Source organism: Wyeomyia smithii, chromosome 2 (assembly GCF_029784165.1).
Source record: "Wyeomyia smithii strain HCP4-BCI-WySm-NY-G18 chromosome 2, ASM2978416v1, whole genome shotgun sequence".
Classification (NCBI taxonomy): domain Eukaryota; kingdom Metazoa; phylum Arthropoda; class Insecta; order Diptera; family Culicidae; genus Wyeomyia; species Wyeomyia smithii.
In genome coordinates this window covers 47,300,509-47,444,687 of record NC_073695.1, presented here as the reverse complement: position 1 = coordinate 47,444,687, position 144,179 = coordinate 47,300,509, and the positions used below count along the sequence as shown (strand labels likewise).

At 37.7% G+C, this 144,179-nt stretch overlaps 5 protein-coding genes across 5 annotated transcripts; 2 read left to right on the top strand and 3 right to left on the bottom strand.

Annotated features, from left to right (window-relative positions):
* Positions 1–58,479: 58,479 nt before the first annotated feature.
* Positions 58,480–60,264, bottom strand: LOC129721355 (cAMP-dependent protein kinase catalytic subunit-like). Its single transcript, XM_055673818.1, has 3 exons — positions 60,145–60,264; positions 59,448–59,498; positions 58,480–58,905 (listed from the first exon to the last, which is right to left on the bottom strand). Exon 3 carries the CDS (start codon positions 58,796–58,798, stop codon positions 58,529–58,531), a length of 270 nt encoding a protein of 89 aa, XP_055529793.1. The 5' UTR covers positions 58,799–58,905; positions 59,448–59,498; positions 60,145–60,264; the 3' UTR covers positions 58,480–58,528.
* A 2,898-nt stretch (positions 60,265–63,162) lies between these two features.
* Positions 63,163–63,950, top strand: LOC129721354 (protein LLP homolog). The gene is made up of 2 exons (XM_055673817.1): positions 63,163–63,471; positions 63,538–63,950. The coding sequence occupies exons 1-2, from the start codon at positions 63,301–63,303 to the stop codon at positions 63,829–63,831; spliced, it is 465 nt and encodes a 154-aa protein (XP_055529792.1). The 5' UTR covers positions 63,163–63,300; the 3' UTR covers positions 63,832–63,950.
* Positions 63,883–65,803, bottom strand: LOC129721353 (syntaxin-17). Its single transcript, XM_055673816.1, has 2 exons — positions 64,899–65,803; positions 63,883–64,836 (listed from the first exon to the last, which is right to left on the bottom strand). The coding sequence occupies exons 1-2, from the start codon at positions 65,218–65,220 to the stop codon at positions 64,229–64,231; spliced, it is 930 nt and encodes a 309-aa protein (XP_055529791.1). The 5' UTR covers positions 65,221–65,803; the 3' UTR covers positions 63,883–64,228.
* Positions 65,804–70,272: 4,469 nt separating this feature from the next.
* LOC129721351 (uncharacterized) lies at positions 70,273–72,332 on the top strand. Its single transcript, XM_055673813.1, has 2 exons — positions 70,273–70,622; positions 71,004–72,332. Exons 1-2 carry the CDS (start codon positions 70,453–70,455, stop codon positions 72,151–72,153), a joined length of 1,320 nt encoding a protein of 439 aa, XP_055529788.1. The 5' UTR covers positions 70,273–70,452; the 3' UTR covers positions 72,154–72,332.
* Positions 72,208–110,835, bottom strand: LOC129721352 (uncharacterized). Its single transcript, XM_055673814.1, has 8 exons — positions 109,770–110,835; positions 74,108–74,203; positions 73,937–74,037; positions 73,652–73,873; positions 73,497–73,588; positions 73,237–73,347; positions 73,007–73,166; positions 72,208–72,522 (listed from the first exon to the last, which is right to left on the bottom strand). Exons 1-7 carry the CDS (start codon positions 110,282–110,284, stop codon positions 73,119–73,121), a joined length of 1,185 nt encoding a protein of 394 aa, XP_055529789.1. The 5' UTR covers positions 110,285–110,835; the 3' UTR covers positions 72,208–72,522; positions 73,007–73,118.
* Between the last annotated feature and the right edge of the window lie 33,344 nt (positions 110,836–144,179).

Sequence of the window (144,179 nt, the reverse complement as noted above, 5' to 3'; positions counted from 1 at the left end):
CCAGGAAAGGCCAAAATAGAAAACGATCCCAAATTGAGCTCAGAATGGCCGAAAACCCCTTCTAAAGGGCAAAAAAGGCCAAAATAAAATATGATCCCAAATTAACCTCAGAATGGCAGAAAAATCCTTCTAAAGGCCAGAAAAGGCCAAAATAGAAAATGATCCCAAATTGAGCTCAGAATGACCGAAAACCCCTTCTAAAGGGCAAAAAAGGCCAAAATAGAAAATAAAATAATTGAGCTCAGAATGGCCGAATGGCCAGAAAAAGCCAAAATAGAAAATGATCCCAAATTGAGCTCGGAATGGCCGAAAACCCTTCTAAAGGGCAAAAAAGGCCAAAATAGAAAATAAAATAATTGAACTCAGAATGGCCAAAAAACCCCTTCTAAAGGCCAGAAAAAGCCAAAATGATCCCAAATTAAGCTTGGAATCGCCAAAAACCGCTTCTAAAGGCCAGAAAAGGCTACAATAGTAAATGATCCCAAATTATGCTCAGAATGGCCGAAAACTTCTTCTAAAGGCCAGAAAAGGCCAAAATAGAAAATGATCCCAAATTAAGCTTAGAATCGCCGAAAACCCCTTCTGAAGGCCAGAAAAGGCCAAAATAGAAAATGATCCCTATTTGAACTCAGAATTTCCGGAAACCCCTTCTGAATGCCAGAAAATGCCGAAATAGAAAATGATCCTAAATTAAGCTCAGAATCGCCGAAGACCCCTTCTAAAGGCCCAAATAGAAAATGATCCCAAATTAAGTTCAGAATGGCTGAATCCCCCTTCTTAAGGCCAGGAAAGGCTAAAACAGAAAATGATTCCAAATTGATCTCAGAATGGCCGAAAACCTCCTCTAAAGGCCAGGAAAAGCCACAATAGAAAATGATCCCAAATTAAGCTTAGAATCGCCAAAAACCTCTTCTAAAGGCCAGAAAAGGCCAAAATAGTAAATGATCCCAAATTGAGCTCAGAATGGCTGAAAACCCCTTCTAGAATTAAAAAAAGGCCAAAATAGAAAATGATCTCAAATTAAGCTCAGAATGGCCGAAACCCCCTTTTAAAGGCCAGGAAAGACCTAAATAGAAAATGATCCCAAATTGAGCTCAGAATGGCCGAAACTCCCTTCTAAAGGGCAAAAAAGGCCAATATAGAAAATGATCCCAAAATGAACTCAGAATGGACGAAACCCCCGAAATAGAAAATGATCTCAAATTAAGCTCAGAATGGCCGAAAAGCTTTTCTAAAGGCCAGAACAGAAAATGATCCCAAATTATGTTTAGAATCGCCAGGAACCCCTTCTAAAGGCTAGAAAAGGCCTAAATAGAAAATGATCCAAAATTTAGCTCAGAATTAGTGAAAGCCCCTTCTAAAGGGTAGAAAAAGCCACAATAGAAAATGATCCCAAATTAACCTCAGAATGGCCGAAAACCCCATTAGTGTATATTAGAGTGCCCATATGCGAAAAAGGTAACCAGAAAATTCAAAAAAAATATGCAAAATTTTCACCGGCTTGAAAAAACACCCGGAGCAAATTTTCAGCTCAATTGAGTACGTTTTTCTCTATTGCCTCTCAAATCTTTAGCACTGCAGAAACTGTCAACTCAATCGGACTTGAAATGGTATGACGTGAATCAAATAAAGTTTCGCGTGCAGTCCGAAGAATCACTTTTTTTGTTCCAGATGATACCAGATCTTGTCGTCTTATGCATTTTTAAGCCATCTGGCATCAAGAAAAAAAATTTTAAATTCGAAATTTCAAAAAAAAAATTGAGAACCTCTGAAAAAGCGAGGAGTCAAAAATCATGATTTCTCATGCATTATGAGAACTTTTTGGATTGATTCAATGACTTTCGGGCCCTTGGTCATGTCTGGAGGTCAGAAGTTGATTTCCGGAGACCGGAGCATGATGTGCAATATTACCATGTTGTTTTTAAACAACACTGTGACTTTATCGCAGAATAAAGTCGAAACAATTACAGTCGAATCTCTTTATAGCGACGTCGCAAGGGACTGTCGTTATAGCGATATGTCGCAATAATACGAAGAATGTAGAACAGAAGGTACCGTCGAGAATGTCGTTATAGATTTAGCAATGTCGTTATAGAGAGATTCGACTGTACTATCGTCGCAATAAAGAATGACAAGTATTAGTTTTGTTATGCCGTTATAGAGGAAGTTCGTTGTAGCGAAATGTCGCAATAAAACGAAGGATTTTAGTATAAAACAAATGGGACTGTTGAGAATGTCGCTATAGCGAGATTTGTCGCTATGAAAACTGTCGTTATAAAGGGATTTGACTGTACTTTTGTTAATATTAACTCTAAAATTGACCTTTTGTTAGTATAATTACTGATAATTCAAACATTTTCACTAACCACTAACCTTATTTTAAAATTTATTTTCAAAGACAGTCAGCACCAGTCGGGAATCTCGAGATGTTTTTTTTTCGTTTCCGAGATTTTGACACCAAAAATAAAAACAAAACATTCAAATACAGTACTTTCAACTGTTAAGTTTTCTTCGTTAGGGTCTAGAGAGTTGTTCTCATGAATTTTATTTCCAAAAAATACTAAAATACGTATATTTTAAAACGTTTTTAGTAGTGTTATTTTAGAACAACATTGCGCATTTAAGGGTTAAGTTGGCGACTTTTGGTTTCTGGGAAGTAGTATAAAACTGTGGAAAGTATTACTAAAACCCCCCAATATCGGTACTTCCGGAACCAGAATGACGCTTAGAGACCGGAAATCGGTGTCCGACGACATTCGATAACATCGAAAATTGGGTTGTTTATATTACGTAATTTATGGATGGAAAGAGCTTCTGAAATATATCTATTTATAAGGTGAAGTGAAAAAGTGTTACAAAAAGTAAGTGATGGAAAGGGAATGGAGAAGGTGGAAAGTTGAGTCGGTGGCTAATTTGGAATAGAAAGTGCTCTGAATAAATAGTTAGTAAAGCGTAAGGTTGGGATAATGAATGTTAGAAGTGGTTATGGAATTATTGAATTAACACTGAACGCTCAAGAAGAAGGGAGAGAACAAGAAAGAGGAAGAGAATTACAGTAAAAGAGAAAGAAAAATGGAAAGAGATAATAGGAAAAATGGAAGAAAAAGAAAAGGAAAAGAAATCAAAAAGTAAAAGCGACAGCCAAAGAAAGAAAGAGAGAATGTATAACAGTTGATATGAAAATGAATAAAACTTAATTTCGGGAAAAAGAGAGAAACTAAGGTAAAATTCTTTCACATTTATGACTCTCAACATACCTCGCTACGCGATTCGATAGGAACAAGAAATATTAGTTTTCGATTTGAACCAGTCCTCAGTAACTAGTGGACCCCGAGCTTGTTTAATTGTAAAGTATCGGTTTGTTCAATTCCGTAGTAACCGTACCTCTGCAACTGATGCATTTAGCTCATGACCGCCAAATCAGACAGTTACGCACAAATTCAGTGGAAACCTGCTAAATTACCGCAAATGGAAACTAAGCGAGCACATTAAGACCATAGGCAGCAAAAAGGAACGCACTGATTGTATCATTCATGAATGTTTACACATGAACAAGCAGCCCGATGGGTGCCACGTTTCTCAACAACTGATTAAAACAGACCAACATATCTAACTTTCGACGATATTTTCAGTTTAACAAACGAAACAACGTACAGTTTTTGCTTTTGGTGTAATTATTCGAGTTTCTCTAATTGATTAATTCATGGATAAGTGAAGAATAAGAAAATGCACGAATAGGAATACGTTTTTGCGCGATATGAATAGGTAGGGTAAGGGACGGCTTAAGCAGTAGAGCCTATTTTAATCAGTCGAGGAAAACAGGCCTAAAACTCCTGGATTTTGATCAATATCGACAATTTCAATGATGGAAACGAAAACTTTGATTGTCCTGCTGTCTTACGAATATAAGAAATAATCACAAAGAAACCTGTAAACAAAGATCATTCGAAATAAATCGACCTATATTGCAGCCATTCAGGAGCCACTTCGCGTGCTGGAAAAAAACGCCTGCAAAACAGATGGAAACTGCTTAAAAAAGGTTCGGGGTGATTGGATTATATAGTGTCCCTCGATTGGTAACTTTAATTGATTATTGTTAAAGTTTGCTAGCTTAGTTTTATAATCTGAAAACAAATTCTGACAGACAAAACGATAGACGACATGTTGATATACTACGGTTTGAGTTTCACCCAACACATTTCGAGTATTTCGTCTGAATACACAGGCAGTTCCTAAAGCTGCTTAGAATATGTTCCCTACCCTAATTAAGGAATTTATTTGAGCTAACCAAAATCTATTTCGTATAGTGAGACTACAATTTAAACTCTATGACGATTTTTTATATTTATTGTCTCCCGGTTCTGAAATATCCAAGCGAATTGGTATGATGAATAATAATTATTAAAACATAGAAAAGTAGCTCAAGCCCCAAAAACAACCCACTTGCGCACAGCTATGGTTGATAGCAATGCGATGATGCAAAACGGTATAATATGGTCAGACCGAAAGGAGCATTAGTCAATGCTGGCGGCAAAGTCAACAGCATTTAGTCATGATCCCTCTGTACACGGGTGAGCTATATAGACAGTGGGGCAATACAATATTTATATCACAGTATTATTTCCAAACAACATCAGTGAACTCTACACGATCTAATGCAGCCACATCATATCACGTAGGCAGCCGAGTGGAGATGCTGCTTGAAAATCATCTATTTGAATGGACTCGGGCTACGCGGACGATCCGGCTGCGAAAGAACTGCTTGCACTCGCTGAAAGTTGTCTGCTGCTGCGTATAGCAGCTATTGGTATGTTATTTATTGGTAATGTAGCTTTATTGTGCGCCATATTTATACAATAGCATAACCAATCAACACTTTTGACATGCTTCTGCCGGGATGGTGTCTCTCAGATCCACAAGTGATTCAGTTGATGCTAAATTTAGTGGAGTGACTGTGCAGTTGTGCAATAAAAACTATTCAGTGATAGTTTATTGAAACTGAATCATGGGAACTTTTCTTTGGACTTCTTAGCAATGTTTTTTTTTCTCTAGTCTAGAGTTAAAACCATCTGTTTTTAACTTTCTACCAATTCGGCTTTCGCCACACTGAACATAATTATGATTGTCAAACGCTCTCAAAATTGCGATTAACTTCGCAATCGAGTACTGACACTGATATATAGAAAAAGTGACGTATGTTTCCGAGTATGTAGCAGCTTTCAATGCAAAAATGAAACAAAACCGAAGATAGCTAATAATATTCATATCATAAGAGCATATCATCTGTGTGATGCAATCGGAGCTATTAAAGCACCTTTAGAAAAATAGAAGAACCATCGATTGAAAGGCACGAGACCGCAAGAAGGGCGATAACTATACAAGCCAAATATAATTAGTTGCCAATCTGTCCCCGATACGAACCTTGCCAGTTCTAGCGCGGTTTCCCGACACGTTGTGGGGGACGAATGGATCGAACCGATCGCGTGTAAGGAATCAATAATAAAAATCACAAACCCTGAAAAGAATCTCTTCAGTTCACCGTTTGTCCCCTCGTTCGGTCCCACACCGTGCGTCACCTTCCGAAGCTCAAACGGACAACAGCGACCGCGAATTCAGAAAGTGACAGATGGTCACAGTATCGAATTGCAAGTTGTGATGTTTTTTATTTTCTTCTCTTTATTGTACACACATTTTGCACATCACAGTACCTCATCATGCATGAAACCATGTATGTACCACAAGCCAACGTGTTGTTCCGCCCGGACAGTCTGATGGATGACAATGCAGGCGATGATGACGCTGTGATATGTGGAGCCAGATTGCTGCCTCAGGACGAGCCATGTGCCCGCCAGGGTGGTCCACTAGTCGTTTCCCGAACTCCATCATACGGAGGAATTCCTGCCAATTGTTCGCACAGACCGCCCTGATCTGGTCCTTATCATTTTTCTGCTCCGGACCGAGATTCGGAATGATGTAATTTCCGATCTCTTCCGTAAATTAAGTCCATGTTTTTTATATTCGCTCTTTTTTTAACCTCGGTCGGGGTATTTTGGAAAGCTATTCTTCGATTTTGGAAGCCGCCGTTGGAAAAGATGACAAGAAAATTATTGTCCGTTAATTAGATTGGTTTACATTGCTCGATGAGCTGCTGCCCCTTCTCGTAGCAGTGAACTTGCTCACAGGACCGGTTCTCAACTCAGGACTTCTCGTCCGGTAAGAGTAGAATTGATAATCACATAAGTTTTGGCATTGGGCGGATCACTGCCGTGAGATCGAGTTATTCTGGTAAAACCAAATATTAGTTTATGGTTGTAAGAAACAATAATTGCACAGTTAACAGGTAAATATAAAACTGGTTGGTAGACAGTTGGAACATTAAAATTCCGTTACAATTAAACACACGCCTTTATCTAAATATAGCGCAACCGGTTATAAGTTCGTTTTTATAATATCAGATCAGATATGTCAAACGAATTGAAATAGTGAAAGAGTTGAATAAAAATATAACAGAGTCAAAATAAAGTCAACTGCATTTGCATTAATGTTACATTCAGTGTTCTTTATTCACCACATATGCAGAATCTCTCCCGTACTATTTGAATCCAGAAAACATCACCATCATTAAAAACTCGTCACGCAACGATGCGGTTATAAACATGAACATTTATTTGAATTGAACCATATTCACTTCGAAACATCTTTCCATTAGTATTACCCGATCAGGATTACAACAAATCTTGATATTTTGTTACGAACTTTTTGTATCAACTTGTGTTCGAAACTTGGTCTCGTTAATAGTTCAAATATCAAAATTCCTATACTGATTATTACAAATTATAGCAAGTTTTGTAGGGTTTTAGGCAGAAAAAGATCAGAATTAGTTAGAATGTAAAATGCTCTGTTAATTGGATAAGAAACTTTGTTATAAATATGCTTTAAAAACACACTTTTGAATATTCGAGTGTATGATAACAGAATTACATATAATTCTGTACATTTATCATTCTACCATATCGAGAATATTACAGGCTTTATTATTTCTATCAAGTTCAGATGTATTAGTGTTACCCGTTTGTTATAATCGTTCGACTGGGTATTAGGTTGATTTTCAATTGCTGCAGTCAAATAGAGAATAACGATACAGCAGACTGAAATCCAGTCGATAGCAGCGAATCAAGATAGTCATCATAGCAAAATATCTGCCTAGATTTAGAAAGTCAGACTAAGTAAGAAGTGGTGGTTGGAGTGGTTACACTGGAAATATATTTTAGTTTATTCCACGAAAACGTATGTTTTATATACAAAACCTTATGTTGTTTTCTGCAACGAAACCAATGCGTAATAAATATGAAGGTACTTTCGTCAGAACTGTCAAAACTGTTACAGATTTATATTCGTATACGTAATGAAAGGTTTTAAAAATAAACGCAATCAATCGTACAAAAAAGGCTGCATAATGTAAATAGTACGAAAAATTAGTAAGCTCACGCAAATAATTCGTACAAAAAACGCTGCATAATGTAAATAGTACGAAAAATTAGTAAGCTCACGCAAATAATTCGTACAAAGAACGCCGCATTATGTAAATAGTACGAAAAATTAGTGAGCTTACGCAATAATGTGTACATTATACGAAATCAAAAATAAAAGAGAGAAAGAGAGAGCTTGATTGATCATCGCCGGTTTTGCCACAACGCGATTCTAGTTCTATCGATTGCGAGAGAGCGACGACGCGCGCCTTCCAACTTAACCCCAGAGACGTACAAATGTTCACGGAAGTTATTTCAAATACGAAACCTAAGCGAAGGGTATTATGTATCGCGGCGGTTCTATCGATGCGAAAGTGATGTTGTTCTAGAAGCGTATAAATGTTCTCTAACCTCATCGTGGGAAAGTAATGGATTCGGACCAAATAAAGGAGTGGAACTCACGACCATCTGCTTGTCAAAGCGGACCCTGTAACCATGTGGCTACCAGCACTGTTTATACGAAATCAAAAATAACAGAACACCTTCAAGTAATTACTCGTTGCTATCCACGTTCATACGAAAGTACATTCGTGAATTGGACAAATTATGCGTGAGTTGCAGTTCCATTCGATAACTTGCAATTCGAATGTTCTATGAAATCAACAAAAGTGCGGTACACTCTACGAAATCCATGTTTACGAAATGTGCGTGACTGGAATAACGAAAAAATATTTGCAGTGTGGTATATCTTTAATAAGTATTGAATATGAAGGTACTTTTATCAGAACTGTCAAAATGGTTGCAGATCTCTATTCGTATACGTAACGAAAGGTTCAAGAAATGAACGCAATCAATCGTACAAACAAACGCTGCATGATGTAAATAGTACGAAAAATTAGTAAGCTTACGCAATAACATGTACATTATACGAAATCAAAAATAACAGAACACAAAAAATTCGTTCAAGTAAATACTCGTGCTTCCGTTTTTTTTGTTCGTTGTTATCCACGTTCGTATGAAAGTACATTCGTGAATTGTACAAATTATTCGTAAAGTTGCAATTCTATTCGATAACTTGCAGTACGAATGTTCTATACATCCAGCAAAAGTGCTGTACAATCTACGAATTTCATGTTTACGAAATGTGCGTGCAGAGAATAACGAAAAAATATTTTCAGTGTAGGGTCTTCTACCAAAATCTAAAATGAATTTGCACCACATCGAACCGAATCTCCATCTTTACCAGAGGACTGATTGTTTCATTCTCTTAGGTAAAATTCGGAAACGAATTCAGATGAAAGCAAAGCAAAATTATAAACTATGATAAGAAAACAGTGCGCTAGACCTTTAGTCCGCAGATGACCGCTATATTTTTTTCCGATATACTTTTTTTCTAGTGTCCAGCTTAAAGTGAATTTTAACATCTACAATTTTACATTTATTACTCTAAAAAAGTAATAACGAAAAGTTTTTCTTTCGTCGTTTGCATACAGAATAGAGAAAAGTGTTATAAAGTAGGCGATGTTATGTGAATTTTCCTAGATGCCAAATATGAACACGGGCTGATGGTGTGACTCCCAAATAACACACGTTGTTATAGAACAGTTGAGATAACTCCTCTAATACAACCTTCAGTTATAGATTTCAGTTGACATTACCTTTTCCATGACATCTCTATCACCAGAAAAGTGCAAAAATTGAAGGCTACTATAACAAGTACTGGTGCTATATGAAGTATTATATAACTTCATGAAAGCAAGCCAACTTGTTAGACTGAAGCTGCAAAATACATCTCGAGTACCAATACGGTGAGAAAACGTTCAAAACAGGTTATTGTAATGATAACTAATCAAAACATCGTTGCCGTAAGGTTAAAACTTTAAAATAAAAATATTGTAGAACGGCGCTGATTTATATTAGGAACAATAAAAAAATAGTGATTATGGCGTTTCGAATAATCACCGGAAAACAAGAAACAATATAAGAACAACGTTTCGATGCTTGTACAAAACAAAGTTCTACGTTCGCGTCAAATTTCATGGTAAAACATTACGTTTTACTTCTGAAAAAATTATGCGCCATTCATTGGATACCGTTTTCTATTTGTCAATAAGTGGAAAACAGATTATGCATTCCAGAATGTTCGCTGATTAATTTCATTGCGAAGAGTCAATTTACCCCAGTACCGCATGGGCTTAGTTCGTAAACAACTATCTGGCATCTCTTTCTTACATGCGTAGTAAATCGCAATGTCGTTTTTTTTTTCTTGGGTGGATCTGCACTGACCCAGTGCAATTAAAAAACTCGCGCATTCGTGGGTCAGAATTCGCCATAACAAAGCGCATGCGCAAATGCGTTGCTATGACAACATTGACCCAGCGCATGCACAAATGTATTGTTACGCGCAGTGCAACTAGATCGACAATCTTCTCGTCAGTGGCGCTTTCAATTAATTATAAATTGATTATAAAAAGCAATGTACAACCTCTCAAAATGGATTATTTCTGTAGCTTGAATAATAAAGTTGTTTTCGCATAGTTTCAACGTTATCTAGACTTAAAATATAACAAAGCTAGAAAACATTGCTAGATATACGGTAACATAAAATGAAATAATATTGGTTGCACTGCAAGCGTTTTGTTTATCTTTTCATAACTCATTTGGACCCACCTCGAATTGTTTTATTGATATCGTTCAAATAACTTTAATGACAATTTGATCAAGTAATTTAGCGTTGGCTGCTAAATACTAAGACCAACCATGAGGAAAGCACTTTGCAGGTACGTAGTATTGTTATTAAGCATGTAATATTGAACTGGTGCGGCAGCCCCGGCTGGGCATTTCATACACAGTTTTTCTAATAGTGTAAACATCTGGAAGACAACTTGAAAACAAGTGCCATTCATGTAATAGTTATTGTTCGCTTAACCCATGCTATTGAAAAACATCTCCAAAACCAGGAAAAACCGAGCTTGTTTTCGAAATATGGTTGAATCATTGATTAAAAACAGCTTCTCGCAAATGATGTATTTTAAGTTATTTTCTGTGCAGTTTTGATAACATCATAAACACAAGTTACAGACGAGCAGCGGCAGTTTATATTCAATAATCTATATAATACAATTATGCTATAGAAGAACATCTTGAGAATAAGAATATAACAACACACGTTTTCAATTGCGCTTATAGTACTCTTATATGACTACTGTCATTGTGAATTCTTTTCTAACATGTTTTGTGTGTTACTTAGGTTTTGGACTTAGAAAAAACTTTCCTCGTCCAGACTGGCCGAGGCCGACGGATAGAAAAATGCGGTGAGCTAGCGAAAAAACACTTTCCAATCAATCATTTATGGCTTGGACGCTACGGGAGAGATTCTGCATATGTAGTGATTAAAGAACACTGAATGTAACATTAATGCAAATGCAGTTGACTTAATTTTGACTCTGTATTATTTTTATTTAACTATTTTCCTATTTCAACTCGTTTGACATATCTGATGTTTCAAGTCTTTTAACTCCTTTGATTCCTTTGACTCTTCTGACTCCTTTGATTTTTTTAAATTTTTTGACACTATTAACGCTTTTTATACTTTCGATGCTTTTGATTGTTTTGGTTCTTGTAACTCCTACCTTCTTTGACTCTTTGGACTTTTGTAACTTTTTTTTACTCTTGTAATTCTTTCTACTTTTCAAGCCAAAAAGTTATGTTGACTCTCTTTGGCCGTTGTTTCGTTTTTTCGACTCTTTTTACTACACATATGACATTTTGGACAGTTGTTCGTATTTTTTTTCTAAATGTTTTTTAAATGTAGCATTGAGCCTACATTTTTTTATATATTTTGTGTTTTTTGGCTCTTGTTTAGTTATAATTGTCTTCATCCTAACTCTTTGTTTAATCTTAACCCTCTAGTACCCAAATTAATTTTTAGACGGACTTCGAAAAAATCACAATCAAACCTTATAAACATTTTTTAAGTTCTTATTGAAGCTTTTTAGAGGTTCGACTGAAGACCGCCTAGAGGCGGCACTGGGCACTAGAGGGTTAATAACTCTTTTCCTATTTCAACTTTTGTGACAACATTTCTAAAGGTGTTTGCTTTTTTAAACCGGTTTTAACTCGCTTTCGATATCACTTATTTATTATTATTACTTATTTACAACTTTTTTCGTTTTTTTTCTCATATTTTCTACTTATTTCATTTTTGACTTATAGTTTATTTACTTTTTGACAATTTGTCCTCTTTTTTCACTGCCTCTCGGCTCCTAATTGACATATTGTACATTTGCTTGATTATTTTTCGACCATCTGTTGACTTCTATTAGATGTGACATTTTATATAAATATCTTTTGTTATGAGTAAACTATTCTATCGCCCTTCACTAAAACTTGATTTGTACAGTTTTTTCGACTTGTACTAAAGATAGGACTCTTGCCACGAGTTTTGTCGGTCTTTTCAAAGCACATATGAAATATTAAAAAAACTGTTTTGTTTTATATGCAAAAGGCTTACATGAATCATAGAACTATTCAAAAAGCACCTTATTTATTATAATCTTACGTGTGGGCTTAATGAAATACTAAAAAAAATAGTAGCTCTATATTTTTAGAGTAACGTCTTCTGAATCCAAAGATGGTGAAAGATTTATTCTAGCATGCACAGATTTATAGAAAAACGAGTTTGAATTCACTAAAGTACGAGTTCTTATGAAAACTTGATTTTCTCAAAATCTGTGCATGCTAGAAAAAAACTTTCGCCATCTATGAATTCGGAAGACGTTACTCTAAAAATATAGAGCTTGAAAATTGAAGAACTAAGTTGAAACCTACCGTGGGAGACTGAGAAAATTAGGTTTCCATGAAAATACGTACTTTGGTGAATTTAAACTGGTTTTTCTCAAAATGTTTGCATCCTAAAATAAATATTTCATCGCGTATGGATTCAGGAGACCTTGCCGCAAAAATGTAGAGCTTAAAATTTGAAAAACGGTTTTGTTGTTTGAATTTTTATGAAAATACGTAGTTTTGTGATATTAAACTGAAATAATTTAGAAACTCCAAAATTCACTCTTACATACCATATTTCATCTACCTGACATGATTTGATACATGTAGCAATTGGTACGTATGAATATTCCCAGTGTTTGCTCATTCTGTTTGAAAAATTAGAAAAAAACACAGACATTTTTGCGTCTCACGAAAACGGGGAGGGGTCCAGAGGGGTGGCACTATTACCAATACTTAGAGCAACTATTCCCCTTGAATAAAATTCCAAGTTTTCCCAAATCGGCCGTTCCAGTGCTAACAAATGCTCGTTTTCAAAAAACAAGTTCCGTCCCGGGTCTTTACGGGTTAACTAGATACCTACGAACATTTGAAAAGGGTATATCTTTAACGGGAAAAATTTAATAACTTTTCTTGTGAATGAGATAGCGCTTTCAAGTATTCAAAGAAAATATGCACCTCAAAAAGATCTGAAAGCTGTTTGAAAACTGAGTTTTGATAGAATCAAAAATAAAAAAGTTACATCGAAAAAACTAGATCTTTCAGCAACACCCTAACCTGCGATCTTAAATTCATCATACCGCGAAAAGTATGCAAGATAAAGGCTAGCTTTTTTTTGGCAAAGCTGTTGATAAAAAATGGATCTACAACTCCTCTGAAATAAAAAGAACCGTATCTTTATCAGTAAAAAAACTAGTTCTGCTAGTTTTGATACAAATAAGGCCACCCTAATTTTTATTTTCTAAAAAGAAGCACCTTTTAAAACACGAAATATTTTGCAGATACACTACAAATCTAACAACAGCCGTTTTTGCACAAAAAATTAAATACCGCTGAAATGACGTTATGGACCACTGTGCAATGGCGTAATAAAAAGATTTGTTTACATTTTGTTAGTTGCGCTCTAATCGCGAATCATTTTGTTTTAAATTAAACATTATTAACCCTTATATTCATGCTTGTCTTTTCTCCTCAGTAAACCTCTATAGTGCAGGAAAACACCTTGCACTGCGGAGACAACTGCCGTCACAATAAAGAGCAAATCAATACGCTCATGCTAGAAGAGAGCGACAAACGATTTTTATCTGTTGAGCTACCTGAACGCACTGCGGTGAAATCTGAAATCTCTCTCTTGCGAGACAATGAACTATGGTGTACTTTCTCACACGTGTGGACATCACGCACAATAATTACACTGCAGAGCTATCTGTGGCGCGTTACACAGTTGGCAGAAGAGGAAAAGAGATTGGGAGAAAAAAAAATAGACTGCGTTGTCACATACTGAGGAGAATGACAAGCATGCTTATATTCTTATTCCGGTATTTGTTTTATTTTGTTTTTATTTTTAGGGCTTTCGATTCATTCTTTTTTTGCTTCATTTTTCTATTATTCTCTGAAAATAATTTTTGACACTTCCATTTGAAACTCTTTTTTACCTCTTCTTGGCTTTGTTCGAAATCTTTTTTGTCTTATTGTTTATCTGGTATTGACTCCATTGTTATTGCAAAAATATAATTTCAACTCATTTTTATCGGTGTAATTTTTTCAGCTCTTTCGTGAAATTTTATATTTATAGACGCTTTTTTGACTTTGTACTGAATTAAATTATTTATCATTAAATTTTATCATTTTTCACATTTTATCTTTATTGTCACTTTTTATAGATTTCTCATTTATTTTAATCTATGGTTGGTTTTATTTTCACTTTTTCTTATTTCTTTTTTTTTTTTGAACCTGTTATTTTATTCATTTTTGACCCCTTTGAAATTTTTTACACAGTTTTGAATTTTTACTCTTATGGTTGACTCTTTTTTGTACTTTGTGAACACTTTGGTCTTCACTTAAAGGGGTTCGGGCTATTTTAGATGTTACATTGTATAAAATTCAGTAGTAAGTAAATATATTTCTGCTACTCTTTTCTCACATTTTTTTTAACTCGTTTTTGATCCTGTTCTGAATCTGTTTAATTTTTCTTCTGTCTCATTTTGACTTTATTTTTATTTGTGCTTTTGCATTCAGCTGTATTTTGACTCTTTTTTTAATCTTATTTATTTCTTTTTACTACTCTTTGTCAACATTTTTACGGTTGTATTTCTAGTCGGATTAACTCCTTTTTGATCGCTTTAAAAAATTTCACTCTTTTGACGTAGAACTACGTTTTTCTTTAGCCTACCACATAGGGATGTAAATAGGAAAACTATTAACGAAAAAGGGACGAAATATGTCCCTTTTTAAATGCTTATGAATCGGTTTGTTTTCAACCGATATCCTTCATTTTTGCAGCAATTGTTTGGAAAATTACACACGCATCCACCCAAATGTAGACAATTGTTGATTGATTATGCAAACTATTGTACTAATGATAATTGTCAAGCCTCGTTAAACGAAAATTACGTCCTCTGATTGGTCGTTATATGATTGCTTCCCAAGCACAGTCGACAGAATCATATACCTTGCAATTGAAAACATGCTATTTGGCCTATATAAGAGCCTGTTTCAGCCGAAGCCGCTCATAATAGTTCTGGACAGCGACAAGTTGTCAACAGCAGTCGTCCTTTCTTAGCAGCAGCACTAGCCCTGTGGTTGGTCACCATGTCTCAGTAGCAGCGCGGTTCTTCCTAGCGTGCCTCGCCAGACTGCCATTATTCCCCCACTGTTGGGGCAGCATAAAGATCGTCATCACCAAATCCAATTTTGAACAGCAAAATGCCTTTTTTCAAGGCAAATAAACAAGTCATTGAAAGTTAATAATTTTTGACAACGTAGCATTCTGTGCGGATTCTAGCAGTTACATCTGTCGCGGCCGTCTAATTTACAGAAGGTGAAATAGCTTCCACAGTGCATGTTGTCCGTGTATCTTAACTCCCCCACTGTTGGGGCACAAAGGTTGCGATCAGCAACCGATTTTGAACAGCAAAATGCCTTTTTTTCAAGGCAAATAAACAAGTAACTGAAGGGTGAATATTTCCTAGCATCAACAAAAGCAAACATTCTTCGCGGGATCCTAGCAATCAAATTCTGTTGTAGTTTATTTAGTTAATACCTCCACTGTTGGGACAGCACAAAGGCTGCGATCAACATAACCGATTTTGAATAACAAACTGCCCTGTTAGAACGCATTCACAAAGGCAGTTAATTCGAATATGCAGAGCTAATATGAGGACGATTCAATCAATCAGCATTAACAGAATTTCGTCGTCTCCTAGCTGCCTAGTTGCAACATGATGCAACACGCAACAACGAGCAAACGAAATCGCTTGATGTTACAAACCGCAATAAAACACGGGTTAAAACCGTTGCGTGTGTGAGAGCACCATCGGTGTTTAGTTGCTGGAAACAAATATCGAATGCGAATTGTGGAATAATTCGTCTAAAGAATATTAGAGAATTAGACAACTGAACAGAAAGGCGTGGCCTATTACGTAGCACCCTTCGGCTATAAAAGAGTGTTTTTGCTACATTCATTAGTCGGAAGGTGAGCTGGATGGACCGTCCACAACGTTGACAGCAGTAGAAGCAGATACAGCACACAGAAGTAACAGCGCGTTGCGCCTGTGGCTGCCTTCAAATTAAATAAATCACTTGCGCTGTGGTTGGTCACCATGTTTCAGTAGCAGCGCGGTTCTTCTCAGCGTGCCTCGCTAGACTGCCATTATTCCCCCACTGTTGGGGCAGCATAAAGATCGTCATCACCAAGCCCAATTTTGAACAGCAAAATGCCTTTTGACGTAAAACTACGTTTAACTTTAGCATGCCACACAGGGATGCAAACTGGGACGAAATTTGTCCCTTTTCAAATGCTTATAGGTCGGTTGGTTTTCAACCGATTTTCTTCATTCTTGCAGCAATCGATTGGAAAATTATACACGCATCCGCCCAAATGCAGAAAAATGTTGTTTGAATCTACGAACTATTGCACTATTGAAAATTGTCAAGCCTTGTTGAAATAAAAATAACGTCCTCTGATTGGGCGCTGCTTGCTGTGTGTGTATGATATGGTATGATGTGTCTATGGTATGATGATATAGTATGATGTGTGCGTGTGTGTGTGTATGATATGATATTATGTGTGTGTGTGTCTCTATGATATGATATGATGTGTATGCGTCTGTATGATATGGTATGATGTGTGTGTGTCTATGATATGGTATGATTTGTGTGTGTGTGTGTGTGTGTGTGTGTGTGTGTGTGTGTGTAACAGCAACAATATCGCACGCTTAGCCTGGGTGCTAATAGTGGTCTCGATCAACTAGATTTTAGTTGAGAGGATTCGTTATCGATATTGTTTTTGGCACATTTTGCATGTGTAGGATAAGTACAACGATACACCGTGCCCCAGTGCTGAGTCGAGAAAATTTCCAGTTCGAAAAGAACCTCGACTCGATCGGAAATCGAACCCGATATCACAACCGTGTAGGAGAGCTAGCCGACCGACATCGCTAACCACAGAGCCACGGGAACCACACTGTGTGTGCTGTGTATGGTTATTAACTCGGCATGTTCTGCTAACTGCTGAATCCGGTTCACGAAATTCACAACCCTTCATTAGTAGGCTCATTACCCAAGTAAAAATATTGGTTTTATCAAAGTTTTATAGCGCTCAATACAGCCAAAAAAGCGCTATGAAACTTTGATAAAACCAGTTGTGTTACTAGGGTAATGAAACACTCAATGCATTTTTTAATAGTGTACGTAGTTCTACGTCATTTATGCGGTCGTGTCTTGGATACAACCTCCTACTTTTTTCGACCTTTTTACTCTTTTGATATTATTTCTGGCGCTGTTCTGCTATTTGAATACTTTTATGTCACTTTGATTTTCTTTTCATTCGTTATTTTTGTTTGCTTTCCGTCTTCATTAGATTTTAAACTGCATTCAAAAATTTTTTTTTGGATTCTATTTTCTATAATTTCTAAATATATTTTTTCGACTCTTATTTGAATTTTTTTTTTATAAGAAATATGAAATAAAACTAACCATAGTTTGAAATAATTTAAAAAAAAATCTATAAAAAAAGAAAATAAAGTTGAAAAAATTACGCTTAAAAGAAAAAAAGGCAAAATTCATTTTTTGCAGTAAAAATGAAGTACAAAAAATAAGACTAGAGAGATTGGCTCTGTTCGAAATCTCTTTAGTCTTATTTTTTGTACTTCATTTTTACTGCAAAAAATGAATTTCGCCTTTTTTTCTTTTAAGCGTAATTTTTTCAACTTTATTTTCTTTTTTTATTGTTTTTTTTATAGATTTTTTTTTTAATTATTTCAAACTATGGTTAGTTTTATTTCATATTTCTTATACTCTTTCCTTAAACTTAACTTAAACTTAACTTAAACTTAAACTATTTTTTCCTATTTTAACTTTTCTTATCTCTTTTTTGATCCCTTTGAAATTGTTGTTTTTTATGACAACTTAATTTGTTTTCCACTTTTTAGACACCTAAGCCTTTTTTATACTTGATTCTGACTATTAACTCTCTAGTGCTCAGTACCGCCCTTAGACGGTCTCCAGTTGAACCTCTGAAAAGCTTCAATCAATATTTAAAAAATGTTTAAACTATCAAAGTGATTTTTTCGAAGTCCGTTTGAAAATTAATTTGGGCACTGGAGGGTTGATTAATAAATAAATGGCACGATAACTTCAAGTATTTTTGCCCTTGATTCAATTCGTCATGTGGCACTGCAAATTGAAGTGATTTTGTGTTGATTTCACAATGATTAACATTTTCCAACGAAATGACCTTGCGTTGATAACTGTTCAATGGAAATCACCATCATATTATAATGAATATCTCTTGTATTTGCACCACTGTTTAAATCAATTGAATTACAGCTGCAATATCAATTGACAAACGTCAGAACCATGAGGCGAAACAAAAATAGTGACGGTGACGAAAGGCGTAAGCAGCACATTTTCCCCAGAGATTAACAATTTGTTTGAAAGTAAGTTTTATTGAATCTTTGATATTAAAATAACAATAATACAACTCTTTACTTTACAGCTCCTGAAATCGGTTGCACCGACATGATGACAAAAATCATTTTGTAATTAAATTGAAAATCTGAGATTCAAAAAAAATTAAAAAATCTAAAATAAATAACAATTAAAAGATCAAAAGATTTATTGTGATTAGCTGATAATATCCAAATGATCGACATTCCTTATCTCAAACATAGGCATTTCAAAAGAGATGATCATAACAACAGAAAGTCAAGTGATTCGCTGTTGATTTTATCGTTCTTTGCATTAACATATTCCAAAAGATTTTCTTTTAACTTCGAAATGTTAGGCAAGTAGTGCGGATTCAACAGCAAATCACTTCACTTCGACGTGGAATTTTTTTATAGTGTAGTCTTTTTTGATAAATGTCTGACAATTTGTTTACCAATTCCTTGTTTAATTTCACACTAAATTTATTCTTTTTCGACTCAGTCTTCTCTTTCAACTTATTTTTCACTAGGCAACTTCGCATATTATATTTGAAAATTTGTCTAACATTTGAGAAGGTCTAATGTTTTAGAAGGACTTCTTTTCATCGATACATCTACATCGTGACGAGAGATTAAGAAAAGTTGTCAATGGATGATTTCTAGAGAATTCTAAACTTTCATTAAAAATATTGGAGAAAATATTTTAAATTGCTACACTGAAAAAATCTCATTTTTTATTTTGAAAAATAAGTTTTGACGTAGAGTTACGTCTTACAGCAGCATATATATGGGTGCCAATTGAAAAACCAAAAACATCAAGAGCGTCACGAAAATTTTCCACTTTTAAATGATTGAAATTCAGTCATTTTCCAATGAATTTCTTCCTTATCAATGCAATCAATTAGGAATTGGCTATACGCCCACGAAAATGCGAAAAATTTTGATTTTATGATGCTAAATATTGTACTATTGCATAATGTAGGGTCTTGTTAAACGCATGTTTAGGCTAATCAGAGCTGAAATAGGGCTTTCTTTCCTAGCACAGCCGACGCCAACGCGATTTGGCTTTATAACCGATTTGTTGTTGTTTCAATTTTACTCGCTTTTAGCCCACAAAGACACGGCTTTTGGTAGTTTAACTGTTAGTAGTCACGTATAAAAACTAGAAATTTAGTCTTCATTGTATAACCGATTGCTGCAGCAAGAGGACGATTGACTCTTACTGGAAACTAGCTCAGCTCGCAGCCGGTAGAGTTACAGCTGATTTTAGTACAGCAAGGCTTAACAGGCAACTCATTTGATCGCAGTATTCCACAGCAAACGAACCAACCGGCAGACCGCAGCACTGCACAGCACTGCTGAACATATCCGGAAATGTTAGTAGTTTTGTCCAGAACTGTCGTGTCGCATTTGCTTTCAGCCATTTGCGGAGAATAACAAGAGAACTAAAATCATCCCGTGTCGGTAAATTGCAATTCAAAATCAACGCTTCCCTTCAAGGTTACCAATCCAAGAATAACAAAAGTTGAAAGAAAATTATTACTGGAATTTATCGCTTACACCATTAATTGATTAACCCGAATCGAGTGTATTACCAAACCTTCTGTAAAAAATACACGACAGGCTGTAAAAAATACGGCAGGCTGTCGTATTTCTTCGTTAATCCTACGATCGTGTATGATAAACAACCTCTTCAGGATTTATTTAAAGGACAATTTATTTGCCTAGAAGTCTTCTCAACAAATCAAAGTAGGCACTGTTAAGAATAAAAGTGTTTCTAACAAAAATTTCTTCATGTATTTTTCAAGTTTTTTTTTCTGAGATGCATGGGTTTCATAGGCATACGGTGCTGATAAAAGTTAGAGGAAATTTGTCAAGCGATAACTTTTAGAGAAAATTCTAATAGAATATAATTTTATCTGTTATTTCATTTAAAAATATTAAAAAAATGGAATTTAAGACACTGTATGTGTGTAAAAACTTATTTCTAGACTCCTATCAATCTATCTTAAATTCGGGATCCAGAAGGTGTTTGCTCTACCGACCTTCTATAGGCCCTTAATAGAACAACTGAGAACTTACAGTTATTATTTCAGACTTTCAATTGCTTTGATACATTTATATAAAAAAAATGACCCGTATTTAATATTATGTTTCATTTATTGAATTAAGGAGTGGCAAGATAATTGAATAATGAATAACTAAAAGAATAAATCTTACCATATACATATGTATCAAAATATAGCCTAAAATTTGTTGACAAACTTGTAATGAATAAATAATGTACCAATCGATTGCCTCTGTGAATACACACTGAGAAAATTAAAATTAAAATAATAATAAACTAAAATCATAAGCAAAGTTATTTATTTGCTTGCAGCAGTAGGGTAGAGCGGGGCTAGTTGGTCATTTTTGGTCAAAGTGCTCTGTAACTTCTTGTAGGAAACATTATGGCAAAAACTCATTACATGTAAATGTTGTGTTAAGTCTATAGCATCTAGAAAAAATATAAACTGTACAGAATAGTTTATGATTCTGCGGATATTCTATGTTTTTTGAGTGGATGTCAAATTGGCCAACTAGCCCCTCAGCTGGGGTAAGTTGGTCAGGGTGTAGGGTAAATTGACCGTTCATATTTCGGAAGGATAATTCAGTTTTTATTCCTCACTGCATTAGCGGCAGCCTGTAGCATCTCAGCGGAGGTCAAACCGCATCCGGTTCTTTGTTTATACGTTCGCTTTCCGAAATCCCAAACCATGAGAGAAGTAACTCAAAATTGCATGAAAAAAATCGTGTTACTCTTTCATATCTGACAAGAAGTATATGTTGAAATTTCCCTAATAGTTTGGTTGGGAACTAAATCAAAAACAATAGGGGTTAAATTGAGAACAGGGGCCAAATTCTAGATACGCATCTGCAATCACAAGCACAAAACTATAGCTACATTAGTTTTTTTTTTTCGTTGAAAGCTTGCTTACGCCGAAATTTTCATCAGATAGAAAGCATTTGTCGATGCATTAGTGTACGTTATAGTTATTTTAGATCAATGACTAAGCATTTATATTGCACAAAAAAATATTCATCAAAATGGCGATGAAATGGAGATAACTTTTACCAAATAGTTTATCGCTTCAAATAATTGGTTTTGCTAAACAAAGCAAACGCTGTTTTCGCTTGGATTAAGTTTGCGTCACGAAATTCACTGTTCCTAAATTGCATTCACTTGGTTACTTGCATTCATTTATGATGTGCATATGACCAACCAGCCCCGCAAGTATGTGACCAACTAGCCCCTCATGTATTAAATATGTAAATTACTCGAAATATATGAAAATAAAATTTTGGCGAAAGTTTGCTTTACACAACTTAAAACTAACGAAAATGACTTTCATAATACGTTGAGCCATGTTCATTTCAATTTGGCTAGCTTTGTTTAGACAAAAAATTTCAACATGAAAACCGAGGAAAATTGATGGCCAATTTGGCAGCAACCTGTATTCATTATACGTTCTAATTAAAACTGTACTTCATTTTGTCATTTAGTTTCTCTGGTTATCTACTACGTATCACCCATATAATACGATTTTTTAAAATACGTAGATTCGAAGATATTCTCATTGACTAACTTGCCCCGTAACCAACTAGCCCCGCTCTACCCTACTCTGTCCACTCGGACATGCACAGAAGCTTTTATGCAAGCCTATAGAAGCAAATGACGCTACTTTAGATTGTCACTTTAAATGTATGAAGTGTAATTTTGAAAGTAACAAAAAGGACAGTCTTAAACTGCCTCCTGCGCTGCCTTCACTATCACACGTGATGGATTAGTTTTTTTTAAGGGGAGGATTTGTTAGTAGCTTAAGTATTTATGATGAATATTAGTAAGTAATGAGTATGTGTGTCCAATCACAAATGGTGACTTCTCAACACTGTTAAAAATTTGTAATTTTAATTGTTAGGATTTGTTTGCTTTCGCAATTAGGACTTATCGTTCGTAGGGATTTGAACCTACTTGTCAGAAAAGGGGAAGTAAGCTTATAACTAACTTAATTGCTAACTGATTGGCTATAAATAGAGCTTATCGCAGCAATTGAGGATTGCAACGATATTTGTCGAAAATTGTTAATAATTTTATTTGACATAGCTTCTAATGGTTCAACACCAGTAAATCTTTGTAATTTGAGTGTACCAAACCAAGGAGGACGCTTGCAAATCATTTTCAGAATTTTATTCTGAATCCTTTGGAGCGTTTTCTTCCTTGTTGAACAGCAACTTGACCAGATCGGTTCAGCATAAAGCATTGCTGGTCTAAAAATTTGTTTCCAAATCAAAAGTTTGTTCTTTAGACAAAGTTCAGAATTCCTGTTAATGAGAGGATATAAACATTAGACTGGGACACGGTTATATAGGAAAAAAGCGATGGTGTTATTTTTTCGCTCCCATGCACTTTTCGTGTACCTTATGGGTCCTATAACCACTGTGTAACTTTTCAGATCGATCGGTGAAACGCCCGATTTGCGCCCGATTTGCGCCCGATTTTTTAAGCTTCCATACGATTTTATATGGGAAAAACCACTTTTTCAAAACTTTTTCTATAGAGATGTCCAGTTGGCTCCTAAAAATATATTAACACATGATATTTATAGGAAATTTTCCTGGGAAAAACTCTTCTGAAGACCGCAAAGCGCTGCTTTGCTTTTGAAGAAAGATATTCACGCCACACTGAATGAATATCTGACGAACGGCTCACCATTGAATTTTACTAGCAAAACTGCTGCAGCATGCTGCTGTTGCAAATTCAACCATGTGATAAGAAATGATATCGCATAAATTTATCTTGGAGGCTTCCCCGAAGATACTATGAGCAATAAACACACTTTGAAAATTAATTCCACGCGAAATTATTTCTCACACTTAAGCAAGTTTGCAATAGCAGCATGCTGTACCAGTGTTGCTGGAAAATTTCAATGGTGAGCCGTCCGTCAGACATTCAATCAGTTTGGGGTAAATAGCTGTTTCTACAAGCATCGTAGCGCTTTACGGTCTTCAGAAGAGTTTTTCCCAGGAAAATTTCCTACAAATATCATGTATTGATATATTTTTAACAGCCAAATGGACATCTCTAGAGAATAAGTTTTGAAAAAGTGGATTTTCCCATATAAAATCGTATGGAAACTTTAAAAATCGGGCGCAAATCGGGCGTTTCACCGATCGATCTGAAAAGTTACAAATTTGTTACGGGACCCATAAGGAATATGAAAGTGCATGGGAGCAAACATTTATTTTTTGTCCCACTCTAATAAACATCTCGTATATTTGATGCACTTGACTTGTATACTCTCAATGTGCTCTTTGAAAATAAGTTTTTTATCGTAAATTAGTCCCAAGTACTTAACCTTGTCAGACCAACTAAAATAACCCCATTCATCTTTGATTGATTAGTTTTGTTTAACAGCCGAAGGAGGGTTGACTCTGCACTTATAAAAGCCAGTTAGGAATTAATAAGTTGAACTTGAGATACTACGCCGAAAAAAAAATATTTTGAACGCAACAGGTGAAATAACAAATTATATATGACAAGTGGAAACAATCGGTCATCTCAGATTTCATTTGAAAAAAGTTTTAGTAGACAATCCATGAGTCTAAACCGCTTTTCAACAAAGCAAAGTGGGCGCTCTTAAGGAAAAAAAAGTTTTTTTAAGAGAAACTGTTTTCATATCTATGAAACATTTTAACCAAAGATGGCCAGTTTGTTTTTAATATTTTTCTGTTTTTAAAGTGAAGGATCTCATACCAAATTTTTATATTTTTTCCTACATGGATGTTTGAACAATTTTCTAGAAGTCATCCATTGACAACTTTCCTCTATCTACCGTATTCATTCTGATATCCAAATTTCAGCGCAGAAATATTTTGTAAAAAAATATGCAAAATTCACATTTAGTTTTCAAGGCGTCTTTATTTGTACTGAAATCAAACATGAGTGATCTGCAAATACCTCTTTCTACATAATTCACAACAACCTGGTTCTTTCGCTAGTTTGACTATTTTACATTAACTTTATTATTCCGGCTAATTTTCACAGCTTAATTTAATTTTCCTTTTTTTGGTTTTTTCCCTTCACTTCTTTGAATCTTTGACCCATTCAAACTTTTTTGTGAACAAATTAGGACTTCTGTTTTTTCAAAGTTATTATATTTTTGCCAACCAAGCTTTTAATAAGGCTTTATTGAAAACATTCGAATAAAATGATTTTTATACCAATAAACTATTACTTCTACTACAGGGAATCACCGTGAAAGTGACACACATATTTGAGTGCCTTTTTTGCATCGGGAAGCCTACCATGTTAATCAGCTATGTTTGTTTTGATTGCGACACATGTTTATAGTTCACTAGGAAGTGATAAAGGCAGTGTTCCATTTTTTTCATAGGAAAATTGCCATGGATTTAAGTAAAGAAAAAATCAAGACTTTTGAACTTGCTAGAATAAGACACATGAAGATCAGAACGAAGCTGTCACATCTGAATTTGAACAAATTACTCGTGTACAGGGCCATTAAACAATTCGGGAAAGCTAGCACGGTTGTCCCCAAGCAGAAACCCGATTAAAAAATGGAGTGTGTGGACTACAGCGGTAATCGAAGCGGTTAGAAATAAACATGAGTCATAACACTATCACAATAATAAAAAATGACCTTGGATACAAAGCTTCCAAGAAACAAAAGATTCACGTATCATCTAGCAGAAATATTACGTTGAAGGCTGTTTTGAACAAGCGGAATGATCATTTGCGAATGAAACATGTCTTCGTGATATTCCAGGCGATTAAAGAGGAGTGGAATGTTTCCAGAATGCTCCAGCTGTGTTGGTTTGGGGAGCAATATCCAACTGAGGAAAGTTGCCACTGCTTTTCATCGATAGGAGTATGAAAAAAATAAAGAGTACTACACAGCAATTTGGGGATACATAATAGGAAAGCTGGTCGAGTAAAAGTTTGCTTGCAGTAAACCATTTGGTGAAAATCTGGGTGAAATACCAATCGAAGTCGTGTAGCTTGTGAAAATTTTGAGAACTGCTTCGATCCGTAATCAAATGCAAAGGCGGAAGATTTGAACTGAAGTGATTCAACTGTAACTTTACTACTCTACCGTGATAATAAAAAAGAACCAGAGAAGAAATATTCATCTGTTTTAATTTTGTGGCATAAATAAAGTGTATCACTTTCACGGTGACACCCTGTATTATGACTATTTTGGTTTCTGTAACAGGCTATTATGCAGTTAAACGTTTTCAAAGAAGTTTACTCGAATAGAAGAAAATACAAAAAATGTACACAGATTGGAGTATTGGAAGATTTGAAACTCCACTGTACAAAAATGATTGTGCCTAATTGAACATAACTAAAAACTATTTGAGAAGTATGAGCAACTCAATAATTCAAGTTTTATCAGTTTTATTTTTATGAATATAGAAGAAAAAAATGTTTTCCAAAATTACTCATATTTATAACAACAACAATTTTGTACATTATCTCATCTTCGTACCGTTTAATGCAACAATGTTGCATGCAAAAGTCACGCACTCGTAAAATTCATTACTTTTTTATGATGCCGATCAACGGACGGTGTCCGAAAACAAGGAGTACTTCATGTTTCAAGTGAACGAAGTGATATTGTTTGCATAATAAGTGTAATAAAAATGTAAAGAAAAATAATTATATGGCACGCAGCGAAAGCTTTGTATGCACAAAGTCAATTCCTATCATCTGCGTACCCCCGGATCGTAAAATTATCAGCATTATTTTTTTATTATGGCTCTCATCGCGCTGATCCGTTTCCATAGGCGCCAGATGTACCGCTTTTTTCGCATCCTAATCGTTCCCTGATCGGGGCCTGCACATGTCCGCTTGGAGTCCATTACAGCCAACGGCGTTGAACCACCGCCGGCTGTTCGATTTTCATACAGTGTGCCAATTCACTTTTACTTTCCGACATTTTTCTCCGACTAGCAACCGATTTCAACGCCAGTTGATGGTTCTTCGACTGAACCAGACCGCCGATCATGCACTCATATGGTACGAGCAGAAACGAAAAATCTCCACGACTATAGTTGTTATAGAAAAAAGTTTTAGTTGTCGGCTGCATCTTTACGATCGAACCGTAAAAATGAAAACGAATAGCGATGCCCCGAAATGGACTGCACTATCAAATTAAAAGCTCATTCATCCCTTTAATGAAATTAACAATCATCAGCAGCCGGTGCACCGAATGGAGGATATAAGAGACCCCAGCATGCGAAATTGGTCAATGCTGATAGTTCCTTGAAGGGGCCGTTCCTAAACCACGTGGTCATAAAGAGGGGGACGGGGGGGTTTGTAAAAAGACCACGAAAGACCACGCACGGTGGTGGGGGGGGTTAACGAAATGACCACGTGGTCTTTTTTCCTGACTTATAATTTATTGTTGCCACCAAGACAAGAATGAAGTTTTTGCATTTTAGAAATATAGAATGTACTGAAAGTTCAATAATAAAAATGTAAAAAATTTAAGCGAATTTTTGGCTCTTGACTAATGAAAAGACCACGTGGTTAAAGTCGCAAGGGGGGGGGGGGGGGTTGCCAAAACACCACGAAAGACCACGGGGGGTATAAAAAGTGATCAAAATATGACCACGTGGTTTAGGAACGGCCCCTGAAAGCGTGTTGAAGACCGTATAGTTTTTCGTGCCCGACGGCGATGATCGACGCTATTTAGGCACGTTGTTATTATAATTTATATCGGCAAACAAATAATCCATCGCACCGGCCCGGTTGGACAGTTGCGCGCCGGCTACAAAAAGGACCACTTGCAACCGAAGTGGACCCCGAAGGGTGGGCACAATAAACAAACTGGTCACGAGACCAGGCGGAATATGCATGCAAAGTGAGCAGGTTGTAATCGAACTGATGGCAACGCAGTGCACAGTCCCATGGGGTGCTAAAACATTGCATAGTCCAAGGCTAATAGACAAGTGTCATGGTGCGATGCAGTGGGATGCTCTCTGTGACCCTCCAGAAGAGTGTTGCGTTGGATGAACGCAGCTGCGAAGATGCGGAATTGTTTATCTGCAGCTTGACGATAATTTGTTTACTAGACCGTTATGGTTCGATGACGAAATATTATCAGCCATATCGTCATAGTTGCATCATGTTGCATCGAAAGTCTACTATATCACATTATTTTCTTATCTAGTTCTGCTCCTCATTTTTTTTTAACTTTTATTTTGCATTTATAGTATAATTTTTTTTTTTTTAATGATTTTCACGCAACAGCGAGTAGTATAATTTTGTTTTTGGAAAAATTTGTTTCGTTTTGCAAACTACCTCAATACCAATCCACTCTGCAAGCAAAAAAAAAACGGATCGTTCCAGGTGCTTCCACTTAGAAAGGTTTTTTTGCGCTATTTTCGCATGCACGTACTGTTCGAGTGCCTGTAATCGCTCGGTCGATCCTTTCCGTGACACGTCCTCCAGGGCCCCAGCGACGACTGGAAACACCTCCGACTAAAGTGCGGCACGGTAATGGCTGTTTAACATCCCAGCTTTCGAACATTGTAATTAAGCAGTTTATAATAAATGTTCGCAAATTATAATTACTTTTATTAGATATATTTGCGAAAAAACACAACGACGCCACACAGGCTACGATGGGAGCACATTATGAATGCTGATGGGCGATGTTTATGGGCTCTAAACACAGGCTCTATTTCATATCGTCAAATCGAAGCTCGGAAACCGTCCAGCATGCGTGTTTGTATTCCGTAACCACAAAAGTGGCTTTCCAGCATATAAACGTATCGCAAATGCCCATATTGGTTCTCCTGTGGTCACCGTTACGGCACCCTTTGCAAATGCCAATCCTTCGCGGCCACACACGGCGGGGAAAATCGATGGCACTGCTGCTGCTCGAGGGAACGAATAATTTTGCCGAACCAAGTCCAACCAGCCGATTGATAAATTGTACGTTACGTGTGTTTATTGTACGAGGTTTTGATTGACGCTCTAAGTGCCGGGTACAGCCCTCGAATGCGGCTGCTGAGAGTGGAGTGATTATTTTGATTTATGCAGTTTTAAGTTTTACTAGCGGAGTATTCCCTAATGAGTCATAGGCGGTTGGTTGATGAATCTTGCAGATAAGTTATCCGACAACCGTTGAGCAAAACCGACAACAGGGACAATCATGGAAGGGAATGTACAGGCAATAGGTGGATGGTGCGAAACCACATCAATATTGTACGAAATTGAAGCAACTTTTGATTAAGCTTAAAACCTGGAATAAACGTGTGGTGTCCATCACGCAGTAGATCGTCTAACGTTCTTTCAATGCATTAGACGGCCCTAAATTACTACACTTATGAAGCATTAACTGGTGTATTATGTCCTACAGATCAGACGTGTTGCTTTTGGACTGGTCTTTGACTGCCTATAGCTTCGAAGTTTGTGTTTTGTCAGTGCGTCTTTTAAAGACTACCTGAAAGTTATTCCCCATCAGTTTTCATCAAGACTACCTACTTTTGAATTTAACATTTGTTTTTAACTTTTTTCGTATCACCTAAAATGACAGGGCGAAAAACGGAGCTGCGCATCACTACGTGGAAAAAGAGAGAGCATTCTCTCTCTGACAATTCGAGTGTCTGCAGCGAAAACCTTTTTGATACTTTGCCTGAGAAAAAAGCCGGAGAAATGGAAGTTATTACTAATGAAACTATACAAAATGTCAATTCATTTAACAAGGAGAAAGTACCACCATTGTGGTAACTATTTTTTCCGAATTTAATGATTTCAAAAAGGAACTTTCAACGTTTGTTTCTGACGTTCAAGTTACCTATCGAATTGGCCGTAGAGGTGAATGCCGCTTATTAGCCGACTCAATAAAGGGTCGTGATCGTGTTGTTCAGTATTTAACTGACAAGATGTACTTTTTTTTAACTGCGAAAGCAAGAACGCCAAGCCGTTCAAGGTCTTGAAAGGTCTCACCAACGATAAAACCGTTGATGAGTTCAAAATTACTTTGACAGAATTACTTGGCATAGCCCCTACCCAAGTAATTCTTATGAAACAAAAATCACGAAGTGAAAACAGTCAAAGAACAGGGGTTTCCCCTATTTAATTCATTTTAACCGCAGTGAGGTTAACAACTTAAATTTTTTTGAAAAAGCATATGCCTAATATAATGTGCGTGTAAAGTGAGAAATTTATAGGAAGTTTGGCGGAGGTGAAAAGCATATCACCCAATGCCGTACTTGCCAACGATATGGTCATGGATCTACTTTCTGTAACATGGACCAAAAATGCCTTTATCGGGGAAACTCTCACAAAAAGGACACATGTCCTGTGTAAGAGAGGAAAAACTTTCGGTGCGCCAATTGTAACGGCAATCATATGTCAATATTTTACGAATGCCCTGTCCGTTAAGCAACTGTTAAGGCAAGGAAGGGTAAACGAAATTCAATTTCCCAATCAAAATAATCTTCAAAACATAATTCTCTAAGCTCCGCTGCACCGCCCAATTGTTCTACTCCTTTGCATACCCATTTAACGTATGCACAGGTAACAGGTAGTTCAAACATTATTCCACCTAATGTTACAAAAAACGGTATAAAATAAAAATATATTGATTACCCCAACTAATATTGCTACCGAAAATATTTTTTCTAATGTCAACTGCTTAGGGCCTATTACCGCAGGTAAACTTTCTTTTCTGCAAAAGGCAATGTTCGATGTTATGAACGCCATGTTGCAGGCAAATTCCATGTTTGAAGCAATTTAAATTGAAACAAATTTTACACTTGAAATCGTTTCTAATTAAAAATTAAAAATGGTTGTAAATAAATCAATCAAAATTTTAAATTGGAATGCTCGCTCATTGAAGGCCCATGAGAATGAGCATTTTAATTTTTTAACAATAAATAATGTGCACATTGCAATTATTACAGAAACATTCTTGAAAGCAAACATCAAATTAAAATATGATCCCAATCACGTGATTCATAGATATTTGTATTTGTATTTGTATTTGTATCTGTATTTGTATTTGTATTTGTATTTGTATTTGTATTTGTATTTGTATTTGTATTTGTACTTGTATTTGTATTTGTATTTGTATTTGTATTTGTATTTGTATTTGTATTTGTATTTGTATTTGTATTTGTATTTGTATTTGTATTTGTATTTGTATTTGTATTTGTATTTGTATTTGTATTTGTATTTGTATTTGTATTTGTATTTGTATTTGTATTTGTATTTGTATTTGTATTTGTATTTGTATTTGTATTTGTATTTGTATTTGTATTTGTATTTGTATTTGTATTTGTATTTGTATTTGTATTTGTATTTGTATTTGTATTTGTATTTGTATTTGTATTTGTATTTGTATTTGTATTTGTATTTGTATTTGTATTTGTATTTGTATTTGTATTTGTATTTGTATTTGTATTTGTATTTGTATTTGTATTTGTATTTGTATTTGTATTTGTATTTGTATTTGTATTTGTATTTGTATTTGTATTTGTATTTGTATTTGTATTTGTATTTGTATTTGTATTTGTATTTGTATTTGTATTTGTATTTGTATTTGTATTTGTATTTGTATTTGTATTTGTATTTGTATTTGTATTTGTATTTGTATTTGTATTTGTATTTGTATTTGTATTTGTATTTGTATTTGTATTTGTATTTGTATTTGTATTTGTATTTGTATTTGTATTTGTATTTGTATTTGTATTTGTATTTGTATTTGTATTTGTATTTGTATTTGTATTTGTATTTGTATTTGTATTTGTATTTGTATTTGTATTTGTATTTGTATTTGTATTTGTATTTGTATTTGTATTTGTATTTGTATTTGTATTTGTATTTGTATTTGTATTTGTATTTGTATTTGTATTTGTATTTGTATTTGTATTTGTATTTGTATTTGTATTTGTATTTGTATTTGTATTTGTATTTGTATTTGTATTTGTATTTGTATTTGTATTTGTATTTGTATTTGTATTTGTATTTGTATTTGTATTTGTATTTGTATTTGTATTTGTATTTGTATTTGTATTTGTATTTGTATTTGTATTTGTATTTGTATTTGTATTTGTATTTGTATTTGTATTTGTATTTGTATTTGTATTTGTATTTGTATTTGTATTTGTATTTGTATTTGTATTTGTATTTGTATTTGTATTTGTATTTGTATTTGTATTTGTATTTGTATTTGTATTTGTATTTGTATTTGTATTTGTATTTGTATTTGTATTTGTATTTGTATTTGTATTTGTATTTGTATTTGTATTTGTATTTGTATTTGTATTTGTATTTGTATTTGTATTTGTATTTGTATTTGTATTTGTATTTGTATTTGTATTTGTATTTGTATTTGTATTTGTATTTGTATTTGTATTTGTATTTGTATTTGTATTTGTATTTGTATTTGTATTTGTATTTGTATTTGTATTTGTATTTGTATTTGTATTTGTATTTGTATTTGTATTTGTATTTGTATTTGTATTTGTATTTGTATTTGTATTTGTATTTGTATTTGTATTTGTATTTGTATTTGTATTTGTATTTGTATTTGTATTTGTATTTGTATTTGTATTTGTATTTGTATTTGTATTTGTATTTGTATTTGTATTTGTATTTGTATTTGTATTTGTATTTGTATTTGTATTTGTATTTGTATTTGTATTTGTATTTGTATTTGTATTTGTATTTGTATTTGTATTTGTATTTGTATTTGTATTTGTATTTGTATTTGTATTTGTATTTGTATTTGTATTTGTATTTGTATTTGTATTTGTATTTGTATTTGTATTTGTATTTGTATTTGTATTTGTATTTGTATTTGTATTTGTATTTGTATTTGTATTTGTATTTGTATTTGTATTTGTATTTGTATTTGTATTTGTATTTGTATTTGTATTTGTATTTGTATTTGTATTTGTATTTGTATTTGTATTTGTATTTGTATTTGTATTTGTATTTGTATTTGTATTTGTATTTGTATTTGTATTTGTATTTGTATTTGTATTTGTATTTGTATTTGTATTTGTATTTGTATTTGTATTTGTATTTGTATTTGTATTTGTATTTGTATTTGTATTTGTATTTGTATTTGTATTTGTATTTGTATTTGTATTTGTATTTGTATTTGTATTTGTATTTGTATTTGTATTTGTATTTGTATTTGTATTTGTATTTGTATTTGTATTTGTATTTGTATTTGTATTTGTATTTGTATTTGTATTTGTATTTGTATTTGTATTTGTATTTGTATTTGTATTTGTATTTGTATTTGTATTTGTATTTGTATTTGTATTTGTATTTGTATTTGTATTTGTATTTGTATTTGTATTTGTATTTGTATTTGTATTTGTATTTGTATTTGTATTTGTATTTGTATTTGTATTTGTATTTGTATTTGTATTTGTATTTGTATTTGTATTTGTATTTGTATTTGTATTTGTATTTGTATTTGTATTTGTATTTGTATTTGTATTTGTATTTGTATTTGTATTTGTATTTGTATTTGTATTTGTATTTGTATTTGTATTTGTATTTGTATTTGTATTTGTATTTGTATTTGTATTTGTATTTGTATTTGTATTTGTATTTGTATTTGTATTTGTATTTGTATTTGTATTTGTATTTGTATTTGTATTTGTATTTGTATTTGTATTTGTATTTGTATTTGTATTTGTATTTGTATTTGTATTTGTATTTGTATTTGTATTTGTATTTGTATTTGTATTTGTATTTGTATTTGTATATGTATTTGTATTTGTATTTGTATTTGTATTTGTATTTGTATTTGTATTTATATTTGTATTTGTATTTGTATTTGTATTTGTATTTGTATTTGTATTTGTATTTGTATTTGTATTTGTATTTGTATTTGTATTTGTATTTGTATTTGTATTTGTATTTGTATTTGTATTTGTATTTGTATTTGTATTTGTATTTGTATTTGTATTTGTATTTGTATTTGTATTTGTATTTGTATTTGTATTTGTATTTGTATTTGTATTTGTATTTGTATTTGTATTTGTATTTGTATTTGTATTTGTATTTGTATTTGTATTTGTATTTGTATTTGTATTTGTGTTTGTGATCCTCCACGAGCATGAAAGTCCGAATCATCGAGGGTATCGCCGCATCATATGCATAGGCAGTACGGTGGAATCTTTCCTGCAGCAGTGACCGGCAAAGATGGAAAAAATCACTCACTCGGAGAATCACTTCCGATTTTAATCGCATGGAATCGTTTTGTTAATTTCCATTTATCAACAATGATACGGCTGCTTAGTTACAGAAATGAAAAAGAATCGTTAGTGATAATTTCAGGAGAATCAATACTGAAAATTTTCGTTTCCTGAAGACGAAAATTCTTTCACCGATTTTTTTTCAGTTCAATAGTTTTAAGCTGCAATTTTTGCAATACATTCAACATTGAATCAACGACATAAAATGATGCCATACTCTAAAGATTTGTCTCACAATGATATAAAATTGGACTCATAAAGTATAAAGTATAGAGAGTATTAAACTAGTCTCTCGATAATTCTCTAATGTATTTCTTGGTTGAAACCTCTGAACTATAAAGCAATTCGAATATCAATCTTGCATGTACTTCATGTAGGGTATCGAACGGCTTCGTCAGTGGTTTTCTTCGGCAGGTTTTCTACAGCGATCTTCCTGCCGAAGGAACCTGCCGAAGAAAACCACTGCCGAAGCCGTTCACCACTCTTTATTATAGATCGTTCCGATAATTATAAAAACACTTACGATCAACCGTCATTTCAAATAACGTGCAGTATTCAACCAAACGTTGGCTGCGTCCTGTTGTTTACATCCAAAAGCAACAGATGCTGTCATTTTTCCTAACATTTAGTGCGAAATTTTGAAAATGCGTGGCCTTTCTCCCGAGCAAAGAAAGCGAATTGTGCACAAATGGGGCACCGTGAGTGGTCTTTCTATAAGAAAATTAGCCAGAGAAGAAGTTATAAGTGTCGGAGCAGTTCAAACCGCATTGCGGAAGTATTGTGGGGAGTGCACATTCACTGATGCCCCAAGACGTGGTAGAAAACCCGGGCCTGTTGATCCCACAATGGACAAAAAGGTTAAGGAATACTACAAGCGGCATCCTTCAGTATCAGTACGAGATGTGGCGAGAAAGCTTGGAACCTCGGCGAGTAACGTTATGCGTGCCAAGGGAAGAATGGGTCTGTAGACCCGTCGGAAGTAGAAGCAGCCAAAACGAAATCCAAAACAAGCTGAATCTGTGAAAACGAGAGCTCGGAAGCTTAATGACAAACTTCTGACCAAAAAAATGGGGTGTGTTATCATGGATGACAAAACCTACATAAAACTGGACTATAAGACTCTGTCAGGACCGCAATTTTATACATCACCGAAGGGAAAGGATGTCCCTGGACCAGTGAAAGCCATTTACACCGAAAAATTCGGCAAGAAGGTAATGGTTTGGCAAGCCATTTGTGAATGTGGGAAAATATTTCGTCCATTCATTTGTTCAATTTCAATTATTTCAATTATTTCAAAAGAAGAAAATTAGCTGCTCGGTTTGCGCGTGCTGTATACCTACACGTGTGAAAAAAAATCGAAAGAGCGAAACGAAACAAACAAATCAAACTAATCGCGAGTGAAAATTTTTCAACACATTTTTTTTGAAATAATCATAAGCGATAGAGAATCAGTTTGGACTACTGATCAATTATCGCTTGAACGATTTTTCCCATCCTTGGTGACCGGTACCGGATAGGACGTTAAGCCACACGAAAATCCAGCATGGAAAGTAGTCGAGGGGAGTCAACTGCTCCACTAAGCAACTTCGCGACGAACAACGCCTGCTGAATTTTACGCCTTTTTTCAAGTACCATGTTCTAAAGTTTGCATCTGTTTTCGTATTCAGGAAGAACTAGAGGATTTCGCCAAGGAAGGTGACGTAAGGCCAGTCGGATACATCTTCGCTGAACGCCTTCAATTCTATCGATCCAGCACGAATCAACAGGATTCCAGACAATACAAGCGGTCTCCAGAAATACAAGGACTTCAAACAGTATGGATCATTGAAGCCTTTGGCAACTTTCGAAATGAAACCAAGTTGTCGATTGGCCTTGGCAATTATCGAGATGTAGTGGTTGTTGAATGACAGTATTGGATCCAGAACGACTTCCAAGTCTTTCATTTTCTCAACCCTTCGGAGTGAAGTCCCGTTAATGCAATAATTAGGATTGGGCGATCTTCATGGAAAGATCGATCTTAAGGATCGATCTTTTAAAGCACTATTTTGTGGCGCTGTAAAATTCATACTAACTGATTGGAACTGAAATTTATAATGTTATAACACCGTCCGTGGCTAAAATACACAGGAGATAGAATACGCTGTTTTATCAACTTTGGAAAGTTGTTGAAGAATTATACCTGAAAATTTACATCATTTGATAATATTGGTTACGTGTTTGTTAGCGTGTCGAAATATCATTCAAAATCTATTGCAGAATCATACGTCAAAATATCACATTTTTGCTTTATTATTTTTTGGAATGTGGTACAAGATAGCAATGATTATAGGATGGTCGGTGTGCGACCGCCATTTTTTGAAAATTGAATTATTAACACCAGTGTATGTGAGAATAAAAAATATTTCTCGAAATCATTTGAATTATTCATAATGATATTATGGGGCTTATTACAGAAGACGAGTCACTGACAAGGCGAGCAAAACGAAACTTGGCTGGATAGTTGAGTTGAAAAGTTTCCCAGACGAGCTATTTGTCCAAAATCCAGCCGACTCGCCATCTGTAATATCAAAATTAGTCAGGCGAGTAACTCGCCTCCCGCCTCGTTTCCTGTGGCAAGCAAAAGTTTCCTAAAACTTTGAACGCCGGTTACTCGAAATTATGTTTTTGCAGCTTGGTTCGGTTTCGTTGCACGCCAATTATATCATATCTGTTAGTGTGTCACCAATTGCATTACTGGTAGGAATGGAATGAAAGGAGGCATAATGATGCCATAACCGCGTACAATCATTCAAAAGCTGATAGAACAACATTGGAAACGATACACGATCATCAACAATGACTCAATACCGCATCTAAAAAAAATACAGCACGCTGAAAAAAAAATTAAATTTTCAAAAGATCGAAAAGATCAAATAAAAAAAAAGATCTTCTCGATTTTTCCAAAATTAGGGCATCGATCTAAAAATTTGAAAGTCGGGCGGAAAAGATCGATTTTTCTAAGATCGATTGATTCAAAATCGACCAATCCTAGCAATAATCAAATATAATCGGTTTTTTCGAGCGATATAACGTCATGATGGAGCATTTTGGTACGCTCACGATTAGTTTGTTGCGAAAGCATCAGTCCGTGAACAGATTCAGCTGATACTGCAAACAGTGGAAGTCTGCAATTGAACGAATCACCAAGTATATATATTTTCAAGTCATCGGCGGAAATGAGTTTGCAATCCAGACGCAATTTCGAAGCAACGTCGTTGAAAACTAGCGTAAACAACAGCGGACCTAAGTTGCTGCCTTGGGGTACTCCAGATGAATTGCAGAAACTCGGAGATACACAGGAGTCAACTCTAACACGACATAACCCTTGTATAAAGCCGAGAAGATCGTAGCACGCGATGCTTTCGTTGGCAAGCATTTCTTTCGCGTTTAAGTTCACGTAGCAGTGGGGTTCCCCAGGCAGGCGAAAAAGGCCGTCTCTTTGATGGAACGTTCATTTGCAACCATGCAAAATGTTGAACAAGTAAAGAAGTATTTTGGTGTTTTTGTTTGAAAATCAAATCACATATAACGTGATAAAAAAGGGTGTCGTCATTTCTAACTTCGACCAGATGGTATCCCTAAGTATCTTTTAATATGCCGCAGTTCAGGGTTTAACTATTTTTGAACATCGACTTTTTCACTTCTAAGCAATGTCAATGTGGCAGTAGCATAGTGAGCAGACACTGAACTCGGCCAAAAAAATGAGGTCGTGTTTGCCTTTGGTAGATCCGTAAATTCTACACATTTTTACCAATTTCTACGGAATTGCCGTAGAAAGTGAAGCCGTTTTCGGTAATTTTTGGTTTCGGTAATTTTAAAGCTATTGAAAAATAATTGTTTTGTTGACAGTAAAGATTAATTCAAGAGAATATACCTAAAAACTGGAAGGATACTACCAACAACGGCTGGGTTAATAGGCATGATGTCCCTCAATACCCAAAAAACTAACTCTAAAGATAAACATATTTCATCATTCATAATATAACGCGATTACCATGTTTGAGATGCACAGCGAATCAATCCGGCCCAACAATGTCATCAGTGTGACAGCGTAAAAAATCACCATCCAAAACTCGCGTATCGCACTTAATCTCATCACGTGTAATAACTTTTTCAAACATTGTCAATCGATGAGTGCCTTTTTAATTATATTCACAAATCAGTCGTTCAAACACGAATCAATCGCCGTGTACAGTTTTCAAAAATTCATTAATAGAAGGTAGGGTTCGCCCCCGTTACGTTGAGAATGGCACCGACAGATAAGGGGAGGTTTAAGCTGAAATATTGCACAACATTAATGGGTCGTTAAGATCGATTCACCTGATCGTGGCATCCCTCGCACACGCAGCAGCTGCTGCAACCTGTGTGCAGTCAAGATCAGTGTGCTTAGTAATTTGCAATAGCTATGATTATTGCTCACTGCATCCCATTTTCCTGCCGGAGCCTGGCAATCGCGCCTATACCGGAGGAGTAAGCATAAGAGCGTCGATGTCGGTTACTGGATATAATTGAATATGATGCTGATATCTTCCTGTACCTACTCTGCAGTCAACCAAACCCGGCCGTCGTTGTTGCAATTCGTTTGCAACCGGCGACGATGGGGGTGTCGTGTCGTTTGCCCGTTACGGTTGCCGCGGGCCAAACATAGTTAACCACTATGAACCATGAAGCGAGCCTAGCCAGCAGAGAGCGAAGGAGATTCTTTGCAGCACGCGGGAAAGGAGTGGCACATGACGTTTTTCAATCTACCACTTTATTATAAATTGCTGGGTGGCAAACGACGGCTGCTGCATCTGTATCCTCTATAATACGATTATACTATACTACCATCCAGTCGGTGCAGCGTTTGGGCAACAAGGTTTGCCTTTCCAAGCAATTTGAATAAAATTGGTGTTTACTTCGATGCACAGTGAGGAACATGCTTTTTTTACTAGCTGTATACATAAGCAACTTGGTTTGCACAGCTAGACTTAAAGACTATAAATAATTTGTTCACCGAATTAAATAGATAATTTTCCCGAAATTATGACGTACTTAACTTGAGTTGCTACAAGCCTTCTATTTCTGAAATTTACATTGTTATGAGCCTGAAATCTCTCTATTTGCCCTTTGATTAGGTGGAATCATTCGGAAGGGCTTAAAAACCCTGAACCCGTATTGATTTGCTGTGAAAAGATTCTACAGGTTTTCCAGTTAAATTTCTAATTTTCGTTTAAAGAATATTCCTATTTTTAAACATTATTAGCACCAAATATTGTAATTTTAATTTTTTGTTATTTTTTGTGGCACGTAGCTAGATCCGGCCAGAAGATCGTAGGTCCCTCGTGTTGCCTCAACAGAGGAAACAGACGCTTCTGTAGACACGCTTTGAGATAGATTTCTCCGGTTACAGTGCCACATGAGCAGATCTCTTCCCAAATCAAGTATATTTTCTTGGCAAGCTTTGAAAGTTTCTGCTTGCTTTTTTTTTCTTCGGAGTAGCAAACATGTGCTAGGCAGTGAAGTGGAGTAGCCCAGGAAGCTGTCGAAAGTCCGCCTGGACGTAAGTCTCATCATTCATGATATTGAGCCTTAGTTATCGTCTAGATGTACAGTTTCCGGGCCAGCGACTTTTCCGCGGAGGTTTGCGTTCGTCACGATTTGGAGCCTGCTGTACTTTGTGCCTATGCAGTCCCTCCGGTCCTTGGCTCTCTGAACGAAAGACTTGAACAGATTCAACTTTTCGGCCACATCCCTGACCGAAGCATTGGAATTCCACTTAAACGTTTTCCCAACAGGCTCGTGATCCTGATGACTAATAGAACATCCATTCTGACCCCATTTTTCCTTCTGTTCGGTGCTCAGAATTTGGTAGTAACGTTTATTCACACGTTGACTGCACGACTCGGAGTTGTTTTCCGATGTCCCGAGAACGTTGACGATTTTCCAGTTGGTTGCGCAAAATCAATTCCACCCAAATTCTCAAGACAAAATATCCAGCGAGTTATTTACTAAGCGTTTTTCTCGTGGTGCAATTTGAAGTGGGACACCCATTACTTCGACCGCGTTTTAGTTGGGACTCCGCTGGTTGGGTCTTACCATAAGATTGTTTAGTCTCTAGATAAGTAATGTCGCTAGCACAGACAAACGGACGTGCCCCTTCGAATAAGAATCCTGAAAAATCTTCGTCGTTATTCGAAACGTTACACTTTTGCGCCACCATGTGAGCTTATTGCCTACTAACTGATTTTTGTAAAACGGTTTTTGTCTTTGCTAATGGGTGTACATGCTTGCTCAAATCAACCCCAGCGGCATTACTGATGGTTTTTGTCTTTGATAATGAATATGCGCGCTTGCTTAGCGGCACTAGGTGCATTATTGCCCACTTAGCAAAATTTTAAAATAATCGTTATTTTTCTGGTCGATGATCGTGGCACGTCTGTTTGTCTGTGTCGCTAGTGCACCTATTGTGTTTGAAGCAAACCAAACTAGAGTCGATTTTCCGCGACTCGACTTGAAAACTGCTTTGAGAGTCATGATTTATAGCGAATTTCTTTATTCCACCAGCTCAACTCGTTTTGACCTGGAAGCGTACTAACTGCTGTCAAAATCCATCTTTATTCGCTTGATTTTAACCCAGTTTTGACCTGGCGTGCTGCCCGAAGCGCACTGTAAAATTTGCCAGCTTCACGTGCTTAGTTCGTAAACTGGCAAAATCCCCAACAAAACTGTCAAAAAGTTGTTTACAAAATCAATGCTGCATTTTCCGAGTGGAAACGAGACAAATGCAGGGCTGCGCAGGTACACAACCTCCATAAACTACTCAAACAGAGGTTTTTTTTACAGAGGTTGGTACTTTCGAGTAGTTCCTTTTGTACCAACTTTTTTGGAAGATTTCTTTCTGAGTGTTACGTATGTCTTATGTATGTGATAATAATTTCTTGAAAATCACGTTTTGCTTAAAAATGCAGCTCTTTTAGATGATATAAAAACTGATACAGCTAAACAACCCAATTACGCGTCATTTTAAAACTGATTATCATCCTTTGCTTACGTAGTTCAAATAACTAAAAGTATTCTTTTCAGAAGTACAGTAAACTGTTAAAAAAAAATTGTATGATTGGTATTAACTATAAGAAAGTTTATAGATGCGCGCATCGAAAGTGAAACGGTGTAAAACTGAATCGTAAAACAGTTCATGTTAGTATATGATTTCCTCAATGAGGCTGATGATTTTGTTTCACATATGCGTTTGAGTTCAAGCTGTAAATTTATCGACAATTATAACTCAAAATATAAATGCAAAACCTTTCATTAATAATAACATTTTTCACCAGTGTGCATAGCGAATCAAATCATTTAACGTAAATTATCAGTGTATCGAGTATTTCATATGTTTTTCGGAGTTTCACCAGTCTGATACTTCTAATTTCTTAATATTAAATCATCTAATCATAAATCAATATAATAAATTTTAAAACTTAATACATAACGGTTGAAATAAAAATCCGATTATAATCGAATGGCATGCGAACATGCAGGGTAACTTAACCCTCTAGTGCCCAGTGCCGTGGAAACGAAATTTTCATAACTCTTCATTCGCAATTTTAATCAGTATAAAATTGATTGGTTAAGGGTTTTGACAGCTCATTCATTTGATTCCAACTATGTTCAGATCTGTTGTGTAGTTTCTGTGGTAATGAAGTTTCGCGATTTTTACAATTTTGTACATAATGTACAAAGATAAAGTCCGATTACAGTGTAATTTAATAACGTATTATATGGCAATTGGGTTGTTTAGCTATATCAGTTTTTTATATCATCTGTAAGATCTGCTTTTTCTAAGTAAAAGGTGGTTTGAAAAATGTTCTATCGTTGTCCTTCGCTTTTTAAATCACGATTTACTAAGTTGAACCGAGCTCACTGACGACAGAAAACCTTACACTGTGAAGCATTCTCAGCTGTCAAAATTCCGTTTGGTGAAAAAGGCGAAATTTCTTGACTGCCTTTTCTATTCAACTGCACACCAAGCATAACCTGTAAAAATCCAGCGATGCAAGCGACATTACTTATCTAATAATCCGATGTCACACCCTATTAAAAACAACTGGATGTCAAAATTTCTTGTAAAATTGAAGTTTAGAACCAGATGTCAGAGTTTCGAGGGGCGAATGACGTGCATCCACAAAAATTAGTTTGAAATTATTTATATTTACAATTCATGAGACGTAACAAAAATCGATGAAACGAACTAACATTCATAAGAAATAACAAGTTTAAAAAAGAAATTATACGTCAAACGCTTGTTGCGTTGTTGGGTCCTCATCAACTGCAATATTTCTGTCCTGATCCCGATTAGATCCCAAAACACTTATTTCCTCTCAAGAGCTAGCGAGTCAATTCAAGCATATGCTGCTTGAACATTTATTTCAATCAGCTGACTTTTTAAATTTTTCACGTTTAATCGCGTCCACATAATTGGGTTGTTTAGCTATATCAGTTTTTTTATCATCTGGAAGAGCTGCATTTTCTGAGCAAACCATGAATTCCTAAAATTTACTTTCGTTGTCCTTTAATTTTTAAATCACTAAATAAAACACCTCGAAATCTACTCGAAATTGCAACAATGACAGTTCGCCCAGTACCAACTGTCATTGTAGCGATTTCGAGCGATTTTTATTTTTTATTTAAAAATTGAAGGACAATGATATAAAATTGAAAAAAATCACGTTCTGCTCAGAAAATTACACTCTTTTAGCTGATATATAAAATATAAAAATCAGAATACGTGAATAGCTAAACAACCCAATTGAAACACTCCTTTTACCCTTCATGATATTTTAGTCTTCTGTCAGTCGGCTCAACTAGAATCGAATCCGCTAGATGGGTCGTAGTGGTGACCCAACCAGCGAATTTAGACTGTATTTAGTTATGATGTCTCGTCAAAATGGACTAAAATTTTAAATACAACTCGGTTAGCTAAACCACAGATAACAGACATCCAAGCTAATTTTGCTTCATGTGTAAAAAGGCGCAACGGTTTCTTAGCATGTCGCAATACGCGTGGCGCTAAGAACACTTAAGCCTGTAGTACACTCTTTGTCTAATGGTCAAATATTTGACCTTCTGACATAATGTTCAAATTTATTTGACATCATGGTTGTTGTTTGTCCGTGTTTGCACCATGTTAAAATCGGAGAGTGACAAACAATTATCTTTGACCAAAGTTTTATCTGTCAAAAAGTGCCATATATTTGACGCTTGGTCAAAGAGTGTAATACAGGCTTTAGTAATCCATGATACGATAAAATCGATAGTTTTCCAGCTCTTATCGATATTATTGCAATAGGAAGCGTTGCCGTTTTTTTTAATGTAGAAATTTTGAGCAGTCGTAATTTGTACATAATCGACAATTTTGTTCGATCCCAGTTTATATTTGCGATGAATTTGTTTGTTTTAGTGTTGATATGAATAAATATACACAAACCTCACAAAACAGTGTTGTATCGTTGCAAAAACAGCGACTCTACTATTTGTGAGAACTTTCATGCGTCTGGCAGCTTTGACTATAATCCGGCGCTGCCATCACTAAAGTGGTTCAAGTCGCAAGTTGCAGAAAGATGTCGTTAGCATTCCAAACGAGTAAGAATTTGAAATCTTACACACGATTTCTGGAGTTTTTTGTTCTAGCTTGGATATCTGTGGCTAAACGTTGACTGTCAAAAAGCTTTCGTTCTATTCGTTGGATCACTTAATAGACCTATTTACGTACGAATGTGTTAGTGCCACTCGTTGAGGAAAGTATTTACAAATCGCTTTTTTGTTATTAAAAGTTCTAAACTCGTTCCTGAATGAATTTTTCATTCGTGATAATGAAACGTGGGAAGCTGCTGAATATAATCAACCAAAAATGGTAAAAAGTGATAAAAAGTCGAAGTAACGAAATGCGATGATTTACAGTTTGGAGGTAACAGAAGCGACTTTACACGGGTTTACACGTTCACTAGTGTGCGTAGGTGAAAATTCACTTATCTCTATAGACCTTGCTATCTGCGCTAGTGTTAGTGGTCGATTTCACCAATACAAGGTTTATTTTTGGTTGCAAATAATCAACACGCTGGTGGTAACAAAAAATTTCCTCCTGCCTAGAACTTTTATCCAAATTGTAAACCGGTTTTTAGTTTTATTTAATCTATTTCTCATTCGTTGTTTTGCTTTCGTCTTGATTAGACGCAAATTGTTCATCTCCGTTTGATTCGCAAAATAACAATACACGAGTTATCGTACGGGTGTTTTTTTTTTCGATTAGTTCTTGTGTGCGATAACAATAGCCTGCAATATATCGGCAGAAACATCTTCTGCACACTGGTAGGGGCAGGCTACCCCGCCAGTGATCCGATACGCAGCTGATATATCAGCAAGAATAATTCTCCCGCACCGCTGTTACCCCGCTAGCAGCACGGACCACCATACGATCGAGCGAGTGGAAGTCAACTACAAGTGGCATCTACAAGGTCGCGTGTAGGATACGGCCACTGTGTCACAACACGAAGCTGGATCGTCATTGTTTGTTCTGCGGAGACGCTCGATTAATCCTACTATCAGCCGTGAGGTCGTGACTTAGACGTTCGGTGAAGTATTCACTTTAGAATTTTTATCATTATTATTAATAGTATTATTATTATTGTTATTATTATAATTATTATTACTATTATTATTATTATTATCATTATTATTATTATTATTATTATTATTATTATTATTATTATTATTATTATTATTATTATTACTATTGTTATTAGTATTAGTATTACTGCCTTTTTTTTATTTTGATCCATTGTAGTTTGAAAAATTGTTTTTAAAATTTAATAGCAACTACTTGACCCCCCCTCACATTCGAATATTTATCGTTTGTGTGCGGTAGAGCGTAACGCTCCCGCAAAATGGACGACATGCAGGTGCAACTATTCCTGGATGTGGAAACAACTGGGGAAGAGATTGAGATCTCCCCCATCAATTCCCCTCTACCTTCCCCTCTACCTTCCCCGCTACCTAGCCCCGTACCAAGGGTACCGGCAACACGGGTGAAAGCTTACCCAGATGCTTCGAAAGGTCCGTTCGTAGTTTACTTCAGGCCCATAAAGAAGCCTCTAAATATAATTCAAATCGGCAAGGACCTGGCAAAACAGTTTTCGGACGTTACCGAAATTACAAAGGTTAGACCGAACAAACTGCGAGTTGTTGTGAGTAGCTTGAAGCAAGCAAACGCAATTGCTAGCTACGAGCTCTTCACGAGAGAGTACCGCGTGTACATCCCTGCCAAGGACGTGGAGATCGACGGTGTGGTTACCGAAGGAAGCCTCACGGTCGATGACATTTTGCGTCACGGGGTTGGCTGCTTCAAGAACCCCCTGATTCAAGATGTAAAGATACTGGATGTCAAGCAATTGCATTCAGTATCCATCGAAGAAGGGAAGAAGAAATTCTTCCCTTCGGATTCCTTCCGTGTAACATTCGCCGGATCCGCACTGCCGAACTACATCTCTTTGGACAGGGTTCGTCTGCCTGTACGCCTGTTCGTACCGCGGGTCATGCATTGCCAAAACTGCAAGCAGTTAGGTCATACAGCCACCTACTGCTGCAACAAGGCACGCTGCAGCAAGTGCGGAGGCAATCATGCTGAGACCGCTTGCAGTGAGGATACTGAAAAGTGTCTTTACTGCGAGGGAACTCGGCATGACCTTTCGGCGTGTCCCGCGTACAAACAGCGCGAGGAAAAAATAAAGCGTTCCCTCAAGGAACGATCAAAGCGCTCTTTCGCAGAAATGCTGAAGAGTGCTGAGCCACCCTCGACAGGAAACATCTTTTCCTTTTTGCCAACCGATGAGGGTACATCTGACGATCCCCTCGAAGGGTGTTCTTATGCCATGCCAGAAGGATCTAGGAAGAGGAGAATGATCAACTCTCCTAATCTTTCTCGCAAAGGTCGCAAGATAACCCCTAGCGGAATGACCAATAAGCCAACACAAAAAGGAAGCGGTGAAGAAAAACCGAAGCAAGTACCTCCCGGTTTTAATTTTAAATCAAACCAGGAGTACCCACCGCTTCCTGGGGCACCAAAAACCCCTCGTGCACCCATTTCTCGATCAGAAGATAAAAAAGAAACAGGGTTCATAAAATTTTCTGATATTGTGGACTGGATATTTAAAACATTCAACATACCAGATCCCCTACAAAATATTCTTCTTGCCCTTCTTCCTACAGTGAAAACCTTTTTGATGCAACTAGCAGCAACTTGGCCCCTCATTTCAGCTATCATATCTTTCGATGACTAATACGGCGAAAGAGGTTAGGAATTTTATCACTGTATTACAGTGGAATTGCAGAAGTATCATCCCCAAATTCGATCTATTTTCTCATTTAATAAATACATACAATTGTGACGCATTTGCGCTCTGTGAAACCTTTCTCAATTCAAACGATCAACTCAATTTCCACGATTTTAACATTATTCGTCGAGATCGAGACTCTCACGGTGGAGGGGTACTTTTAGGGATTAAAAAGTGCTATTCCTTCTTCCGAATCGACCTCCCCTCGATCTCGAATATTGAAGTCGTTGCCATTCAAACGAATATGAATGGAAAAGACCTATGCCTTGTTTCGTTATATATGCCTCCATCCGCGCGGATTGAACAGAAGCATCTCACTGATATAGCAGAGTTGCTTCCCGCGCCTTTTTTGATATTGGGAGATTTTAATTCTCACTGTTCGCTATGGGGGTCGCTGTACGACGACAACCGATCTTCTTTAATCTGTAACTTGATCGACGACTTCAATATGACAGTTTTGAATACTGGGGAAGCGACACGTGTACCTAATCCTCCAGCACGTGAAAGCGTGCTTGACCTATCCCTTTGCTCGACATCACTAGCGTTAGATTGCCGGTGGAAAGTAATCAACGATCCCCACGGTAGTGATCATCTTCCAATCGTTATATCAATTGCTAATGGTTCAACTTCCCCGAACCCAATCAATATTTCCTACGACCTTACACGTAATATTGATTGGAAGTGTTATGAGTCTATTATAGCGCAATCTATCGAGACTCACGAGGAACTTCCTCCGGAGGAAGAATACGCGTTCTTAGCTGGCTTGATAATCGACGCCGCGACTCAAGCTCAGACGAAACCGATACCCGGGGTAACGATTAGACAGCGCCCTCCCAACAAATGGTGGGACAAAGAGTGCTCTGAGCTGTACGCGCGAAGATCCGCGGCGTATAAGGACTACCGGGAGTACGGCACTGTCAACCTGCTTCGAAAGTACGAGGCACTGGGCAGGCAGATGAAGAGCTTAGTAAAGGCGAAAAAACGCGGGTACTGGCGGCGGTTCGTAAACGCGTTGTCCAGGGAAACAGCGATGAGCACTCTTTGGGATACCGCCAGGCGCATGCGGAACCGTGACGTTTCGAATGAAAGCGAGGAGTATTCAGATCGCTGGATACTCGATTTTGCCAAAAAGGTCTGTCCGGACTCTGTACCGGAACAGAAAACCTTTCGCGACGCGTTATTAGTAACTACGGAAGAGCCTCCATTTTCGATGTTGGAATTTTCAATGGCTCTCCTGTCGTGCAACAATAAGGCTCCAGGGTTAGATAGAATAAAATTCAACCTGTTGAAGAATCTACCCGACTCTGCAAAAAGACGCTTGTTGAATTTGTTCAACAAGTTTCTTGAGCTAAATATTGTTCCGCATGACTGGAGGGAGGTAAAAGTCATTGCTATTCGGAAACCCGGGAAACCTGCCTCTGATCACAATTCATATAGGCCGATTGCGATGCTCTCTTGCCTCCGGAAATTAATGGAGAAAATGATCCTCTTACGGTTAGACAAATGGGTCGAAACAAACGGGTTACTTTCAGATACTCAATTTGGCTTTCGCCGGGGCAAAGGGACGAACGATTGCCTAGCGTTGCTTTCTACTGAAATTCAACTTGCCTTTGCTCGAAAAGAGCAAATGGCTTCTGCGTTCATGGATATTAAGGGGGCTTTTGACTCTGTCTCTGTAGAAGTTTTAAGCGCGAAACTTCATTCGCAGGGACTTTCACCAAATTTGAAGAACTTTTTGCTCAATTTGTTGTCAGAAAAGCATATGTATTTCTCACATGGCGATTCGACAACTTCCCGAATTAGTTACATGGGCCTCCCCCAGGGCTCATGTTTAAGTCCTCTCTTATATAATTTTTACGTCAATGACATCGATGAATGTCTTGCAAATTCATGCACGCTAAGGCAACTTGCAGACGATAGCGTTGTATCCATTACTGGTGGCAAGGCTAGCGATCTGCAAGGACCATTGCAAGATACCTTAGACAATTTGTCTGAATGGGCTCTTAAGCTGGGTATCGAATTCTCTCCGGAGAAAACTGAGCTGGTCGTTTTTTCTAGGAAGCATAACCCAGCTCAGCTGCAGCTCCTACTAACGGGTAAAACGATCTCTCAGGTTTTAGTCGCTAAATATCTCGGGGTCTGGTTCGACTCTAAATGCACCTGGGCTTGTCATATTAGGTATCTGACACAAAAATGCCAACAGAGGATTAATTTTCTTCGTACGATTACCGGAACTTGGTGGGGTGCTCACCCAGGAGACCTTCTAAGGTTATACCAAACAACGATATTGTCAGTTCTTGAGTACGGCTGTTTCTGCTTTCGCTCCGCCGCGAACACGCACATTATAAAATTAGAGAGAATACAATATCGTTGTTTGCGTATTGCCTTGGGTTGCATGCAGTCGACCCATACGATGAGTCTTGAAGTGTTAGCGGGTATTCTTCCGTTGAAACATCGTTTTTGGAATCTCTCTTACCGGTTGCTAATTCGATGCACAGTTATGAACCCATTAGTAATTGAAAATTTCGAGAGGTTGGTCGACCTTCAATCTCAATCCAGATTTATGACTTTATATTTTGACTATATGGCTCAAGATATTAATCCTTCTTCATACGATTCCTCCAATGTCGCACTTTTAGCTACTTCTAATAATGCTATATTCTTCGACACCACCATGAAACAAGACATTTCTGGTATCCCGGATCAATTGCGACCCCAAGAGATCCCTAAGATTTTTTCCAATAAGTTTAAACATGTTAGTTATGATAAAAGGTTTTACACTGACGGATCTAATCTAGATGAGTCCACTGGCTTCGGTGTTTTCCACGAAAATTTTACCGCCTCCTACAAACTCGATGCTCCTGCTTCCGTGTACGTCGCAGAACTTGCTGCTATTCAGTACTCTCTTGGAATCATCGAAACCCTACTCATAGACCACTACTTCATCTTCACAGATAGTCTCAGTGCCATTGAGGCTCTGCGATCAATGAAGCCTGTGAAGCACACCCCGTATTTCCTGGGGAAAATACGGCGGTTTTTAAGTGCTTTAACAGATAAAAATTACCGGGTTACCTTAGCGTGGGTCCCTTCTCATTGCTCGATTCCGGCTAACGAAAAGGCTGACTCTTTAGCTAAGGTGGGTGCTATTGACGGCGATATTTATGAAAGACCATTTGCTTATGATGAATTTTATAGCATTTTGCGTCAGAGAACACTCAACAGTTGGCAATCATCATGGAACTCAGATGAACTGGGACGGTGGCTACATTCCATTTTTCCTAAGGTATCGACGAAAGCATGGTTCAAGGGGTTGGATGTAGGTCGGGACTTCATTCGCGTGATGTCCAGACTTATGTCCAATCACTATACGTTAAACACGCATCTCTTTCGTATAGGGCTTGTAGACAGTAATCGCAGTGGCGATGGCTACCATGACATCGAGCATGTTGTTTGGTCGTGTACCGAATACTGTGGTGTTAGGTCTGAGCTTATAGATTCCCTTCGGGCCCGAGGAAAACAACCGAACGTACCCGTTAGAGACATTCTGGGAAGCGGTGATCTCCAGTACATGACACAACTATACGGGTTTATAAAAAATGCTGGCATTAAAATTTGATTTCTTTTATCTATTTGCTAGAATACAATTTCTGTCACAAACTGAAAGAGAATGATACACCCGGCTGGAGACACTAAAATGAAGACTCGGCATCTCTATGTTTACGCAGACACCTCAGACCAAAACTGCTCAAACAGAACATCACTGGTTAGCCACGTACAAATGAATACATTCTGTAATATAAAATAATTAAAAACAAAATTGTAACACCCCTCCTCTCACCTTGAATCCCCACTAGCTCGTAGTCGGCCGCGAGAATAAAGAAAAGGCCTCCCTCTTTTCCCTGCTAATTTAGAATTTAAAAAAAAAATGTACTTGGCTCAGTTAAACATAAATTGTATCGTGCCGTGTCAAATAAACTATTTAAAACTAAAAAAAATAAACTTAATCTATTTCTCCACTAAAACAAAGTTTGTTAAAACAGGTAGCACCAATAAACTAGGACTCATAAGTGAAATATTTTTCGAAATTGAATATCAGCTGATTTTTTGGTTGAAAACAAATCGATTTTGTAAGGATACTCGAATAAGCCTGTATTGGTAAGATCTGGCTTAGAAAGCTCTATCCAGCTTTTTACGTGCCATAATGGCGGACGCTATAATGAAAAATTCGTAATATGTTACCTACCTTTTTGGCAACTCTGCTTACGTCAGTTTTAGCGAATTTTTTTATTCCATCAGCTCACCTCGTTTTGACCTGCTGTTAAAACCCTTCTTTGTTCGCTCGATTTTGACCCAGTTTTGACCTGCCGTGCGGCCCGAAGCGCACTGTAAAATTTGTCAGCTTCAACCCACCACCGCACGTGCTAAGTTCGTAAACAATTATCTGGCATCTCTTTCTTACTTGCATCTTAAATGGCGATGACGTTTTATTATTCCTCGGCAGTTTTGCCCGCACACAGCGGAATAAAGAAATTTGCTATTTAACTCTTCATGTATTTCGCACGAAAAACAATAAATCTGGCAACATTAATGTTGCCAAAACAGCAGAAATCACAAATCTGACGTAAGCAGAGAGGTTCACAAATTACGAACGCGCATTATTGCACCCGCCATTAAAAGCAAAGCAAAGCAATGCCTTGGTGCTACATTCCGATTCGGAACTTGACCTTCTGTTTACTATACACAGACTTCGCAGCCAACCGTTAAGTGTACAGGACAATTGCGGGGCTAGCGTTACGATCCTACTAACACTAACAGTCTCTCCCGAGTCAGGACTCGAACCTACGACGACTGGCTTGTTAGGCCAGCATCGTACCTCGAGACCAGCTGGGGAGGCACCCGCCATTATGGTGCGTAAAAAAGCTGGATAGCTATATTCCTAGGGGTTAGAGATCTTTATTTTCATGAAAAATATTTCGATAATATTACTCGATATCGGTGAATATATATTTTGATATTTATCGTTTATCTGTCAATTGACAACTCTCCAACGATAATGTAATGTCAATGAGCAATGATATGAAAAGAGGGCTGCCCAAAAATGCAACGATAAATACTTCGTGATATTGAATATTTGAAATATTTCGCAAGGTATCAATTGTGTCTTGCCCCAAGCAATATTCTGATTTTTTTTCCAAAGTGCACTGCACTAGTTCAGGCTAGGAGACGAACTCCATATTTTTATTAAAATTATCATTCAAATAGTAACAGCACTTTACACAAAAAACAACATTAGCGCCATCCCATACAGTCTTCACGTCGCGTGTTTTAGCCCAACAGCAGCGCCAGTGTGTGAACATGTGTCAAACTGGAAAACTCTGATAATGGACCGCATGTAAGACTGCATGGCAGCACTTCACACGATGTTTCGCTCAGCGGTTATTATCAAAATGAAGATTTGAAAGGATATAATGCTAGGTTTTCTTATCTGAAAAAGAATTCGAAAAGAATGTGCGGTGCTTACAAGCTTTCGTGTTCGTAATCAACCTATTTATTTGAAAATGTACAAAACTTATTGTAAAATGAATGACGCGCAGACAACAACTCTGAAGTACTTTGTGATAAGGTCGTATGTCTAAACGTAAATAAAACGAGTGAGAAATGATTTTTGCTCGTGAAGTACAAGGACCTTATCACAAAGTAGTCGAGAATTCTGATCAGCAGAAACATAACATGCTAGCGCAGTCTTTGTGGGTTCGAAAGGTTTAAGTTACTTTGATCGTGATTCGTGTGATTATCTTGAGATCCACAATGATTTCATTGCACGGACTTTTTTTAAGGTGATAATATACTCATTTTAGAGTAAAAATGAAGAAGCATGCATCAAGGCCGAACGCGAATATTTCGTTCAGTGTATCAAATGTCAACCGGCGTCAAGCTACGCACAAGAAACCGTTTCAAGCATAAAACCGTTTCGAGGCCGAAAAGCCGAGACACGAACCAGCATTATTATAAAGCGCCATCTGGCAGATATGCACTAAGAACCGATTCAAGCACAAAAAATTGGTTGAAGCGAAAAGCCGATACACGAACCAAAATAGATTTTTCGAAAGCGCCACCTGTTGGAAACTTGAGAAATGAAACTGTCTAGAAATAATTTTGTAGAAAAACAGTATTTGTAATAAAAAAATACGAACCGTATTTTTGTGCATCAAAAGTGACAAAAGGTATGAACTACAGCAGAGTTCTTAACCTGGGGTACGCGTACCTCTGGAGGTACTCGAAAGCCTTCAGGGGGTACACGAAAGAAAAATCAGTGATGGCGGACAAAGCAATTTTTCTCTAAAATACTTCATTTGTTTTTCAACCTTGCTCTTAAAACATGACTGTAGCAATCAAACAAACCATAGTTCAATTTGAAACCTAAACAAGACTACCAAAACATGATCTACCACTACCCAACAAACAATTTTGTTGGATAACGGCTTGTTAAACTATAGTTCAATCGAAATCTACTGAATAATAGCTTATTAAGCTGTAAATCATCAAAATTGCTTGTTGGGTACTCTCTCCCACTTTGCCAAAACATTTCAAGCCAGGGGGTACAATCGATATGAAAAATATCGCCAAGGGGTACGGGCACAAAAAAAATCACAAGAAGGTTGTATGCAAAGCCACGACCGCAAGGTTGAAGTAGAATACTTTTACAAGAGAGATAACCCGGCTGCTTGCGTGTCAGTCACACACGCGACGGTTTTAACCCGTATCTTATTGCGGTTTGTAACATCAAGCGATTTCGTTTGCTCGCTGTTGCGTGTTGCATCATGTTGCAACTTGGCAGCTGGGAGACGACGAAATTATGTTTATACTGATTGATTGAATCGACTTCATATTAGCTCTGCATAGTCGAACTAACTGCTTTTGTGAATGCGTACTAACAGGGCAGTTAATTATTCAATGTCGGTTATGCTGATCGCACCTTTGCACTGCCCCTACAGTGGGGGGTTCACTAAATAAAGTGAAAATTGGACAACTACAACAGAATTTGATTGCATCCCGCACAGAATGTCTGCTTGTGTTGATGCCAGAAAATTATCAACCTTCAATTATTCTTTTATTTGCCTAGAAAAAAGCATGTTGCGGCTCAAAATCGGTTGCTAATTACAACCTTTGAGCTGCCCTAACATTGGTGGAAATATTGTGCATTTAAATAAAAATGATCAAATCGTCGCTGATGATCTGGCAGTCAGGCTCACTTCCGATGTTTATTTTTGTTGTTCTCGCAACACTGCAACCATCTCAGCCGCCACTGCGCTGTCACTACGGCTTACAAAAACAAATACATTGAAATCATTCCCGCAGTTCATGTTGTGTAAACACCGTGAACACGCATTTATTCTATGTGTTTGTAAAGTCGGAAGAAAGTTCGGAAGTCGGAAGTCCGACTTCCGAACTTTAATTTAGTGCTGGCGCCACAATAAGATGCACGGACAACATGCACTGTGGAAGCTATTTCACATTCAGTAAATTAGACGGGTGCGACAAATTTGAATTGCTAGGATGCAACACAGAATGCTTGCTTGCGTTGACAAAAATTATTAACTTTCAATGACTTGTTTATTTGCCTTCAAAAAGGCATTTTGATTTCCGAAATTGGATTTCCTGATGGCAATTATCATGCTGCCCCAACACGGGGGGAATAATGGCTGTCTGGCGACACACGCTGAGAAAAACCGCGCTGCTCCTGAGACGTGGTGACCAACCACAGGGCTAGTGCTGCTGCTAAGGAAGGACGACTGCTGTTGTCGCTGTCTAGAACTATTATGAGCGGCTCCGGCTGAAACAGGCTCTTATATAGGCCAAATAGCATGTTTTCAATTGCAAGGTATATGATTCTGTCGACCGTGCTTGGGAAGCAAATATATAACGACCAATCAGAGGTCGAATTTTTCGTTTTGACAAGGCTTGACTATTTTCAATGGTACAATAGTGTGAATAATAAAATTACAGTTATCTTATTTTGGGAAGAATCTTAGAAGATTTTCCAATCTATTGCTGCAAGAACGAAGGAAATCCATCGAATACTAACCGATTTATTAGCATTTGAAATTGGACATATTTTTCACTTTTTTCGGTTTTAGATTTTCATTTCACATCCCTATGTAGCCGAACTTCCTGAGAGAAGTATTCTACTTCAAAATGCACTCGTAGTCTCTTACCCGAGAATAATAAAACACTTCCAAGAAATGTTGCACTAGTAAAAAGACAATTTCCACGTGTTGTAATGTGCTGGAGCACGAAATCTATGTCTGTGATAGGGAACCTTCACGTTCACGAGGCATGACTGGAGAAACGCGTCTAATAATGCGGTAAAATTTCTAATGTCTTTTTGTGCAAATTATTGTACTCAGACAAAAACCTGTTTTGAATTGGATGAATTTTTAGTGAATAAACGTTAACCATTTGTTATTCAAAGTTGGTCATGCTGATCGCAGCCTTTGCGCTGCCCCTACAGTGGGGGGATTACTAAATAAAGTAAAAATTGGACAACAACAACAGAATTTGATTGCATCCCGCACAGAATGTCTGCTTGTGTTGATGCCAGAAAATTATTAACCTTCAATTATTTTTTATTTGCCTTGAAAAAAGCATTTTGCGGTTCAAAATCGGTTGCTAATTACAACCTTTGAGCTGCCCTAACATTGGGGGAATTAAGATACACGGACAACATGCACTGTGGAAGCTATTTCACATTCAGTAAATTAGACGGGTGCGACAGATTTAAGTTGCTAGGATCCAACACAGAATGCTTGCTTGCGTTGACAAAAATTATTAACTTTCAATGACTTGTTTATTTGCCTTCAAAAAGGCATTTTGATTTCCAAAATTGGATTTCCTGATGGCAATCTTCATGCTGCCCCAACACGGGGGGAATAATGGCTGTCTGGCGACACACGCTGAGAAAAACCGCACTGCTCCTGAGACGTGGTGACCAATCACAGGGCTAGGGCTGCTGCTAAGGAAGGACGACTGCTGTTGTCGCTGTCTGATGCTACGCTATGCATAGCCATGCCACAGTTGTGGCCGCCATTGGTATCCACTGTACCTGCATCTGCTGGCCCTGCTGCTATCGATGGTGAGATCCGCTGGAACTGCTACGCTTATCCACAGCCATGCCACAGTTGTGGCCGCTTTCCGCTATCGATGGTACCCTCTGCTCGCTCCCGCTGCTGCTAAGGGAGGACTGCTGTCGTCACTGTTCAGAACTATTATGAGCGGCTCCGGCTGAAACAGGCTCTTATATAGGGATGAAAATAGGAATGAATTATTTTTTGTACGTGGTGGATCGACATAACTTGAAAAATATGTGTGACTTCATTCCGGCTCAGAGCGATCATTTGATAAGCTCCACCTCTTTTTTCAGTTTCTAAAGTTTTTCCTCAGTTTCGTAGCACGGATGCACAAAAATGATTTCTTGTCGAGCCGGACCGATAGCACTCTCATTGAAGCAACAAAATAACATGTTTTGTGTCGTGTTGCGCAGCTTCGTTGAAGAAAATGTTCCCGTCTCCGTGTCGCATGTAAGCAGATTATTGCGTTCAGTAGACAGTAGATAGTGTATCCAGCGAATAAACACCGATGGTGCTCTCACACACGCAACGGTTTTAACCCGTATCTTATTGCGGTTTGTAACATCAAGCGATTTCGTTTGCTCGCTGTTGCGTGTTGCATCATGTTGCAACTTGGCAGCTGGGGGACGACGAAATTCTGTTTATGCTGATTGATTGAATCGACTTCATATTAGCTCTGCATAGTCGGACTAACTGTTTTTGTGAATGCGTACTAACAGGGCAATTTATTATTCAATGTCGGTTATGCTGATCGCAGCCTTTGCGCTGCCTCTACAGTGGGGGGTTTACTAAATAAAGTGAAAGTTAAAATTAGACAACTACAACAGAATTTGATTGCATCCCGCACAGAATGTCTGCTTGTGTTGATGCCAGAAAATTATTAACCTTCAATTTTTTTTTGCCTTGAAAAAAGCATGTTGCGGTTCAAAATCGGTTGCTGATTACAACCTTTGAGCTGCCCTAACATTGGGGGAATTAAGATACACGGACAACATGCACTGTGGAAGCTATTTCACTTTCAGTAAATTAGACGGGTGCGACAAATTTAAATTGCTAGGATGCAACACAGAATGCTTGCTTGCGTTGATAAAAATTATTAACTTTCAATGACTTGTTTATTTGCCTTCAAAAAGGCATTTTGATTTCCGAAACTGGATTTCCTGATGACAATCATCATACTGCCCCAACACGGGGGGAATAATGGCTGTCTGGCGACACACGCTGAGAAAAACCGCGCTGCTCCTGAGACGTGGTGACCAACCACAGGGCTAGTGCTGCTGCTGAGGAAGAACGACTGCCGTTGTCGCTGTCTGATGCTACGCTATGCATAGCCATGCCACAGTTGTGGCCGCCATTGGTATCCACTGTAACTGCATCTGCTGGCCCTGCTGCTATCGATGGTGAGATCCGCTGGAACTGCTACGCCTATCCACAGCCATGCCACAGTTGTGGCCGCTTTCCGCTATCGATGGTACCCACTGCTCGCTCCCGCTGCTGCTAAGGGAGGACTGCTGTCGTCGCTGTTCAGAACTGTTATGAGCGGCTCCGGCTGAAACAGACTCTTATATAGGCCAAATAGCATGTTTTCAATTGCAAGGTATATGATTCTGTCGACCGTGCTTGGGAAGCAAGCATATAACGACCAATCAGGGGTCGAAATTTTCGTTTTGACAAGGCTTGACTATTTTCAATAGTACAATAGTGTGAATAATAAAATTACAATTATCTTATTTTGGGAAAAATCTTAGAAGATTTTCCAATCTATTGCTGCAAGAACGAAGGAAATCCATCGAATACTAACCGATTTATTAGCATTTGAAATTGGACATATTTTTCACTTTTTTCGGTTTTAGATTTTCATTTCACATCCCTATGTAGCCGAACTTCCTGAGAGAAGTATTCTACTTCAAAAGTTGAGAACCGCTGAACTACAGGAAATAAATTTGGACGCAAAATAATTCTAATAGAAAGTAATTCCAAAAAAATTATATAAATCATGTAAAAAACACATCAACGTCACCAAATTAGATATGATCTGCATTCCCTGGCCTACAACTATTTTAAATAATAGTTTTGTAAGAAGGGACAGAGCCGAGCTATGGAAATTATTTAAATCATGTCTTATGTTAACCGCAAAACTAAAAGTAATTGGGTTGTTTAGCTATATCAGTTTTTTATATCATCTGAAAGCTCTGCATTTTCTGAGTAAAACGGTGATTTAAAAAAAAATTCTATCGTTGTCCTCCGCTTTTTATATTAAGATTTAAAACTGCACATCAACTCCACCATATTAGATACATTCTATAGACCCTACCCCATCACCATGCCAAATGGTTTCCTCCAAAACAGGGTCAGAGCCGAGTTCTGAAATTTTCAATATGAACGATTTAACACCACCATACATGAGAAAGTTATCTAAAAAATTTTATATGAAACATGGAAAAACACATCAACGCCACTATGTTAGACACGTTCTATAGACCCTACCGCGTTACCATGCCAAATGGTTTCCTCCAAAACAGGGTCAGAGCCGAGTTCTGTTACTTTCAATATGAACGATTTAACACCACCATACATGAGAAAGTTATCTAAAAATTTTTATATGAAACATGGAAAAACACATCAACGCCACTATGTTAGACACGTTCTATGGACCCTACCCCGTCACCATGCCAAATGGTTTCTTCCAAAACAGGGTCAGAGCCGAGTTCTGAAACTTTCAATATGAACGATTTAACACCACCATACATGAGAAAGTTATCTAAAAATTTGTATATGAAACATGGAAAAACACATCAACGCCACTATGTTAGACACGTTCTATAGACCCTACACCGTCACCATGCCGAATGGTTTCCTCCAAAACAGGGTCAGAGCCAAGTTCTGTTACTTTCAATATGAACCGATTCATTAGAGTAAACTGGAACACCGGTCAATTTTTTTGTGCTTGAAAATTTTTATATGAAACATGGAAAAACACATCAACGCCACTATGTTAGATACGTTCTATAGACCCTATCCCGTCACCATGCCAAATGGTTTCCTCCAAAACAGGGTCAGAGTCGAGTTCTGGAACTTTCAATATAAACTATTCAATACCGCCATTCATGAAAAACTAAGTCAGCTAAGCCTAAAGCTTACTCAAAGAACAAAGAACAGGAAGCTTTCGGATAGCGTTTTTGCAGAAAATTAACTAAGACAAAAAAAGTTTTTGTTTATTTTGTTTTTTATTTTATATCGTTTTAACGCTTTTTATTTTATATCGTTTTTTATTTTATATCGTTTTTTATTTTATATCGTTTTTATTGCTCCTCTTGTAGATTTTCCTTCTGCTCTTCTGCTTCCTGTTGTTGCTGCAGTTGCTGTTGTTGCTGCCGCAGCTGTTGTTGTTGCATTCGCTGTTGTTGTTGCTGCAGCCGCTGTTGTTGCTGCAGTTGTTTTTGGAGCCTGATTTGTTGTTGCTGCAGATTGGTCAACGCATCGAACCAGGGTTGTGGTTGTTGTGGTTGTTGTGGCCAATTCATTTGTGGCCAATTCATTTGTGGCCAATTTATTATGGCCAATTTGGCCATTATGGCCAATTTGAAGCACCATGCTGTTGCGGTGCTGGCATACGCTGCCGCCGTGGCGCTGTTGACGGTTTTTCATCCTTGAGGTGTCCTCCACATATGCCACAGTACTTGAAATAGTAAGGAGTATAAAAGTGTTTTAGGAGTGTGTATATTATGGAAATGTAAAAAGAAATACATGTTTTTCAGATTGTTATCTTTGTTATACTATTGTCTTAGTAATATTGAACAATGATCATAAAATCGGTGGAAAAGATGCAAAATAGATCCTAATAATTAAAATTACAAATTTCTAACATTGTTGAAAAGTCTCAGGTATACATTTTAGGTTTCGGTTTCATCCGCGGAAACTAGAGGTGGGCAATCCGTTCACGAACTGATCTGAAGAGTCAGTTCTTCAAAAGAAAGTATTTGATCACGAGTGGATTGCCTGCGAGCTGATCAAGAGAGCCAATTCTTCGGAAGAACCAGTTCTGAGAGCGATCAATAGATTTCGTCCTTCCAAAGAACTGACTCTTTTGAACTAGTTCACTTTAGTGAGCGGAATCGCTATGATCCGCTCAATGTAGTGAACTATTTTCCCCACCTCTAGGCCGGAAATAAAAAACAATATATAAAAAAGGTTTGAAAATTTAAAACTATGAAAACTCACATTTACTTTCTCCGGTGGAGGCCTGGCCTTTGCCTTACATCGTGGACAAAACTGAAAGAGAAAAAAAAAAAAATATAGGTTAGGCGGTACTCCAGATATGTATGTATGTAATCACAGTACAATCCATTAAACAATAACAAAACAATATCGCACGCTAGCCTTGGGGCTAATAGCGGTCTCGATCAACTAGATTATAGTTGAGAGAATTCGTTATCGATACTGTTTTTGGCACATTTTGCAGGTGTAGGATAATTACAACGATACACCGTGCCCCAGTGCTGAGTCGAGAAAATTTCTAGCTCGAAAAGTTCCTTGACTCGATCGGGAATTGAACCCGCTATCATAACCGTGTGGGAGAGCTAGCCGATCGACATCGCTAACCACAGAGCCACGGGGACCACAAATACACAAATCCACTAAACAATGTGGAGTAGATTTAGGATCAGTTTTTTTTTTCTATGGTCAATTATATCGTTTGCTCGAGGGTAGGCTCACCTGCAAATTTTTTCATTTTAGCTCCTGATGGAGAAACGAAATGTGGCATATAAACAAGTTTGTAACTGAAATAACGATTAATTTTTGAAATTGAAAAAAAAGTAGAAAAAGCAGAAATTTTTACACGAGCAAGGACGAGTATATTCAGTTAGTACTAAATATCCTAAATAAAACATAAATAAGTATAAAGGTATATACTTACATCCGATGATTTGTGTTTTGGCGGCATCTTTTGATTTCAAATCCTTTTTACAATGATTTTTAACGAACACGACCAACTTTTCACGACGAACTTTTCGACGAACTAATATATAAGGTGTGTGGCTAGCGTGTGTGGCTTGCTCTATAGCGTGTGTGTATGTTTATGGCGTGTATGCATGTCTGTAGCGCGTGTATGCATGTTTGCAGCGCGTGTGGCACCGCCACCACCACCGGCACCGCAACCACCACCACCACCGGCACCGGCACCGCCACCGGCACCACCACCACCACCAAATAATACAGATTTATACAGATTTTTTTGGTTTCCATGGGGTCGTAAATTAAACTTCTTTATATAGTTGAAAAATATATATTAACTCAAATGCGGTGGAGCGTGTCGGAGGTAGGGTCTATTGAATGTATCTAATATGGTTGGGTTGATGTGTTTTTCCATGTTTCATATAAAATTTTTTAGATAACTTTCTCATGTATGGTGGTGGTAAATCGTTCATATTGAAAGTTCCAGAGCTCGGCTCTGACCCTGTTCTGGAGGAAACCATTCGGCATGGTGACGGGGTAGAGTCTATAGAATGTATCTAATATGGTGGGGTTGATGTGTTTTTCCATGTTTCATATGTAAATTTTTAGATAACTTTCTCATGTATGATGGTGGTAAATCGTTCATATTGAAAGTTCCAGAACTCGGCTCTGACCCTGTTTTGGAGGAAACCATTCGGCATGGTGACGGGGTAGGGTCTATAGAACGTGTCTAACATAGTGGCGTTGATGTGTTTTTCCATGTTTCATATAAAAATTTTCAAGCACAAAAAAATTGACCGGTGTTCCAGTTTACTCTAATGAATCGGTTCATATTGAAAATAACAGAACTCGGCTCTGACCCTGTTTTGGAGGAAACCATTCGGCATGGTGACGGGGTAGGGTCTATTGAATGTATCTAATATGGTTGGGTTGATGTGTTTTTCCATGTTTCATATAAAATTTTTTTAGATAACTTTCTCATGTATGGTGGTGGTAAATCGTTCATATTGAAAGTTCCAGAGCTCGGCTCTGACCCTGTTCTGGAGGAAACCATTCGGCATGGTGACGGGGTAGAGTCTATAGAATGTATCTAATATGGTGGGGTTGATGTGTTTTTCCATGTTTCATATGTAAATTTTTAGATAACTTTCTCATGGTGGTGGTGGTAAATCGTTCATATTGAAAGTTCCAGAACTCGGCTCTGACCCTGTTTTGGAGGAAACCATTCGGCATGGTGACGGGGTAGGGTCTATAGAACGTGTCTAACATAGTGGCGTTGATGTGTTTTTCCATGTTTCATATAAAAATTTTCAAGCACAAAAAAATTGACCGGTGTTCCAGTTTACTCTAATGAATCGGTTCATATTGAAAATAACAGAACTCGGCTCTGACCCTGTTTTGGAGGAAACCATTCGGCATGGTGATGGGTAAGGTCTTTGGAAAGTATTTATCATAGTGGTGTTGATGTGTTTTTCCTGTTTTATTTTGAATTTTTGAATTGGGTTGTTGAGCTATTCACGGATTTTCGATTTTTATATATCATCTGAAAGAGTGTAATTTTCTGAGCAAAACGTGATTTTTTTAAACTATACCGGCGTCAGTGGGATTCCCATAAGAAATATCCTGTCTGTCCTGAGTTTATGGTTTATGGTTTGAGCCATTTTGAACTCTTTAGAATGGAAAATGCATAAAAGTTGGTTTTGCCATACAAATCTCCATATAAATTTGAAATGCAATGCGCCAAGCAGAGACAAAACCAATCGACTTCCAATAAATTTAGGATTATTTGGGGCCCCAAATAGAACAAAAAAAAAACTTGGTTCTGGCTTCCTGCTATCAAATTTCTTTTTTTTATATATAACGATTCCCCACCCCAATACATATTGCCGTAGGTTAATGTACAGTCCTAAGTAGAGCTGAATTGGATTACCGCTGGTGGGGTACAGCTCAGATCGAAGAGGAGCCAAACTGAGGAGGTACGAATTACAGCTAACCACTATCACCGCTGCTGTTGCGCGCTGCTGCTCCACGCCGCCTTTGACCACTGCCATCGCTGCTACTGTCTAATGCTGCTGCCCGCTGCTAGTAAACTGATTTGCCCGAGGAGAAGCAATCTCTTATGTCGAATTCGTTTTTACGGCAGGACTATCCCGTCCCGGACTACGCTTTGCAGCTGAAAAAAAAACACTTTCCGAGCAGTTGCAATGGTGTGCGTAATACCAGAGGCAGCTGTCACTTTTGTTTTGGTCATTATCGCCATTGTCTTTTATCGCGTTTGTGCTACTGTACGAAATGTTTGCCAATTTACTGAAAAATTACAAAATAAAATAAATAAAATTCAACCTGATGTTCGACACGCGAAAAACGATAATCAAAGCAAACCGATTTTGACACATTTTTTTTTTTTTTGATTTTGACACATACGTGTGAATGTGTTGGTGCCATTCGAAACTGCACTCTGTTTCTTGCGCGGACTGTCCGGGACAGAAAAAGGATAGTCCGGGATAGTCCGAAAAATGTAAAAAAACAGTGATAGGACAAAGTGTAGTCCGCGGGGTAGCTACACCGCAAAAACGAAAACGACATTATATAGCCCAAAAATTGTATTCCCGGCAGTATGTCGTCTAAGGATTGCAGAACATATGTAATATGTTGACCTTGATGTGTTTCCCATGTTTTTTCTATTAAAATCTTAAAATTACTATTACTATTAATATAAAAGTTTTGTTATTGTTTTTTGTGCGTTGCAAAATAAAAACAGCAGTTTTCAAATGTTTGTGATATTTTCATGTGTGCTACTTTATTTATTTTTTTATTTTTATACAGATTTTCTACAAAATTATTTTAAGACATTTTCGTTTTCCTATTTTCTAAAAGATGCCGCTTTCGAGAAAATGCTGGTTCGTGTATTGGCTAGCCTCTCCAATCGGTTTTTTGTGCTTGAATCGGTTCTTAGTGCGTAGCTTGATAGAAACCAAATGTCAAGCAAAGCAAGCTGTCATCCTCTTCACATCGGCCATTAGCGGAATCAAAACACGTTTCCGTGTTTGGGGAGAATTAGTTCGAAAAATACTAGATTTTCTGCCGATTTCGTGTGCGCTATACCCATCTTTCCACGATGACGGCTCGTTCCAAAGGGCGGCGGGACAAAAATAACCGTATCCGCCGAGCAAAAAACAAACAGAAAGAACTTAAGAAACTAAAGAAAACCCTGGGACTGATCGACGACGATGGCAAAGATCTGATGGAAAAAGTAAAAGAAATCACCGAACAGCAAAAACGTCAAGAGGTGAATGCTTTTTCCTTTGATAGAAAAAACTCAGTGAACCAATTTTAACGTAAAATGTATTTGTAGGAAGAAGAAAAGATTAAGCAGGAAGCAATGGAGGACATCATCAAGCAAGAAACACAGGAGTTTTGTGACACGGAAGAGTATGTCGAAGTGAAACACGAAAAATCCAATGTAACGCATCGCTATAATGCTAGAACAAAACGGGATCAGTTCGGTCAGTATCCGGTTTGGTATAATGCCAAAAAGGAGCGTAGGAAGCAGATGATCAAAGAAGGCAAAATCAAAAAGAAGCGCCGAATTCCAGGACGCAAGATGCACTTTATCGACGAAACTTGCAACTGGAAAAACATCGTTTAATCAAAAGGCTATTTCTGTTAAATGAAACCGAGTCGTTTTCTTTTTTTGGAATAAGATATTGTATTTTATGTCTGTTTCCGAAGTAGGAGGGGATATCAATAAATAAATCTTCAAAACAATCACTAGTATCGTATGTCTAACATTTGGTTCTGATTAAGCTTCAAACGTTAGTTATTGTTTAGCTTAGGACTTTCTATTCCTGGCAATATCGCTTTGAAATCACTTGTATGTAGATGAGTAACTCTACTTGAAAAGATTATTAAAGAAACATGTCAAGAGTATGGTTCACTACCAACAACGATTAGTATCAATCTTTTTTCTTAACTTTAAAATATAACAGCAACATTTACCCTAGAACGATGACACTCTACTGAATAACACAAAAATAGCCCAGCCGTCATTCCTTTCTTTCACACAGAGAAAGTTCCTGTTCGGCAGCAGCTAAACCGTTTGCCTCGACTTCGACCGCTTTATCGCCACCGTCTACCGCGTCGATCTCATCTTCATTCTTGACAAATTTGCCACCAGCAAACCCAACTAGCCCTCCCCCAATTGCCGCCAGACCTCCGGCCTTTAAGCCCACAATTAATCCAATCGGTCCGCCTATGCACGATCCAAGTAGAGCACCACACATCGGATAAATGGCCTTCTTATAGCGAAGTGCTTTACGCAACGCCGTTTCTCCTGCTTCCACATGCACCTGTGTCACCTCAACGTTTTCTTCCACCGCCTCGATCATCTCGGCCTGGCCGTGCGTCATCGTATGAACAGCCTGAAAAAGGTCTTGAATATCGACAATCTCTTGCTGCAACTTTTCCATTTCTTTCAAACACTCCGCCCGTTGTCGTAATTCATCCTCTTCTCTATCGTAAGTGCTCGTTATTTTTGACACCTGGGCCAATTGGTTTCCGTAACGATTATCTCCATCTTCCACCAAGCTTCTGCGATCTTCGTCGTGCAAACTGTAGGAGGATTGAGACTGCGAAGCAAACTTTTGCTGCATATCTAAGTGAATGATATCAAGTATTAACAATCAAAATAACATGCAGTAATAACTAATTACTCACCCAAATACTCCCCCATTCCAGCGAATGCCATTTTTTTCGCCTCCTCTATGCCCTCATCAAACCGCTCCAGATCGCTATCCTGAACTCGGCTACGCACTTTATCGATTTCCAGAATCAAATACTTCATCTGCTTGGTCACCCGGGTGGCATTGATCTGTTCCCGCTTGATTCGATCCCAGTCCTTGAGGGATCCTACCTTCTCAATGTTACACTTGTGATTCTTCAGTAAATTCAAGTACTGTGGAATGGACTGGTTGAACTTTTGAATAGATATTTCCGCCAATTTCAGCGAGATTTTATCATCTTGCTGATCGTCGCCCATTCTCGTAATTTTTAGTTAGTATTTTGACCTAATATAAGCAGATTCTCAAAAGATTAATTAAAATCGACTTTTACAACTGGCTGTTGTTTTTCATTCCACTAGGGTTTTAACATCTATATTTTCAATCACACAAAGCAGTAGATTATACGCAGCGAAATAACACGATGACGAAAGCAATGTTTACGAGGTGATTTGAACTAATTTTCGTGTCCTTCTAATGCTGTTTTACAATCAAATGCTTTCTTTTGTTTATGTATTTTAACATGTAAATAAGGGTTCAAAGATGATGACTGGATTTCATGAGCGCCGTATATACGGTTATGAAGATAATTGAGGGGCAGAAGGGCTGATTTCACGTTCGCTTCGGATGAAATATTTCCATGGAACCGAAAGATGCAACCAGTAGCGTCCGAGGTCGGTTTTAGGTCTCTAGGTATCGTACTAATCTTGGAAGTAGTAATATTGGATGGCATTTGATCATTTTGTGCTGTTCTTCAGAAACCGGCAGTCACCATCTTGCAACTCACAATGACGGCCTCTGGAAATCATTCCGGTTCTAAAAATACCCATATTAGATGATATCTGGTCTGACTGATCAAAGTCTGCATTCAAAACAAGGTTGTACATATATCAAGAGTACAATAATTAGCATCATTAAATCACAATTTTCCTCATTCTGGTGGATGCGTAGCTAGTTTTCCAATCGATTACTGCAAGAATGAAGAAAATCCGTTGAAAACTGGCTTGGTTATAAGCATTTGAAATTGAAAAACTTTTATGATGCTTTTGGTGTTCTCTTCGGTTCCACTACACGCATCATCAATAACCATAGACGGTTGATAATTCATATGGTTTAACCTCAGACAAACAGACGTGCCACTCGATGACGATTTCATCGACCAGAAAAATAACGATAATTTTGAAATTTTGCTTAGTGGGCAATAATGCCCTAGTGTCGCTACGCTATCCAGCTTTTTACGCGCCATAATGGCGGACGCTATAATGAAAAATTCGTAATTTGTTATCTACCCCTTTGACAACTTTGCTTACGTCAGTTTGACTCTTCATGTTTTTCGCACGAAAAAATCACAGGAGGGTTGTGTGCAAAGCCACGACCGCAAGGTTGAAGTAGAATACTTTTATAAGAAAAATAACTCGGCTGCTTGCGTGTCAGTCATTGGCAGTATTGAAAATTCTGTGCAAATTAAGTTTAAGTACTACTCAATTTCAGTTTGCACATATAAATACGACCTCACTGAACAGGAAAAGAACAAACTCTTTGCGGCGCAAACAAGTTTCTACAGTCAGAGTATACATGTGAATTCAAATTAAGATACACTGGGGTCGCTTTTTACGCGGTTGGTTGTACCGCATTTAAAAGATTAGATTAGAAATATTTATACTAAACTTATTTGATATCGCATACAAACAATCTTCCGAATCGAGTAGAAATAATCCGCATTTTTGTATAAATATCACTTCCAAAAAACGCATAAAAACAACCCGCGTAAAAAGCGACCCCAGTGTAATTAACGTTTGGTTAAAGCTCAGAACGGGAAAAATTAAATAGCATATTTTCAATTGCAAGGTATATGATTCTGTCGACCGTGCTTGGGAAGCAATTATATAACGACCAGTCAGAGGTCGAGTTTTTCGTTTTGACAAGGCTTGACTATTTTTAATAGTACGATAATTTGAATAATAAAGTTACAATTATCTTCATTTGGGAAGAATCTTAGAAGATTTTCCAATCTATTGCTGTAAAGCCTGTAGTACACTCTTTGACCGAGCGTCAAATATTTGTCTCTTTTTGACAGATAAAAATTTGGTCAAAGATAATTATTTGTCACTCTCCGATTTTAACATGGGGCAAACACGGGCAAACAACAACCATGATGTCAAATAAATTTGGCCATTATGTCAGAAGGTCAAATATTTGACCATCAGACAAAGAGTGTACTACAAGCTTAAGAACGAAGGAAATCCATCGAATATTCGATCGATTTTTTGACATTTGAAATTGGACATACTTTTCACTTTTTTCGGTTTTAGATTTTCATTTTACATCCCTATGTAGCTGAACTTCCTGAGAGAAGTATTCTACTTCAAAACAATAAATCTGGCGACATTAATGTTGCCAAAACTACAGAAATGACAAGTCTGACGTAAGCAGACAGGTTCACAAATTACGAACGCGCATTATAGCACCCATCATTATGGTGCGTAAAAAGCTGGATAAGCAAGCGTGCACATTCATTATCAAAGTCAAAAACCATCAGTAATGCTGCTTGTCTTGATTTAAGCAAGCGTGCAAACCCATTAGCAAAAACAAAAACCGTTTGACGAAAATAAGTTAGTAGGCAATAAGCTCACATGGTGGCGCATGAGTGTAGCGTTTCAAATAAGGACGAAGATTTTCAGGATTTTTGTTCAAAGAGGCACATCTGTACGTCTGTGGTTTAACCACATACATAAGACATACGTAACACTGGCGTTTTTTACTGGTACACGTTGCCCCATAGTACTCCGTACCTCGTCCTGTCAAACTGCTCGATAAATAATGAACAAAATGAATTTCCTTTTTCTCGGCTTCATCGAGCCCCAAAGAAAATCCCATAAGTAACTGTCAAAAAGTTATTTACAAAATCAATGCAGCATTTTTCGAGTAGGAACGAGACAAATGCAGGGCCGGCGTCACACTATTTTCCCGAGTGGGTAGTAAAGAGTAGGGGAGGTTCATGGGTGGCCTTCCGGCAATTAATCGGAACAATTGCCATTGCGGATGAGAAGTGCGTGTAGGCATGTTTTAGATTTCTTTCTTCGTTTTATTTATCAATTTTCGCGACAAAATTGTTGGAGTAAATCTTACGCTTCAGTTTCACTATGAAACTCTCGATGGGGCGAGCTAGAGGACGTCCCATCTCCTCCAGCGGTTGCTTCGAGTAGTGGGCCAGCGGCAGATCCCGCCAGTACACTGCGTTTTTGCCTTTAATGGTATTTCTTGATGAACAACGCAACTTTCGGCAGGCACTTCTTACTATAAATTTCCCCGTTTGGCCGGTGGCACCAACCTCCGGACCAAGCGCACGCAGCGGTGTAGTCACTTTTCCCTCGGTCTTCCTCTTCAGCTTCAATGAAAAATCGATAATTTTTGTGCATTTCTTTAATGCATTGTATTCTCGAAAAGTCTTTATTTAAAGTTGAAACATAATCAGACTTCTGGAGATGCTTCACTTACAGTAGAAGGCGTCTCACTTTTTTGACCAATGAAATAAATTCACAAGAGCAGCTCTTGAAGTTTTCGAAATCGAAATTTTATTTCATAGCGAATCGCTTAGAAATGCATAAAATCTGTAGCTTTATAAACTCTCACTCAACGACAACCATTAGAAGCGGTCGCTCGTACATGTGCCTGACAGTTTTAAGTTTTGAACATAGAAAACATCACTTTTTTTTGGTTTTGTCCGATAATTCCGTGTGGGTAAGTACTCACAGGGATTTTTCCGAGTGGGTACTATTACCCATACTACCCACATCAACCGCCGGCCCTGGACAAATTCAGGGCTGCGCAGGTACACTGCCTTCAAAAACAACTTAAACAGAGGTTTTATTCAGAGTGTGGTGCCATTCGAGTAGTTCATTTTGTACCAACTTTTTTGAAAGATTTCTTCCTGAGTGCTACGTATGTCTTATGTATGTGGTTTAACGATAACCCATTTAGTCGCGACTATATCCCAAACCAGTTGTTAGGCACGTTTTATGATTATTGATTATGCGGATATCGCTTTCGGTTCGGTGTTTTTTGCACCATTTATTACGAATTTCCGCTGAAACGTGAATTACCGACAATTTGCAAGCAAAATGCAGACAACTTGTACGTCAGATTTATAGTATACCAGCATACGAGAGTGAACGCGAAGATACGATTAACGAAGGCATTCTGTCGCGTTCGATCTGGTTGATTAGCATACGATCAATCTGATGTGCATGTTGTCTGCATTTTGCTTGCAAGTTGTCTGTAATTCGCGTTTCAGATGCAATTAGCCTTAGTGAAATATATGAAATATACCAATATCAGTTTTCAAAACCACCTCTAAGGCATTGCGGAGATAGCATATCACCGCCACATCTCATACACCTTTATCTGATAGCTGACAGCGGGCACAAATGAGATTGAACCCATGAGTTCATTCACTCAAAATATTTTTCATGCTATTGTTACGTGAAATTTCCTGTACTTATTCATTTTCTGTAATTTTGCATGAGTTATGTGACAAACATAACATGTTTTATCACGTATCTATGTTTTATCACGTATCATCTACGTCAACTTGGCAACGTCAAACAGAATGAAGTATCGCGTGAACTCTCCGTGCGAAAATACACAGAAATCAAAATGGCGAAGCTGTTGTCTGATGTTGTCTTTGAACATGAAAGGAATTCCTCGATGACTTCCCAATAAGTGAGTTTTGGAAAATCCCTAAGAACCCGGCATCGAGATTTCACAAAGATTCAGTTAAAATTGCGAGAAATTTCTTGAACATAAACAGTTGCAGCTAACAGTGATTATCACTGGCGATCATTGGCGATTTTGCATACCCGTACGACTTATCAAGCAACATATTTGGATAATTTCTGAAAACTATTCCTAGGTTCTCAAGAATTTGAGAAACCACAATTGAAAATTATACGTTGTATAAAACGTAGAACCTATCAGACAATCAAATACTTTTCACTTTACCGGTAGTTAAATTCTACGTGAAACTCACATGAAATGCATATGTTTACTGAATAAGATTCACAGGATACATCATCTCACCAGTTCATGATAACTTCCAATGACAATCACGTAAAATCTACATGAAAATGACAGTGGAAAATATTCGCATAACTTTTGAAAAATATTTTGAGTGGTGGATTAATGGCAAGAAGAAATTTCAGCTAGAACCTGGTGAAATATTTCAACTCATCCGTGTTGAAATAATTCCTCCGTGTTCGAAGTTAGCTCTCAGAAAATATTCGAAAGTGTTACGTTCTCTCTAGACGCACAACCAGCCAACTCAAAAACGATCCGCAAGTGAAAAACTAAAGCCATCATTAGTCGGGTCAACTCACTGGTAAACAATAACAAAAGTTTCAAAATTTATCAATTAAAAGTGGATCTCTTACACCTGTACATCTTTCCTGGGGTTCAGTGTTTCTAAAAGTGAACTGTACAAAATAATCCGCCCAATGGAAGTGGACACCGACCTCGAAGTGAATGACACCAGTCCAGCGTTGGGTAGTGGCTTTACCAAAGGCTACTCGCACAATCTGCCGTGCGTCAGTAGCGAAACGATGTGGGCCTACGCAGTCCAGCTTATGCGGTCCGCTTCGGAAAGTCCGGATGCGTTGAAAAATCTGTAAGTAACTTATTGAACCGGTGCCCTCGAGTTGTGCGTCAACGAGTTTCAACGAACTTTTCCCGAGTGTCAGGCAAGACGTCAATCCAAAAATTGACACCTCTTCTCGACTGCCGGGAGGACATCAGAAGTTGAAGGATGCCATTTTTGCGAGCATTTTTTTGCTTCATTCGAATGACTGACGGACAATGACAGGGCAAGTCAGATTGGGCTCTGACGGGAGTAATGTAACTGTATCTATCTCCCTCATCATCCAGCAGACGGATTGACACGGTTTGACATTTCGGAAAAGTTATTTGCTAAAATCACAAATGAATTTCCAATCCAAATTTTTTAGAAAAGAAGTTAACAGATCCAACGCTAATTTATTTGGTTTTACAGCAACTCGGTTGCAGCGAACAAACCGGAGTTTACGGACGATTGTATTTGCTACGTTCAGTTGAAGCGCGATGATAACATTTGTGTCGTCAAAGGTCAAATAATTACGGGCTACAATGATGAAGAAGCAAAGGCTTACCAGCTGTCGGCGACCATCAACGAGGAGGATGACCGGGTCGTATCGATTGATTGCAGCGAATGCAGCGAGGCAGGTGACTGTCGGCATGCAATCAGTTTCCTTAGTTGGCTGCACCGGAAAAGTGAAGGTGACGACAGCAGTGAAGTAATATGCTATTTCCGCCCACCAATCGCTGCTGAGCTCGAAATCATTCCTGCGAAACCACCGCTGAACAAAACTAAGGCAAAAAATTTCATCCGCGAAATTGTTCGCATTCTACAGACTGAAGATATTGACTGTCCGCTGCGATGGAACTTCTCATCGACTAACAAAAAATTTGCCAACCTGTCGATTCACGAGATGGTTATGACTGCCGTTAAAAATAGATACGACGCGGCTCAGTTCTTTGAGCACGCACACTCTGTTATACTTTCGTCACAGGCGGTTTTGGCCGATAAGTTAAAGTTCACACCGAAATTTAACCCGTGGTACTTAGAATTACGTTACGCTCGGATTACTAGTGCAAAAGTTTCGGATTGTATCAATCTACATGTCACTCAGGCAGTACTATACGAAACCATTCTTGGATGTCATAAGGAAACTGATCCTGTCATACAACGCAAGAAGCTAGCCGTTCGGCAACGGCTGGAAAAGTACACTAAAACAAAGTACGAAAACTGCAAACTTTCACTAAACCCCAATTACCCGATAATCTTCGATGTGCCGGACGGTATTTGCCAGTCGCACGTGATTGAGATTAAATGCCCCAAGACGAAGGATCACATGCAGAAGTATGTCACCGAAAACGGATCCATCTGCGAGAAATACTACATGGAGATTCAGATCCACATGTACATGCATGGAAAAACGGCTGGTGTCGTGTGCGTAGCGGATCCAAATTTCGAAACCAACAATGAGATCTACATGCACTCGTTCAATCTGAACCGGAGCTTTGCCGTCAACAAGCTAAACAAAGCAATGGACTACTGGAAAAATATTGTCTATCCAGAGCTTTACAACAGCTGGTCGGAGTAAAGTTTCCTGCCGTCGAAAGCCTAGCAGGTAAATTCAAGTAAAGTCGAGTAAGTTTTTAAATTGGATTTTTTTTATTTCAATAAATTTTTACATTTAATCTTCCTTCTATTCGTGTATTGTCGCTTAGATTTGTAAGGACAATAAATATAGATTTTTTTCTTAGGTATTAACATATCAAACGCGGTGCTTTTATTTTATGCCAAAAAATCCAGCTTCTGGACTGATCAGACTGCCTTATTGACAGCTTCCTGTTTTCCTAGAACGGATAATGTGGTTTTGGTATGCTACGTGTTACGAATGATATCGTGGGCAGTTTTGTCGTATCTCACACGGTGGGACCCTCATAGACGAAACACATTTGGTTGCAATCTGAAATGGCAAATAAGCGGTGAATTTTATTGTTATGTAGTGGTTATCTTCAAAGAGAAAAGATTAAGGTTATTGTGTTCTCTACGTTTTAGCTTTTCGTTATAGGAAAACTTCTACTGCTACTGAGTAAAGTTAGTTTAATTGCTTTAATTCATATCGTCATAACTTCAATTTAGAACAACTCGAAAACACAGAGACATGTAGAACATTATGAGTTTTATTTTACTGAAAATGGCTACTAAAAATCTCTAACATCATTGAAACACAAAAGTCTTTGTTCAATCAGTTTACTAAATTATATACGTGAGCAGAGTAGGTTCTAACGTAATAATTTTTCTTGTCTCGGATAATGAACATCTAAAAGAAACAGCCCGAGAGTAGTGTAATTCTCTTCGTTATGCTTTTGCTACTTTCCTACAAGCATGGAAAAGCCTGCCTTGTGTATTTATTGCCGATTAAAAATTAAACACTTGAATTTACTCACCTTACTTTCAAAAAACACGGTCTAGCATTAATTACAATAAATACATCCTACGCCAGAGATAGAGAGAGAATCGGGGTCTCGAGTCTAACAACCCACGTAGTTTCGTTGTTCACTAGTTGATCCGATTCCCGTAATCCACGCTCGGGTAAAGCTTTTGGTACTGTGTAAGACGAGAGATAAATTAAACTGCGTCCAGACAGTGTCCCGGGGTGGGATTAGAGCAGACATACCAATCGTGAAATTTGCGACCGCAACGAAGAAACAGCATCCATCGCGTACTGGACCTTCTTGTCGAGCTCGTGGTTCTGCGATTGGGATCTGCGATCTTCACTGTAGATAATCTGCAAAGTATGCGAGAGCGGAGCGAGTAAAGAGAACAAGACGTAAGGAACTGAATGGGAATATAAAATTATTTTTGCTAATTTGCATTATTCTGCATTGGAGATCAGTTTTGTCTTCTTGTAGTAGAAAAGAGGTGAGTCAATTATACCTTCTCCAGCTTCGTTAATCGCGTATCCAGACTATCGTAATCGACATCGTTTTCCATATCTCTGGCCTCGGTTGCAACATCGTTCACCATTTCTGTAGATTCGGTAGATATGATAAAAATTTCAATAATTTTCTTCATTTTATTCGTGCGCTTACCGATTCGCTTACAACTCTGGCGGTCGGCTTGCAGCATAAAGCCATCTCTACACGTACAGAAGTACGATCCTTCTGTATTGTAGCACGTTTGATCGCACGGTTTCTCGATCTTGCACTCGTTAATATCCTGTTCACACTGCGCTCCCGTGAATCCAGCAGTACAGGTACAGGTGTCCGGAGCGGTACAGGTGCCTCCATTGCGGCACGAGTTTTTGCAGATAGCTGTTGAAGGCGAGCCTTCTATAATCATACTCACTTAAGTTTTGTTGATCGTCAAAAACTTACGCTTAAAACAGCCTTCAGCAACGGTCGTGGTAGTTTCCCATCCTTGACAGCAAACATAGACCTCCCTCTTGAATGCCCGGTAGGTCGGCTCATGTTTGGCGCTGCGATGCAAGTTCCATAAAATACGATTAGTGATAGTAATGAATACCTATATCAAATTTCTATCGTTACCGAAAACCGCTGCACAGCTTCTGGTCCGGGCAAGGCTGGACAAATTGCTTCACAATCGGTATCTTGTAGACCTGCTTCTCGGTGCAAATATTTTTGCTGAAATTGACAAGAGACAAGTCGAGTGTCAGCACTAGTGATTGATACCAAATGATCTTAGCTATTTATAAACGCAAAAAAAAAACAAAGTTTAAACACGATCGTACTGCACTTCCTGGAAGACTTTAGACTGCGCTTCGAATCTTAGGATACAGGGTCGTGTTTGACCAAATATGTAGCTGCGGAAGCTTCGAGTCTTAGCATACTAAAGAGGTTGATTGATCAGCAGTACACCAATAGGTGTTATTTTGAGTTTCATACAAGCACATTGAAGGTCCGAGTGGCCTCTGCTGCTTGGGGGGGATTTTGCGTGAACTCGCTTCTGCAGTTGCTACATCCTATGAGATTTTATTGAAACTTGGCGATGTTAGTGTTGTCGGTATTTCGGTTGGCTGAACTGGCATGAGATCCCTCTTTGACTAAATCATACACCCACCGCCGCTGCGCTTGTGGGTTCAAGCGCAAGTGGCTTATTGAATCTCATATGAGTAATATTACCTACAAGACTGCTTGTGCTCTTGCTAAGATAAAACAAACTCTCTTGAGGCTATCCTGAAAGGAAAACTAATTTGCGTTGAGTGTGATCGGTAAAGCAAAAGAGTAATTGGATTTCTGCTGTATGTCTCCCATAAAAGTTGACAGGTACTGTACTGTGAATCTGGCTCTATTTGTCACTCTGCGAGCAGCAGCAAGCATCACGATTATTATTTCCATGCAAAACAACAAATGCGACGTTTGTCAACGAGTAGTGAATTGTTGTTTGGATATAAAAAGGTTTCATTTGCATGTAAAATGATCTGTCAATCAGAAAACGATTGAAAAAAAAAATCAATCCTAATAGCTTGACTAGTTTTTTTAGCAGAATCAGAATACTAGTACATACTGACACCCTAACATTGCAACCCAAATACAAATTACAAAAAAAACCTGCATCGCTTTTCCGAGCAAACAAACTCACGTGATCCTTCGTATTGTGCTATTGATCAACCATTCAACAAGCGTGGGCAATAATCTTCCGCTGGTGCATTTTGCATATTAGATAATTCCGCCCAGGGCTGAATTATGACTTGCAGTTGCAGTTAGTCATCGACTGGTTGGCAGTCTTTACTGCGAGGTTAAAAAGTACAGAATTTAATTTTGCTTAGATATTTGCACCGCCATTAACCCTGATGATTCGCGTCACTATAGGCGGGAACCGATATTGGAAAATTAAAATTAGACTATTCGGTGTTGTTTAGATTTTGGCACAACCGTCACCGTACGGGGTGAGTCTGAATGAGGCTTAGCGTGTCCGATGCGATATTTAAATTAATGTCAGCGAAATGAATAAACTAGATCGCTCCGCGATCGAGGACCTTTTCCGCCGACGCGATCAGTTGTTGCAGTAAGTTATTTTACGAAGCTGTTTATGATTTCCAAAAAGAAAATCTGCTTGATGGATTGTTAGGTAATGTCGCTTTTCCGGTTTTTTTTTTTCAATGAAGGTAATATGCAGAATGAAAAAGCACATTTTGGATCAATTCACGACCCGCGGCGCCAGTTTTACGGTCCCGCCAGAGTGATATGTCATTGACTTGCAGCTGCAGCCAGGCCAGTGAACAAGGTGTGAAGCCGATTTCACTGTGGCAAGAGACTTGAGCCAATAACCTCAGCTTTGGTATAGAATGGTGATCATATTATACAAGTAGTTATTTAAAAACTGGTATTTTTTCGCTTTCTCTTTCGGGTTTTGTTTGGAAGACATCAATAAACTGTTGAATTGCGGCTCGGAAAATATAATAATGAAAACATTTTCAATTCAACAAACTTCAATGGGGGCCGTTTCCAGGCGTGGGAAGCTCCCACTTGTGTTTATTTAGAAAAAAAAAAACGTGGAAATCAACGCCGCGTTCTATAAGCAGAGAACATCAAGTGAGCACTATGGATAAATTAAAAAAGTTTATTTCCAAGATCTGGGACGAGATGCCGATGGACCAGCTACGTACCGCGGGCGATTTTTTTGAGAAACGTCTCAAGATCGTCACGCAGCACAAAGAGAGTGCGCTCCCACCTGATATGTCGTAAAACTTCTCAATGAACACTGCTTCAATAAAAATTGATTTAGGAAAAAAATATTTGTATTTTGATTTTTAACACATTTTTATAGTCTACTAGCTTTTTGTGTTTAATTTTATAATTTTAAACATTGCAAATTCATTGATTCCTTGCAATTTGGTTTTATAATTTGAGATGATTGGTTTTATCGGAATGACAACATCCTCGACTTTTGGCTTTTGTACATCACCTCTATTCCGGAAATACCCATATTTGGTGGTATCAGTTATTTTCGTTTTCCAGAAACTGAAAGTGGTCCTCTTCGAATTTAAAATGGCGTCCAGGGTCAATGCTTGGCTTCTATACATCATTTCGATTACGGAAATATCGTATTTGGTTATTTTCGGCTGTTTCCCGGAAGTTGACATCTTACAATTCAGTTTCTGGCCCCTGAGCGTCATTCCGGTCTAAGAAACACCCATATCAGGTGTTATTTAGTCATTTTCGGCTGTTTTCCAGAAACCGAAAGTACCATCTTAGAATTCAAAATGGTGTCTGTGATCGATTCTAGCTCCTGTGTATCGTTCTGGTTCCGAAGATACTCATATTTGATGGAAATCGGCCATTTTTAGCTGTTTTCAGAAACCGGAAGTTGCTATCTTGGACTACAAATGGCATGTGAAATCAATTTTTGACCTCTGGGTGACATTCAGGCTCCGGAAACATTCATATTGAATGGCGTTTGGTCATTCTCGTCTGATTGCCAGACACCGGAAGTCGCCATCTTCGAATTCAAAATGATGTCTGTGATCGATTTTTAGCTTCTGTGCATCATTCTGGTTCCGGAGATACTCATATTGGATGGAAATCGGCCATTTTTAGCTGTTTTCCAGTAACCGGAAGTTGCCATCTTATAATTTGAAATGTTGTCTGAGGTCGATTTGTGACTTCAGTGCATCATTACGATTCCGGACATACCCATATTGGGTGGTATTTAGTCATTTTCCGCTGTTTTTCAAAAAAATTGAATCGCCATCTTGGACATTAAAATAGTATATGGAGACATTTTCCAGATAACACCGGAAGTTTCCATCTTAAATTCAAAGACGTCTGGAGTCGAGTTTTCGGCTCCTGTGCTCTCAAAACACCTCAACATATCAAATTTGGTTCCATTTGATTATTTCTCGAGTGCAGAAATTTGTGTTTCATTTGTATGGGAGCCCTCCCTTATGAAAGAGGGAGGGGTTTCAAACCATCATGGATATATTTGTTACCTTTGAAAACATCCATCTACTAAATGTGGTTTCATTTACTTGGTTAGTTCTCGGCTTGTGCATAAATTTGTGTTTCATTTGTATGGGACCCCTCCCTTCCAGAAGAGGGAGGGGTGTCGAAACATTATGGATATATTTGTTATCTTTAAAACATCCACCTGCTAAATTTGGTTCCATTTACTTGGTTAGTTCTCGACTTGTGCATAAATTTGTGTTTCATTTGTATGGAACCCCTTCCACCTTCCACAAGAGGGAAGGGTGTCGAACCAACATGAACCTATGTGTTACTTGGGAGGGGTCTCGGACTATCCCAGTCACCTTTCTCGGCCCCTAAAACTTCACGCCGATCGGTTCAGTAGTTTTCAAGCCTATATGGATCAGACAGACAGACAGGCAGAGCTGCATTTTTATTTGTTTAGATTCGAACTTGTTGAACACCTTGTATGCAGCTTTTATTGTGCATGCAGAGAAAAATCGGAAGCGACGAGTTGCTCGTCTGACAAGGATTTTCCAGCGAATTTCGTAGTATTTTAATATAATATAATATTTGATTCAACATAAAATGTCCCGAAATATGCGACTGTAATATTTTCTAATAGTTTCGATTGTTTCCTAGTCGCAACACTATGTCAATTTAATGAAAGAACATTAAAACTTCATTGTACTGTGCGAGAAATAATCATACAAAATGACATCGCTAGAAAACTTCGCGTCGCTGGACTCACCAGCGAATTGCAACGACAATAGTTTATGCATGAAAACTGTCGCCAAAATTAGAGTTTTATTACATTTTTTATATGTAACAATTTTAAAACTTTCGAAATTTTTGATAATTTGACATTTTTAATATTTCTATCATGTTTGAACCTAGGATGTTTAACCTGACATTGTTGACATATTCGACGTTTTTGACATTTTAGGGTGCATAGTTAAATTACGTAGCATTTAAGGGAGGAGTGGGGGGAATAGTCGTTTTATGACAAGCTGTGACAAGGGTAGTGGGGTCGACGCAGCATTTTTTTTTTGAAAGACCAATTTTTTTTCGCAGAAAAAACAATATACTAGAGATCGCACAAAGCTTTGCAGTAGGAGTTGTCGAAATCTTTTTGTCTGTGTTTTTTTAACGGGGGGATGTTTCGTGATGAATTAATTATTTAATAATATTTATTCAGAATTTATATTGTGTGCTCTGCCACAAACGGTGACATATCAACACTATTACATAAACTTTTCAAAATTTAATTTCATTAAAAGATAGTAATTTCTTCCGCAGTTAAGTGAATATAATTGTAGGAAAATTGTAAACCTACTTGTCAAGAAAAAAAAAATGAATTTAAAATTAAACCTTAACCTACTCTTTCTTCTATCTTATCGACTATAAAGTGAGCTAATCGTTGTAATTGAAGATTGCAACGGTTTTTGTCGGATCTTGTTGATAATATTGTTCGACATATTTTCTAATGTTTCCACATTAGTAAGCCTGTGTAGTTTATTCGTGCTAAATTACTGGTTGTACAACAACTCGTCCAGATGGGGACTGCATAAAACATTGCTGGTCTATATATTTGTTTGTAAATTAACAGTTTATTCTTGAGACAAAGTCTAGAACTTCTGTTGATAAGAAGATACAAACATTTTATATATTATAAAGTGCAAGTTTGGATATTCTCAATGTGCTCCTTGAAAGTAAGATTTTTATCGTAAATTAAGTATTTAACTTGATCAGACCAATTTAAGCTTGCACCGTTCATCTTAACAACATGATTATTAGTGGGTTTTGAGAAAAGAAATTCATTTTCATTTGTATGGGAGCCCTCTCTTATAGAAGAGGGAGGGGTTTCAAACCATCATGGATATATTTGTTACCTTTGAAACATCCACCTACTAAATTTGGTTCATTTACTTGGTTAGTTCTCGGCTTGTGCATAAATTTGTGTTTCATTTGTATGGGACCCCTCCCTTCCTGAAGAGGGAGTGGTGTCGAAACATTATGGATATATTTGTTATCTTTAAAACATCCACCTGCTAAATTTGGTTCCATTTACTTGGTAAGTTCTCGACTTGTGCATAATTATTAGTGGGTTTTGAGAAAAGAAACTCTTGGTTTAGGAGGAGAAATATTAATTTGTGTTTTTGATGCATTAGGAAAAATCTTCCATTTCTGCAAATATGAAGAAAATATATCTGGACCTACCTACTGCATATGACAAGATGGCTTTTTCCTTTTAGGGAAATGCTTGTATCGTCACAAAACAGAGATTCTCACATCCTGGTGGTAAATCAGGAAGATCAGAAGTAGAACTGGGCCCAAGATACTTCCTCGAGGTACACCAGCTCTAACAGGCAATCTATCAGATTTACCATTTAGGTAGTTAACCTACTTTAACTGACTTAAACTGACTGACCGCACTCGTCAGTCAAGTAACTTTGAATCATTTTTGTGATGTAAAGAGGAAAACGGAAATTGGACATTTTAGCTATCAAACCTTTATGCCAAACAGCTCTTATGATATCAAAGCTGCTTCGATCGTTTGGACCATACGATACTCCTGTGTAAAATCTCGCGCTTAGGTGCTTCCCATCAGTTCGTTGAATGGCTAAGCTCATATCTTCTTGAAAGAGTTCTACGCGTAAAACTCGGTTCAAGTATATCATCGCAATTCACCAACAAGTCAGGAGTTACCCAAGGGAGCAACATGGGCCCTTGTTATTTGCACTGTTTTTCAATGACGTGATACTGCTGCTAGGTGACGGCTGCAAGCTGGTGTATGCGAAAGATTTGAAATTGTTTTTTGAAGTTCGGACTATTGAAAACTGCCGCCGTTTACAAGAATTTTTGAATGTTTTTTCCTACTGGTGTCGAAAGACCTGGCTCGTGGTTAGTATTTCTAAATGCGAAGTTATTACTTTCCATCGTATCCTAAAACCGATTATCTTCGACTATCGCATCGACGGTTTGGAACTGAAATGGGTCGATCACGTAAAGGACCTTGGTGTTCTACTTGACAGTAGATTTACATTCCACCTGCATCACAGTACGATGATTTCAAAAGCTACACGCCAGCTCGGCTTCATTTGTAAAGTCGCCCGTGATTTTAAAGATCCACACTGCTTAAAAGCCCTGTACTGTTCATTAGTACGTCCACTGATTGAGAATTGTAACCTGGTTTAGTTTCCCTACCAGCTAACTTGGAACCTGCGGATTGAGCGTATCCAGAAACGATTCGTCCGCATTGCATTGCGTGAGCTCCCTTGGCGTGATCCCGCTAATTTACCACCGTATCCAGACCGCTGCCGTTTGATTGGTATTGATACTCTCGAGCACCGACGGAGATTGCATCAAGCAGTGTTCATAGCCAAACTGCTCTGTGGAGAAATCGACTCACCGAAGCTTTTGTCTCTTGTGAACTTTCGAGCTTTACAACGCGCTTTGCGCTCAATTGGATTTCTGCAGACCCCATACCATCGTACATCGTTTGGCTATAATGAGCCCATCACCGCCTGTATTAGAACTTTTACTCGTGTTGAACATCTATTCGACTTCAATGAATCCTTGGATAAATTCGTGCAGAAAGTTAAAAGAACGAACATTTTATAAACTTGACACTCAAACATGGTTATATTTATTAAGACTCGGGTCAGATAAATTATAGAAAATGAATAAATAAATAAATGTATAAACAGATATAACTAATTTTGTTACTTGGGTATTATTATTTGCATAAAAAAAATTCTAGTTTATTTTATTATACTTTCTTCCATGTTTTCTTCACGGTAAAGAATTTTGTTGAAATTTGTTATAGATTACATTATAATTGACCTAAAATTTTGTTTCCAAACCCTGGTACGAAATCGATGCGGAAACATAATGGACCGGAAACGGGTTTGTTTCTCCAAGTTTGTTACGCTTTTCTCCTGGAGCGGACTCGGCTGGTTCTCGAAATGAACCTTTCGTCCACAATCCAGCAGAAAAATCAGCACTTAGTCGACTGTAAGTGGAATCGAGGATATGTGCTTACAGCTACGCTAAGATCAGTAACTGGTTTGCCAACCGTATTGCCGGTTCTGCATCCTACCCAATTGATACTTTCGTCGAACTCGCAGTAAGAGACACCGCTAAATTCCCGAGACGATAGGCACTCGTTCGCTCGAGAGACTGTACGACCGCGTGCAAGTTTTTGTCACATATATGTGCAATTTGGGGATTTTATTGCCATCTCCCAGGTTTATTTTTTTGCAGCCAAAAACCGAATTTCAACTTGACAAGCGAGATGTATCTATAGGCAGTTTGTTCGCAGCTTCTCGTCGGCTCTCGCGGTTTGCCTCAGTGTGTCGCGATACGCGGCGACTTGTTGTTCCGCTTGCAATCGTCGTAATCGTTCTTCGCAAATCGGAAGAATCCGTCTGTATGAATCAGCTTGTGTCTGGCTGGTAGCAAGCGTGGTCCCGAGAGTGCGTTGCAATGTGCGATTTTTGTTGTTGCGTGCGAACGAAAGTAATCGGTGCAATGTTAAACAGTGAGAGATGTTTTGCCTCGGGTCTGCGAGATAAAATTGCATACGGGAAATAGCATCGAATCTATACCACATAGGGACCAAAAACGCATTTAAAAACAGTTACGGTCTGTGATTAATCTGCCGGAGGTACTGCTCGAACCAGTCTGGAAGATGATGGGTGCCACTTTTTTTCGTTACAAGAAGAGCTATAAATTTAATGTGCAAACAAGATTTTGTCGATTCGTTGCTTGTGATGCAGCGTTTGTGAATTTGTGAGATAGAAGTTTATTGATATCGTTAGCGATGAAGTGCTGAAGTGAAAGATGGCCATTATAAACAGCTGGAGAAATGCGAAAACGCTCTGAGTCACATGCAAATATAAATATCCCATAACTGTTGGAAGTGAGAAATCATCTTGTTGGCCAGTGCAGTGGCGTTACGAGCTTATAAACTGCCAGTTGAACTCCAACAAACGGAGCTTGTTTCGGTGACAAATAAAAAAATGGAATGCTGACTACAAGCACATCGTCCTACTGGTTAATGTTTCTTTCGAACGCTAGTATCACTAAATAGACTCATTGCCAATAATAGCACTAGACATTAGAGTGTGGTGCCGCGCAAAGTGTTGGAAATTATTTATAGTTAATTGGTCGTAGATTCACTATTCGTACAACAAATACGTGTCCGCTAGCATGTTAACTGATCGAATGAGAGGAGAACGAGATCGTGACGAGGAAAAGCTGATTTGCAACCATCTGGTTGAATTAGGTTATATTCGTGAATCGCTATAAGTACCGATTATGTGAGTCTTGATTTTACACTTCATTCTTATACATTCGAGAACGTACTAGGCCAGCGGTTCTCAACCTGAGATACGCGTATCCCTGTGGGTACTTGAAAGCTTTCAGGGGGTACGTGAAAGAAAAATCAGTAATGGGCGGATAAAGTAATTCTTTTATAATACTTCATATGTTGTTCAATCTTGCTCTTAGAACCTGACTGTAGCAATCAAACAAATGACGATAGTTGAATTTTAAACCTGAACTAGACTACCACAACGTGATCTACCACTACTCTCTCCCACTCTGCGAGAACATTCCAAGCCAGGGGGTACAATCGATGTGAAAAATATCGCCAAGGGGTACGCGGACAAAAAAAGGTTGAGAACCGCTGTACTAGCCGGATCATCCATCGCCACCCTTAAACCGGCGCTTAAGCATCGCACCGGGCCGTGCCTAAATAACCGTGTAAATCATATGTCACACATGTCCGACATGTTATGTTTTTCAACCCGACGGACGCCTAGCGAAATGAGGATGTAATATTTTAATGAGGGGGAATCCCTCATCCATACTCCGCATATGGTTTTGAGGGATTTCATGCCGATTCACTCAGATTTCAGTGAGTTTCTGTGAGCTTGGTGACATTCATAATTATGTATAGTTCCACAGGCAATACACGTATTTGATCATTTTTTGACGTAGAACTACGTCTATCTGAAAGTTAAGGGTGCAAATTGAAATTCAAGTAGTTCAACCATGGAAAAAAATTTTATCAGATGATCTAGTTTTTGAAATCAATCGACCAGAGTCTTGAAACAAAAATAATCGATTATTCAAAAAATTGGGAAGTAACGTGGATTGTCTAAATCGAACCGAGCAATCAATCACTACCTTTCTTTCCCAGCCGACATGAGAGGTAACAAACGATTCGACTTTGCAAACGATATGTTGTTGTTTTACTTGTTCGCACAACACCGCAAGCAAGCTCGCAAGCAGAAATTAATTCAGTATTGTCTATCCGATCATTGTAGAATAGAGGCAGCAAGCGGCGATTTCAAATATGTATCAAGGCTTGTATATTTTTTGAACTCCCAGTTATTCGACCAGGGATACCAGATGTGCAGATTTGCCAGCAAAACGCAGATTTTTAGAGTCCGTGTTTGAATTTTTATTCATTCGCAGATATTTGTTAGTGTCGCCTTGCGCAGACTTTTGCTTGCGCGAGCAAAATTTTTTCGAATTAAGGATAGATTTTTTTCAGATTTTAAGCAGATTTGTCCGGTTTTTCGGGCAATTGCAGACATTTTTCAAAAACATCTGGCATCTCTGCATTCTACCGCCTTCCATAGCGGGCCAGGGAATTCAATTTTGAAATGACGAAATGACGATAAATTTAACTTTTTAACATTTAATTTTTAACAACTCTGTAGAGTAAAGTTTTTCTCTATTTTTAAAACTAACTGGTTTAGAATGAAAAAATATGTATCAAATAAAATAATTGAACACTATTTCGGAACTGGTCGCAAGGCTGCCCCAAAAAAATCGATGTTGGAAAAGTCAAGGTGCTTAGCCCCAAATTGAAAGATAATGTTATTTTAGCGTTTTTGTATAACATTTCAATTTTCTAAAAAATTGTTTTCAGGTTGCCCAAGCGTGTTTTACGACAAAATGACTTTATCAAGCTACAAAACCACTCTTAAACTTTTTTTCAAATCTGGTCTGGGGAAAGTTTCAGATTGCGCTTTTGTGTGCTAGTTGAGATATGACATTTAGAAAAAATCATCAAAATTTTTGTTTTTTTAAACTTCATAAAAACTAAAAAACAGGCCATAGCCATTCTATTTCTGCGGCAAAGTTCAAAGTTTAAAACATTTATAATTAGAAACTCTTAGAGTTTGTTAGTACACTTAGAAAAAATAGAATAAAATGGAAATGAAAGTTTTTTGTCCATTTGGTTCAAAAAAATCAATATTTTATCGTAACTGTGGCTTTTTGAATAGTTGGGACTTTGGAAGAGTTTCATATTATTGGCTAATGAACATTTTTGTAGAAGAAACTATCCTTCTAAGTTGAAAAAATGACGAAAGTTCTAGTTTAGTACACGTTTGGTACAAATATTTTCATACAAAAATATTCCTTTAAACTCCTAACCAAACGTTCCGCTGGTGTAATACTGTTTGGCTTGATAGTGTCCAACGTTGAAAACGCCGTCTGTTTTTATTAATACTGATGTTAAAATCAATACCGAAGTTGTATCGGTATTTTGAATTTGAATTGGTATATTTTGGTATCAGGTTTCAATTTCTAGCAAATAGCACTAGGCGCGTTGCTGCTTGAGCACCTTACACGGCCAGATAGCCGTTATAGATTATTTGTTGGCTGCAAAAGTGCTGGAAATGGTTGAGGATTCTGCCAGAGAGCTAGAATCATTTTATGTCATCACCAAATGTCAATTAAAAATGACAATAAAATAACAAATTTGTCGGTGTCACCTCTATTAAATACCAATGGCACTTTTCAGCGCCCCAAAATCATGTATTTAAAAAGTTAATATTTTTCGGCCAATCGCCAGAACGTTTCAGATAGTAGAACTCTCTACTATTTCTCAAGCAATATTCTTTTCAAATGTCGTACCAGCTTTATTGGGTAAAGTTTGAAAAAAAAAAATGCATTTTTAAAACTTTAATTTCTACTGAAATATTGTCTAAGGACGAGTTGTAATAAGTTGATTTCAAGACTTGAAAAAAAAATACCCTTGGGGATGTATTACTAGGTGCATTTCTGATTAAATTAACATCAGAAATCGGCATTTATAGTCAAAATGTATAATGTCAAATGTATGTAATAAAACGTACAAAAAGTCCATCGCTAGACACAACTTTTTGCCATCTTTCTGGCAGCATATAGATTTCGTGTTGGAAAACTGCTCGTTCTTTGACACTATTGATCAGTCTGGTGTTGGAGCGATGTTGGGACTTTGGGAGAGTACAGCGGATGAGGTAGGACTTACCATTTCAGCGTTTCCAGATAGATCATGACACCTTTAGCAACTTTGTGATCGAACGATCAAGCGTGAATGAATCATTGCTCCATCGCTTGGCTCAGACACATCATTTGTCGTCAGTAGAAGTTTTCCGTGATGGTTCTAAACTTCCTGCAAATGACGCTTTTTTTAACTTGAATTCCGACATTTTTACACAATAAAAAAAGAAAATCGAAAATTTGACAAGTGTTATAATTTGTAGTTGTTGATTATTGCCTCAGCTTACGATAGGACGTTCATGACGTTATGGCTTTTTTATGAAAATACGCCTTTTCGTAAGTTGTTTGAGGTTCTCCAACAAAAATTAAAATGAATTGAAAATTGAATAACTCAATTTTTGTTTCCAAAAATGCCCATATTGGGGAGAAAATGACCGATGAGTCTGCATATGTCTGCAAAAAAAGTCCTATTCTGCGAGGTCAACCGTTCACTTGGTTCGATACTGAATCTGAGTGTGTTTTATTTTACTAGGTTTAGTGTTCCGGATAATTTATTGCTCGAAAGACAGCAGTACGCAAACGTTTTACCCATTACCGGCAAGTTATCACGTCATATTTCACCGGCGATGGATGATATGTACATTCAATCCTTCTTCTTTCGTTCGCCTTCGATCGAGAAGACTTGCTGTAAACTAGCTCTAGCGTTCGATTCGAGGGTACAGTAATCGATACTTCAGACGCAACGCTTCAAACTTACACTCCCTTTGCAGTGCAAACGGACATGTGAAGAACTTGATCTTGAGAGCAAATAAAGAAAGCACTCAAGAAGTTGATAGACGATCCATTCAACTTAGGGAAACGAGTAGTTTAGTAGTCAGAAGTATCGCTAGATGTCATGCTATCTGTGGTTGTTGTTTGGGTAAATCTGTCTTTTTGCTGTATAAATAAAGCCGAGAAGATCATCAGGAATATGCATTATATTACGACACTAAGAACTTATCGTACGAAAACATTTAGACTGTCTAAATGTCACCGATCGCGGGATATGCGAAACGAGAGCAGTAAATTGCACAATTAATCAATCTGCAGCCCTTTTGTTTGCGATCTTCTATGATGCGCGATGAACAATCACAAACTAGTTGAAGGGTAACGTTGGGGTGAGATTGCGTCAAAAATGCATATGTTTTTGTTCCTTAGCTTGTTATATACATATTTAAGCAATGGATTTGATGCGAAGCACATCAGTGCATACTTTAATGTTTAGTTAACAACCTCGACAAATGGTCGGCGTGCGACCAGACCAAGCCAGCGTCATTTTCTTTAAAATTGAGCTATTAGCACCAGTGGATATGCAAACTTTGTATTCCTTGTTCTATTAAAGAATGAAATCATTTGAACAGTTCATGGGTGTGTTATAATAAAAATTCTCTATAGCATTCTGTGAAAAGAACAAAATTACTTTCGACCAGAGAGAACCGTGAAACATGGCATCCAAAGTAAGTCATTTATTGACACCAGTAACTGATTTCTCCGTTTTGGACAGTTTGTGAATATAATTGTCATTAGAATCTGATAAATAAACAGCCAGGTGGTTTTTGTAGAGCCGCATATTGTTTTAATGGGGCACATCACTTCTTTTCAAAATTTTGTTGAGCCAGACCGAACCAAATGCATTTTCATTTGATATTTTTTGAATAAAATTAATTTTTGCCTTCCTCCTAGAAAGGTATAGCAATCACTGGAAATACCAAAGGTATAAAAGGGCTCCAAAGGGTCGAATCTCGTATATCAATCGACTTAGTTTGACGAGCTGAGCATTTTCTGTATGTGTGTGTGTGTGTGTGTGCGTATGTGTGTGTATGTGTGTGTGTAACGCTCTCCCGATCTCACTCGATTTTCTCAGAGATGGCTGGACCGATCTTCATGAAACTAATTGCAAATGAGAGGTCTAGTTGCCCCATAAGACACTATAGAATTTCATTGCAATCGGATTTTAAATTTAGAGGTTATGTATCGAAATGTGACAATCACGAAACATCATTAGCTCAGATACTACTCAACCGATTTTAACAAAATTTGTTTTAAATGAACGAGCAACTTAAAAAACCCTTAACTTTTGAGTTTCATGAATATTGAACGTGTGGTTCAGAAGTTATTTAAAGAAACGTGATCTGAAGAGTGTTTAATCTCACTCATGTTTCTCAGAGATGGCTGAACCGATTTCCACAAAATTAGTGTCAAATGGAAGGTCTAGCTGCCTCATAACACCCTATTGAATTTCAATGTAATCGGTCCGTTACTTTATCTGTAATGTATCAAAATATGAAAATCACGAAACTTCATTAGCTCAGGAAGTACACAACCGATTTGAACAATATTGGTATCAAATGAACGGGCTAGTTAAAGGTTAACTGATGAATTTTATAGTGATTTACCACGGGGTTCAAAAATTGTGAAAAGAAACATGTTCCGGTGACTTTTCAAATTCACTCGTTTTCCCAAAAATGGCTGGACTAAATTCAACAATCTTAGTGTCAAATGAAAAGTTTGGCTTTCCTAGAGGTTCCCATTTTATTTGACTATAATCGTATTTTTATTTCAACCGTTATGTATAAAATTATAAAAACAACGAAAGTCTATTATCTCAAAGATCACACGACTTATTTGAACATATCTAGTGTCATTTGAACGGGTTGTCTCTCAAATTCACAAGTAAGAAATTTCATAGCAATTTGATATGTGGTTCAAAAGTTATGAAAAGAAACGAAATTCAACGACTATTTAAAACTGTAACTGCTCTGATCAAAACATATGGCCTCAACAAAATTTAAATTTGTTATTGTGCTATTCGTAAGTTCCCGGTATTGCTCGTGATTGAAGTGTACGAAATTCAAAGTCATTTCTTTTATTTCGCTATTTCTTCAGTACGAATATTTTACTCCTAATGAATATTTTTTTTAACTTTTTGCCTTTCTCCTAGAAAGGTATAGCAATCACTTGCAAAACCGAAGATATGAAAGTGCTCCAAAGGGACAAATGGCATATATCACTCGACTCAGTTCGACGAGCTGAGCATTTTCTGTATGTGTGTGTGTGTGTGTATGTGTGTGTATGTGTGTGTGTGTATGTGCAGATTTTTATTTTCACTCACTTTTCTCAGAGATGGCTGGACCGATTTTTATGAAATTACATGCAAATGAAAGTTCTAGTTGCCCCATAAGACCGTATTAAATTTCATTGTAATTGGATTTTTATTTTAGAGGTTATATTTAAAAATGTAAAAATCACGAAACATCAATATCTCAGAAACCACACAACCGATAAAATTAGTATCAAATGAACGAGCTATCCTAAAAACCCTTAACTTTTGAATTTTATATAGATTGAATATGTGGTTCAAAAGTTATGAAAAGAAACGTCTTCTGAAGACTGTTTAATTTCACTCATGTTTCTCAGAGATGGCTGGACCGATTTCCACAAAATCAGTGCCATATGGAAGGTCTAGTTACCCCATAAGACCCTATTGATTTTTTGCAATCGGACTATTGCTTTGCCTGTTATGTTTAAAAATGTGAAATCCAGCTATGAAAAAAAACATATTCCGAAGAATACATAAACTCACTCACTTTTCTCAGAGATGGCTGAACCGATTTTCACGGAATTAGTGTCAAATTAAAGGTCTAGCTGACTCATAACACTCTGTTGAATTTCACTGTAATCGAACTGTAACTTCGTCTGTAATGTACCGAATTGTGAAAATCACGAAACTTCATTATCTCAGATAGTACACAACCGATTTGATCAATAGTATTTTCAGATGAACGGGCTAGTTAAGGGTTAACTGATAAATTATGATTAAACACGTGGTTTCAAAGTTTGGCTGCCCTATACGTTCCCATTTCATTTTATTATAATCGAACTAAGCAACCGTTATGTATTAAATTGTTGATAAAACAACAAAATTCTATTATCTCAAAGATTACACGACTTATTTGAACATAACTAGTGTCATACGAACGAGTCATCTCTCAAACTTACAAATAACAAACTTCATAACAATTTGATATGTGGTTCAAAAGTTATGGAAGGAAAAGAAATTCAAAGGCTATTTAAAACTATACCTGCTTTGATCAATATATGTAGCCATAATATAATTTAAATGTGGTATCGTACCATTTGAATGGTCCCGGTATCGCTCGTGAATGAATTGTTCGAAATTAAGAGTCATTTCTTTCATTTCGCTATTTCTTGAGCATTTACATTACGTCAAATTTCATATTAAATACTTCTATCACAACATCATTATTTTAGAACCCAAAAAGTGAATACACATTTATTGGATTGAAGCGTTCATGTAAATCTATTTTTACAAATAATAAGTTTGAATGAGAAAGGCTGGGTCTGACCGCTAGGTGGATTAATTTAGGTTTTTCTTGTTATAAACGTTAGATCTGGGTTAATATGTATATGTTAAATCAATGAAATCAGTCAATACCCGCTTCAAAATACCAGAGCATTCCACATTGAGACTGTTTTAACAATGGACCAGAGTTGATATCTATGTATAACGTTTTGGTTAGTGAAAAAAAATAGTTTGTTCAATAGTCAAGTTGATATGTTGTAGTAAATATGTTCAACCATACCGAACAAAGAATCATTTTTTAAAATTTTTGTTCGACCAGAGGAAACTGAGAATTTTGATCAGTTCAAACATTTAAGGGTCAATAGGGTCAATAGGGTGTCCCAAAATAAAGTTTTGTCAGACAGTCTGGGGGTTGGACCGGAAAATGATTAGTTATGGTGCAACAAACAAACTTTTGTATGGAAAAGGTTAAGCCGACGTGCTAATTTGAGTTTTATGAAAATATTCAATTTTTCACTTTTTTTCGTTTCTAATTTTTTTATCACCCAAAAATCTTGTGAACCGAGCCCAAATATATTTTTGCGTATCCTTCGAAGTCCAAACTAAGATACCCGTTCACATTCAAGTTCATTGATCAGATATTGTATGCAGCAGGGAAAAGCGAAAAATAAGCGAACTGGAAATATGATACAGATTTGAAAAAAATATACCGCATCCCATCGGGATGCCCCATACGATGTATGTTTTCTTCTTAACGACAACCTAAGACGTCACGTAACCTGCAACTTTGGACCACTAGATAAGCCATAATCTACGTGAACTAGTTTTTGGTGATTTTGGAACCCCTTCCCTCTCAATGGACAATTGTTCATACATATTCTAAAAATTTTGTATGAATCTTGGACATTCACCTACATAAACTGTTCACGTAGAATGTGAACAGCCCTTAAATTGCTTCTCATATTTTTAAACTCACTAGCTGAATGTAGCCGGCCTTGCTCGTGTAAAAATTTTTGCTTTTTCTATAATTATCTATATTTCCATATATTTTTTCCAACCCATCATTTCAAATGATATATCTATTTTAGTTATAAACTGGCTTATATACCACCTTTTTCGTTGATTAACAATCGGTGCGGAGGCATTCCAGCTGGGTCGAGTGAGTTCAAAAATTCCGTTGGGAAATGGATTGCCTCATCAGCATCTTCGACTGTATCGATTAACTCATAATAAACTCAAATTACACTGAAATTACATAATCAACAGCCTAAGCTCACCTCTGATAGTTCAAATTATTGCTTGCTATGTCTTCTCGTTTTACTTTTTTTTGTGTAAACAATATCAATATAATCCTTATAGTTGAACATCAGTCTTCATGAATTAATTAACAATTTGGAGATACGGGGACTATCTCCACATTTTCCTCAAGTTTTCAATAACTTCCAATGCAGAAAACCAACCATAACTATACCAAACGCTCGGACAGCAGTTTTCGATTTTGGGGAGTTAGATCTGACCTATGAACCTTATATCAGGGAGTATTTGAATATTTTTCTTCTTGAATTTGAAAATATCGTTGTACGTCCGTTGTCATTTTCTGAACATAGTTCTTTTTCTAGAAATATTGACATTATTTAACCATTTTATTCAGTTTTACACAGCTTTACAGAAAGCAGAAATCGCGGAATCGATTTCAAAACAACGTTTCAATATTACGTCCAAGCCCTCTTCTGTATTCTAGTAACCTTTCCAGAAAATGTAATCCGCCATGCACGATTTAAAAATTTGCGCCGGACATGAATATTTGGATTCTGGACGTCAAATATGCATATTGCAGAGCATATATTCGTTTTTCATAAAATTCTGAAACCGGAAGTTGCCATATTGAATTTAAAAAATGTCGTTGGACTTTCATTTCTGCTTTCTTAAGGTCATCCTGGTTCCGGAAATACCAATGTTTGGAGGTTTGTAAACGTTTTCTACAGTTGTATACAGCTTCTCAGAAACCAAAAGTCACCATTTTTGTTTTAGAAAAACATCGGACATCATATTGAGGTTCCTAGACATCAACTTCTGGCCATGACCGACTGAGGGCATGAAAGTTATCGTACCTTTTCAAAAAGTTCCCATAGGCCACTAAAAGACCTGGTTTTCTTATAAATTAGGACCCCCCCCCCTCTTTGATAGCTGTCACTTTCTCTTTTCAACACCATGTTCCGGTCTCTGGAAATCCCATAATGCATCAAAAAACTTGATTTTCTTATCAATTAAGACCCCCTCCTCCTTTGGGGGTTGCTCCTTCCTCTTCTCAATATTTCTATGAACACTTCCTCTGTACCAAGAACACGTATGCCAAGTTTGGTTAAAATCGGTACAGTCATTCGAGAGTCATGCTGGAACATACATACATACATACGAAACTTTTTTTTAAATAAATAGCTGGATTTTAGGAGCTCTTGTCTTATTCGATCGATGCTCTACCAAATTTTTATTCGGTAATAGTTGAGCTTCAGCAACTTTTCCAAACATATTTTTTTTCCAAAACGCTAGATTGGACTCTCCGTTAGGGGCCATCCACATACCACGTGGACAGATTTTTAACGATTTTGACCCCCTCCCCTCCCCCTCCGTGGACAACTGCCCATAAAAATTCTAAAAAAAATGTATGGACCGTGGACATTAGCCAACCCCCCCCCCAAAGCTGTCCACGTGGTATGTGGATGGCCCCTTATCAAATTATGCAAAAAATATGTCAATCCAAAAACGGATCAAAGCAGGTTGAATGTTTTGAAACGCTTCTCTAGAAACATTTGCACAAAAGCCGATTTTTTGCTGCAAACAGACGTCACTACGTTTCAAAAAAGGCTAATATTTGAAAATATATGAGCGATTTTCGTATGATGACGTCATTCCGAAAATACCCATATTGCCAAGTATATAATTCAATTATTAATTTTTTCAGGAACCGGAAGTCGGCAACTCAAGTTTCAAAGTATCGTCAGACACCGATAACCGGTTCTTAAGAGTCATTTTTGCTCCGAAAATACCAACATTGGGGGGTATGTGAGCGTTTTTCACAGTTTTAAATGGCTTCCAAAAAACCGGAAGTCGCCATATTGGATTGAAAATGGCATCGAACATCATGTTTCGGTCTCTGGACACCATCTTCCGGCCTCCAAATATGACCAAGAACCCGAAAATCATCAAATTTCAATGAAAGGTTTCAATTATGTATTAAAATTTATTACTTTTGACCTCCTCCTTCTTTAAGGGTGACTCCTCCCCCTATCCAATATTTCTATGACCACTCTTTTATATAAATAGATTGAAGTCGTTTTAGATTGCTCAGATTTGTTGAAGCAGCAAAGTTTCACTGAAATTCTTCGAAACGATGAAGTGATCAAAGTCACCTCGGAATGATCATTGATGTAAAAATTTTAAAGCGTATTTAAAAATTGTTGCTTAACTTCTAAAGCAGCGGTTCTCGACCTCTTTTTGTCCGCGTACCCCTTGACGATATTTTTCATATCGATTGTACCCCCTGGCTTGGAATGTTCTCGCAGAGTGGGAGAGAGTAGTGGTAGATCTTGTTGTGGTAGTCTAGTTCAGGTTTAAAATTCAACTATCGTCATTTGTTTGATTGCTACAGTCAGGTTCTAAGAGCAAGATTGAACAACATATGAAGTATTATAAAAAAATTACTTTATCCGCCATTACTGATTTTTCTTTCACGTATCCTCTGAAGGCTTTCGAGTACCCCCAGGGATACGCGTACCTCAGGTTGAGAACCGCTGTTCTAAAGTAATAACTTGATCTTGCTCAATGCATGCCAGGACCAGGGTTGATATTTGTTGACACTCTTGAGTGAAAGTGAAAAAAAGCATCCATAAACGTTATTTTTTTACAATCCTTTCAGAGTTCTTCCTTCCCGCTTTTTGCATGGAATTGAACTGTCAAAACACCTCATTATATTTCATGCGATGGAAGCAAGACAACAAAAACAGTTTATCAGTTAACGAAGATTGCCAAGGCATCGGTCAGTGTCAGTGAAAAAGTGTTTCGGTGAGGTTCATTTTGGTTGAGTGGACTGTTTGTTTTTCTTTTTCGCTTTGAAGGAAGATCATTTGGTTGGATTTGTCGTCAAATTTTATTCCGTAACCGTGAACGATGTGCACGATCTATTTCATCTGAGTATAAAAGCACGTTACTAGGATGAAAATTTAGTGTATCTGAAAGAGTGCTGCGATCATTGGAAGTGAAAATTAAGATTAAAAAAAAATTATTGGCTGTAATTTTCGAAGAATGACTTTAATCAGCACTGGCCAGGACTCATATTCTTAAAATATTTAAGATATATTAAAAAAAGTGATCAAAGTTACCCCAGTTTACGGTACAAATTTTTAAGCTCTTCTGAAAATTTTTAATTTTGGTGTTCACTTCACGCTAGCAACCATTCTATACCACAGAAAGATGGGGAATTTTTTTGAGGAAAAACTACTGAAAAGACACAAAAATTCTATCTTTAATCGTTGTTGAGCTATTCGAGTTTTACTAAAAAAAACAATATAGTAAAATGTGATAATCTTCAGTGTGCAATATCGAGTCCATCATTCTCGACTATGACTGATTGGCAACATTAGTTTGTTTGAGTCTGTATCAATATACATAGTAGGCGCTGCAGATTAACCAGTATTTATCGTTCCTTGAAGCCTTGAATGACGTCGCCCAGACTTAAAGTTAAAAAAGATATTTCAACAGGCGATTCCCGAAAAAAAATTATTGAAGACACATCTTCCTTCTGAACTAGATGTGGTAGGCATCTACCGATTCCATCGTGAGAATAATAAAAAATCAATTTCCGAAAGTACTGGTATTGTTGCGTCAGAGGTCATTGCGATCTATTTTCAGAAAGACCATGAGAATCGGAGCTATAATATTGAGTACATACAAATCTGAGGAAAATGCGAGAATTTGTGTGTAGTTAACGATCCCGCAGAACGTGCACTAGGGCTGGCAGGAGACTTAAATAAATTCGGGCCATCTACTAATAACGAAAAGCATCAACCGTTAACCGTTGCTTAAAACCATAAACATCAAAACAGTTTGGTCAAGGCATCTGTTGTTGAATATTTGAATAACGTAAATAATAATTAGTCTATAACCAAAGATGACTAGAACAAGATACCAGACTCTTGCAGAATTCATCGGACATGATTGTCGCTGCGCGTGAGCAATAGTCGAACTAATTCATACACTGTTAATACACGCAAAACTTTTCCTTATTACTTTAGAAGCAATAGCGCAAAATTGCCTTTTGGGTAACAAACCTATTACTTAAAAGGCAATAAAATTCTTCCCCAGTCGAGTAACAACACATACTATCATATATTTAGCACGTGTTACGGGAGAACGACTATCTAATAATGGTCGTTTCAACCACATGCAAATTTTTTTCTATCGCAAAATGCTCCCTTTCCATCTCAAGTAAAAAAAAAACCACACACCGTCGCATATGTTGCACATGTTAGGCCTCTGCCAGGCTGAATGCCAACGCGAGCGATCGGGCGAGATTCTCGCCGTCGGTAAATAAACAGCCGTAAGTAAAACTGTTCAATAACCTTCGGTAGAAATCTCGCCCCATCGCTCGTGTTGGCGTTCAGCCTGGCAGAGGCCTTTCAAGTTTCTTCTATCTCCAATTCATCCGGTGTGCGTGTATTAGTTCGCTCGTTGTATGCATACGGAGTAGCGAAAAAATATGACAAGAGCTGCCAAGCAGCATTTTCCCCGTCATAGAGTGAGCAAACGTTGATGATTTTAAAGACTTGAAATGCGCCTTAAAATGACATCACGATCTGTAAACTGCGTTAGAGAAAAACAAAAACATTCGCTTTCTTGCAAGCTATCTACAGCACATAATCGTTGGTTCATGGAAACTTATTTGGACCTGTTTGAAAATACAAAACTTGTGCCCATCCAGAACAACATTCGCAACTTCGACAACTCTTGTCAGACAGTATTACATATTTCCATTTCAAGTAAACACTGGGGGACGAAACGAAAGTGTTTCTAATTAGACAATTGAGGTTGACGGTATAGATTCTGATTATGAATGGATGAAAGGGACAAAAATAAACCAGATCTTTGCATCAATACAAATGTAGCGAGTGAAGTCTTGCTAACACATGCAGTGCGGTGCTTGGCTGTATGTTCTCCTGCAGAAACACATACAAGCGTGTGGCCGTCATAATTTTTGTTACTTTTTAGTTGTTACTAATTGTGTATAATGCGCAGTCATAAGACACAATAAGTAATAAAAAATTGCCCTAAAGTAATAAAACGTTCCCCGTTTGCGTTGGGTGTAGTTTTGCTGAAAATACTCATTGGCCCAATTGCCAAAAAACCTGAAAAAAGCAGTGTATCTACGAACAATACACATAAATCTTCTTGAATCTACATATCTATCTATCTATACATATAAAAATGCAGCTCTGTCTGTCTGTCTGTTTGTCTGTCTGATTCATATAGGCTTGGAAACTACTGAACCGATCAGCGTGAAATTTTGTACATAGGGGTTTTAGGGGCCGAGAAAGGTGACTAAGATAGTTTGAGACCCCTCCCTTTTCTGGAAAGGAGGGGTCTCATACAGATGAAACACAAATTTCTGCACATCTCGAAAACTAACCAAGTAATGGGAACCAAATTTGGCATGTGGATGTTTTTTGAGGTAACAAATATGTCCATAATGGTTTGACATCCCTCCCTCTTCTATAAGGAAGGGGTCCCATACAAATTAAACACAAATTCCTGCACGTCTCGAGAAATAATCAAGTCAATTAAACCAAATTTGAAAAACAGCGGAAAGTGACCAAATACCACCCAATTTGGGTATTTTTGGAACCGTAATGATGCACTGGAGCCACAAATCGATCTTAGACAACATTTTGAATTGTAAGATGGCAACTTCCGGTTACCATCTGGAAAACCGTCAAAAATGGCCGATTCCCACCCAATATGATTATATTCGAAACCAGAATGATACACAGGAGCTAAAATCGACGATAGACACCATTTTGTATTCTTAGATGGCCACTTCCGGTTTATGGCAAACAGTCAAAATGACTAAATATCACCCAATATGAGTGTTTCTTTAACCTGAATGTCGCTCAGAGGCCCGAAATTGTCTCCAAATACCATTTTCAAATTCAAGATGGCGATTTCCGATTTCTGAAAAACAGCGGAAAGTGACCAAATATTTTCGGAATCGTAATGATGTACTGAAGTCACAAATCGATCTAGGACAACACGTTGAATTGTAAGATGGCAACTTCTGGTTTTTGGAAAACAACCAAAAATGGTTCCATCCAATATGGAACCAGAATGATACACAGGAGCTAAAATCGACCAAAGACAAAGCAGAGCAAAGCCTTGGTGCTACATTCCGTTTCGGAACTTGACCTTCTGTTTATTTATACACAGACTTCGCAGCCGACTGTTTAGTGTACAGGACAATTGCGGGGCTAGTGCTACGATCCTACTGACACTAACAGTCTCTCCCGAGCCGAAACCCGAACCTACGATGACTGGCTTGTTGGGCCAGCATCGTACCTCGAGACCATCTGGGAGATCAGAAATTGTCTCCAAATACCATTTTGAAATACAGAATCGCGACTTTCGATTTTTGAAAAACAGCGGAGAGTAACCAAATACCACCCAATATGGGTTTTTCGGGATCGTAATGATGCACTGAAGTCACAAATCTACCTCAGACAACATTTTAAATTGTAAGACGGCAACTTCCGGTTTCTGGAAAAGAGCCTAAAGTGACCAAATACCCCCAATATCAGTATATCCGGAACCAAAATTTATGTAAGGAGCTTAAAATCGACTTCAGTCACCATTTTGAATTGTAACTTCTGGGGAACAGCCGAAAAAAACCGAATATTACTCAATATGGATAGAAGCCAAGCATCGACACTGGACACCATTTTGACTTCAAAGATGACCACTTCCAGTTTCTGAAAAACAACCAAATTAACTGAATACGACCCAATATGGATATTTCCGAAATCAGATTGATGCCAAAAAAACAGCTGAAAAGGACCGAATACCGCCTAATATGGATAATTCAGAATAGAAGTGATGTACAAAAGCCAAAGTCAAGGCCTTTTGGCATTGAACATATCTTATGGCCGATTCGCCGTGCATTTGCAGACTATAAACAAATCGCAAGGAATTAATGAGTTTTAAATTTTTTAAATTATTTAAGTGAAGACAACAATGAGCGGGATGAAGTTTGCCGGGTGAGCTAGTAACATAATAAAATTGTAGGAATAGGTCCGACCATAAACCACATAAGGGGCTGGAGGGAGTTGACTAGAAACTACGTCATACAACGGTATGACTGGATTAATTCGAAGGGTAGGGATATATCTGGAAGAAACCAGTAATGAGAACGTGGTATAGAAACAGCCTCTATACACATAGTGGAGTATTCAGGTTTCTAAGAAATGGAAAACGTCGTTACAATCATTAAAGGATAGAATAATTAGTAGCGGTCCAGGACTCCTGCTTTGTGGGGCACTGCATTTATTTAAAAATGGCCGAGATATGCAACCATTGATCTTTATTCGAAGTTTACGATTCGTTAGGTATGATTCCTACCAGGACAGCAGTTGAGGAGGAATCCCAAGACGAGACAACTTGTGTGGCAATATTTGGTGGTCGATTTTATCGAATGCTGCCTTTTAGTCTGCATACATTGAATCGACTTGCGCTTTAATCCCCATCTTCGTCATACATTCCGACATAATTTTCCTCAAATTCTTCGTAACCGATCTCCTATTTTCTATTTGACCTCGAACTTTGTTTTGCTAGAAATCTTTGTAGAGTAGATTTTGAAGTCTATTGTGTTGTTTTCCTCGGGGTTAGAGTTGTTTTCAATCCTCTAAAGCATAATTTTATAATGAAAGCGTTTGCAAGTATTTGCTGGTTTGAAGAAAAGTTATTCAATTTTTTGCAATAACCAATATGAGATCAACCTACATGTTTGTCTTTTTTTCAACAAAAATTCCCAGTAACATTTGAAATTATTTTTGGTTTTAGTCTCAAAATTTACAATAAATATGTGCTTTTTTCTTTTCTGATCTTTTGGTGCACCCTTTTATTTCTTTATTCGTGGTTTTCCTGACCTTTGGGCTGAATCTGAAATTATTATTTTTATTCTTTCGCTTACATCTCTTAATCACTATTTAAGTCACAGAAACAAACGTTACTCAAGGGAACGGGGGCTCTAAAATGACGAATTTTTGTGACACTTGGGTGTCAAATACAGATAAGAAAAACTAGCGGTTTGAGAATAACAAATATAAAAGAAACGTGGAATTCTTTTTCCGTCGCTCAAGTCTAAAAATAAGACTAAGGGCTGTAAATTAGCATAAAGCTAAGAAGAATATTCAATTCAGTAGCGCATGACGTGTTGCGCTAAGTTTAAGTCACACTGACGTCCGAAGTGCTGTAATAACCAGAAATTTTTCAGCAAGATACGGCGACCCCTTTTTGGGCGCAAAAGATTATTGATTTTAATACATGTATGCAAATTGTTTCTGATTTCCTTTCATCTTAGCCGGACCATTAATTAATAACAAAAATAGCAGCCGTCCACTGACACTACACGCAAGAGCGAGCACAAACAAAAATAAGCTGTCCGATGAGACAAACGATCCAAACAAATTCGAGGACTCGGCTGTAGAGACCGACATCGTTCTAGCATAATTAACAAATTTAATGAGGCAGTCATTATCGTTATTGCCAGCGAATGTTTGGATTTATCGAAATGAAGCTTAAGTTATGCTAACTTTCTTTCCCGGCTTGAACACAGACCGTAACCGCTTTGCGAAACAGATGTACAAACTCAATACATAACATGTTTTCTCTGTTGTATCTAACACACTATTATTTCCACAAACGTTTCGCTGAGTAGTACTTATTACTTCCTGATTAAGAACCAAGATAATAACGTCTTGCGCAGACTTAAGATTCTAATCACACCTATCTCTCGACAGCCTAAGGGATCATTCAAATAATACATAACGCTCTAGGGGGTGGGGCGGTATTCAGCGGAGCGTTATATTGCATGTGGCAAACATGTAAAATTGCGTTACATGGGGGTGGGTGGGTATTGAAAATTGCCAAATTCCGCGTTATGTAATATTTGAATGGTTCCTAAGTCACGGATCGTTCAGCTTCCCTTTGGTTCGTCATCTGAACACCTGAACGTCATTAGCAATATGTTCGAGTCTGCGGGAACCAAACGAGGAAGGCAGACTGGTTGGCTGTTTCTCGATTTCTAAGTTCACCCATAACAGGCAACGTGTGAAGTGAAGTGGTGGCGCGTGAGTCAATCGACAAAACATACGAAAAACGTTCAGCACGTTTCGGTAGCCGGCGTGGCTTCAATCTTACTCACGCCGCCGCTGCCGTCGCCGTCTACTAGACGTCGGTCGGTGATCTGCGACGCATCAAGCACAACCTTGAGTAGGGATGTTATAAACATCCGATAGCGATTTGAGAACTTGGTGTAGCTCACTATGCGTCTCCATAGATGAAATTAGGATAAGTTTAAAATTTGATTCAATTATTAGTTCGAAGTTAGCAGGAGCGTTAAACCAACGCGAAACTTTACGTAACATCAAAATTCAAAACCTCTAAAATAGAACATTCGGGTGCATTATTTGCTAAACTTCAAAGTGTGAGGATAAAGGTCGACAAACTGTGATAAGCACCTACTTTCTAGCGCATGAAACCTCTGCAAATGCATCTTGCAAGCTGCGGTAAAGATAACGAAAGATTGGATAACAAATATAGGTACTGTACAGTTTCCTGCTCCTTTGGCTGAGCGATAAGACGATGATGTAAACAGGTCAATTTACATTGCGGTAATCACGGCACACAGGAGTCACACAGTAAACAGATTTCGCTTTATCCACGTTAGCGATATAACAAGAAGCACATGACTTGCAATCGTGCATAGATGATCCGGGAGATCATTGATTCCACCGAATGTTGAACATCGCTAGACCATGGAATATAGCACTGTCAACGAAAACATATCACCGTAAATCAGATCCTTGCAGCGAATACACAGCCGGTGTACGCGTCAAAAGGAAGTGAGCGAACGCTTCACGGTTGATTAAAAATAACATCTTCCACTTTAGAGGACTGTGCCTTTTATGAGCAAAAGAGCATTAGGACTTATTTTGCTCTGTCTTGCTTTGAATAATTTATTTTGTGTTTGCTTATTGCGTCGGGCTCAGTGGTAGGTTCGGTGTTATTTTAAATTCAGTGGAGTAGATTCTCGTTTGTTTCGAGATTTCGCAACTAACAATCTGAACGTGGATTGGTTCCAAAAGATCATGTTTCGAATCAGAATGTAGATCTCAGGCTTTGCTTTTTTAGATGATATTTGAAAAAAATATATATCGAATGGTAAACTGAGATAAATCTGATGTAAACAATTCAATATAAGTATAGAATATAAAATATACGTTTCTTTTACCAATTCTCGTCAGTCTATGTCAGTTGTTGTGCTTAAAACTAAGTGGTCGAGTCTCATCTATCAATTTTATCATATTCTCCTATTCTCAATCTTATTCAATGTTATTATTTTAATGAAAAATAGTTATGAAAGATAAACAGAGCTTCTCCATTTAATTGTAAAAAAATACCTTCTTTTTCGTCACTCCATTTGCGTTGTGGGCTTCATGCTATGAATTGCAAGAAAACATACTCCATTACACTGCCGTTCTAGATATAAGTGAAATCCTGACACCATCAGTTCCGCGTGCTTCAAAGCAATTTGATACTAGTGATGTCATTTCTGTTGTTGTTTAAGATATGCATTTGTATACACTACTGTAGAAAGTTTGACACATGTTGTTGTTTGCTGTGTGAGAACAAATGCGATAGAAAACTCGCCCAAGAGCAGTGCTTCAATACCTGCCTCAAAATACGTTTGAACTCTAAATTTGATCACCATAGAGCCTTTTCATGCCAAATGATCTGAAAATACGCAAACATTTATTCAATTCGATTCAAAAACGATCTGTTGCCACTAATCTCATGCAGTTTGCTTCTCACTATTTGGAAAGTATGGATTCTAGTTTCCAAACCAACGCAATTTACCTGGACCTGAAAGCACCGTTTGATCGGCTAGACCACGAAATACTGCTCGGAGTACGTACGCTGGTTTAAGTCTTACCTGACGAATCGTGCTTCTAACATGTCAGGAGTTCCTCAAAGTAACAATCCAGGCCCGCTTCTCTTCGACAAATTCAGGGTGAATTTTTTTTACCGTAATTAAATCGAAAAAGCACTGTATATAGACCGTCCCGATAATTATAAATACACTTACGATCAACCGTCATTTCAAATACCGTGCAGAATTCAACCAAACGTTGGCTGCGTCCTGTTGTTTACATCCAAAAGAAACAGATGCTGTCATTTTTTCTAACATTTAGTGCGAAATTTTGAAAATGTGTGGCCTTTCTCCCGAGCAAAGAAAGCGAATTGTGCACAAATGGGGCACCGTGAGTGGTCTTTCTATAAGAAAATTAGCCAGAGAAGAAGGTATAAGTGTCGGAGCAGTTCAAACCGCATTGCGGAAGTATTGTGAAGAGTGCACATTTACTGATGCCCCAAGACGTGGTAGAAAACCCGGGCCTGTTGATCCCACAATGGACAAAAAGGTTAAGGAATACTACAAGCGGCATCCTTCAGTATCAGTACGAGATGTGGCGAGAAAGCTTGGAACCTCGGCGAGTAATGTTATGCATGCCAAGGGAAGAATGGGTCTGCAGACCCGTCGGAAGCAGAAGCAGCCAAAACGAAATCCAAAACAAGCTGAACCTGTGAAACCGAGAGCTCGGAAGCTTTATGACAAACTTCTGACCAAAAAAATGGGGTGTGTTATCATGGATGACGAAACCTACATAAAACTGGACTATAAGACTCTGCCAGGACCGCAATTTTATACATCACCGAAGGGAAAGGATGTCCGTGGACCAGTGAGAGCCATTTACACCGAAAAATTCGGCAAGAAGGTATTGGTTTGGCAGGCCATTTGTGAACGTGGAAAATTATCTCGTCCATTCATTACGAATGACACAATGAATGGTAAAATTTACGTGAAAGAGTGTTTGCAGAAAAGGTTGTTACCCATGGTTAAGCAGCATAACAATCCTCCAATCTTTTGGCCCGATCTCGCTTCCTGCCATTACTCTAAGGATGCACTAGGGTGGTATAAAACAAATAATGTCACATGTGTCCCAAAGGAGATGAATCCTCCAAACTGCCCTGAAACTCGCCCTATTGAAACTTTTTGGGCTTTGACCAAGGCAAAGCTGAGGAAATATGCCGAACCAGCGGACAATGTTGAAAAATTTAAAAAGATTGGCTTAAAGTGGTAAAAATGTTCGGAGAACACACTGTGCAAAAGCTTATGAGTAGTGTTAAGAGAAAAGTTAGAGAACTCGCGTATCCTACGAAAAATAATCCCAACTTGAATTGAAACTGGAAAGAAAACACTTATTATCTATATTTCGGAATAAAATGACCCGAAAAATCCTATATTTTTTGTTTTATTCAAGAAAGAAGATGTATTTATAATTTTCGGAACAGTCTATATGGTTTTCATGATCCAGTTCGTGATATTCGCAACCGTTTAAATGAGGTATACAAGCTGCTTGACTTCGACATACCAATCAATGCGTTTCGTCAACGGCTCCTGGATGCTTTCCGTAGACTTTAACGGTTATGTTTTGATTTCAGTTTTATTATTAACTCTTTAAGACTTAGCTTTGTCGGATAAATATGATTGTATAGCAATAAACCTAAATGTATAAAAATGCAGCTCTGTCTGTCTGTCTGTCTGTCTGATTCATATAGACTTGGAAGCTACTGAACCGATTGGCGTGAAATTTTGTATACAGGGGTTTAAGAGCCGGGAAAAGTGACTAAGATAGTTCGAGATCCCTCCCTATTCTTGAAGGAGGGGTCCCATACACATGAAAGTGAAATGACCCTGGACACCATTTTAAATGTAAAGTTGACCAATTTCGGTTTCTGGCCAAAAATGATTGAATACCATCCAATCCATCCGGTATCAGATTGATGCTCAGAATGAAATTGATTTCACATGCCATTTTGAAATCCAAGATGACGATTTTTGGTTTCTGGAAAACAGCGGAAATGACCGTATATCACCCAATGTGGGTATTTCCGTAATCAAGGTTATGTACAGAAGCCAAAAGGCGAGGATGTTATCATTTCGATGAAACCAATCATTCGATCTGTCTTTTGATTTAGATCGTATCCAATATCCGATTCGTCATCCATTTGCAGACTATAAACAAATTGCAAGGAATCAATCAATGTGGAATGTTCAAAATTATTCAAATAAAGAAAAAAAATGAGCGGGACGAAGTTTGCCGGGTCAGCTAGTAAATAAATAAACTTAACACAATTCAAAATGATGTATCCTGCTTTTTTTAAAAAAAAAGTTTAGTTAAAACTTTGTTTGTTTGAAAAATAAATAAAAAAAAGGTTTCTGTTTTTGTAAATTTAATGTTTATTTAACAGTTTGTGTGTGTGTTTTTTTTTTTTTTGTAAATTATTATTGGTTCCCTACAATTCACTTTCAAACAGTTTTTCTGTATAACCAAAGATTTCTGAACTACAATGTATTGGACAAAACCTATGCCATATCGATTGAGTCTGAAAAAAAACGCGGAGAATACTAAGTTTAGTAAGTCAAATACGTTCAAATACGTCAAATACGCTTTCATTTTCATTCAAATCAGAAATGGTCTATAATCTATGGTAGGTTATTTCGCATGGACACGCTCAGGTGTTTTATTCAATAGGTGAAAATTCCCTCGAACTTTAAGTATAAAAATCAGCTTCTTTTCAATCGCTAAACCAGTGAAAAAATGAACCATAAATCAACTAGAAAGCATGTTCACTACAGATTCATATTGTAATTAAGTGGCTCCACCTTTTTTCAAGTTATGATACTTCTCCAGTTCCGCAAGAGTTTTATTTCGTATGTAATACGAATGTAAAAAAAATGAATCTCATTTCGTGTTGGCAAACAGTGAAATTGAACCGATGCAGCACTCTGTAATGCAACAAACGGCTCAGAAGGGAGAAAAAATTCTTCAAATTCTTCTTGTGTCGGATGGTAGCAAATAGCAGAAGGAGCCGTACTCTTAACGACGCAACAGTTTAATAAGATGTTGTGTGTTGCATATTGCAGCTGTGCGGCTGGAGATCAGCAAAATTCTGTTCGCGCTGGCGTTGACTGATGGCAGACACGCGAATGAAGTTCGAAATTTTGCTGTGAACTTTGGAATGAAGTGTTATACATTTTCTGGAATAAATTAAGTAATTTCAGCAAAACACCTTGAATTTTTTATTGTAATTGGATAAGTTTTCTATATACAATCTATGCAAAGTATTATCGAGTTATGGTGAACACAGTTGCAATTTAATATAAATCATTTATTAACGTCTTTTAAATAATTGTAATTATCTAAAAAATGTTATCGTATCAGTCGCATTAATGCTCCGTAACCAGATTGCGTACGATATCCGCAATGACATATAGTCCTTTGGCATGTCTGAATTTTGTTTAAGAGAGATTTCAACTATAGTCCTATGTTGTAAGTGGCTCCTCCTTTTTTCAGTTCAGTTTCACAGGATGCAAAAAGATCATATCCCGTATGAAATACAAATTCACGAAACACGAACTTCATTTTGTGCTGCAAACAGTGGAACTGGACCGATGGAGCTCTCAAACACGCAACAAAATAACACGTTGTAGCATGTTTAGGCTCGGATAGAAGACAATCGAATTCTTCTCGCGTCGGATAAAAGCACAGAGAAGAAGGTGCCGCACTCTCAACCACGCAGCGGTGTTGCATTGCATGGAAAAACACCACAGTGAAATCTAAAATATCGTTCCAGAGAGATAATAAACTGGTGTGAAGTTTCTCACACGAAAAAACATTACGCTCAATAACTACACAACGCAGTTAACTGCAGTGCTTTTACTATGTGTCTCTTAAGCATTTATTGAATGACGAGATCATCTAGGTAGAAAAGTAAATTGCGTTGCTTGCTTTGTATCTCGAAACTGAAAAAATAAATCTGGCCGCCCCACACTGTTTCCAAAGCTGCAAAAACGTGATCGAAATTTTTTTGACCCAAAAACATTGATTTTAAAGCCCTAACGTCTTCAGCAAAGTTGTTCCATTAATTATTCTCCATGCTATAGAAGTTGCAATTCCATGATTAATTCACTCAACAGTGAGAAACGAATTTTACTTTTCTCATTTTGTAATATAAAAATCCACTTTGTTCAACAAAGTTGTAGCAAATTTTTAAAGAAATAACTTTGTGGAGGACATCATACTTCTATCTATCTATTTAAAGGGACTTTTGTGGAGTTTTCTGCAGATTACCACTTAAAATCATTTTTTGCTATTTAACTTTTTATAGTGATTTTCTACAATTTTTAAATGCTCTATAAAATTGTTTGCTACAACGAACAAACAATATCTCCGATATATTCTTGGTTGTTGACGATTTTTACTAGAATAATGCGCTTATTTACACTAAGTACTCTTAACTAAAAAAATAATGATTTTGAAGTCGTATTGTCTTCAGTAAAGTTGTTTTATTAATTATTCTCCATTTTGTAGAAGTTAGAATTTTGTGAATAATCTACCTAAAAGTGAGAAACGAGTTTTATTTTTCTCATTTTTGCATATAAAAATCTACTTTGCTGAGTTAAGTTTTAGCACATTTTGTAAGAAAAAACTTTGTCGAAGACACTATACTTATATCTGCTAATTTGAATGAACTATTGTGAAGTTTTCTCTAGAGTCCCCCTCAAAATTATTTCTTCAATATAACTTTTCATATTGATTTTATAAAATTTTTCAAAGGTTTAATCTACAGGTATTTGCCGATTTCAAAGATATCCGTTAGTAAATTAGTGCATTGTTTCAATAAAAATCGTCAATAACCGATGAAATATGAGAGATAAAAATAAACTTTCTTTGATGAAATTGTTTGCTTTGTGATAGCAAACAACAATGTAGAACATTGAAAAATTGTAGAAAATCACTACTAAATGTTATACTAAAAAATTGATTATTAGTGGCATTCTGTAGAAAACTCCACAAAAGGCCCTTTAAAAAAGCAGATAGAAGTATAGTATCTTTTACAAAGTTGTTTCTTAAAAAACGTGCAACAACTTTGCTGAACAAAGTGAATTTTTATATGCAAAAAATGAAAAAAGTAAAATTAATGGGCCAACTTTCCTAAAGGTACTATGGCTCTAAAATATATTTTTTTAAGTCAAAATAATTTCGTACACGTTTTAGCAGCTTTGGAAATTGTGTGTGCCCGTCACGCACGTTTGCTCTCCGAATGCTATCGAATTCATCTCAGCAGTGCACAACGTGGCGCACTCCTGTGTATTTTCTGTAGAGTGATTCACCACTCTTGTTTCTCTCAGCTAAGCTATAAGCAATAAGTGTGTTAGTTTTTCTGCGAGCAACAGAAACACATCACAAGCAAAAAAAAAGTGTAGTGCAATATATTGCTACAGGCAGCGCTCAAGCTGCATGAGAAGTAAATGGTGAATATTCACTCTGTTTTTCTCACATATTAGGGAAAATACCAAGCCTGCCTCTGAGATTGAGAAAGCTTCGTCTAAACATTTCTTTGAAACACGATGAAATCGTTTAATTTGAAATAAAATAAGTTAATAAGTAATTAAAAAATCACATATCTGGTAATACCACCCCTTAAAATTAATATTATTTTAGATTCCTTGACTAATGGGGTCCTAAAGTTTTAAACGGCTTTCTGATTTTTATATATCAGCTGGAAGAGTGCAATTTTCTGAGCAAAACGTGATTTCTAAAAAATGTTTATCATTTTCCTTTGATTTTTGAATGAAGGATAAAAATCTGCTCGAAATGCCTTAAATGACAGTTCTCTCATATACCGTACATGGGCGAAACGTCATCTAAGACCATTCGAGCAGTTTTTTTATTCTTCATTTAAAAATCGAAGGAAAACGATAAACGTTTTTTGAAAATCACGTTTTGCTCAGGACTTTTTCAAATGATATATAAAAACCGGTATAGCTTTGGGACCCAATTTCGTACCATTTCGTTCCTCGGAATATCCTTCACCCAGTGATGTATACCTCTTTACTGTAGGACCACTTTCAGGGAACCAGTATGCGGTGAAAAAAGTGACAGTCAGTGTTGAGACAGTTTGCCTATCTATTTCTTAGTGATTACGTTGAAGTGTTCGAAATTTAAATCAATGCCGAGTTGTGTATCCTCGGTAATCTCATAAACAAACACCAAAATATCATTTAGACGTATAGTCGGATGACGAAATTAATAAATAAATAAATAAATAAATGTTAGAACCTATATAAATAGCACAACAAATTACAATAACAATAAAATAACCAACCTTTTATACTATACCTTCCGAATCGACAAGAAAAGTCATTATAATTTGATTTTTTAGTGCAAGAAATTACATCATAGCTGAAGTGTTCGAAACTTGATGCAGTAAGGTAGGTATTTGTGGAAAAATAATCCTATCTATAACATTGCTGAAGACATTATAACATTGCTGAAGACATTAAAAAACCGTTCGTTTTTTTTTTTGCAAATTTTAACTTTTTCGTTTTTTTTCCTGATTCCATGATCACGTAACAATCAATATTTGGCCGATCATTTGTAGTTTTTATAAAAAAAATGAAAGAGCTTTTAAAAATAATGAGGGTATCGGGTCTATTATCGTCAGGTTTGTCATATAATCATCAGGGAGTAAATGATGTCCTAGAGTGTAAACTTCTTGCATAATGGTTCTTCGTATTGCAGATCAAAGTCTAGTTCTCTATGACTTCTTTAAAGCCCCGGATGATAATTGGACAAACCTGACGGTAATAGTGCCAATACCTCAATTTAAATTTTATTTAATTTTTTTTATTTTCTACAACTCTACCAAAAACGTCACACCGATCAAAAAACCGTCCTGGCTCTAACAGTATTTGTAACCATCAATAACATTTTTACATGAACCCTTTTCATAAATTAGTAGTGATTCAAAAAAAAATACCAATAGCATAAAATTACATCTTTAGCATTTTTGCAAAGTTTCAGATAAATAAAAAATGAGTTAAAAAAAAAATATAACAAAATTTTGACATTTTTATTGAAATACACAGTAATCATTAGCATCTTCACAAGTAAAAAAAAATACATTACAAAGCCTGTCCTTTGAATATGTTTAACATGTGGACAAAATATCACTGACCATTTGATAACATGTCTCTTCAGAGCACATGCACCCAACACTATTCAGATTTTCTGAATCTCCAAGAACACACAACTTCAATCTCCAGAAAGAGATTCAATTGATTAAGTTCCATTTGAGTGTAAACATTTTGAAAGGCAGACCGCAACTGTTATTGAACTTCTCCTCGCTGATTCACTACGAATCATTAGCCAAAAATTACCAACCAAAGCAAATCAACTGCATTACCCGGTAATGTTCCTGTGATGATTGTTGTTTTTCAGCATACGCTTCACATGCCTTATGCCAGCAGTATTCCCAGCTCGGTTAGTTAAAACTCTCGCAGTGGTGCTCCGCTCAGTCGTAGAGGGATTCCACCGAAAACCCGGATTAGAGTTTCGACGGTCTATTTGTTCCACCACACCGGGGTATCTTGGTTGGTGTGCAGCGTGGCCAGCCTGCTGATGGTGCTGGTGATGGTGATGCTGATGGTGATAATTGTCTGTTGGTTGTGGCTGATAATGGTTTCCCGCGCCAAAGGGTCCAATTAGCGAATAGCGAGAGGAATTCCTATGTCCTAAGGATATCGAGTTGAGCCGATGTTGGTGCTGATGACCATGATGGCGGTGAACTAGTCGTTTATCAGGATGCTGACTCAGGTTTTCACCATAATCACTACCAGAAGATTGCTGATACGCGTGACAGCCAATCGCACTAATCACTACAATCACTGTTAGCAGCGATTTATTCTGTAATTTTCCCATTTCGCAATAGCACTGCAATCGAAGTGTTGTCCCTGGCCTGGACTTTCAAGATCGCCGTTTGAATTTGAAGTAGCGTATAATTAAAACTGAAAACTAGCTACAATCGACACACACAATATGATATATTTATAAAAAAAACTCTATGCTTTGCCTTTCAATCTACGCGAAAAAAAAAACACTCGGCCTAGCAATTTTGCTGCCTTCGATTGCGAAAGCCCACAATTTACTCTTGCGCCCAAGTTGAAACACGGAAGATGCTGATTGCTGATTTGTTCCACCAACTCTTCACTTCTTCTCAATGTTCAAACTATCGACGCGATCTCGCACTAACGCGTGTTGATCCACCGGCAAAACCCTTCGGATCGCGGTTGCCACACACTTCTGCTGTTATCCGGTCAGACCGACAGTCTCTACCTTACTAAAGCCGCGCTGGGACGTAATCTGAGAATTTAATAATGAACTGTGTGCAATTCGACTTCTTTTCTTCTTCTTCGTCGTCGCCGTCTTCTTGTCTATCTCACCAGGCTGCGGCACAACGACGACGCGGCGGCGATGCGAGATGCGAACTGGACGCGGTTTTCCAATGTTGCGAGCAGCTAGTGAGACTTGTTTAGCCTTCATGCTGCTTTGTTGTTCCCTCTTTTTGTGCGAAGCGGTCGCTCCTATGACCATGTGCAAGTTCTGCACTATGTTTACGGACCGAGGGAATCTCAGCTCGTCATACGGCGGTTGCTACTCTCCGCGTTGGGAAGCTCTTGGAACAGGCCGATATGCAGAGGTGTCAGATGATATTAATGCATGCATTAATCTGAGACTTCCTCATTTTTGGCGGTATTATATATTTACCTTTTTATTTCGAATATACAAGTTTTGAAAAATTATTGCTCTTTAAAAAAGGTTCTAATATGCAAGAGTTCAAAAAAATAAGGGACCCCTATTTATCCATGTGCAAATATATAAATATCTGACATTTCAGCTGATGTGCCTTTTGGAAGACAGAAGTTCATTTTCAATCCTTGCTGTCTTATGTAATGCATTTGGGCCACCGGACTTACACTACGCAAAATTTGAAAACCAAACAAAATGGAACAGAGAGTTTTTTGTTCGTAGTGGTTCGTAAGTCAAATAAAATGCTTTGAATTTGAATGTGTTTTTAGTTAATATTTCTATCGCTTATTTTACTAAGCAATAAAAGAATCTGAAAAACCTTTCAATTTTTCCCTTGACTTTTTGTGAAAACTTATAATTTTACTTGGAAAACAATGGCATGAAAATGTATGCCAGCTGAACAACTAGAACACAATCAACTATTTAAAGTAAAATAAAAGTTTTCTACTATGTTGCGTTCGCATTGCAATTGCAAAACGACACATAGCGAACGGAATCGCAGAAGTACACCGATTGCTTCCAGTCAATTGTGCATGCACATTACTCCTGTTGCCCCATATCGGTCGCGGCATGCAACAACCGCGTCACAGCCGATATTCGATATGCATAAATTTCCAATATTTCATCGTTTCGTTTGTCTACCCCGGCCCCGGAGAAATGACTCAGTATCGATAGTTTCTTGTATTTATCTCTGGAAGGACGTTAAGTAGGCCCAAGTAGTACATCGGAAGCTACTGACCGCACTCGAGGTTGTCTGATTGTGTTTTCATTTTTTCATTTTATTTCGTATTCACTCTCCGTTACTTGCTTGAGTTTGTTTTAGATGGGCATTACAAGCTATTAGAGACATGATCCAGCTAAATTGATAGAACGCATTACCTGCGAGTTAGGTGAACTAACTTACTATGTTTGGCTTAAAACTTGGCGCTATTAGAAAGTTGAACAACGGAGACATATTTTAAACAAAGATTTGCATTTTTTTATTAGTGTAGCTATATTGGGCAGGATTTTAAAGTGTGTTCAGTATAACAGCTACGAAATTCACTCTTCACTATTGCGAATTTTTTAAGTCACGTAAGTCATTGAAACCAGGAATTTACAAACGTTATGAAATTGTTCATCCAACAACCCGATGTGGCCAGATTGAAAAATTCTGGATGCATGTAATAAACAGCCATGCCTTTTCAAATTTAGTATATATGAACTTGTCCACCTCAATTCAAGTTGTTGAAGCTTTTTAAGTTTTGCCTAAGCTGTCGTTTCATGTACCTTCATGTACGAGGGCTACATAGGTTAAACGTGGCCGAGCAATAGCGCTAAAGGGATATTCCCACTGCTTCCGTTCCGGGACCGGGCCGGGCCCGGGCTCGTCCGGGACTTTTCATGCATTCACACTGCGCCGTGCTTGAACCGTGCCTGCGCTGCGCTCTGGCTGAGAAATGTTGATGTGTGTATGTGAAAGAACGTCTTTCTCTTTTTTTCATACCGCAGCTCACTCCGCGCGAAATATGTCACTACAACATACACGCATCCACCCGAGTGCCTTCCGTGCACTCTCCGGCCAACACAAAGTATCGTCGGCAACGATAGTTTTCCTCTCGCACTGCGGCAGCACGACGGCAACTCAACGCTGCCCCGGTCTGGGCACGGCGCGTCGGTGTGAATGCGTTCATAGGAACGCATGCAAACAATCTCAAACGAGCCCGGACGACACGCGGAACAGCCACGGCCCGGTCCCGGAACGGAAGCAGTGGGAATAGCCCTTAATAGTGGTTTTAGTCCCCAGTTCTTGCAAGCCCAGATCCCCTTCTTGATGGTGTAGTCCTGTTGTGCAGTCAAGCTCAGCTTTTTATCCGTGATTTATTTGGTATCATTGCTGAAACTCTTGCGGAGTCAGTAGCGAAGGAGTGGTTGAATGCCTCTTTCGCTTGGTAGTAGGCATTATGACTGTTCCAGTGGGGTCAATGTTCGGCTGCTGTTTGACTGGGAAGTGGTATTAAGAGCCGTTTATATACGACTAGAAAGAATTGCATCACTGCTTCATCAACATAACCAATGACCTCGCAGTAAAGCTACGATACCTTTTTGAAAAGAAAGTCTACCACCTGTGACCATAACAGGGGACAGAGAACTCCTCCCTGAGGGCCCTTTGATTGCCTCTACTGTGACAGACGTGCAGCTGTGATTCTCCTGCTTGAAAGAATTGCTTGGCCCATTGTAGTATTGTCGATCCCTTTATTTTGTAAAACTGCGTAAATAGATACAAAGAATGTGTCATCGAAGGCTCCCACAATATCGAGAAAAGCGCGCTCAGTGCAGTTTCAGCAGTAAATGTACCCTGTCGATATGCATATTGATGATGTTTATAACTACGGATAAACATTTTATAATTTTTTCCCACAACTTGAGAAGAGTTGACGTCAGACTTAGGGGCCATCCACATACTACGTGGACAGCTTTGGAGAAGGGGGGAGTTTGTGTTACGTCCACGGTCCATACAAAATTTATAGAATTTATATGAGCAGTTTTCCGGGGGGGTTAAAATCGTTTAAAATCAGTCCACGTGGAATGTGGATGGCCCATGCTTTAGACAATGTTTTTTTTTGTCCGCTTTAATATTAACACCTTTTTCACGCTCCGTTAGCTGTTCGGGATATGTCCCAGAGTAAAAATAGCTCGATACAGGCTGATGATATCGGACAGCTTAGTGCCCAATTCATAGAAGTCTCCGTGAACAGTCGACGAGCGAGCACTGTGGAATCACATGACGTCGCGTCGTGCGTCTGGATGCGAGGTTTAGCTCTTCAGCGCTTGGTCCGGAAATTACTGTCGAGTCAGGGAAGTGGATGTTCATGAGAACCTCGAGCGTTTCCTTAAGGGTGACAGTCAGAATACCATCTTTCTTTTTCAATTGCCCAAGACAGTTCGTATGATCTTTGAACATCGCTTTTTGTAGTCGCGTTGCTTCAGATTCTCTGAATGTCCTCACAGAATCGAAGTCTGGACCTTTCTTAGCATTATATTTTGTAAGGAATTTTCAATTGGCTTTCCAGTTGGACATAATTTTAGCCCTGTTGAACAGGCATCTAGCTTCCCGACGGAGGTTGCTAAGAGTTTTGTTCCACCAGAGCACATCACGGTAGACTGTTCGCGTCAAATCTGATGAGATCTGATGAGATCTGAAGACTCTTGTCTAATGAATATAAAGATAAGATATAGGCGTTTGCCATGAAAGAGTCAATATAAGCTCAAGTGTGAAACACTGTTGCCGGAAAATAATGTAACATCAGTGGCTTTTTTTGATTAATAAAAACTTGTTCATGATTTCATCAGAATACCTAACAGTTTTGTATGTTTGGATGTATTTCAGCTCGCTACTGTTTTTTGACGTAGAACTACGTCTCTCAGGAAGTTCGACTACATACTCGGCTACATAGGGATGGTAAATAAAAATCTAAAACCGGAAAAAGTAAAAATATGTCCAATTTCAAATGCTAATAAATCGGTTAGTTTTCAGTAGGTTTTCTTGCAGATGGTCGAGTTCCGAGTCGGAATGTAGCATCAAGGCTTTGCTTTTACTTTGGAATGCACTATTTTGCCTATATAAGAGCCTGTTTCAACCGAAACTGCTCATATTAGTTCTAGACAGCGACTACAACAATTCTTACTAAACAGCAGCAGCAGCAGTGTTATCAGCAGCGATAGTTGCAAGGCCAGCTAGTGCGGTGGCACTTCCTCTAGTTAAAGCTGCCTTTGTGCAGTAGTGAGCAGCATCTGTAGCACGTACATTAGCCGATTCTTCCTCTAAGGGGCCATCCACATTCCACGGGAACATATTTTTGAAGATTCTGACTCCCCCTCCCCTCCGTGGGCAACTGCCCATAAAATTCTAAAAATTTTGTATGGACCGTGGACATCATACTGACCGCCCCCCCCCCTCCTTCAAAGCTGTCCACGTGGAATGGCCCCTAATGAAAAACTACCGTATTTTGACTAGGGTTTGCAATATTCCCGGGAATTGATTTCCCGGGAAACGGGAATAAAAAATTTCATTTCCCGGGAATCTAACCGGGAATGAAAAACAAAATACTTCAAAAAATCAGATTTAAAATAAAATTTGTTCATAAAAGGTAAAAAAAATCGTTTTATTATTATTTCGCATGAAAATTTAAAAAAAAAAAACAAACAAAACATATTCAAGTTTACATCAGAAATTCGCGGTAGACTTTTTTTGCAAATATTTGCAGAAGAGAAGGCTTCAGGGTCAAACAATCATTTCAGATCTGCTGAGAAATTTCCGTTAAGCCCAATCATCATTGGTGTTTGAATTCTAAAATACTTCCATATCACTGATTCCAGCTCTTGATACATTTCAATTGAAACTGGAGTATCCAATTCTTTCAGTTTGTTGAAGGGAAAACAGAATGTAGTTAGGCATTAGACGAGGCAAACGTTTGCTATATTTGGTGAGAACTTTTTGGGCATATTACTTCAGGTTAAAATATATATGCTGTACTATTACACTACTACAAATATTTGCTCAAAACTCTGTTTGTTTGAATGGCAGCAAAGCCTCTTCGCTCATTTTTATCATATATATTTGCTATACCATTACTGGATGCGAATTTGAAAAAAAATAAACTGCGTAGCAAATCTAGTCTTCATTGACAAATCAATAGTTCAAACCTATGGAAAGAGTAGCAGCCCGTGTAATAATTTTGGTTGCTTAAGTAGAACGTTATTGTTTATTGTGAAAATCATCTGACACATTCAAGGTCTAAATTTATTTCGCCATTCGGCGAGACAAATCTGAAGGAAATGATAGAAAACCAAATAGTCGGTTTTATATGACTGAAAATGAATCAGTTGTAAAGAATTCAAATGTCTAGGTAAATAACCTGCAAAAATAATTTTAACGTTGAAATCGCGGCCACGACCCAAGGCTTTGAGCTTTATCAAATTATTTATTTCAGGTTGCATTGATTTACGGGTTTCAAGTTTTCTTAGCAATTTACAGGTTTGAGAATTTTTTATCAATACGAAAATTTAAGCAACTATCAGCTCAGTAGTGAACTAACCAGCAAACTAGCATTATACGAAACAAAATTTTGCTTAATTTTACGTTTACTGAATAATAAAGAGAATATTTTTGACAAATAATTAAAGCAAATATTTACTTCGTGTAATGCCCACTTTAAAGGGTGTCCACGATGAAATTGCCACACCATGAAATTGCTCTAACTTTTTAACCGTTGGTTAGAATTTATTGAAAATTTGGGTGGATTTAGTTCATAGTGCATTATTTACATCCTGCGTTTTTTAAAGTCCTGTGATCAAAACTCGCGGAAATGGAGTCGAAAGAACAGCTTGTGCGTGATAAAATCTTGCGCATTCATCAAGGGAACAAGGATCTCTCACATCGTTCCATCGCTAAAACGTTGGGAATCGCGAATTCCACGGTGTCGCGAGTGATTCGAGGAACGATTGACCACTGATCGGAAGCCCAGAAGTGAAGGAAAAAGTATTCCGTACAACACCAAAAATCACAACCGCGTAGTTGGGGCCTTCAACCGAAACCCGAACGCCTCCGTTCGGGATGTGGCTGAGAAGCTGCACCTAAGCCGAAGTTTTGTCCAGAAGGCCAAAACTAAGGCTGGGCTTCGAACATTCAAGGTACAAGAGGCCCCTAATCACGACGAGAAGCAGAACAAGTCCGCCAAAACCCGTGCCAGGAAGTTGTACCTCAACATACTGACGAAAGTTGAATGCTGCATCATGGACGACGAAACATATGTGAAGGCCGACTTCAAACAGATCCCCGGCAACCTGTTTTTCACGGCCAAGGATAAGTTCAGCGTTCCGGAGCATGTCCGCACTCAGAAGATGTCCAAATTTGCGAAGAAATTCCTGGTTTGGCAAGCCATCTGCACGTGCGGGAAGCGGAGTGCACCTTTCGTGACCCAGAACACGATGAACGGACAGGTGTACATGAAAGAGTGCCTCCAGAAGCGGCTGCTTCCTCTCCTGAAGGTCCACAACGTCCCAACAATCTTCTGGCCGGATTTGGTCCCATGCCACTACTCCAAGAACGTGCTGAAGTGGTATGCGGACAACAAGGTCAATTTCGTGCCGAAAATGTTCAACCCTCCCAACACTCCGGAGCTCCGCCCCATCGAAAAGTACTGGGCGATTATGAAGTAGCACCTTCTTAAACAACCCAAGGTAGTGAAGACAGTCAAGGAACTGAAGAAAGTATGGGTTTACATGCAAAAAACGGTTGATTCACAGGTTGTGCACAATCTTATGGCCGGGGTTAAGGCCAAGGTGCGGGCATTTGCGTATGGACTGTAAATAAAATACGCGTAAAATGGTAAAATGAAGTTTAATGGTTATTTTTCAATCCCTGAAAATTTGATGGCAATCGGATGAAAACTCGAAATTTGCGAATCAATTTTGTGTGTGGCAATTTCATCGTGGACACCCTTTAGTGCTGCTATACAGTTTGACGACGTTAGTTTCGTTTTTTAATGGGGTATTTAGTTTTATTGCACTACTGCATAGAAAATTATAGTAAATTTTTCGAGCAACTCGAGAATCCTGGGATCCCGGAAATCAAAAAAAAAAAGGAATTTCCCGGGAAATCGTTCCCGGGATTGCAAACCCTAGTTTTGACAACACAGAAACATTTTAAAATGCTGGCTTTCAAAATATGTGGGTCTTCTAATTTTCAATGTGAAAGCAGCTTTCAACTTTCCGACCCGTCCCCTATATTAGCGTAGGTAGAAGGTGACTTAAACAAAATCTTCTCTCTCGCTTTTTGAACGTCCTATTCATTGTTTTATTGCTCACAACGCTAGTGTCAACATCAAGTGCAAGTGTTTTTATATAGCAGCAAGTGTTTTTATATAGGAATTGTTTCGATTGAGGCTATGTTATCCGTCATTTTACCTTAATCTTCTCTGTCGGGGTAACCCACAGATGCGATCAACATTATATCTGATATGAAATTGAACAACAACTGTCCTTATAAGGACAACAACAAAATTATTGAAGATTTAAAATATTCTCGTTTTGCGCTAGCTAAAACGTTATTTTAATCTGTATGAGCTCGGACTGTTGAAACTTGTTTGCGTTGTTTAGCGTTTGTTCCATTCCTGTTTAGTGATGTATGTGCAAACTGAAATTCGGTAGCACTTTTACCCCTCTTTTGAACAAAAGTTTGAGCAAGTAATGTAACAAACAACCTTATGTAGTTCTACGCCAAACTTGCGGTCGTGGCTTTGCATACAACCTTTGTGACTTTTTCTTCACTGAAGTGCTCCTAGAGGTCGAACATTCCAATGTTTTGACAGCAGGTTGTTTTGAAATGTTTCCTTTTTTCGTGCTGAAAAGTTTGTCACGATTCAAGGAAACTTAAGACCCACATTCGGCCCTGATCGTGATGAACTAATTGATTTGATGATTTACAATCGGATTCATAATCTTCCGGTTGGTGTTGAGGTGCGATGCTGGCCTAACAATCCAGTCGTCGTATGGTAGAGTCTCGGATCGGGAGATACTGTTAGTGTCAATAGGATCGTAACGCTAGCACCGCATTCGTTCTGTCTATGTGTAATCAACAGAAGGTCGAGTTCGAATCGAAATGTATCACCAACTCTTTACTTTAACCCAGAATATTCATTTTGAGGAGAGAACATCATGAACAAGATATTAATTATGACGTAGATGCTTACTTCAATAGGGTAACTGTTGAAAGTGTAACGAAAATATGCCCTCTTCAAATACCTATTATATTACTACCATTAAACGGAGCTTAAACGTCTCAATCGAAAGGTGAAGGTTGCCTCAAACTAGTGGTATAATAATTGGTATATCTGTTCAATATTTAATTCATGAAAAGTTGAAAAAATGTGAAAAAATTAATCTCGCTACCAGTAAACGGATTTTGAACAAGATTGTCTTGATTGGCAGGTAAGGTATTCACGGGTTGTGATGTACATTTTGCTACAGCACATTATGCAACGGATTTTGATCACAGTATCAATTTGATAAAAATAATCACCTCGCTACGCGATGTTTATTTCTTACCCATGATATGAGTGGCCCCACCTTTTTTTTTCAAACTAGGTATGTCATTCTCTAAGTTTCGCTAGACGCAAAAATGTTTTATTCCGTATATAATAATAATATGCAAAAATGAGTCTCATTTCGTATTGATAACTAATGGAACCGGATAGATGGAGCTCCCAGCAACGCAACAAAATAACACGTTATATCGAATTGCTTCTTGAAATGAGGATTGGAAGGAGGAAAATCGAATTCAACTTGTGTCGGATGGAGGCAGATATCAAAAGTGCAGCACTATTTTTTTTTGTGAGATTTGGACAACTGCGACCAATATTTTGATCTTTTGTGGCACTCTTTGCAGCACTCTTAGCCACGCAACAGTATATCACGCTGTTACGTGTTGTGTACAGCGGCTAATCTGTTCTAAGTTCGAAATGCTGCTGAGAAATCAAACTAACAGTCTTTCTGAAGATGTTGAGGTAATTCGAACGAAGCGTAATAAATTTTCTAAAAAGGATACGTTTTCAACAGAACACGCCAACTTTTGATTGAAATCAGATTAATTTTGTATGTACCGCACAGGCCCGTAGCTACCGGGGGGTTAGGGGGGTCTTATATTTGTAAGAAGCGCTGTAAAGAACCTGGGTGTGATGATAAACAGCAACATTCCCGTATGTGAAATGCTCGCCTTGCCTTGAAGACATTGACATCAGTATAAATCTCAGCAAAAAGTTACAACGCAGTACATAATCTCATCTCAGAAACAAATATAAGGCGAACGATCGACCAAAAGTTGCTGTTACATGACTTGAGAACGTGACAGCAACTTTTAGGAGTATTGTTGTGTGTTTGTTTTGTGTATCTCGCAAGCATCACGTTGGCAACTTATATGCTCCGCCCACTAGGTCTATCCAGTGAAGGTTAGGTTTTCAAATGCCGTTTCCACGTTTCAACAACAAATCCAACATCGCGAATTACGTTGTTGGTGTAAAGATTTTTGAAGCAGCGATGCAACTTTAGTTGTTGCTTGTATCTTTACAATTTCATCGTAGTAACAAATAATGTTCCTTGAAACCTCAAAACTTCATTAGTGCAACAAATGATTACAATTTATTGTTTAATCATGTTTCAATTGTTGCTTGGGTCCTTTTCACTTTTAATCATCACGTGTTAGAGATAAACATTTATTTGCTCTCTCAGTTTAAGAGGGAGTAGTTTTCGTTAGCTTCTCCTTTACTAGAAGAGAAGTTGGCCAAATATCAAAACATTTAGGTTCACATTGAAGCCACATCCTAACCGTTTTCAAATTTAATATTATAGGAAGATTCACAACTCACCATGGGTGCGTATTCTGCAGAAAGTTCGATTTTATACTGTTTTTGCCGCACCCCAGAGCGATGAGAACGGTAACGCAATGCTCAGTTGGTCGCCAAGCAATTTATTTCATTTTTCTTGCGTGCGCGGATGAGCAATTTACAAGAGTTTCACTGGATTTTTGCTCTGTCAAATTAGGAGCGTTTTTTCGTCCGAGAAACTATTACTCTGCGCTCCCTCTACAGCAGATGGTGTGATGCACATTGAATGTAAGCTCGCAGTTGTTAAGAGGGAAGAAAACTCTTTCTCTTTAAGATGAAGATGAGCAAAACAAAGCCTGCATGTATGTGGTTGATACTAGATAAAAGAAATTAGAGAGGAAAACTTTAAATATAAGCAACAAGCATTATTGAATAGCTTGTATAGCGTACAAAGTTCGTTTTTATTTAAACGAAACCAGTCGGTTTTTTTTTTCAATACAACACCACCTTGCGTTTTAATAGCTCATTAAATCTTTAAAAAACCTTGTTTTAATTCGAATAATCAAGACACTTTGATAGACAGCCGGTGATTACCGGTTGAGAACCACTGGTTTAATGAATAACAAGTTGCGTAGTCCTACGGCAATCTTGTGTTTGTGCGTTTATATTTTCTACTGTTCAAAATTTAAATCACCGTCTTTCAATGTGATTCGAATTTCGAACACTCTAATTTAGCGTTAAATGATAAAATAGAGCATAAAGTATGCTACAATCACCATTCATTTCAATTTCATTCCATATTTAATGGCCTAACAAGCCAGTTGCCGTTGGTTCGAGTCTCGGCTTGAGAGAGACCGTTAGTGTTAGAAGGATCGTAGCGCTAGCCCCGCAGTTGTCCTGTACACTTAACAGTTGGCTGCGAAGTCTATGTATTAATGAACAGAAGGTCGATTTCAGAATCGGAATGTAGCACCAAGGCTTTGCTTTGCCTTGCTTTTGATATCCAAAAAATCACGACCTCAAATTGTCGAAATAATTAATTTTTTTAATAAAACGTGCAAAAGCAATTTTTCCTGAGTCCACGGTATATGCAATTTTGTTACCATTTCGAGACGTCCCGGGAAGGGAGGTTCTACGTAGAATGCGAATGAGAAAAATGGGTCAAGAAACAAAGAACAAAGAAGTTTTCTTCAAACAGATTTATTTCATTTGAAGGGTTAACCGAAGTCTTCAAAATGCAGTTAGTGACGACATACGGTTCGTGACCTGCCGTGCGGTCATGACATTGGAACATGACCGTTGGACGGAAGCCACATAGATTTTCCGAATGCAACTTTTGATCCTGTTGATGAGTTGCTTTGTGTTCTCGGCCTTCCAATTATCCTTGGAGCTCAATAACGTGAAAAAATCTTTGATAGGACGACACTGTGGTAGTTGTGTTGGGCTTCGGTCTTCTGGCACATATGGTATGTATATTTTGGCTGGCCAGAAACATTAGTCTCTGACTCACAGTAATGGTTGAAAAACTACTTATAATCTTTCATTTTTCAGTTCGAGCTCCTTATTAACCAGTGTAACCCTACTTTTTCAGTTACACGCGCTTCAACGGCAAATTGTATATTTTCCAGCATTTCACATTTCCTTCTAATTTCTTTCTATAGCCTTATTGAAGATATACGGGGTATATTTTCCTTTATTTCTGTTATTCATTATTTATTTAATTTTATACATTTTTTTTATTCCTGTTTTCGGTTCCATTGTTCTAGGGCACTGCCGTTTTGTATGTTATGTATGAAATTTTGATGATTTCTGGTAGTTAACTATTCGAACTAATTTAAATTATTAATCATCATCATTCTAAAATATTTCTCACTTCCAATCCCTAGAATTCTTTCAAAACGTAGCAGTAATAGCTGTGACACAGTACTGCCTCTCACTGGGATTTTTTAAGTTGCAGCTGGGACAGGAACTGAGCTTGTACAAGGCAGCCCACAATAAATAATTGATTGGTTGGTTGGTCATGGGTATCGGACAAAGCCTGGTGCGCTTTGACTGGAATATGGGGAACCCATGAAATCGGATTGGATCGTGTCGATCGTGCACACATTTTGTGTCGCTGTTGTATCTCCAATATGACGTGCGCTAATCTGATACCATCTATTGACACGAAAAGAACCCACCGTTTCCAGTGTCGGACGGACTACCGAAACTAACCCCAGTTTTGTTGGAATTTAGAGCCAGGGGAAACGAAAAGGTTAGAATGCAACGCTCGAATAAACACAGCCGGATAGATTGTTGATGCTGTCCGATGGCTAGCGTGAACGTAAGTCAGTTTATTTGTATAAACTTGTCAGTTCAGGGCTGCATATTGGTTGACTGAAGCTTGGAACAATCTTCAAACTGGTTAGTCACAATAAGTCTAACATTGGCGTTTACAATTTATTCCAGTACGTTATTCTCCCAACTTCTAAGTTCGAGGTATTTGTTGACGTTAATCTGCACTATGGCTAACAAAAGTTCACATCAATGGACAACGTAATTCTAATTCACTAACAAAAAAAATGGCTACATGCATTGCGTGCCATTCTCTGCTTTGGGACAAAGAGCAGTTATTCCTAATTCGTTCGTGACTAATTGACATGCAGACTTTGAGTAAATTGAATCGTTACTGTCGAACCAATCCGTGTCTATTGGTGTGGAAACTTTCATTGCGACAGTTTTATCTGCAATAAGTACGTAAACATTCGTTTCACAGCTGTACGGATATTGATTAAACATCCTGGAGACAGTGACCTCCATTAGAGCTTGTTTGCAGTAACATTCCCATCATTTTTATATTTTATCGTTCAGAAAGAATCTTCTTGGCAGTGCATTGTCTCTAGTCTACAGAAGAGATTGGAGGGACAACAAAAACAAACAACGAGAATCAGTATTTGTACTATATGCTCAACAAGTGGAGGAAGCTGGTGTAAGATCAATCTTCGCTTTTTGGAATGAAATTGATTATTATTAATCCTACTACCATGAACAGGATCGGATCGGCCAATACTTATTTTTTATGCTTCCCTGTACTATACAACCCCAACATACTCTTTAGTGACTTGTCGTGAGCTCCAATTGGCGTAATGCAGGCATATGCAATCCGGAAGTGCTGGCTAACGTTAGTACCATTTAGCCTCAAATGAATGTTAAAAAGAAATAACTCATTTTTGCGTTGAGTACCTATTACTATGAGTTTTACGATATGTTTGAAATGGGATGAGTAAGGGTGCAGAAAGATGTATTCAGTAAAAAAGATGATAATAAAAAACAGATTAAAATCGCTGGAACAATTGATTTTGCAGACACTTATCGATGAATCTTTGACTCATGATGTGGGATAGGGAAGATTTAACAACACAAACACATGAGATGGCCCTGTAAATTGTTACATTCAACAGCATAAACAGCCATGCAGAGTTTGAAAGCTATCGCACTGTGGGCGTTCTCTGCAGGTAACGCAAATTGTCGTCGCTCGCTGCAGGTTTACCTGGGTGCAGAAACACACGGGACTTGCCTCCGCTCTCCACCATATTTGCCGACAGATTAACAGAACTGCGGAAAACGAGCCAATAAATATGTTTAAAGTTGTGTTTTGTTGCACAATCTGAGTCTTTGTTTTGAAATGTTCGCAGCTTAACGGCTGCCCTACGAAGCGTTGTCTACCAAGTTGATTCGAGTTGACTTCTTCGGCAAATGTCTTCTAAACAAATAATTATGTGTAAGTGGTAGTTGTCTTTCTAATTCATAATGAGTTTTTTGACATTTTTGTCATATATTAAATATTTGGCCTTTTTTATTCTTGTCTTTTTGGATTTTTATGCATTGACATTTTTTTTAAATTTGTGATATTTTGACAATTAAAATGCACAACAGAAATCAATCCAGAGTAGTGCATTATCTCAACTACTTTATCAATCTCATTTACGCTATAGTGCGAATGCTTTCACGCGTCGACACAATCCTTGCTAACGACATAACGCCATGTTTTTATTCTAATAACATCAATTTGCACACACTTTTCTTCCCTCTGAACAACACGCGCAACCTTTGACAGTCGCATTTTCCAGGTGAATGTTGTACAGCTACTACCAATTAGCTCCGTGTGCTAGTAGATCCAGCTGACTTCTCTTAAAATGGGCCGCTAGTTGAGAGCGGTGTGTAATTTTCCCATTATCAAATCGATTAGTGAACTATAAACACGACGCAGATGACTGTCGGTTATTTTTGACCGGCTGAACAAAACTTGATTGATATAACTACACTGTGATTAGCTCAAGAAAGCAATACTTCCTAGACGCTAATGCAGTAGTCAGCTTCCAAAAATGTACACTTCCTAAGACCATAAGAGGTCTTGACAACCCGACATCGATATGTCGTAATTGAACATGAATTTATCAGCAGCAAAACCGCAAGGAAAACCAGTTTCTTCGTATCGTCCAATATTGGGTCGAGTAAAAAAAAGAAGACCAACTCGACAACTATTTTGTCTGAGCAGCAGTCGATGGCTGTTATCAAATTATTTTCAATCGAATTATTTCCGTAAAAGGTCTGAACCACATCTTCGCTTGAATTCGATGACCGTGCAGCAAAACTTCGCCGTTCTCCACTCTGGTCAGTTTAAGCATAAACACGGTAATTGCTGACTCGGCTACCGACAGACAAGCGGAACATACATGAGTCGGAAGACTCTGAAGACAACAGAGAGATGATATCGGTGGCCTCCACTAAAAACAAAGAGTTTCACTGGCCGCTGGGCATGATTGTTTATTTTGGTGGGAATTTCGGCAGTGTACCTTTTTCCAGTTTCTGTACTAACTTTAAGTTTGCGATGCATAATTCATGAGCTAAAAATTGTTGGAATATTTCGCGGTAATATTGACAACTCTGATTCCGAATTCGTTTGATTGTATTGTAGTTCGTGGGCCCATAAACGCTTTAACCACGGTCTATTTGCAATCCTTACGCACGGCTATGAGAATATCTGATATTGAAATGCGACTGGGTATGAGTATGGGATGCAATATTCTGCTTCCCACAGTGAAATTGTTACTTACGAGAATAACATTTGCATACTGGTTTAATCGACACCTGTATTGATCGTAACCTCGTGAATGTTGTACTAGGTTTCTTCATAGTTATAGAAACTTTAAATCGGCAAACAATATAAATCTGTTTGGACAGTTTGAGGGTACTCAAGACTATCACATTGCGAGAAAAGCAACCAAACAAACAAATTGACAACCATTTAAACGCAGCAGTGGTGCGTCCCACCATGAGGACTTTCGGTCGAATCACACAGTGAGAGCAGGAGACAATAAAATCAATAAAGTGTAGTATTTTCGCGATCGAATGGAGCGATTAAACTACCCACCGCGTACTCCACGTTCATTGTACTCAGGCTAAACACAGAACAGGACAGCACGCTATATATTTACGAGCACGGAAGCTGCCTCGGAATGACATACACTCAAGTGCATCTGAAGCTTCAATAAAGCTGAATATTATTGTTTTCTGATGAATTCCAGAAAAGTTATTGTACGATCAATGCTCAGATTGAACCTTTAAATAGCTGATAAACAGAAAAAATCGATTATACTACGCAATGAAACTATAATCAGATTGCTATTGGCAATCGTTTCACAGGGATTAAAAAGGAATAAAAAAAATAAATCCTTCGTTCAAGACTCTTTTATATCTCGCTGCAGGTTTAGTTGATTCTTTTGATCGTTGGTGTTCTAGATTTCCTCGCCATTCCGAAATGGTTTATTGTTCGTGAACCGTGTGAGGGATTTCAATGAAATCGATTTCAAACGATTTCGCTTATATAGTTCAATAGTATTATTTTTTTTCTTTTATTAAATCTCATTTGCATAATGCAGTGTGCTCCCACAAGACGCTTGTGAACACACAGGAAGGACTATCCTCCAATCTGATTTTATTATTTTCGATTGAATTGCTGGATCGTCAAAACAATATAATTGATTTATTATACCCTTACAGAAGGCCCAGAACACAGTTTCAAAAGCCCTTCTCGAGATATTTACCGGAAATTTTATTTCAAGTTGTTCTTTAGTGTTCGCCGAGCTCAAAGAGATAAAAGAGATGCAAGTTAGATTCAGATTTGATCAGTTCAAAAAATAAATTAATATGAGCGTCACTCAGGAAGTTGGGGGATGTAAAATGAAAATCTAAAACCGAAAAAAATGAAAAACGTCATATTTCAAATGCTAATAAGTCGGTTAGTTCTCGATGAGTTTCCTGCGTTCTTGCAGCAATCGATTGGGAAATAGTCTATGAATCCTCCCAAATGTAGAAAAGTGTAATTTTATTTTTCGGACTCGGATTTTTTTTACTATTGAAAATTGTCAAGCCTTGTCAAAACGCAAAATTCGACCTGAAATGACCGTCAAAAGAACAATTTTAAATACTAGTCGTAGAGCATCTCGGGTTTCTTCCAAAGCCTTTCTTTGTGGTTTACTTCACGCGATTTTTTGAATTACGCATTTTTTTTTGCGCGGATTTTTGAATTAACGCGGTTTTTACGAGGTATGTATCCCCCGCGTAAAAAAAAAACCTGACTGTATATGATTGCTTTCCTAAGCACGGTCGTCAAAATTTTAAACCTAGTAAGGCTGATACAAATTTCGAATTCTTTTTATGTCCAAGGTTATCAAAGTTAGCAGAGGGGGTGGCAAAAAATAAATAACACCGAGACGAAAAAAAAGAAATATCTTTGATCAAAGTTTGTGTGCAAGTTGTGACGTTTGTAACTTGCACTCAAATAAATGTTGAAAAATAACACTTTATTATTTTTATTATTTATTTCGCTTGCCTTTCGACGACACTCTCGCTGTCACCTGACTTGTTTGTTGCTAAATTAAGTATTTATGCTGTCGGAAAACCAATGAAATGAACGAAACGGTTTGAGTTTTTTTCTTCCCCTTCCAATATTCAAGATTCCTGAAGGGGGTGGGGGTGACATAAAATGAAAATAAAATTTGTAACGGCCTAAATCGGAATGCACAATATGGCCTATATAAGAGCCTGTTTTAGCTTAAACTGCTCATATTAGTTCTAGACAGCGGCTACAGCAATCCTTACTTAAGCAGCGGCAGCAGCTGTGGCAGCGGATAGCATCAGTGGCAGAAGTGGTATCAGCAGCGATATTGGCAGGCCCAGCTGGTGCAGCGGCACTTTCTTTTTTTCCGTGTTAGGTATTTTCGTCATTGCGACCAATTTTTTGATATTTTGTAACAGGCACTTCGTCTAGTAAAAGCTACCTTTGTGCAGTAGCGAGCTGCATCAAGAGTAGGCAGGCTCCTTCCGTTCTCTTGATTTTTGCTCAAATTTCCTTCTATACCTGCCAAACCCCTTGGAGAACTAAACTTTCTCTCACACAGAGTGAGTAATTATCCACATTTAGGCGTAGAGTATTTCAGTCGCAGAGTTCCTTTTCACTCTTAATCATCGTGTGTTAGGGGTAAACATTTGTTTGCTCTCTCAGTTTAAGAGGGAGTAGTTTTCGTTAGGTTCTCCTTTACTAGAAGAGAAGTTGGCCAAATATCCAAACATTTAGATCCACATTGAAGCTACATCCTAACCGTTTTCATATTTAATATTATAGAACAGTGGTTCTCAACCTGGGGTACGCGTACCCCTGGGGGTACTCGAAAGCCTTCAGGGGGTACGCGAAAGAAAAATCAGTAATGGCGGACAAAGCAATTATTCTTTAAAATACTTCATTCGTTTTTCAATCTTGCTCTTAAAATATGACTGTAGCAATCAAAAAACCATAGTTCAATTTTAAACCTAAACAAGACTACTACAACATGATCTACCACTACTCTCTCCCACTCTGCGAAAACATTACAGGCCAGGGGGTACAATCGATATGAAAAACATCGCCAAGGGGTACGCAAACAAAAAAAGATTGAGAACCGCTGTTATAGAAGATTCACAACTCACTATGGGTGCGTATTCTGCAGAAAGTTCGATTTTATACTGTTTTTGCCGCACCCCAGAGCGATGAGAACGGTAACGCAATGCTCAGTTGATCGCCGAGCAATTTATTTCACTTTTCTTGCGTGCGCGGATGAGCGATTTACAAGAGTTCCACTGGGTTTTTGCTCTGTCAAATTAGGAGCGATTTTTCGTCAGAGAAACTATTACTCTGCGCTTTCTCTACAGCAGATGGTGTGATGCACATTGAATGTAAGCTCACAGTTGTTAAGAGCGAAGAAAACTGTTTTCTCTTTGTGACCTTCTGATACCTGTACAAAATTTGACGAAACTTCGACAGTGCATCAACAATAGGGTGCCAATGGAATGTTTAAGAGAAATTTGATTTTTGAATTTCGTTCAGTAGTCACGTTTCCCATTAATTTCCCATGGAAGGCAATTATATAAGCTCATTTGCAAAAGTAATCCTTTCCCGGCCCCTAAAACCCTTATATACAAAATTTCACGCCGATCGGTTCGGTAGTTTCCAAGCCTATATGAATCAGACAGACAGACAGACAGACAGACAGAGCTGCATTCTTATATGTTTAGATAGAAGATAGATTCAACTAAAAACGGACCACGAGTGGAAACTTGGTATCTGGAACTGCAAGTCGCTAATATCTGTCGCAAAGGTGAGAACGTGTGAAAAGTCCGTGGAGGCTAGACCCAGTTCTACCAGAGCGGTGGAAAAATCAACGAGTTGGGAACGGGTTTTTGTGTTATGGGCAGAATGCAGGATCACGTGATCAATTGGAAGGCGATAAACGAGAGGATGCGTCTGTTGAGGATTAAAGGTCGTTTCGACGATCAGAAGGAATCGTTCTACGCGCAGTTGGAGAAACCGACACGAACGACAACGGCCAACGATGCATCAACTTCGCAGCTTTCCGAGGCCTAGTGATTAGAAGCACCTTCTTTTCACGCAAAGATATCTACAAAGCCACCTGGAGATCACCAGACCACCGAACAACAAACCAAATCAACCGCGTTCTCATTGATGGCCGATTTTTCTCAAACATTACAAACATACGCTCCCTCCAGGGTGCCGATATCGACTCAGACCGCCATCTAGTAACTTTCCACGGTACTTCACACACGTCAGAAACGTCCTCCTCCGCCAAACATCCAGCAGTTGATCAACCCGCAGGCTGACGAGAACTACGCGCGCCTGTTCGATGAGGCATTACCTTTTACGGAAGAATTGGGTGCTTCGACTCTAGACGATGGATGGGGGAAGTTACGTTCGGCCATTGGAGAGGCCGCAACCACGGCACTAGGTGTGGTAACTGTGAGTGTGCGCAATGTACCTCTCGTAAGAGGAGTCGCGTATCCAGCTATTCGGCATCACTGCATTCTTAGAAGATGCCCTTATTAGCACTGGAAACACGCGGTCTTGGCAAGACAAGCCTACGCGCATCATTGATTCGCCTCTTTCGACCATTGGCAAACCTCGAGGTAAGCCGCATTAATATGCGAAGGTGTAAGTATGAAGTTCTAGCATGCTAGGTAATTCCCGTCCCAAGTATGGTACTCACAGTAACGTCGAGCCGACAAAATAACTGGTTTGACAGGGAATGCCAGCAAGCGATGGAGAACTCGGAAAAACTATCTTAGCATCGCCACAAGAGAGGACACGGCCAAATGCCGACGAGTGCAACCAAAAACACGTCTGATCTGTAGGACAGTTCAAGACGCATTGAAAGAAGAGTGTTAACTGGGTTGTTCAAGCATGCTTAAGTGAAAGATAACGCAAAATTATATCATCGTCCTAGATGAACTCTGATCTGTTCACATTTTGAATAATAATCTTATTTTTGATTTCATTATCTCAATTCTCTCTTATTCGCAATATTTTCTAGTGCAAATAATATATGGGTCATTCCATGTCAAGTGTCCGAGGAAATGCATCGACCATCTCCGATTTCGACCAAAAGTTGTGAGTCGATGTATTTTAAGCCGGAACTTATAAGTACAAAGTGTTATAACGATTGGTGGACCCGTCGGCCAATGGTACTGCCTCCACTTTTAGCAAAACACCATTTTTATTTTGTGAATATCTCGGGACCCTGAAGAGCTACAGGTAATATTGACATATCATTTTAAAAGGTTTTAGATGTGGAATCAAACTAGGTGATCAATTTTTTCTGCAGTGTTGCCAACATTGCATTTTTTCCTATACAAAACTTAATTTGCAATTTCCTCAAAACACCCCCCCTTCGATTTTGATTTTGACCGCGCCAATGTGTTTAGCAGACGATTTTACATAGGAATTACTTATCAGCAAAAAAAACAAAATGTAGCCATCCAGAGATACAGCATTTTCAAAATGGCAAGATTTTGGATTTTGTCTACGCACGAAAGCGCTTCTACATAAATTGCTACAATCTTTATGGTATCCTAGCAGGCGTTTGTGTAATCGAAGAGATGTACCTTAGAGGAGCATCCGTTAATGATGTAACGCAAAAAAATTCGTTCTAGTATCATTTTCACGAAAAGCTACAGGAGAGTTTTGGCTACACTTTTCGTATTTAAATTCAAACTGTTCTTTGTTAAATGTACACTTTTGTCCATGATTCGAATTTTGACATTGTGACAACTTGTGACATTGTTAATAACGTGAAAAATGCTGATTTCAGATTTCATTTCATAATTTTGCATATTTACATTCAAGACCACATGTTCAAACAAATCTCCGAACGCATCCAAAATATGTTATCATAACCGAATATCTTAATTTGCTCATATCGTAGCACGTCATAGAGCAAGTAAGCCTATCATAACATTCATCTGCCTATATTCTTTTTCTTCTTACCCAGCATTAGAGCGGAGGTAGATTTTTCTGTTCTGATTCCTACTGATAATAACAGTCTTCTCCCGACCGGGACTCGAACATGCAACGACTAGCAGTTTTGTGACGAAATTTGACGAGGGGGAGGCTAGGAGGTCAAGCCATGCTACATAGCAAATATGAAATTAAAAAAAATGGATTTATTCTAATTGTTTTTTTTTTACACGACTTTGTTTGTTTATGGTAATTTTTAATTCTTTGTCTTGTCTTATTCATTTATGATACAATGTATGTTTTGCCTTTCTCCTAGAAAGGTATAGCAATCACTTGCAAAACCGAGAGTATAAAAGTGCTCCAAAGGGCCGAATGGCATATATCACTCGACTCAGCTCGACGAGCTGAGCATTTTCTGTATGTGTGTGTGTGTGTGCAGTTTTTTATTCTCACTCACTTTTCTCAGAGATGGCTGGACCGATTTTCATGAAATTAATTGCAAATGAAAGGTTTTGTTGTCCCATAAGACCCTACTGAATTTTATTGTAATCGGATTTTTAGTTTAGAGGTTATGAATAATTCAGAGATGGCTGAACCGATTTTCATAAAATCAGTGTCAAATGGAAGGTCTATTTGCCCCATAAGACCCTATTGATTTGTTTTGCAATCGGACTATTACTTTGCCTGTTATATTTAAAAAGGTGAAATCCAGCTATGAAAAGGAACATATTCCGAAGACTACTTGGACTCACTCACCTTTCTCAGAGATAGCTGAACCGATTTTCACTAAATTAGTGTCAAATAAGAGGTCTAGCTGCCTCATAACACCCAATTGAATTTAACTATAATCGGACTGTAACTTTGTCTGTAATGTGTCGAAATGTGAAAGTCACGAAACTTCATTATCTCAGAAACTACACAACCGATTTGATCAATATTATCAATATTATTATCAGATGAGCAGGCTAAGGGTTAACTGATGAATTATGATTGAACACGTGGTTTCAAAGTTTGGCTGCCCTATACGATCCCATTTTATTTGATTATAATCGAACTTGTGCAACCGTTATGTATTAAATTGTTTATAAAACAACTAAAGTCTATTATCTCAAAGACTACATGACTTATTTGAACATAACTAGTGTCATACGAACGAGTCATCTCTCGAACTTACAAATAACAAACTTCATAACAATTTGATATGTGGCTCAAAAGTCATGGAAAGAAAAGAAATTCAAAGACTGTTTAAAACTATACCTGCTTTGATCGATATATGTGGCCTCAACATAATTTAAATGTGGTATCGTACTATTTGAATGTTCCAAATTTATTGATTCCTTGCGATGTGTTAAAAGTCTGCAAATGCACGACGAATCGGCCATAGGATATGATCAAAGTCAAATAACAAATCGTTTGAAATGATTGAGTTTATCGATATGACAATATCCTCGACTTTTGGCTTCTGTACATCGCCTTAATTCTGTATATATTCATATTGGGTGGTATTCGGTCATTTTCAGCAGATTTTCTGGCATCAATCTGACACCAGAAATACCCATATTGGGAGGTATTTAGTTATTTTGGTTGTTTTCCAGAAACTAAAAGTGGTCGTCTTTAAATTCAAAATGGTTTCCAGGGTCAATTTTTGGTTTCTATGCATCATCTCGATTACGGAAATATTCATATTGAGTATTATTCGGTCATTTTCGACTGTTTCTTAAAAGTTGCCATTTAGCAATTCAAAATGGTGCCTGAGGTCAATTGTTAGCTCATTGCATCATTCTAGTTCCAGAGATACTCATATTGGATGGTATTTGGTTATTTTAAGCTGTTTTTCACAAATCGGAAGTCGCCATCTTGGATTTCAAAATGGTATTTAAGATAATTTCTAGCCTCTGAGCGTCATTCTGGTTGAAGAAACACCCATATTGGTGTTATTCGATCATTTTCGGCTGTTTCCCAGGAACCGGAAGTCACCAACATAGAATCCAAAATGGGATGTGTGGTCGATTTCAGCAGCTGTGTATCACTCTAGATCCGGAGATACTCATGGCAGACGAAAATCGGCCAGTTTTGGCTGTTTCCCAGAAACCAGAAGTTGCCATCCTACAGTTCATAGTGGTGTTCTTGCAACATTCTGGCTCCGGAGATACTCATATTGGGTGGTATTTGGTCACTTTGGGCTGTTTTTCAGAAACCGGAAGTCGTCATTTTGAACTTTAAAATTGCCTGTGAAATCTATTTCTGTCATCTGGGCGTAATTCTGGTTCCGAAAACATTCATATTGAATGGTATTTGGTCATTTCCGGCTGTTTGCCAGACACCGGAAGTCACCATCTCAAAATTCAAGATTGTGTCTGTGATCAATTTTTAGCTTCTGTGCATCTTTCTGGTTCCGGAGATACTCATATTTAATGGGAATCGTCCATTTCAGGCTGATTTCCAGAAACCGGAAGTTGCCTTCTTACAATTCAAAATGTTGCCTGGATCGATTATGGAACATATTTGTTACCGCTAAAACATTCACCTGCCAAATTTGGTTCCATTTAGTTGGTTAGCTCTCGAGATGTGCAGAAATTTGTGTTTCATTTGTATGGCAGCCCTCCCTTCCGAAAGAAGGAGGGGTGTCAAAACATTATGGACTTATTTATTATCCCTTAAAACATCAACATGCCAAATTCGGTTTCATTTGCTTGGTTTGTTCTTGAGTTGTGCAGAAATTTATGTTTCATTTGTGTGGGACCCCTCCCTTCCAGAAAAGGGAGGGGTCTCAAACTATCATAGGAACCTTTATAGGCACCAAAAATCCCTACATATAAATTTTCACGCCGATCGGGTCGGTAATTTTCGAGCCTATATGGATCAGACAGACAGACAGACCGGATTGCATTTTTATATGTATAGATTACAACATCAATATTTTTTAAGAGTGAATATACATTTATTGGATTGAAGCGTTCATGTAAATCTATTTTTACAAATAAAAGTTTGAATGAGAAAGGCTGGGTCTGACCGCTAGGTGGATTAATTTAGGTTTTTAGTAATATAGTTTGCAAAAAAAGTCATTGGGGTGAGGTGAGGGTGGGGGGCGTGGTGAGGAGTTTGTTATAATTCTACGAAATTATCTATAGAGGTCTGACTTTGTGACGAAATGCTACGGTGGAAGAGGGGGAAGGGGGTAAAAAAAATTCAAAAAAAAAACTACGTCATTTATGCATGCTCCCTTAATAGCTAGTAAACCTCATCACGTAAGCTGCTGTGATAACCAATACCGTTTTTCAGCGACATAAATCTGTTTCAAATACAATTCAATTAAACACACCATCTTCAAGAATGAAATGACTGCACCCGTGATGAGACACATTGTTTACAATTTTGAAATTATAGCAAACCTTAAATCAGGAAAAAACATGACCATTCACCTGTTAGGAAACGGTTTTAAATTGAGAGAGGATAATTTCTACAATGTGATAAACCAATAAAATGAAGATTCATGTGAAAAGTGTAACCAAAACTCTCCTGTAACTTTTCGTGAAAATGATTCTGAAACGGGTTTTTTGCGTTACATCATTAACGGATGCTCCGCTAAGGAACAACTCTTCGATTACACAAACGCCTGCTAGGATACCATAAGGATGGCAGCAGTTTATGTAGAAGCGCTTTCGTGCGTAGAAAAAATCCAAAATCTTGCCATTTTGAAAATGCTGTATCTCTGGAACGCTACATTTTGTTTTTTGCTGATAAGTGATTCCTATGTAAAATCGTCTGCTAAACACATTGGCGTGGTCAAAATCAAAATCGAAGGGGAAGTATTTTGAGGAAATTGCTAATTAAGTTTTGAATCGAAAAAAATGCAATGTTGACACTGCAGAAAAAAATTGAGCACGTAGTTCGATTCTACATCTAAAACCCTTCAAAATGATATGTCAATATCACCTGTAGCTCTTCAGGGTCCCGAGATATTCACAAAATAAAAATGGTGTTTTGCTAAATTCGCAAAAAGTGGAGGCAGTCCCATTGACCGACGGGTCCACCAATCGGTACAACACTTTGTACTTATAAGCTCGAAATACATCGACTCACAAATTTTGGTCGAAATCGAAGATGGTCGATGCATTTCCTCGGACACTTGACATGGAATGACCCAAGTATGTGATTTGAAAAATATTAAATGATATGGTACAGTAGTTCCAATTACACCGAGCAATATAACAACAATAATCTTATTCCCTCTTACACGCCACGATATAAGTCATGTGGAAACGCTCTCTAATAGCTTGTGATTAACCCTAACACAAGCCATTCCGGGCACACATGCAAACTCACAACGACGACGTTCACTTTCGCACGATCCTCATTGATTACCTGGCTTGTTAGCCTTCCCACACAGAGGCTCGGCGTTAACAACTCCTACCACGTGGAAAGCTGGAGTCTCCGGTCCCGTCTAGTCTCTTGCCAAGAGCAGAGATTCGGGTAACTCATTCTCATGCCGCTAACGGTGAGCAAAAGTAGCGGAAACAACTCTCGTGTGCTCTTGCGTTTGACCGCCCGATTTGCCTTTCTGCTCTGCTGGTTTTCCCGGGTCGGAATGACGTCACTGATTGTGGATGGAGGAGCTTGATGAACCAGCTAGTAGAGATGGTCGGGTTTGATGTTTTTCAAACCCGTACCCGACCCGAACCCGATTTTTTTTTTTCGGTCGAAACCCGAGCCCGACCCGAACCCGAAATTTTTTTATTCATTCAAACCCGAACCCGAAATTTTTTTTTCTATGAAACCCGAACCCGACCCGAACCCGAAATTGTGGAACCCGAACCCGACCCGAACCCGAGATTTCATAGATTTTATAGTCGGGTTTCGGGTTTTCATACTCAAACCCGACCTGAACCCGAAATTTTCAAACCCGCACCCGACCCGAACCCGAAATTTTTTTTTTCGCCAAACCCGAACCCCACCCGTACCCGACACTTTCAAAAATTTTTAAACCCGAACCCGACCCGAACCCGTCGGGTACGGGTCGAGTTCGGGTTTCGGGTTTGAAAACCCGAAACCCGACCATCTCTACCAGCTACCAGTGCTGTTTTGTCAGTTTCTTTTTTTTGTACCTAAGGGAAACCTTTCACTTCCTGTTCGCTTTCCTTTTGCCACACTCAGGGTAGTGCTCGAATATCTTAATCAATAATTTACTGAGAAAAATAGATCATGCGAAATTATAAAATTTGAAAACAGAAAAAAAAACAATAATATAACAATATATGCTTAATTATAATTAATGTTTTGTATTGAATACCATAGTTTTACCCCAAAAATATTTCCTATTAAAATTTTTCGTTCCACTTATCGTAACAAAATACTCATCCTGCCGTCGCGAATAATGAAACTTCAACTTTATAAATTTCGGAGGCATTGTGCCTTAGAACCGTGTTCTCATCTATGCCCATATCTTTTATCGTGCGCAGGTACGACTAGTTACATTTCTCTGCGCTCTATAGCGACGGAAACCCGAACGTGAGCTGCAGGAGTTTCACGATCCTCCCAGCTCGCACGCCCCCGACCAACCTTCGGTAAATTTAACAAAAGCTGGCCAGCCGGCAAACGAAAAGTGATGCAACTGTACGATAGTGATGCTCATTATTATGGTTCCCATACTCGGAGCCCCGTCGCCACCTTCCGAAGGACACTTCGGCGCAGATTTCTGGGGGAGTGATGCCTTCCACTCCATTGACTTATATAGCATCAGCGGTGATGATGTGAGCATGAAGCGATGCCAATGAAGGCGAATGTTGCCTCAAATCGGTTGGAATATCATGAGCGACCGCAGCAGCGGATGCAGCGTCGGTCGTAGTGTTGAATGCCATTCTATGTGTGGCATCGAATGGTATCTTACTTTCTATCCAGGTCAACAAGTGCGTCACCACCGTTCGACTGGAGGATTCTGGAGGTGTGCACTAGAGCAGTGCATTTTATTGTACCTATAAGAAACGGGAAGTGCATCTGCACTGTAGAATGGCGATATATTCAAGCACTGAAGGCCAGCAGTTTATACAGTTTCGTGATAATATTATATTACTCGGTGCTGTGCTGCACATCATACGAAACTTTGAGAAAGCTGAGCACTGTTCTGAAATTACAGTTGGGAAGTAGAGCAATTTCGTTCAACTTTCGGCATAGTGGAACTACTGAATAGTTTTCAAACTTTCTATGCAGGTTGCTAGTTGAAGACTCAGATTTTTGGCGAAATGATCGAATGTATGTTAAGCGATGGGGAATTCATGTTAAAGATCTAATTGCTTAATCATGAGTGCCTTTGACTATTATGTTAAACTAGTTTTCTATAAATTGACTTACACTTCCTGTTTTGCTATATGTTTTTGCTAATCTTAAAACTTCACATCATCAAATATGTTACGAAGCATAATAGACGACAAAAATTGAAACTGTAAATTTGATAAAACTCTATAGAAAGAACAAAAACGCAAAAATTACGAGTGGAAAGTTGATTTAGCGGCGTTGTTTTCTAGGTGGCAAGTCTATGTCTAAGACAAAAATATCTACAGTCATAACGAAAGCCACTTTTGCTAGTCCGATATTTCATTCTACTAATAAGCTTGCATCATTGTATGTCACAACAGCTGCCAACTTCTCTAGCTCTACCCCAGGATAGATGACCAAAGCAGTACCGTTCCTCATTGCTCAGTCTTAAGCTGTGTGATCTATGTAGGGGAACTGCTCCATTATTCATCTCATTAAACACCAAATTTTCACGAAATCATTGAACAAATAAACTAAATATGCTTACGTGCTCTTATGGAATCATTTAGCATTGTATATTCAGTAAAATTAGCTAGATTTATCCTGAATTTTGTGAAACAAATCATTTTTAACAACGCTTCCATATCCATCTCAAAACTTGAATCACTGCTCAATTATTTATCTCATGACGCCCCCATATTCATCATCCTGTTAATCATGAATGAATCACGTTATCATGAATGAACGTAGCCGCAGCCCGTCGTACTAGGTTAATTAGATATCCGCTGCAGTTGTTTACGTGCAAAATTGGTAACCTAGGTAACCACTACAGTGCTGTAGATTTATGTCAATTATGTCGGAATAATTCAACATTTTCAGTATGATTTTTTTGTATTAACAGAAACTGATTTGGCAACTTTTGATTTTCTTCAACGCAGTGAAAACAGATGAAATTACATACAGTTGAAATTCAGGAATTGTTGAAATTCATATCATATTTTCCTGCTAATTCAAGCTTGTTTTAGAAAATTTGAGGTGAACGTTTCAAAGATTAAAGTATTCTTAGTGTAGTGAGAGATTTTGTTTAGTGATTAAAATAAAAAGTGGTCCGCTAGTGATGAAAAAAACTTTGGTTGGCTGATGAACGAGTCCCGTTGTATCCGTATAGAACAATGCGCGAATTTTGTTTTCTGAGGTAGGTGATTGAGTTAAATGATTTTTGAAGAAAATAAACCAAGGAATCCAGAAAAAATGTAAGTTTTGACCGTAAGTGTTGCCAGATAAATTATTTTTGTATTTGAAAACTAAATTTAGATTCTTCGTCAAATGCGGCCATTTTTATTTTAAATTTGATAATTTCAATGTGTTCCTTGGAAAATTTCACATAAGAAAGAACAATCATTCCGAGGTAATATGAGGCGATCTCGAGATATAACATTTTTACGAAAAAAGTTGTAAATTTGTAAATATTTTGTTTTATAATTTATAGACGTAAGACACCCGAAAAATAGTGATCGGTGAATTTTGAGGAAAATAAACCAAGGAATCCAGAAAAAATATTGTTTTTGCTCGGAAGTGTTGCCAGATAGATTATATTTGTATTCTAAAATTAAATTTGCATTTTTCGGCCAATGCAGCCAATTTTATTTTAAATTTGATGGTTTCATCGTGTTTCTCAGAAAATTTTACGTAAGAAGCACTTACCACTCCGTGGTAATATGAGACAATCTTGAGATATAACTTTTTTACGAAAAATTAATTACGAAATTCAGAACTATTTTCGTCAAAATGCTATATCTCGAGATTGGCTTAAAATACCCACGAGGAGATAAGTGTTTCTTACGTAAAATTTTCCAAGAAATACGATGAAACCATCAAATTTGAAATAAAATTAGCTGTATTTGCCGAAAAATGCAAACTGAGTTTTAAACACAAAAATATTCTATCTGGCAACACTTCCGGTCAAAAGCAATGTTTTTTTCTGGATTCCTTGGTTTATTTTCTTCAAAATTCACCTATCACTATTTTTCGGGTGTCTTACGTCTATAAATAATAAAATAAAATAATTACGATATTTACAACTTTTTTCGTAAAAATGTTTTATCTCGAGATTGGCTCATATTACCTCGGAATGATAGTTGTTTCTTATGTGAATTTTTCCAAGGAACACGATGACATTATCAAATTTAAAAAACTGGCTGCATTTGCCGGAAAATGTATATTTAGTTTTCAAATACAAAAATAATTTATCTGGCAACACTTCCGGTCAAAACTTATATTTTTTCTGGATTCCTTGGTTTATTTTCTTCAAAACCCATCTATCAGTATTTTTCGGACATCTTACGTCTATGAATTGTAAGAAAAAGAAAAACCTAGATTAATCCACCTAGCGGTCAGACCCAGCCTTTCTCATTCAAACTTTTATTTGTAAAAATAGATTTATATGAACGCTTCAATCCAATGAATGTATATTCACTCTTTAGGTTCTAAAATATTGATGTTGCAATCTCTACATATAATAATAAAAAACAATGCAGTCCGGCCTGTCTGTCTGTCTGTCTGATCCATATAGGCTCGAAAACTACCGAACCGACCGACGTGAAAATTTGTATGTAGGGGTTTTTGGTGCCGATAAAGGTTCCTATGATAGTTTGAGACCCCTCCCTCTTCTATAAGGGAGGGGTCCCATACAAATTAAACATAAATTTTTGCACAACTCAAGAACAAACCAAGCAAATGAAACCGAATTTGGCATGTGGATGTTTTAAGGGGTAACAAATATGCCCATAATAGTTGGACTCCCCTCCTTTTTCTGGAAGTGGAAATTAAACACAAATTTATGCACATCTCGACAGCTAACCAACTAAATGGAACCATATTTGGCAGGTGAATGTTTTTAGTAGATACAAATTTGTTCCATAATCAACCTCAGACATTTTGGATTGTAAGATGGCAACTTCCGTTTTCTGGAAAACAGCCAAAAATGGCGGATTTCCACACAATGTAATAATATCCGGATCTAATATGATACACAGGAGCTAAAATCAATCGAAGTTTTCTTCAAATGCCATTATGAAATCCAAAGTGGCGACTTCCGGTTGCGGAAAAACAGCGACAAACGACCGAATACCACTCAATATGGGTATTTCCGGAACCGTAATGATGCACTGTTATCAAAAATCGACTACAGACAACATTTTGAATTGTAAGATGGCAACTTCCGGTTTCTAGAAAACGGCCTGAAATGGACGATTCCCATTAAATAGGAGTATCTCCGGAACCAGAAAGATGGACAGAAGCCAAAAATTAATCACAGACACAATCTTGAATTTTAAGATGGTGACTTCCGGTGTCTGGCAAACAGCCGGAAATGACCAAATACCATTGAATATGAATGTTTTCGGAACTAGAATTACGCCCAGATGACAGAAATTGATTTCACAGGCAATTTGAAGTCCAAATGACGACTTTTGGTTTCTGAAGAACAGCCCAAAGTGACCAAATACCACCCAATATGAGTATCTCCGGAGCCAGCATGTTACAAGAAGCTAAAAATTGACCTCAGACACCATTATGAATTGCTAAATGGCAACTTCTAGGAAACAGTCAAAAATGACCGAATAATACTCAATATGGATATTTCCGTAATCGAGATGATGCATAGAAACCAAACATTGACCCTGGACACCATTTTGAATTTAAAGACGACCACTTTTAGTTTCTGGAAAACAACCAAAATAAATAAATACCTCCCAATATGGGTATTTCCGGTGTCAGATTGATGCCAGAAAATCTGCTGAAAATGACCGAATACCACCCAATATGAATATATTCAGAATTAGGGCGCCAAAAGCCAATAGTCGAAGATTTTGTCATTTCGATAAAACCATTCATTTCAAATGATTTATCCTTTGACTTTGATCATATCCTATGGCCGATTCGTCGTGCATTTGCAGACTTCAAACACATCGCAAGGAATCAATGAATTTGGAACGTTCAAATAGTACAAAACCACATTTAAATTATGTTGAGGCCACATATATCGATCAAAGCAGGTATATTTTTAAATAGTCTTTTCTTCTTTTCTTTCCATAACTTTTGAGCCACATATCGAATTGTTATGAGGTTTGTTATTTGTATGTTTGCGAGATGACTCGTTCGTATGACACTAGTTATGTTCAAATAAGTCATGTAATCTTCAAGATAATAGACTTTCGTTGTTTTATTAACAATTTAATACATAACGGTTGCTTAAGTTCGATTATAATCAAATGAAATGGGAACGTATAGGGCAGCCAAAATTTGAAACCACGTGTTCAACCATAATTCATCAGTTAACCCTTAACTAGCCCGCTCATCTAATAATAATATTGATCAATTCGGTTGTGTAGTTTCTGAGATAATGAAGTTTCGTGATTTTAACATATCGGTACATTACAGACGAAGTCACAGTTCGATTACAGTAAAATTCGGTAGGGTGTTATGAGGCAGTTAGACTTATTATTTGACACTAATGTTGTGGAAATCGGGTCAGCCATCTCTGAGGAAAGTGAGTGAGTCCAAGTAGTCTCAGGAATATATTCCTTTTCATAGCTGGATTTCACATTTTTGAACATAATAGGCAAAGTAATAGTCCGATTGCAATACAAATCAATAGGGTCTTATGGGGCAACTAGACCTTCCATTTGACACCGATTTTATGAAAATCGGTTCAGCCACCTCTGAGAAACATGAGTGAGATTAAACAGTCTTCAGAACACGTTTCTTTTCATAACTTTTGAACCACATGTCCAATCTTTATAAAATTCAAAAGTTAGGGGTATTTTAAGTAGCCCTTTCATTCAAAACCAATTTTGTTCAAATCGGTTGTGTAGTTTTCGAGATAATGATGTTTCATGATTTTTACATTTTGATACATAACCTCTAAACTAAAAATCCAATTACAATGAAATTTAATAGAATCAACAAGACCTTTCATTTGCAATTAATTTCATGAAAATCGGTCCAGCCATCTCTGAGAAAAGTGAGTGAGAATAAAAAACTGCACATACACACACACACACACACACACACACACACACACACACATACAGAAAATGCTCAGCTCGTCGAGCTAAGTCGAGTGATATATGCCATTCGGCCCTTTGGAGCACTTTTATAATTTCGGTTTTGCAAGTGATTGAAGGAGAGGAGAAAAGAGAAAGGCGAAAAGAGATTTTTAACAAAAAATGCGTGACTTTGCAATAAACAGGGGGTACCACAGAGCGGGAGGTATTGCAATCGACACCAAATTTGGGATTTTTCCAAATTTTCTATTCGTTCGTTGACATATTTCCAAAATGATTTGCGGTTACTTTTAATATGTGATGCGCTCGACATTACGAAGCAAGCAGGAGCGACCTTGCTGTTTATAGCGAGTGTTGATAGATAGGTAGTAGAAGGCAGAAGAAGAATTATAAATAAATAAATAATATAAGTTCCTCATCCTCGTGCTGACATTTTAATCAATTGTTATAAACCACTTTTCAAATTGTTTACCTCAAGCCTGAATTTCCAAGATTTATACTTAACCCTCTAGTGCCCAAGTTAATTTTTAGACGGGCTTCGGTAAAATCACTATGAATCATTAAAAACATTTTTAAGTACTTATTAAAACTTTTTAGCGTTTTGACTAAAGCCCTCCAAAAGGCAGCATTGAGCACTAGAGGGTTAATACTAATCTAGGAAAATGACAAAGAGTTAACTTTTCTATACGTTACTCATCGTTGATTTTTATAAAGAAAATTGATGTTAAAATTTTTACGAAGATGCATACAATAATACCTGGAAACTATATGAAGATTTGAAGGTTTGAAAAATTATACCCCTAATAAACATTTTTACTGTAATTTTGTCACAAGAAAGCAACGAGCAAACTGGTGATGGTAAGTTATAGACTTATCTGAAAATTAAAAAAAAAACAAGTGAAACAGATAAAAAGTGGGAGTCATTTTTTCATGTTAAAGTAAAAATTAAGTAAAAACACGTTATTCGCAATTTTTAATAGATAAGCCATTTTCAAGATACGTTTTTAGATAACAGTTCAGTAAATTTTCGAACAACGAGTCAAAAACACCAGACCCCAATTATTGCTGTATTTTTTTCCAAAACTATAACTATAACTTTAATCAAATGATCTTTATATCACTGGTAATCAGAGAAATGGAAATTGTTTTGTTAGGTCATTAATTTCAAAATTTATACAACTTAACCCTCTAGTGCCAAATGCTGCCTTTAGACGGGGCTCCTCTAAAAAGCTTCAATAAATAGGGGAAAGGGGGGCAGTTTCGGACAGAGCTTAAAAAAATAAATGGTGCAATTTCCAACCAAACTAAAAATATATGTAAGTTGGCAGCCCTTCCACCAACAGCTGACATATGGTTTGACAGCTCTTGGTTGTTTATTACTTACGAAAACAACACAGTGCCATTTTTCATTCATCTTCTCAACTGTTTAAACTTGAAATTGTAAGTATTTCCCTAATTTCTCTTCGATTCAGAAATGTAAGTACACCACCTCAGTTCGTGAC

Bases quoted from the DNA above. Each gene is read 5' to 3' on its own strand.
- LOC129721355 (XM_055673818.1), bottom strand. From the start codon at position 58,798: ATGGCCAAATTGGCCATAATAAATTGGCCACAAATGAATTGGCCACAA.
- LOC129721354 (XM_055673817.1), top strand. From the start codon at position 63,301: ATGACGGCTCGTTCCAAAGGGCGGCGGGACAAAAATAACCGTATCCGC. The intron at 63,472-63,537 runs GTGAATGCTTTT...ATGTATTTGTAG, and splicing joins AACAGCAAAAACGTCAAGAG to GAAGAAGAAAAGATTAAGCA.
- LOC129721353 (XM_055673816.1), bottom strand. From the start codon at position 65,220: ATGGGCGACGATCAGCAAGATGATAAAATCTCGCTGAAATTGGCGGAA. The intron at 64,837-64,898 runs GTGAGTAATTAG...TCATTCACTTAG, and splicing joins TGGAATGGGGGAGTATTTGG to ATATGCAGCAAAAGTTTGCT.
- LOC129721351 (XM_055673813.1), top strand. From the start codon at position 70,453: ATGGAAGTGGACACCGACCTCGAAGTGAATGACACCAGTCCAGCGTTG. The intron at 70,623-71,003 runs GTAAGTAACTTA...TTGGTTTTACAG, and splicing joins CCGGATGCGTTGAAAAATCT to CAACTCGGTTGCAGCGAACA.
- LOC129721352 (XM_055673814.1), bottom strand. From the start codon at position 110,284: ATGGGAAAATTACAGAATAAATCGCTGCTAACAGTGATTGTAGTGATT. The intron at 74,204-109,769 runs GTAATGCAGTTG...TGTCAATTTCAG, and splicing joins CATCACAGGAACATTACCGG to CAAAAATATTTGCACCGAGA. The intron at 73,589-73,651 runs GTAAGCGCACGA...CCGAATCTACAG, and splicing joins CCAGAGTTGTAAGCGAATCG to AAATGGTGAACGATGTTGCA.